The sequence below is a fragment of the Rattus norvegicus genome, chromosome 17 (genome assembly GCF_036323735.1).
Source record: "Rattus norvegicus strain BN/NHsdMcwi chromosome 17, GRCr8, whole genome shotgun sequence".
NCBI classification, from domain to species: Eukaryota; Metazoa; Chordata; class Mammalia; order Rodentia; family Muridae; genus Rattus; species Rattus norvegicus.
This window is the reverse complement of record NC_086035.1, coordinates 11,948,222-12,083,683: the sequence shown is the minus strand read 5'-3', so window position 1 is coordinate 12,083,683 and position 135,462 is coordinate 11,948,222. Positions and strand designations below refer to the sequence as shown.

General features: G+C 46.4%; 1 protein-coding gene and 1 long non-coding RNA gene across 6 annotated transcripts; one reads left to right on the top strand and one right to left on the bottom strand.

Moving 5' to 3' along the window:
* Positions 1–15,449: 15,449 nt before the first annotated feature.
* Positions 15,450–54,495, bottom strand: Sptlc1 (serine palmitoyltransferase, long chain base subunit 1). Its single transcript, NM_001108406.1, has 15 exons — positions 54,428–54,495; positions 51,438–51,545; positions 50,777–50,871; positions 45,389–45,482; positions 44,863–44,935; positions 36,299–36,431; positions 33,169–33,298; positions 30,273–30,362; positions 26,674–26,781; positions 25,639–25,734; positions 25,020–25,116; positions 23,701–23,755; positions 20,862–20,979; positions 18,659–18,732; positions 15,450–17,144 (listed from the first exon to the last, which is right to left on the bottom strand). Exons 1-15 carry the CDS (start codon positions 54,482–54,484, stop codon positions 17,051–17,053), a joined length of 1,422 nt encoding a protein of 473 aa, NP_001101876.1. The 5' UTR covers positions 54,485–54,495; the 3' UTR covers positions 15,450–17,050.
* A 51-nt stretch (positions 54,496–54,546) lies between these two features.
* On the top strand, positions 54,547–99,493 carry LOC102554142 (uncharacterized). 5 transcript variants are annotated; one of them, XR_596632.4, is made up of 9 exons: positions 54,547–54,665; positions 58,251–58,353; positions 59,999–60,114; positions 62,920–63,099; positions 65,731–68,301; positions 68,869–70,558; positions 72,531–72,757; positions 73,619–73,729; positions 76,347–81,185. It is a non-coding gene; the product is annotated as an uncharacterized LOC102554142 (long non-coding RNA). The 5 variants fall into 5 exon arrangements; XR_005495404.2 differs by lacking the exon at positions 59,999–60,114 and having other exon boundaries at positions 54,553–54,665; XR_005495403.2 differs by lacking the exons at positions 54,547–54,665; positions 58,251–58,353; positions 59,999–60,114; ... (1 more) ...; positions 65,731–68,301; positions 68,869–70,558 and adding exons at positions 71,971–72,118; positions 99,050–99,493 and having other exon boundaries at positions 76,347–76,619.
* Positions 99,494–135,462: the final 35,969 nt, after the last annotated feature.

The window sequence follows — 135,462 nt, the reverse complement described above, 5'->3', positions numbered from 1 at the left end:
CTCTGGTTGCTTGGCATTGTTGTACATATGGGGTCTCGAGCCCCTTCAAGCTCTTCCAGTTCTTTCTCTGATTCCTTCAACGGGGGTCCTATTCTCAGTTCAGTGGTTTGCTGCTGGTATTCGCCTCTGTATTTGCTGTATTCTGGCTGTGTCTCTCAGGAGCGATCTACATCCGGCTCCTGTCGGTCTGCACTTCTTTGCTTCATCCATCTTGTCTAATTGGATGGCTGTATATGCATGGGCCACATGTGGGGCAGACTCTGAATGGGTGTTCCTTCAGTCTCTGTTTTAATCTTTGCCTCTCTCTTCCCTGCCAAGGGTATTCTTGTTCCCCTTTTAAAGAAGGAGTGAACCATTCACATTTTGATCATCTGTCTTGAGTTTCATTTGTTCTAGGCATTTAGGGTAATTCAAGCATTTGGGCTAATAGCCACTTATCAGTGAGTGCATACCATGTATGTCTTTCTGTGTTTGGGTTAGCTCATTCAGGATGATATTTTCCAGTTCCAGCCATTTGCCTACGAATTTCATAAAGTCGTTGTTTTTGATAGCTGAGTAATATTCCATTGTGTAGATGTACCACATTTTCTGTATCCATTCCTCTGTTGAAGGGCATCTGGGTTCTTTCCAGCTTCTGGCTATTATAAATAAGGCTGCAATGAACATAGTGGAGCACGTGTCTTTTTTATATGTTGGGGCATCTTTTGGGTATATGCCCAAGAGAGGTATAGCTGGATCCTCAGGCAGTTCAATGTCCAATTTTCTGAGGATCCTCCAGACTGATTTCCAGAATGGTTGTACCAGTTTGCAATCCCACCAACAATGGAGGAGTGTTCCTCTTTCTCCACATCCTCGCCAGCATCTGTTGTCCCCTGAGTTTTTGATCTTAGCCATTCTCACTGGTGTGAGGTGAAATCTCAGGGTTGTTTTCATTTGCATTTCCCTTATGACTAAAGATGTTGAACATTTCTTTAGGTGTTTCTCCGCCATTCGGCATTCCTCAGCTGTGAATTCTTTGTTTAGCTCTGAGCCCCATTTTTTAATAGGGTTATTTGTTTCCCTGTGGTCTAACTTCTTGAGTTCTTTGTATATTTTGGATATAAGGCCTCTATCTGTTGTAGGATTGGTAAAGATCTTTTCCCAATCTGTTGGTTGCCGTTTTGTCCTAACCACAGTGTCCTTTGCCTTACAGAAGCTTTGCAGTTTTATGAGATCCCATTTGTCAACTCTTGATCTTAGAGCGTAAGCCATTGGTGTTTTGTTCAGGAAATTTTTTCCAGTGCCCATGTGTTCCAGATGCTTCCCTAGTTTTTCTTCTATTAGTTTGAGTGTGTCTGCTTTGATGTGGAGGTCCTTGATCCACTTGGACTTAAGCTTTGTACAGGGTGATAAGCATGGATCGATCTGCATTCTTCTACATGTTGACCTCCAGTTGAATGAGCACTATTTGCTGAAAATGCTATCTTTTTTCCATTGGATGGTTTTGGCTCCTTTGTCAAAAATCAAGTGACCATCAGTGTGTGGGTTCATTTCTGGGTCTTCAATTCTGTTCCATTGGTCTATCTGTCTGTCTCTGTACCAATACCATGCAGTTTTTATCACTATTGCTCTGTAATACTGCTTGAGTTCAGGGATAGTGATTCCCCCTGAAGTCCTTTCATTGTTGAGGATAGCTTTAGCTATCCTGGGTTTTTTGTTATTCCAGATGAATTTGCAAATTGTTCTGTCTAACTCTTTGAAGAATTGGATTGGTATTTTGATGGGGATTGCATTGAATCTGTAGATTGCTTTTGGTAAAATGGCCATTTTTACTATATTAATCCTGCCAATCCATGAGCATGGGAGATCTTTCCATCTTCTGAGGTCTTCTTCAACTTCCTTCTTCAGTGTCTTGAAGTTCTTATTGTACAGATCTTTTACTTGCTTTGTTAAAGTCACTCCGAGGTACTTTATATTATTTGGGTCTATTATGAAGGGTGTTGTTTCCCTAATTTCTTTCTCGGCTTGTTTCTCTTTTGTATAGAGGAAGGCAACTGATTTATTTGAGTTAATTTTATACCCAGCCACTTTGCTGAAGTTGTTTATCAGCTTTAGTAGTTCTCTGGTGGATCTTTTCGGATCACTTAAATATACTATCATGTCATCTGCAAATAGTGATATTTTGACTTCTTCTTTTCCGATCTGTATCCCCTTGACATCCTTTTGTTGTCTGATTGCTCTGGCTAGAACTTCAAGAACTATATTGAATAAGTAGGGAGAGAGTGGGCAGCCTTGTCTAGTCCCTGATTTTAGTGGGATTGCTTCAAGTTTCTCTCCATTTAGTTTAATGTTAGCAACTGGTTTGCTGTATATGGCTTTTACCATGTTCAGGTATGGGCCTTGAATTCCTATTCTTTCCAGGACTTTTATCATGAAGGGGTGTTGAATTTTGTCAAATGCTTTCTCAGCATCTAATGAAATGATCATGTGGTTCTGTTCTTTCAGTTTGTTTATATAATGGATCACGTTGATGGTTTTCCGTATATTAAACCTTCCCTGCATGCTTGTGATGAAGCCTACTTGATCATGGTGGATGATTGTTTTGATGTGCTCTTGGATTCGGTTTGCCAGAATTTTGTTGAGTATTTTTGAGTCGATATTCATAAGGGAAATTGGTCTGAAGTTCTCTTTCTTTGTTGTGTCTTTGTGTGGTTTAGGTATAAGAGTAATTTTGGCTTCGTAGAAGGTATTTGGTAGTGATCCATCTGTTTCAATTTTGTGGAATAGTTTGGATAATATTGGTATGAGGTCTTCTATGAAGGTTTGATAGAATTCTGCACTAAACCCGTCTGGACCTGGGCTCTTTTTGGTTGGGAGACCTTTAATGACTGCTTCTATTTCCTTAGGAGTTATGGGGTTGTTTAACTGGTTTATCTGTTCCTGATTTAACTTCGGTACCTGGTATCTGTCTAGGAAATTGTCCATTTCCTGAAGATTTTCAAGTTTTGTTGAATATAGGTTTTTGTAGTAAGATCTGATGATTTTTTGAATTTCCTCTGAATCTGTTGTTATGTCTCCCTTTTCATTTCTGATTTTGTTAATTTGGACGCACTCTCTGTGTCCTCTCGTTAGTCTGGCTAAGGGTTTATCTATCTTGTTGATTTTCTCAAAGAACCAACTTTTGGTTCTGTTGATTCTTTCTATGGTCCTTTTTGTTTCTACTTGGTTGATTTCAGCTCTGAGTTTGATTATTTCCTGCCTTCTACTCCTCCTGGGTGTATTTGCTTCTTTTTGTTCTAGATCTTTTAGGTGTGCTGTCAAGCTGCTGACATATGCTCTTTCCTGTTTCTTTCTGCAGGCACTCAGCGCTATGAGTTTTCCTCTTAGCACAGCTTTCATTGTGTCCCATAAGTTTGGGTATGTTGTACCTTCATTTTCATTAAATTCTAAAAAGTTTTTAATTTCTTTCTTTATTTCTTCCTTGACCAGGTTATCATTGAGTAGAGCATTGTTCAATTTCCAAGTATATGTGGACATTCTTCCTTGATTGTTATTGAAGACCAGTTTTAGGCCGTGGTGGTCCGATAGCACGCATGGGATTATTTCTATCTTTCTGTACCTGTTGAGGCCCGTTTTTTGACCAATTATATGGTCAATTTTGGAGAAAGTACCATGAGGAGCTGAGAAGAAGGTATATCCTTTTGCTTTAGGATAGAATGTTCTATAAATATCCGTTAGGTCCATTTGGCTCATGACTTCTCTTAGTCTGTCTACATCTCTGTTTAATTTCTGTTTCCATGATCTGTCCATTGATGAGAGTGGGGTGTTGAAATCTCCCACTATTATTGTGTGAGGTCCAATGTGTGTTTTGAGCTTTAGTAAGGTTTCTTTTACGTATGTAGGTGCCCTTGTATTTGGGGCATAGATATTTAGGATTGAGAGTTCATCTTGGTGGATTTTTCCTTTGATGAATATGAAGTGTCCTTCCTTATCTTTTTTGATGACTTTTAGTTGAAAATTGATTTTATTTGATATTAGAATGGCTACTCCAGCTTGCTTCTTCTGACCATTTGCTTGGAAAGTTGTTTTCCAGCCTTTCACTCTGAGGTAGTGTCTGTCTTTGTCTCTGAGGTGTGTTTCCTATAGGCAGCAGAATGCAGGGTCCTCGTTGCGTATCCAGTTTGTTAATCTATTTCTTTTTATTGGGGAGTTGAGGCCATTGATGTTGAGAGATATTAAGGAATAGTGGTTATTGCTTCCCGTTATATTCATATTTGGATGTGAGGTTATGTTTGTGTGCTTTCATTCTCTTTGTTTTGTTGCCAAGATGATTAGTTTCTTGCTTCTTCTAGGGTATAGCTTGCCTCCTTATGTTGGGCTTTACCATTTATTATCCTTTGTAGTGCTGGATTTGTAGAAAGATATTGTGTAAATTTGGTTTTGTCATGGAATATCTTGGTTTCTCCACTATGTTAATTGAGAGTTTTGCAGGATACAGTAACCTGGGCTGGCATTTTTGTTCTCTTAGGGTCTGTATGACATTAGTCCAGGATCTTCTGGCCTTCATAGTTTCTGGCGAGAAGTCTGGTGTGATTCTGATAGGTCTGCCTTTATATGTTACTTAACCTTTTTCCCTTACTGCTTTTAATATTCTTTCTTTATTTTGTGCATTTGGTGTTTTGACTATTATGTGACGGGAGGTGTTTCTTTTCTGGTCCAATCTATTTGGAGTTCTGTAGGCATCTTGTATGCCTATGGGTATCTCTTTTTTTAGGTTAGGGAAGTTTTCTTCTATGATTTTGTTGAAGATATTTACTGGTCCTTTGAGCTGGGAGTCTTCACTCTCTTCTATACCTATTATCCTTAGGTTTGATCTTCTCATTGAGTCCTGGATTTCCTGTATGTTTTGGACCAGTAGCTTTTTCCGCTTTACATTATCTTTGACAGTTGAGTCAATGATTTCTATGGAATCTTCTGCTCCTGAGATTCTCTCTTCCATCTCTTGAATTCTGTTGGTGAGGCTTGGTATCTACAGCTCCTTGTCTCTTCTTTTGGTTTTCTATATCCAGGGTTGTTTCCATGTGTTCTTTCTTGATTGCTTCTATTTCCATTTTTAATTCCTTCAACTGTTTGATTGTGTTTTCCTGGAATTCTTTCAGGGATTTCTGCGATTCCTCTCTGTAGGCTTCTACTTGTTTATTAATGTTTTCCTGTGTTTCCCTAAGTGTGTTCATGTCTTTCTTGAAGTCCTCCAGCATCATGATCAAATATGATTTTGAAACTAGATCTTGCTTTTCTGGTGTGTTTGGATATTCCATGTTTGTTTTGGTGGGAGAATTGGGCTCCAATGATGGCATGTAGTCTTGGTTTCTGTTGCTTGGGTTCCTGCGCTTGCCTCTCGCCATCAGATTATCTCTAGTGTTACTTTGTTCTGCTATTTCTGACAGTGGCTAGACTGTCCTATAAGCCTGTGTGTCAGGAGTGCTGTAGACCTGTTTTCCTCTCTTTCAGTCAGTTATGGGGACAGAGTGTTCTGCTTTCGGGTGTGTAGTTTTTCCTCTCTACAGGTCTTCAGCTGTTCCTGTGGGCCTGTGTCTTGAGTTCACCAGGCAGCTTTCTTGCAGCAGACAAGTTGGTCTTACCTGTGGTCCCGAGGCTCAAGTTTGCTCGCGGGGTGCTGCCCAAGGGCTCTCTGTGGCGGCAGCAACCAGGAAGACCTGTGCCGCCCCTTCCGGGAGCTTCAGTGCACCAGGGTTCCAGATGGCCTTTGGTGTTTTCCTCTGGCGTCCGAGATGTATGTACAGAGAGCAGTCTCTTCTGGTTTCCCAGGCTTGTCTGCCTCTCTGAAGGTTCAGCTCTCCCTCCCACGGGATTTGGGTGCAGAGAACTGTTTATCCGGTCTGTTTCCCTCAGGTTCCGGTGGTGTCTCAGGCAGGGGTCCTGCCGCTCCTGGGCCCTCCCCCACGGGAGCCCAGAGGCCTTATACAGTTTCCTCTTGGGCCAGGGATGTGGGCAGGGGTGGGCACTGTTGGTGGTCTCTTCCGCTCTGCAGCCTCAGGAGTGCCCACCTGATCAGGCGGTGAGGTCTCTTTCCCACAGGGTCTGGGAGCAGAGAGCTGCTGCGGGCCCGGGATCCGCGGGCGTGGGACCTCCGGCAAACACAGGACGTGCCCGGTCCTAGATGAACTCTGCCTCTGTGTGTCCCAATCTCACCAGGCAGCTCTCTTGCAGCAGACAAGTTGGTCTTACCTGTGGTCCCGAGGCTCAAGTTTGCTCGCGGGGTGCTGCCCAAGGGCTCTCTGCGGTGGCAGCAACCAGGAAGCATAAAAAATAATCTTAAAACAGCCAGAGAGTAACACAGTGCCTGTAGAGGACCAGTTGGATGACAGAAGATACGTTGGTTTGAATAGGTATGGTCCTCCATAGACTCATGTGTCTGAATGCTTGGATATAGGGAGTGGCACTTTTAGGAGGTGTGGCCTTGTTAGAGTAGGTGTGGCCTTGTTGGAGGAAGTATGTCATTGTGGGGGCGGGCTTTGAGGTGTCATATGCTCTAGCTATGCCCACTGCAACACTGTTTCCTTCTGCTGCCTTCCGAGCAAGATTTAGAACTCTCAGCTGCTTCTCCAGCACCACTTCTGCTTGTATGCTGACATGCTTCCTCCCGTAAGGATAATGGACTAAACCTCTGAACCATACGTAAGCCAGCCCCAGTTAAATGTTTTCCTTTATAAGAGTTGCTGTGGTCATGGTATCTCTTCACAACAATATAAAGACTAAGACATGTTCTGTCTTACCATGAACACCAGAAGTTAGCGACACATTTTTCAAGTTATTAAAGAAAACAAAAGAACATCTCTCAGCCTCTCAGCTATACACCCTATATCTGAGAAAATTATAATTCAAAAGTAGAGGCAGGAGAAACAAGGATGATTCTCTTGTAGTAATTGTCATCTTGGAAGCTTATTGCCTCTGTCTGCTAACCTTGGCTTAGTTCTAGAAGCTTCTAGCCTCTGTGCAATCTTATCTAGGCCTACAATGTTTTCAGCCTCTGAGACTTAACTGTTGAATAAGCTCACACTTTCTAGTGCTTTTTTGAGCTTTGGCTGGCTGATTAAGCTCAGCTGTGTTTTGCTCAAACTCTTCTACAAGATAACTGATTCAATGTGGCTTGTCCCCCAGCTTCTGACTGAATTGCTCTAACTAACTCTGGCAATCTGTTCTAATTTTCTGGTTCCTTCTCATTCCCTAGCTCATCTGTCTCCACCTGTGTTTAGTTTGTTCTCTCTTCAGCCTGTCTCTATACAACTGTCCTAGTAGAACGGTCCCTCTCCCTCCTGTGCATTGCTCCCTCAAGTAGCTTCTCTTTCCTGTCTCTCCTTGTGAGAGTTGGGTGTATCCTATTCTGTCAAATCTTTCTCTGATTCGTCACTTTGTCTGCCCCTCAATTAGACATCATTTTCAAACGTGGGTGCTCCCTTCTACAAACTCACTTATCCTTCATTGTTTGAGATTAAAGGTGTGGACTAAGGGCGTGTCCAGCCAGAGGAATTAAATGTGTGTGTCAAGGGGTTCACAGTGTGATAGAATATTCTGTAACAGTGCAGTAGCTTAAGGCACTTAGCCTAATCTCCTAATTTCCATCCTCAAATCCCACACAGAAAAAGGAGGACAGACTCCCAACAGCTCTGATTTCTACACCTACGGCTAATGGCTGGTAAGTGTATGTGTACATGACACACCCACTAAGTAAACCTGACAAATATAATAAAACAAAAATGAAGAGGGCCCTGGAAAGATGGATCAGTAAGTAAAGCGCTCGCTATGTGCGTTTAAGGATCTGAGTTCAAGTCCCTAGAACCCATGTGAACCCAGATGTGGTGACACGCACCTATCATTCCAGCGCTTCTAGAGGGAGATGGGAGATAAGAATCAGGAGAATTCTGGAAACCTGTGGGCGGGTTAGCCTGGCTTACTCAGTGCAACAGCAAAATAGTCAACGGTCTCAAACAAGATGGCAGCTGAGGGCTCCACTCAAAGATGTCCCCTCCCTTCCACATGTACATAGGAGCTGTGGATGCTCAGACTCACATTAGACTCAATATGGAGAGACTCAAGGCATCCACACAGGAAGGAGAGCTAATCTGTTGTTTGTTCACCTCTGGGTTTAGCAGGAGAGGGAACATGGCTGACAGACACTGGTTCTTAGTCCTCTGACCTGTTGGGAGTTAGAAACTTAGGAGACAGGATTTTTCCGTGTAGTCCTGGCTGTTCTCAAACTCACGGAGGTCCACCTGTCTCAGCCTCCTCGAATGCTGGGATTAAAGGTCTGGACCACCAATGCCCCGGGGGAAGTGAATGAAATTAGCAACATTAAGAAATATAAAGAGAGGGGTTGGGGATTTAGCTCAGTGGTAGAGCACTTGCCTAGCAAGCTCAAGGCCCTGGGTTCGGTCCCCAGCTCCGGAAAAAAAAAAAAAAAGAAATATAAAGAGAAAAGGGAGGGGCGTCCATAGCGTGTGTGGTGGGCAACGTCGTGACCTGGGTGCCCCAGACTAGGAGGGGGCTTTAAATAAAGCTCATAATCTCTGCACTGAGGGGGCAGACAGGAGGATCAGATTACTCTGTGTGTTCATTAGATATGGTTATATAAGTTTCTGTTGAGGACAAGCCCCGTGGGGTGCTGAAAGGACAGACAGACGGACAGTACCATGGTCCCCCACAACCTCTCTGGCCTAATGGGTTAAAGGAGGTTTCTGCCCACAAAGCAAGTTGGAGAACTTTTCTCCCAGCAGCAGTGCAGGCAAGGTGGCCATGTTTGTGCAAAACCTGGGTGGGTTTAGAGTTTTTCTGGGAAAGAAACCAGTTTGGACTGAAGAATGGCCAAGGATATTTTGAAAAAGACAAAGTTAAGAGACACATTCCCCCTAGATACACACACACATTCCAGAAATTCACAGCATGAGACAGACGACCAGATCACCAGGTGACTGGGTCTTGGAACTGTGGGATGTAGCCTTTTCCTAACTCTTGTGGCAGGGTGAGCTTTCAAAAAAGACACATTTACTTTATATGTCTGAGTGTTTTGCCTGTGGGTATATACGGGTACCTTGTGCAAGCCTGGTGCACTCAGAGGTTAGAATTGGATCCACTGGATCCAGAGTTAGGGATGGTTTGTGGACTACCATGTTGGTGCTGGGAACCAAACCTGGGTCCTCTACAAGAGCAGCTGGTACTCTTTTGGGGGAGAAACTGGACAAGAGAGAGGGAGAGGGGGAGGAGAGGGAGAGAGGGAGAGGGAGGGAGAGAGGGGAGGGAGAGGGGAAGAGGAGGGGGAGGAGAGGGGGCAGAGGAGGGAGGGGGGAGGGGGAGAGACAGAGAAAGAGAGGGGGAGGGGGAGAGGGAGGGAGGGAGAGGGGATAGAGGGAGAGAGAGAGAGAGACAGACAGACAGACACACTGAGACTCTGACTCAATAACAGGGACAAATAACTGACGAGGAGAGAACCAGTATGTACAGTTTGTGCAGACCTGGACCGTGCATCACAGAAGTTCCTGCAGAGTTGTATAACGTTCTGAGCCCAGGGGCGTTTTCCCTTAGCTTTCTCCATAGGAGTAGAGAATTTAAAAGAAACTGAGTTATCTACAAAAGAAAAATTTGTTAAAAAAAAATTGTACTACAGCCAAACTTGCAGAATACTCTGCCAGGGTTCAGAGAGCGTGCCTTACTGGTGAGATTAAATTCCTATGTTAAGCCTGAATAGCGAAACCATTCTGTGGCTGTTACTCCCAACGTCCTCTGAATTCGAGTAGAGACTCTTAGGAATAGAGAATTCATGAAAGATTCTTGGCTGATGGCCAGCTCACTTTTATTCCTGGAGATGGAAAGAAAATTGGGTGGAAATCAAGTTTTCAACTTTTACTACTCATATTTTATTATTTGGGTGTTTTTTTTTAAAAAATGGTGTGTGTGGATCGATATGTGTGGATGGATAAGTGTGTAAATGTGTGGATGGATATGTGTGGATGGATATGTGTGGAGGTCAGGGGTCAACCTCAGATGTCTTTTCTCAGTTTCTATTTACCTTTGTTTTTTGAGACAGGGTGTCTCTCACTGAACTGGAAGATGGCCTATGGGATCAGACTGTTGGACCAGAGATCCCAGGGATCCCGTCTCTCCTTCCACAGTGTATATTATAGACAAATGGCACCTGCCTACCTTTATGCAGGTCTGGGGGCTAAACTTAGTTGGTCATGATTGTGCAGCTGACATTTCCCCAACTAAGCCATCTCCCAGCTCCTATTCAGATTTTCGAAGGGAATACACTTGTATAATTTAAAAGCGTAAACAGTAATGAAGCCAGGAGGGCCACACGGACACCGGGTGACAAAGACGGGTGGGGAATAGGAGTTGGCACAGATGTAAGCCCTGCATCCCCAGTTGGCCTCGAGGCAGAGCGAAGGGCTCATCTTCTGTGCAACAGAAGGAACTTGAAACAGTACCCAGAGGTCCTGTATCCCGGAAGCTGGGGGTGTGTGTGCGAGGGTGGGGCCTGTTGTAAAGGCCACTCAGCAGTGTTCCAGCAGGCCATAGAGACCCTCAAGGACACCTGGCCTCAGATCTTACTGCCATGCCCTGGGCTGAGCGAGCCGTGGAACCCAGAGTTGGGGGAAGCTGGAGCAGAGCCTGCCTCCTCCTGCCTTGGGGGAGGGGAGTACCCTACAGGAGATACTCTCAGAGATTCACACGGAGCTCCTTCTCCGGTGACCTCCTTCCCTGTGGTCCAGAATCCTCAGTCCTTCATCATATACGTCTTACAACTGTTTGACACAGATGGGAAAATGGAGGTGTGTAGTGACTGTCCAAGTTGAGGAAGGTGGGGGCAGGGGGAGAGGTGCCGGGCTCTGAGGTGAGAGAGCATGCCAGCATCTCCACACTGCCGGGGAGTATGGTCAGCTGCGTCCAGAGGACTTGCTCTGCCTGACCTTGCTCCAGCCTGACAGGACTGGGTGTGTGGATCTGAGAGGCGTGTCCCTGCTGGTGAAGTAGATGGACTGTGCTGGAAGGGACTAGGAGTTGTTCTTTTAGAAATGAGATGTTTAACTTTTAAAACATTCACTTTTGATGTAGTGTTTTTATATAGCAATAAGAAATCAAATCTCGATTTAAATGCTTGGCATGGCCCACAAACCTTGCATGACTTCATCAAATCTCTGTGTTTCCGCCAACCTCCCGAAGACCCTTTTTGACTTCGTGAACTGCCTCTACCTGGGACGCTCTTCATTTGGGCACACTACAGCAGGCTTTGATCCCCCCTCAGATCCATCTCAAATATTACGCCCCTTCTCTAGAGGATACTGGGTCATCCCTGGTAAGTTGGTCACCCACCCTAGTTTTTATTTTTTGCTCAATTTTTTAAAAAATTGTTTACCTTCACTATCCGTGTCCTTTCAGCTTGACCTTAGCTTGCTAGTTGTCCTTTCAAAATGGAATTATGGCCTCGCCAGGAATAGCTTTAGGAGCCTTTGATTTCTGCCCCACAATCTTTGAAATGTGTTCTACCAGCTAGAGACGGCTGCGTGTGTCAGTAGCAGACGTCACAGCGATGTATGGTAACTGATGGGAAGAATCCTCAGTTAAATGCGTTTGGAACTGAGGAGTCTCACCATACTTGTGAGATAGAAAATTGAGCGTAGACAAACCTTCCAAAGGTTCAAAATCTAAGTGAACTTGGTCTTTCTTCCCTGGTCATCCATTAACAGTTCACAGCAGTGGAGTCATGACGGTTCTGAGGAGAGGTGACTGGTTGGCTGGTCAGTTCTTGGAGGCTGGAGAGACAGCTCAGTGGAGTGCTTGCTGCTCTCGAAGAGGACCAGAGTTCATTCCCAGCTCACACTTCGGACACTCTCCCCTGGCTTCAGACACATAGACACAGACAGACACACAGATATACAAACACACAGACCAAGAGATACAAATACAGACACACACACAAAAACACACACTAATATATAGACACATACAGACTGACACACAGACACAGACACACACAGATATACACACAAAAACACACAGACACAGACATAAACACAGATACACACACACAAATACACACACACACACACAAATACACTTACACATAAACACAGGCGCACACAGACACACATATGCACACACACAATCTTAAAGACAGTTACAGCAGTATAGCTCAAGAACATGGAAAAGGGCTCTGAACCTCTCCTCAGTTGCTAATGCTACCTTCGAAGATGTGTGTACACTTAGGCAAATACTAATAACTAACGGGCTCGTTATAATTATGATAAAAATCGTGCAGAAAACAAAAGCCCAGATAGCTTTATTGTGCTGTGTCACAGAATACTGTTAATTTACTTTTTGGATTGAGACAGTGTCTCATGGAGCACAGCCTAGTCTAGAACTGGCTGTAGAGAGGATGACCTCGAACTGCCTTCACTTCAGAGGAGTCTGGCATCTGTCACATGCTCACTGGAGACCCCCAGACTTCTGCCTACTGTCTGGCTGACCCTGAAGGACTCCCCTCAGGCAGAGCACAATGATGGGAAACCTGCTTTGCCTATGCTTCAGGTGTGAGTGTATCCAGATCCCTATTGAAACTTCAACCCCAATACAATGGTATTAATAGGTGGGACCTTTAGGAGGTGATGAAGTCTTGGGGTTCATGATGATGATGGAAGGGGTTGCCTCTAGAAAAGAGCTCTGAGGATTCAGCTCCTGGGCTCAGTCCCTCCCTTGGCAGCCTTTGGGCAGCAGACTGCTGTTAGAGAGAGATGGCACCCTCCTTCTACCCTCTTGGTACCTTGATATTAACTGGCTGTACTGGCTGGTTTTGTGTGTCAACTTGACACAAACTGGAGTTATCATAGAGAAGGAGCCTCAGTTGTGGAAATGACTTCATGAGATCCAGCTGTAAGGCATTTTCTCAACTAGTGATCAAGGGGGAGGACCCAGCCCATTGTGGGTGGTGCCCTCCCTGGGCTGATGGTCCTGGGTTCTATAAGAAAGCAAGCTGAGCAAGCCAGGGGAAGCAAGAGAGTAAATAACACCCTTCCATGGCCTCTGCATCAGCTCCTGCTTCCTGCCCTGTGTGAGTTCCTGTCCTGACTTCCTGTGGTGATGAACAGCAATGTGGAAGTGTAAGCTGAATAAACCCTTTCCTCCCCAGCTTGCTTCTTGGTCATGATGTTTGTGCAGGAATACGAACCCTGACTAAGACACTGGCCAAGCTTCTGTGGTACAGGAGGCTCGTTTCTGTGGTTTATAAATGATGCAACCAAGGCATTTTGTTGGAGAGCAAGAAGAAATTGCTCCATCTCTCATGCCCACTTGAAGGACGCCTCTTGTGTTTATGGGCTGTGGACTGACGGGCAGTTCTTCATCGTTTTGTTATATCAAGTCGCTGGCTTTAGGAATCCCCGGCTTCTGAGGAAGGCCTGAGGGGACATTATGATGACGCTTCTTCCTCTGAGGCCCCAGATGGTCCTCACATGTTGGAAACAGCATCTTGTTGCAGCATCTAAGTGTCTTGTGGGACTATGTTCTTTAAACCCATTGGTCTTAATTTAACGTGAATCCTGATGTAGAGATGAGGTCTGTGAAAGCCAAATGTTATTGAAGAAGACTACGGTTCAGGTCCTACGGCCACTGAAGCTCCCTCACTTACTTCCTAACTAGTAAATGCCAGCACTTATATCCCGGACAGCACCAAGCTTCCTGGGTCCCTATTACCACTGTTCCCACTGCTTTATTAAGGGGAAAGTGTCTCCATCATGGGTTGAATGCCTTGTACTGTCTCGTGTGTCTGAAGCCTTGGTCCTTTCGGGCAGTGCTGTCTAAGCTGAGACTCAGGGATGTGTGGCCTGGCTGGAGGCAGTGGGTCCTTAGGAGGCCCCGGAGATTGTCGATGCAGTGAAACCAATTGCTACACACCCTGCTTGCCAGCGTCACCTCCTTCCATGCTGTCCTTGCCCTCTGAACGCCAAGGCCAAAATAAACCCTTACTTTCTTAAGTTGCTTCCTGTCAGGGAGAAAAATCCCATTGTTGGTTGTGACTCTGTGATTGGCCCATCTCTTACTGTATCTCACTAAGAGTCATTGTGAGGAGTTGCAGGCTTACTCATATACAGTGCTGGTTGGGTGGTGTGCGTGTGCGTGTGTGTGTGTGCATGTGCGTGTGTGCATGTGTGCGTGTCCTGACACTAGAGAGAAGCTGGTGTATGGCTGGGGAGCAGTTACTCAGACTTCAGTTCTGACAGACATGCATGGTGTTAGATCTCTCAGAAATGGATGGGGTCTGCTTGGAGCCGATCATGGGGAGTTTGTTTCCTGGGTCCTTGGTATTGGTTTGTGGGTTTTCATTTCTATCGTGAGTTACTGTTTGGTTTGGGGTTTAATTTGTGATTTCATTTCGGTTCTTATTACCACCTGCTCTTCTGTCCGTAACTATTTATTTTCCTTTGACATTTTTATACCTCTGAGAGATGTACTAAACATGACCACCATGGCGTGAAGGAGGGAGCTACTCTGAAGCGTTTCTGTTTTACCAAAACTAGTTAATATGAATACAAAGTGGGTCTAGGAACATCATTAAAGCAACCAGGCAACGGTAATTGGAACAAGGCTCACACAGCAAACAAAGGGTGTAGTATGGGAACCCACCACTGTTTCAACACTCCCTGGCCCCAGGCTCTCGAGTCTGTTCATCCGGGTGCAGGCTTTATTGCCCCGCCCTTGCCTTTATCTCTTTGATTTCCTATCCGGGACCATTTCCTCCCACACAGAAAGGCTTCCTTGGGCCTTACCACGAGGTGACTTGCGAGCCACAGACTCTCTGTCTGGGAATGCTCTGATGTTCACTGACAGTTTGGCTGGACAGAGAATTCGTGACAAAAATTTCATTTCAGTACTTTGAATATTTCATCTAAATGTCTTCTTAGCATCCGCGGCCCCCTCCCGCCCCCTTCCCAGGGAACTTAGCCTTGACCGTTGGTCTTTGGTACGTAATGGCTTTGGTGCTCACAGCGGGCTGACTGTGCTGTATCTAGTATTCTGTTGGCTCTGCTAACCTGAAGGTTGTTGAGCTTGAGGTAATCCGATGAGAACTTTTCAGTGTCAGCTCACTGGAAACTAATGTGTGCCAGCGAATGTGATGTCCCCATAAATGACGTGCTCTTTGCTCTCCTGCAGCCTGAGCAGCTGTGAATACCACCGTGAGACCGCAGAGACTTGAGCCTTTTACCAGTCTGTCATGAGGTGGACCTGGGCTCATGAGACCCCAGTTCCCCCTAAGGATATAGAAGCAGCTCACAGTCTCCAGGTTTGTCATGGTCGTGCAGGTAACTGCACTCCAACCACTGGTCTACCAAGCTGGGCAAGAGTGAGCTTTTCCTTTGGTGTCTTCCCTGAAGCAAATAGATGTTTTTCATGTCTTCCCAGGGTCTTCCTAGGGGCCACAGGGATCCTGAGGCTTGAACTTCATGTTAGTACTGTGTGGCCCTTGGTGAAAGCCTTGGGATGTTTTTATGTGAGGCTGGGGGTGGGAGGTGGGCACCAACAGATATGGCAGCCAGCACCTCAGCCACTCTCAGCCTTCTCTCAGCCACTAGAGGAAACTGCCCTGCCATTCAGCCAAGCTTCTTCCCCAGCTGGGGATCAAACCCAAGGCCTGGTGTTTGCCAGACAAGAACTGTCCCATGGACATTTGTCCCCCGCCCCTGCTCTAGCACTGCTTATAGTCCGAAGCAGACGGTGTTCAATCAGTAGGGACCGAAGAACTGTGTGACAGTCTTTGGTTGAGCAGGGAGAAGGGACTAAGAAATTAAATTATGTTCTAAAACAAAAGAAAAGCACACGGAAAAAGAATATGGTCTTCGATTTGCCCAAGGTTAGAACGGAGAGAAAGCTGAGCTGAGCAAGCGGCTATCCAAACAGACCCCTCGGAGGAATGTAGGCTCTTGGAGGTTTATTTCATTAAAAACCAAACCAAAACAGACTCATCCCCGTACCCTCACAGCAGCAGCATTCACAAGGCACGTATGAAATAGACACATTAAACATGTCACAGATCACTTAGGAAGATGCCGTCCACTGTTAACATGAATGAACATCCGAAAACGACGGTTAGAGGCCCCATTCCTCTGCCTGTGCAGCGAGAGGGAGTAATGGCCTTCCATGTACACGATCGCGGCACATGTCACAAGCCGTTACACCCCTCAGCACGCTCGCTAAGGACAGCAGCAGTTTTCAGAGCATTCCTATTTTCTGAGGCATCTGGAATTTATAGAACGAAAGAAGAAAGTTCTCTCTTTTCTCAGCTTAGAAAAGGCCCACAGTTCTATGTTCCTGGACAAAACCACCATGAAAAAGGACACCGTACATATTAAAAAATACCAAGGATATGATTTATATATTTGGGGACCAGAATAATAACCCTCTTCCCAAAACTGACTAGAGAATATATAAAAAATATAAAGTCAATTACACAAAAATAAAATAATGTTTGATTCAGATTATTGCTTAGGGAGCGGTATGACTATTGTTAGTGAAGCTCAGATTAGACACGACAGCATCAGTAACTGGAGCACACAGAGTTCTAGGATCAACATGTTCTATGACAGTTTTGACACACAGGAGTTGTCTGCACAGCAGCCACCACTGAGCTCTACCCGAAGGACCTGGGAGGCCACAGTCTATCATCCCACAGTAACTGTGGTGCGTGGAGACTCCTCTCAGCTGCAAGTCCTTTTGTATGGAATACAGAGGAGTGCTTATCGAATTGTTCCCACAGGCGGGAGAGGGAAAACGGAAGCTCCAGTTTTAAACAAAGGCGAGTATAAGAGACAGAGCCATGGCACCGCATAAACACCAGTGTTACACCGTCGTCTGCCATCCTCTGGAAGCCTGCTGGGTAAAGCCATCCATTCTGGCTGTGGACTCAAGGGCAGCCACGCCCTGGGCAGCACTCCACGCCCTGGGCAGCTGGAGGTCTGAGTAGTTCTGTCTGCAGGTGACATGGTCGCAAGCACTGGGCAGGAGCCTACAAAAGCACAGCCTGGGCCGCCTCCCTGATGGTGGCTGCAGCCCTCTGCAGCTCTTCGTCTGTCTGCTCCACGGTGACCACAACCCTGATGCTGAGGAAGACAAAGCACAGGGATGCGGGGTCAAACACTTGTGCAGCGGACTGTTCTGGCTCTGCAGAAAGCCCTTCTACCTGCTGCTGTTTTCTTCCAGGCGTAGAAGGGAGCAGCTATGGCAGGGATCTGCAGCCTGCAGGCCTAACACAGTTCTCTGTGGCCATCCCCACACCCCTTTATCAAGTGCAAGTGTTCTGTTCTGGGGAAGCCACTGAGGTGGAAACCAGGCCCTCTCCTAGATCTCCTACTCTAAACAGCCCTGGGCCCAAAGTCAGCCCCGCTCGGACTAGGGATCGCCCGCATGCTCCTATTAATAATTCATCTGGGAACACAGATGCCTATTTCAGAAGGTGAAGCAGATGTTTCCAAGTTCTTAGGACACAGGCTTGATGAGGCAACCTTCCTCCTGTCCTCTGCCAACAGTGGCTTTAAGCACTAGGCATGGTCGCCAAGGACACAGTGAAGGCAGGCACTGGAAGCAGTCAGAAGTAAAGGCATCTTGAGCAGCTGATTCTATGAACTTCCCTAGTTCTGGCATGGCCGTCTGCATGTGAGACATCAACCCAGCAAGGAGCTCTGTGCCCTAGTTCACCTGTACCTTACACTCTGTGTCCCAGACTGTCCCCGGAGGTGTTCAGCAAATTACAGTGTCTCATCTGCTGAAGATCCTGGTGTCCACCAGGATTCTCCTGAGCAGAAGCTGCTTGGCCTCGGGTGGGAACACACCCTAACAAACCCTCTACAAATCTAATCCGCTTCGGCCCGTTTCCCACTGTACTCAGCCAGAGCACTGTAACACCGGAGCTCAGGACATGAGTCTACAGTGTGGGAAAGTCATGTACAACAACCTAACTTCATATGTCATGCTAGTAGACACTACTAGATGACTGTTCTTCCGGGTGTGCTTCTCCATCATGGTGAATCTGCAGGGAACCTATCAGAAGCTGGGAACTGTCTGCACTTGATTCTCCTAGTCAGGGCGTCACCTGTTCTAAGCAGCCTTAACATCATGCCCGTCTTCTCTGTGGCCTCTGACCCAGGGCTATGGTGGCTGAAGTGTTCATGTCTTCTGGTCACAGTGTAGGCCCGTTGGGGTCACAGTTGAGTACTTTGACAGCCTATTTCAGGCCAACCCTCCCCCTTGCTTTGCGGTCCCGCTGTAGCTGGTGTCTGCAGGATGATGCAGACCGTGAGCACCGTTGGCAAGGTGACCACATCCAGGCTGCTCCCTTCTCTTGAGTGTCTCCATAGCACAAGTTACAGTTGGACTCCAGCTGTTACAGCTGCTCAAGAGTCTGTCCCCACAGTTCATTGTTGAGTCACCTAGGACGACACCCAGTCCTGTGATGCTTCTCAGTTAAAATGGAAAACAAATAGTTGTGCAATGAACCCAGGTGTGTGCTGTACTGTAAGGAAATTCTTATCCTGCAATAACATTTCAAGTTTCCCCAACACGACATATTTAAAGAGTGTAGAGCAGGAAGGTAGCGGTGCACTCTTATCTTACCAACCTTGGAGGAGGAAGGCACTTCTCTTCCTTGTCCAAGTAGCGTGCCTGAGTCAATGCGATGCCCTTATTCATGCACTGCAGGGAGAAAGGGGCTATTAGCAAGCCACTCAGATCACGGTGGACAGATGTGCTGTCCTCAAGTCTCTTCATTCATTTAGAGTTCTAGGAAACAAAGCTTATGTGTCCTACTGTACTCTCCAGGCAAACCCTTCTTTGGACTCAGACTTTCCTGTGATGGTGGCTACAGAGCCTATGAGATGTCTGACTGTGGTGGTTTGAATGAGAACAGTCCCCAGAGGCTCATATATTTGAATACTGGCCTCCAGTAGGTGGAACTGTTTGGGAAGGATTAGGAGGTGTGGTCTTCCCAGAGAAGGTATCTCACTGGGGATGGGATTCGAGGTTTCTAATCATCCTGCTACTCCCAGTGTGCTCTCTGCCTCCTACTTGTGGATCAAGGTGAGAGTTCAAGGCTGTTGCTGCCACGATGCCTCTTCTCCACTGTCATGGTCTCTGACTCTCTGAAATGGTAAGCCCAAATCAAACAAAGTTGTCTTCGTCTTGGTGTTTTATCACAGCAACAGGAGAGTGGCTAAGACACTGAGCCATCTCTCCAGCCTGTCTTCAGGCTTTGTTCTGAGAACGCTTGTGCATGCAGTCTGCCCGCTCACGTCCACTGCTTGCATGTGAGCCCTGCGCCTCTGAACAGCAGTGTTTGCTAAGGCAAAAGAGTGGGGCCAAGAGAGAGCACATATACGGGCATGAAGGTAATTCTTCCCACAGGGCAGTGCAGACCACCACGGGGGAGACAGGCAATAGGAGGCTGCCTCATGGGCTCCAGCTTTTGTAGAGCTTCTACTGTGTTCACTGTTGTGAGCCTACAGTCCTGTTGGAAACAGCAGACTCAACAGCCGCAGGGACACAATGCATTCAACCTAGCCGTGCTGGCTTGTCCACTGGTTGGTTCTGTGCATCTGTCTTACCTTTTCGAAAACCTCTAACCACAAACTCCTTTCATGTCTGTGTATTCTAGGGTAAGACACTGAGGCAGTAAAAGGATGGAGGCTGCTGTGTCCCTTTAAGGAAGGCCGACAGAGCTGAGCCTGAGAGGACATGTGTGATACGTTCTTTTCCAGCCGGTCACGTTAGCCTGACCATCAAACGGTGATAAGGATGTACGCGTGTCTTTAATTATGAATCTTAGATTTGGTAGTCAGTGGTCCCAAGAGGTTCTGTACTGTGTGCACTGTGTGCTGTGTGCACTGTGTGCCGTGTGCACTGTGTGCCGTGTGCACTGTGTGCCGTGTGCACTGTGTGCCGTGTGCACTGTGTGCTGTGTGCACTGTGTGCTGTGTGCACTGTGTACCATGTACAGTACTCCATGCAAGTCAGACATGGCAGGATGAAGGCAACCCAGGCAGCCTATGCAACCACAAGAGGTCTTCACCCTGAGTATCACCTGACCAACCAGTGTTCTCCAGGCACGCCACAGGGATGAAGGGGACAGGCGGCAGACTACTTCAAAGAGCCTGGTGGTACTGCTCAGGGCAGCAGGAGAGTGGAATGAAGGCATAGCAGCTTAACCCTGTGCCAGGTTCTGGGGGAAGGCTGCCAGGCCCCAGGCGTGCATGTCCTCAGTGCTGCAGCACACTGCAGCGAGGACTGGGCAAGAGCCTGGAAGAACGGCAGGGTGGCTTCTGGAGAGGCAGCTACTGCTGGGAGGATAGGCCAAGCAAATGACCAGTGAGCTCAGAGAGTCAACAATTTAGCAGAAATTAGTAAAATAAGTAATAGCAAAACTCATAAACAGAAATGTAGTCAGGACTAGCAGCCCAAGCCTGCAATTCCAGCACTCAGGATGCTGAGTTAGGATGGCCGTGAGTTGGAAGTCCAGCCTAGGCTAGGTGGTGAATTCCAGGCTAGCCTGGTGACAAAGACTGCAAAGGTGAGTGTTCTGCAGGGCTGTTTAGGAGAGGCTGAGCACAGTTATACCCAATGCAGTGGCCAGGGCACAACTTCAGGAGCTAGGCTGACACGGTGAGAAAAGCCCTCAGCCTGCCCTTCAGGTACCCTGTGAGCTCCCGGGGCTGGCTGGGACGGCTGCCGTGAGTGTGTTGAGCAGTAGCTGGCTGCTTTTGTGGTGGGGAGGTATTGGAAAATGAGGTAAGCGAGGGTGGGGGCCAACTGTGTAACCGCATACTCACTTGCTCTACAATCTCCTGAAGCAGCTTCATATCTCTCTCCCGAGAGCCCGTGCTCTCTTCCAGCTGGAGGTGAAGCGCTGGGCAAAGGGACTCCCCCACCACTTTTAAACCGGAAACCCTAGAGAGAAAGCACACATGGCATAGGTACACTGCGGGCTCACAGAGATCCCACACAATGTAACTGTGAGGGCAGGGGCAGGAACACAGGGCTCATGCTTGCCTAGCATGCGGAGGCCCAGGGTTCAGTCCTAATGGCAGAGATAAAACACATGAACAGGTAATAGCCATGTCAAGGCCTACTGCAGGAAAAGCAGAATTGGGGATGCAGACAGGAACACCCATTGCATGATGGGGGATTCCATCTTGAGAAGCAACGGGCAACTTCCCATCCAGGAAATGCCTGTGAAACTGTTTCTCTGAGCACAGGGAGTTCATGGGATGTTGTGGTGTCTCCTTTCCAGTGTCCCATGGGGATCTGGGCATCCTTGTTGCTTGTCCCTAATGGTCAACCCTTTCATAGCCTCCTCATCACCTTGGGCTCTTCACCTGGTATACACTTCTCCCGTCCCCAAGAAAGCTGTCCATTGTGAGATCCAGATCATGCAGCCTGTGTGTGTGTGTGTGTGTGTGTGTGTGTGTGTGTGTGTGTGTGTGTTCCCTTGGGACCCACTTACAGCAGGATGTGCACTGCAATTTTCTATCATTTTTCCTGTTTGCTTCCTTCACGTGTACACATGACCATGCTCACCTCCTTCCTTATTACCTGAGTTTTAGAGTGCCATGGAGACATGACATAACAACGCTATAGTCTGACCAACAACACTGTATTCTGACTATCAACAACAGGTTTAAGTGGCGGACTGTCTTGTCTGTGTGATCTACTTTAAATCTTGTGTGGATTAAGATGTTCTTCTACAAATCACACAGAAATGTGATTTGTCAGGGAAGGAGACAGATTTCTCTAGGGTAAGTCTCCTCTTGATTGTTAGAGACACAAGACATGGGGCAACCACATGAGTTCACTCACTCAGGTTCACCTTCACTGCGCTATCCATTTCCAAGGATGCAGCTGTGGTCACGCCATCTGAGCCTGGCTGCCTTTGTTCAGCACCTCTTTCTTAGGGAGAGCAGAATGCAAAGGAAGGCACGGTGGTCCCTGACCTGAACACTATCAGACATGCCAGCTGAGCCTGAGGTGGGTCCTGTTGGTTCTGCACCACGGTTACCACTGGCCAAGCATAGAAGGAACAATCAGCTCTCAGGTCTAGTGGAATCAGTTCTAGTGGAAGGTCAGCAGGAGCAGTGGATAGGGCGTGAGCAACTCTTGAGTAGACCGACTAGCAACAAAGAGCAGGGAAAGGAGGGGTCACATGGACGGGATAATAAAGGCATGGAGTGGAGCTACTGTAATGTCCCGGGAAAGGGGAGGGCCAAACGAGACAGAGGACAGGCCTAAAACAGAAAAGGGCAATCAAGGACCTGAGTTTGAGTCCCCAGAACCTATGTGGAAATGCTGGGTTGTGGTTGTGCACGCTGGCCAGGATCCTGTGCTGAGGAGTCTGGAGAAAGGCACAGCATTCAAGTTTGCCAGCCAAGCCTGCTGGGCAAGTTGTAGGCCAATGAGTCTGTTTCTCAAAACCCAAGACGATGGTAACTATGAAAGCAAGTGGTCCTCCCTATACACAGGCACATATGTATGCTTGTAAACACACACATCTTCAGGTTGAATTCTGGTGCCACAGAAAATGATCTCACATTGTTCTAGATCTTTCCTTTAGCTCCCTAAGGAGATTCATATACAAGAATTATGAAACAATTTGAGGCTACACCCTAAAGAGTAGAGTGCTGAGCACAGTCTTCTCAGGAGACCAAGATAAAGGCATGTGAAGTCTTAAAAGGAAGTCTACAAGTTAGGGACAGCAGAATGCAAAGAGAGACACAAACACACACCCCCCTATGTTGGCAGGAGGAACACTGGCTCAGCTGTCCATGAGAATACAGGGAGTAACAGCATCAGCCCAGGCTATCCATTAGAGTGGGTGGACAGAGCCAGGATTAGAGGAAAGAAGTTTGGACAGGGCTGGAGACGGTAAGGTAGGACTTGGAGAAAGCTGGAGCACATGCCACCTCAGGTTGGTGCTAGTGGATGTGCAACCTTCCAGTGTGCTGTGCTGTGCCGGAAATTAAGAGTACACACAGTGACCTTCCCACCACAAATCATGCAAGAGCCACTCCGCATGCAGGAGACACGGAGCAGCACAGTCTGCCTGTTCTACACAACAGCTGTGGCCACTCACTCACCCACTGTCACTTCCAGCAGTGTCTATCCCCACATCTTACAAAAGAGTCAGAACTTTCACAACTCATGAGACACACATCTCCTCAGGGAGCTAAAGGAAAGATCTAGAACAACGTGGGATCATTTCTTGTGGCACCAAAACTCAGCCTGAAGACTTTCTCTTTTTTTAAAAAAGTGAACATTCATTACTAACTTTAATCCGTTTTCTTTTCTAGGCCCCATTTACTAATAGTGGTGCGGGAGTAGGACTGTCCTGTACACAGCACTGTACACAGCCGTGCACTTTCTGACAAGATGAGACTCACCACGCTCACTTGGGTCAGCACAGGGCCCACTACCAGGCTGTGTGACTTCTAGGAAAGCAAGGCCGTGACTTTAAGACATGGTGAACAGCAGGTCTGCTTGTATTCGAAGCTGCATGCACTGAGATTTTGCTTTTGTGGTTGCTATGCAGTTGCAGGGCCCAGAGCTCATAAACTCAGGACTGCACTGATGGAGCATGGTGGAGACCCACGCTCTGTTGCCGAAACCCACACTTACCCTTGTAGGGACTTGTGGATGGTCTGGCACTTTTTCTTTAAAACTGCAAAAATCCCTGCATAGAAAAAGAGTTTGGTGGTGTATTTAAGACATCTGTTGGTACCAGCTTACGATTTCTCTAAGAGCCCAGATCCTAAGACTGAAGCACTGTGGATGTTCTGGGTGTGAACAGACACTCAGCTATGCCCGGCTTGAGGGCCTGGGCTTCATGATGTCACCAACTGGTCCTTCTCACTGGTGCTGCTCGCTCTCAGCAAGCCCAGGGGTGATGGCTTCGGAGACAAACATAGCCCTCGCCCTTACTGAGAGCTACCCAAGCCCAGCCACGACCACTGGGTACACACTTCCTACTCTGATCTTAACTTGAAACCAGTAGGCAGCAGAGTAACTTTTTGGGATGTTTTCCGTTTATTCAAGGAAAGCTGGAGACACACCTCTGACTGTGAGAGCCCTCTGCTGGGGACTCAGGAGTGCCAGCTAAGCAAGGCCTCTTCTCCTCCTGTCACTTGCACTTCTTCATTACTAGTGTGTCGGGGGGGAGGGAGTCACCCAGCACTGACCTTGCGTGGATTTTATGGACTCAGTTCCCTCCTGCTGTGTCTGGGCTCTGGGCTCATACAGGCTGCCGTGGTTGCATGGCACGCACCGTAACCTGCAGAGCCATCTCGCCAGCCTCTTTATGGTTTTAAGAGCTGCACCATTACAGTCAAAGGCCATTTGCTAAATTCCCAGTTAACTTTTCACTCTGCCCAGAGTTGTTTGCTGACAAGACAGGCAAGCACTGTTAATTGATGCCTCAAAGGCTGAAGGGAAGCCAAGGCAGAAAAGGACATCTACCAAAGTTTAGCACACTCATCGGGCTTCCCAAACTATGGCGACCATTACACTTGGGGAAGCACTGAGGCCTGGCACTGGCCCAGGCCCCACCTTTCCTAGCATTGCTACCTGGAGTAGCAGCCAGCCACTCTGGCTCTAGCCCCTAGTTTGGAGGTGAAGCCCTCTACACAGTCCTGGGCAGGGGTGGCTTCTCCACTGCCATCATCTCATGATGCCAGGCATGGGTGAGCCCGCCTATCTGAAATGCTGGGACGGGAATGGTTTGGATCTTCATGTTTCATACTATGTGGCATTTTCATAGACGATAGGTCGAATTTTAAATACTTGTACTCAACAAGTTTGGATATTGTTTTTGTATTAGGACACTTGTTTTCTAAATAACTTGATTTCTAAATACTTGTCTGGTAAATAATTTCCTTGGGCTGGTTCTTCTGGAAAGCCAGATGGTCCACAGCCAAGAGAACCAACTTTACAGACCATACCTGGGTTCTCCTCCATGATGTTGAGGGCCTCAATGGCGGCAGCGGCTAGCAGGGGGGGCAGTGAAGCTGAAAAGCAGTATCCTTGGCCAGAGAGCCGCTAAGGAGAAACAGACGGACATGTTCTCTGTGGAGAGGGACTTTTGGAAGGCACCCAGTCCCCACCGACAGGCCACACCCATTTGAACAGCAAGCATACTGACTGAACCACCAGGGTGCACAGATAACAAAACTGAGATGCTTTCTCAAGAGTTAAGGACTTCATGTGTCTGTAAACACTTTGCATTATCCTTTTAAGACGGGCTTTAAGGGGGCTGGAGACCTCTGCTCTTCCAGAGGTCCTGAGTTCAATTCCCAGCATCCACATGGTGGCTCATAACTATCTGTAATGAGAGCTGAGGCCCTCTTCTGGTGTGTCTGAAGACAGCTACAGTATGTTCATATAAATAAAACAAAACCAAACCCTTTAAAACAACAACCACCAAAAAACCAAAAATCACCCAGGCTTTTAAATAAAACCTATGTAATAAATTATGAGTTAAATCTTGTCTTAGAAGCTGCACTCTGAAGGGATGGTGGGGACAATCATCTGCAATTGTCCTTCATTTCTAAGAGGCATCACCTGATGGTCAACCACGAAAGAGCGGCCACAGCAGAAGCCCCCAACAGAAGCGAGCGCATTCTCCATGTTAGCACTGATAAGGTCGATGTCGTCAATCTGCCAGGAAAACAGAAAGCCAGTCACTCCCAGGCCCGCACGAGGACCATGGCCTTCCTCACTAAATTTCATGCAGTTACAGCTCACCTAGGCCCCTACACACTTGCTGGTGTCAGCCATTGCTTAACTTCCTGTGGCATCGCACTCTTTTCTCTGGGGTAGTACGGTGCTTGGTGCACACAGCTAAGGGGATTTTGTATTTTATCTATCAACTAGGTGACAGCCAGCAAAGCACATTTTAGAGAAAGGCTCCCTGCACCTCCCCACGGTGGCCAGCAAAGCAGCTGTCACCGGCCTGGGCACCAGGAGCACAGCCCAGGGCACTTGGCCACTCTGGCTCTACTTTCCTGTAGGGCAAGGAAACGGGTCAATGTTATTCCAACTTTTGGGGCCTTTATAGTAGATTTGCTGAATTCATTCTTGCTGATGTTTTTGACAGCATGCATGTATGTGTCAAAATTATATATCAAATATGACTACACATACTGCAACTTACACAAACACACTCACGGCACAACTGTATTATGTACTTCCATAAATATATGTAGAAGGTTAATACTAAAAGCATCTTTGGAAGAACTAGGGGAATCCTCTTTGTTGCTGTTTGGGTGTGGGATCATTTGGCAGCCCAGAAGATCAGTTTCCCAACTGCTGGGATCACGGGCACCTGTCACTATGCCCTGTACCAAGGCAATTCTTCAGCATCTTAACAAATTAACACAAACCTAGCTGCACCTAGAAGAGACATGGAAAGCCAAGCTACCCTGCCCCTGCCCCCACCCCTGGGAAAAAAGAACAAAAATGTCAGAGGGAAGACAGGGTTCCGCTTGACCTGACCAGATCTACCTAGACATCAAGGCCTCATGAGCTGTCTGGATGGGTGAAGTCTTTTCCTTGACAGGCTTCCGACAGGGGAGCTTCCCCAGCGAGAGAACTCACACTGATCCCATAGTGCTCGGTGACTCCTCGCCCATGCTCCCCAAGGACTCCGAACGACAGGCTCTCCTCCAGGAAGATCCTTGCTTTGTATTTATACTTTAACCTCACCTAGGTTTTAAGAGAGCAAACCAAACAAACAAACTTAAAGCCATCACTGTCAGCAGCGTACAGAGTGTCTTTCGGAGAAAAAAAGTTAAACTTATAAAATACTGACAGTTGACCCTCAATATCTATGAATAAAATGTACCTACTTGTTAAAATCTGTGACTCTGAAATCAATATCCGTCCTTTAGAAGCTCATGTGTGTGGGTGGTGAAGGACAAGTGAGCTACCCACCAGAGTGTGCTCCCAGAGAGGAAAGGTCACTGGGTTCTAAGTGTCCTTTGTGTAGCACTACTGTGCACTGTCACGCCATTGTGCCTTTGCTAGTGACTCCATTGCTCACACTGGCCCTGCTAGTGTGCTTTCTAGTATCTTACATGCAGAAAGCTGAGAGATACCTTCTAGGAAAATGTACATTGGAGAAATTCCCTTCAGCATCAATTGTGAGGTTGTGGGCAGGAGTGCAGTGGGAATGAATCAACGGTCTGCACTAGACAGAGTCACACGCGAGCCCCAGAGCAACAGCTCACCCTTCCCTCTGTGCCTGTGCACAGCCCCTTTACGGGATGAAGAACAGCAAATGCTACAACTGTTCTGTTCGTCTCTGATATGACCCAGCTTAGCAAGGACAGCACAATGCCTGGCTTTAAGAAGGGAAATGAGAAGACAAGTATGTGTAACAGACACAACGTATCTGACTACATATAAACCCCCTGGGAAATAATTCTTTTTCTCAGCGGTTGGTTTAATTTGGATCCACAGAATGCCTGAGTGGAAAAATGTTTTATTACATTTATTGTGGCTCGCTTATCTGCTTTCCTCTTACTTTATTTATGAATTTACATTTTTTTTTTTAACTTTTCTATTTTTCGGAGCTGGGGACTGAACCCAGGGCCTTGCTCTTGCTAGGCAAGCGCTCTACCACTGAGCTAAATCCCCAGCCCGTGAATTTACATTTTAAGAGAAGACTCTTACTCTGTAGCCAAGGTTAGTCTAGAGCTCGCATGCAGGACAGGAGGGTCTACGACTTGTGTTGCTCCCTCTGTCTGAGTCCCTCAGCGCTAGGATACAGACATGCAGACGCCCCCGACATGGATCGCTAGGTGGTTGTTTCCTGTTGTCAGACTTCTAAGTAAATCTTTTCCTTTCAAGTTTTTGTTGTTTTGAAACAGGGTTTCTCTGTGCAGCCATAGCTGGCCTGGAACCCACTCTGTAGACCAGGATGGCCTTAAACTCAGAGATCTGCCTGCCTCTGCCTCCCGAATGCTGGGATTAAAGGCGTGTGCCATGACCACCTGGCAGAAGACATGTATGAAGTTATTAAATAAAAAGTATTCTTAAATTTACCAACAATGCATTAGGAAGTGTCACGTGCAATTTCTATGTATTTCTCCAATCTGTACTTTAATTACATGCAATGTGCATGTAATCAGCTGCACAGCCACATTAAAGGACAGCGTCACAAGCTACTCAGCTTCTACTGCAATGAGGACCTGTGTGAAGCCCTTCCCCGGTCCACACTCTGGTTCACGCCTGCACCTTTACCTATTACAGGTCCCACTACTAAGCTCCTCCCACTGTAAGCACGGACACGCCCCCTCCTGAGCGGCTGGTGAGTGAGCTGTCCCACCGCTGTTAGGTGGGCGGGGGATAGTGGGCATTTGGTTGGATTTTTTTCCATCAAAAATGCTCATTTAAGGGAAAGCTCTTCGACACTGACTCTTCCTTAACAGAGCGAGATACCAAGCTCTAAAACACGTTTACGAAACAGTAACAAGAGCCCAGCACTTGGAGGGAAGCAGTGAAGAGCACAGGGTCCCAGGCAACAGAATTCCTTCTGTCGTCTCTGCACCATCAGCACTTTCAACCCTCTGCTGCCAGCTTCTCTGACTTTGTCCCACCAGGTACCTGTGCCTGGGCGCAATGCCCTGGAACTCTTACCCCACACAAAGCAGCACTAGGGATGGCTCAGTGCATAAAGCCCACCCGAGTCTAATCCTAGGACCCACACGGTACATTCTTCAAGCTGTCCTCTGACCTCCACACACGTGCAATGTGGCATTCATGTTCTTCCTCAACACCACATAAATAAATGTGCCGAATGCTTTGAAAACCCTGCTGTAATAAGTCTGGCTCCCCACCCCCTCTATCCTGTCAGTCTTTGACAGCCTTACAAAGCCGGGAAGATGAAGAAAAACCCGTCACTTGCATCAGTATTTACAGGTTATTTAATATCCTCAGAAGACGTATGTATGAGAAGTTTCACAAATACCCCGTGAAGCCCTTAACTTGAGTTCTTATTCAACCACCGGACTCCTGTCCAGTGGGGGGCCTGGGCCACCAGCTCAGCCACAAAGCCATCAATCTATGCACTCTGTCCTGTCCATAAGATGTGCTGGAGCAAAGCTGGTGCAGAACTGTGGGACTGGTGAACCAATGACTGGTTCAACTTGAGACCCATGCATGAGAGGGAGTCCACCCCTGACACTGCCTAGAGGGCCAGGAACTAGAGGTTGGAAGTCCAGAGACCCATGTGGGATAGAACCAAACACAAATGGCAAAAAAAGAGAGAAAGCCAATGAAATGGCTCCTAGTGACACTGTGCTATGCTCAAGGCTGGTGTCTAACCCAGAGGTCCTCTGAGAGGCTCCACCCAGCAGCTGATGGCTGAATGCAGACCTACAGGCAAACCTCAGGCAGAGCCTGGGGAGGCCCACAGAAGGGGGGGGGGAAGGGCTGTAGCAGCCAGAGGGATCAAGGGCGCCACAAAAAGCCCCACTGAATCAATTAACCAGGGCCCAGAGGGGCTCACAGAGACTAAATTGCCAACCAGCATGGGACCGAGCTAGGCCTGCTACACATGTTACAGCTGTGTAGCTTGGCCTTCGTGTGGGACTCCAAGCAGAGGGAGCAGGAGCTGTCTCTGACTCCGAGCCTGCCTTTCCCCTTACGGCTGCCTTGTCTAGCAACGTGTCTCACTGCAACGGATGTTCCACGGGGGTGTGGGGGAGGTTGCCCTGTCCTGAGCAAACGGAGGAGGAGTGGATTGTGGGGGAGTGGAGGAAGGGGGGATAGGGGAAGGGGAGGGGAGGGACTAGGAGGCAGGAGAAAGGGAAACTGCAGACGGAATGTAAAAGTAAAAACAACCCACTGAACATGGTTTCCTCTTTGAAGGCCACCTCGGCCAGGAATGTTACTCTTTCCTAACGTAAGAGTGTATTTATGGCATTTCCTCATATCACGCTCTCATTTCTTACCTTTTTAAACATTTATTTACTTCTTTACTTACCCGAGTGTGAGCCACGGCCTGAGTGTGGAGCTGGAGCACAGCTCTCAGGGTTGCACTCCTGACTCGATCGTGAGTTCCCGGGTCTCTAAACACAAGCCCCTCACCTGCAGCACAGCCCGTGGCCCAGGCGTCGTGCTTTAAGTGCTCAGAAACCAAAGGCCTAACTGACAGGCAATCAGCACACTGATGCGAGCCAACGGCTGCTCACCAGTTCTGGAAGAGGGCAGATGGTTCCAGTGTTCATATACAATCCTTCCGCGACGATGAATCGCCGAGTCACACGGGCCTTTCGAGGATTCTAAAACAAAACAAACAGGACCAGACATCTTAATTGTCATAACTCCAAATGTAAAGTGCTACTCCCAAGAACTTGCACCTCATAAAGGATTTATTTAAAAAGGAAAAAAGAGGCCATGATGAATTAAAACTCATGCTTGAGATCCTTTTATTTAGACAGAAACACGAGTGAGAGAAAGCAGTGTCCGTGCTTAGGCAGTTTCCAATGAACACCATCAGTCAGGTGACCTCACACAGGGCTGGATACACCCTGTCAGTACTAAAACAGGGTCCCAGCGCAGAATGGCTGAGAGAAGACCGTTTTCAGCACCGTGGGCCTGGCCTGAGGAGCAGAATGAGCTATAAATGGTGCAAGCAGTGGGAGGTTGATGGTGTGTTATATGTCTCTGTGTATGTGTGTCTACATGCTGCTGTGTGTGTGTGTGTGTGTGTGTGTGTGTGTGTGTGTGTCTATATGTCTCTCTGTGTGTGTATGTACATTATATGACTTTATTTTCCTGTGTGTTGGCATTCTGTAACCTCCACCACCATTGCTTACACACCGGTTAGTCAGGTAAAATCCAGACGTGATTTATCTGATCAAGTCCAAGGTGGTAGACTACAGCTGCTATCTCAGACAGTGTGCGTCTCTCTATACCTCATGTACAGCAGGCCACTAACCTCTCACACCTAGGAACCCGGGGAGACTGCAGGTGTGACAGACGGAAGAATATTAAGACCAGAGAGAACTCATTCCCACCTCCCCACTCAGACTTCACACTTGGGCTAGCCATCCTCACAGCAATGCCACAGAGCACCTAAGGACCCAGTGGGCATTGTCTGCACAGACACTTCTGCTCTGTAGAGGTACACATCACAGAGGCTGCCAGGTTCCTGAAACTCACAGCTAAATGCTTTCAAGACGACAGTATAGCTCTGTCGGGGTCACCAGAGAAAACTGGAAAGCTGCAATTCCACTCACAGCATCCTGACATCTCCCTTTTAAAAACCGTCCTTTCCTTGGTTTCTGCAGGGCGTCCTTACACACACTAGTAAGTGTCCTACCACAGATTCATGTAGCTGCTTGAGATTACAAGAGTCACTGTAGAGTCTTAGCATGAGCAAGAACACACAGAAGGATTTAAAGACGAGGCAGTCAGCCTGTGCACAGTAACGTCTGCCTTTCTTTTAGATATGTACCCAGGCATCACTTTCTCTAAAGTCCGGATTGTACTGCTGCAGTAAATTTTAGGATCTGAATTTTCAAATATTACATTGTGGTCACTTCTAATTTTTACTTAAAACACAATTGTATTTTGTTCTCTTGAAAGACTGATTTTTATGTGTATGAATGTTTTGCCTGCACATAGGCATGTGCGTGCCAGCAGGGACCACAGAGGTCGGGAGGAGGAGCCGGAGTGCCGATGCTGCATAGAACCTGCTTCTGAAAGGCAGGGGGTGTTCTTAGTCACTGCGGCATCTCTATGGCGCTTGAAGACGTGGCCTTAGGAGACGTCCCACTTGCAGGCTCACAGCTACCTCAGGACTCTCGGTGCTGAAGCAAGCTGCTACCTTCACTCTGCTTTTTGTGTTGCATTGTAAGAACAGGCCAATCTTTGATATAACTTCTGCTTATCTTCTAGAGACAACATCTCAAGTGGGGAGATATTTCTAAAAATACAATGTGAAGTTATTTAGTAGCCTACTCCTGGGAAGAAAATGAAGTCTAAATTACTTACTAAAAAAGTGAAATTTAATTTCTAAGATACATTTTTTTGAAGATTCATTAAGAAGCTCCACAGATCATAAGCCTTATGAAAAATACACAAGAAATTTGAGTATCACATCTCCAAACTTTATCTATGAAAATCTCCAGCAGACTTGTTCCTTAGTCATTCTTTCCAAAACGGAATTTATTTTGGTGGTTGGGTTCTAGTACTTAGAATACAGGTCATCTTTTTAGTCTATTGAAAGAATTATTCTGTGGCACAGCCTCAACTTCAGAATTTCTTTAGCCTTCTCTTAATTGTGTAAATACACAACACTGGCTGACAATGTATTGAGCACAGACCGGTGAGTTTATGCATATTCAATGATCACGTACATACATACTCATGAAGTGTCTATTGCACGGGATGACTCCTCAACACAGATGTCAGAATTCTAAATGAATAATGCAAATATTTGGGAAAACTGAAATTAACAGAAAACCAAAGAAGGTGGTGAGTATTTCATCAGTTACTCTAGTTACGAATAAGGTTTGTGGGCAAGGTCCACTTGGAAGGGATGCTTGGGATGTGACAAATGGGCTCCAAACAGACCACACATCATGGAGTCCTGTGGCAAAGCCACCAACAGCTTGACTTTTACCATCTACACTGACCAGAAAAATAAGTCCTAATCCTCCCAATGATGCTTTAAACACATTACTCTGTGCTGCTCTCCAACGATGCCAGGGAGACATTATGTAATCACCACCTCGAGGGAGCCTCAAGGCACCAAGCACTCCCTCCTGAGGGAGCTTCAGGAGGCTAAGATGTGAGGACAGAAATAAGTCTATTATGAGTTTAATCCATGCACCCCATTACAGCCTTAGTGTGTTCTGCATCTCCTGAAGGGCAGGCTGCTGCTCTCCTCTTGGCCTCCTGGACTGCCTAAATGTGACAAGGCTCTCCAAGCAGAGATACATTTAATAGGCAGGAACACCCTTATTTAATATCCAAATGTGATCTGCAGACGAGTTTTCAATGACAAATTACCATTTCATCTATAATTTAGCTGCTTAGGAAGCACAAAGAGCTGTAGAATCTTCTTCAAAAGGATCGTACCTTTTGATCTTCAATCTCTTGTTCTTTTAGCAGTCGCTCCAGGTCAGCTACGTCATTGTGCTTGAATAACTTAATGTCACTGCGTGATGCCTGTAGTCCTTTCTGGATAGCAAAGCAGGCTGCACTGTCCCTGCAAGGAGGAGAGGCACCAAATTGGGGTTAAAGGGCCTTGTCAACATTCTCAGAAGAAGAATGCCTGCTTGTGTGAGTGCGCCAGCCTCCAACTGCTACCCGGAACACAGCCAACAGAAAGGTCTGAGCGCTCACACACCGATGTTTGCTCTTTACTCCACACATCCTGTCCACATGGCTACTTCTTAATCTCTCCTGAGATTAAGTGATCCTGACAACTCTAAACTTAGGGCCCATGCTGTGGATGGCATCTGAGCTTACTCACGTGCTCCTCTTTCTAAGAACCTTCGCAAGCACTAGTGAGTTCACCCCCAGTGGTGGCTCTGTCACCTGATGGCACCTCACTATATTCCACAAAGAAACACAGGCAGGCCAGCTGCAGGCAGAGCTTCTGGGTAACAAGCGCCTGAGCTCAGTCAAGCAGCACAGGGAACCTGGTCTAACCTCATTCGCCCACCCCAGCTGAGACGAGGGAAGGGCTTAGACTTTTGGCCTTTGAGGACATGAGGATGGCAGCCTGCACCTTCCCTGGGAGTGCACTCTACCCCACGTGGTAACACTGAGGCATGACATTTTGAGCTGGGGGTTGTCAGAAGTGACATCAAGGAAAATCAGAACAGTCATCATCACCCAGTGGCAATGAAGAAACTCTGACCTTGGGTACCAAGCTGAAGTAGGGACAACATAGTAGCCTCCTATGTTCTATTTCCCCAGTATCAGTGAGACCCAACCCAGTCAGATGGTACTGCAACACTGCATCTGCAAAGTTCATACTCCAGAAACACAACAGAGTTAGAAGGGGAAAATATCCCAGTGCTGTTAGTTGGGCCACACTTATAGCTTTCTTGGGGCACATGTAACCTGTGGGCATCAGTGAGACAAGCAGTATAGAGTGGAGTCGCCTAACAGGAGAAGGCCTAGGTTCCAAGTGAGCCTCACATCCATCATGTGTCAGCCATACCACAAGCTGACAGAGCCCAGGATGACCTAGGAGCAAACTCCAAGCAGCCGGAGATAAATGGGTCAATCAGCAGTTACCAGCACACCTGAAACAAGTCAGCTAAAACAGAAAACCTGAGCAAACAGAAGCTCCAGGGAGAACTCTATGGAGATAGCATTCTGAAAAATAAAATAGCCACGGAGACTACAGTGGAGCAGACAGAGGGAAAGGATCAGGGAACAGAAAGACATCACTGAAATGAGTCACTGCATGCCAGAGAGAAACAGCTGGGAAGAAGAGAGCAGAGCTCCAGGAGGCTATGACAAGTGGGCCGACATCTGTGTCAGTCGTCACAGAAGGGAACCACAGACTGACACAAAGAAGCTGGGTACAGCCCTAATACAAAGACGACTTAAACCCACAGGTGGACCGCTGGTAAACGCCATCATGCCAGCTGCACTGAGCATGGGTCATGAGCCCTCTTCTGCCTCAGCCAGTCCGGAGTAGGTGTGCTCTGGTGTGTGTGTCACCAGTGACGTGCAGGTTTGGGGCCTTGTGGCATCAGAGTTTGGCAGTGTTGCCAGCACAGGTATGGCATAGGAAGCAGAGTACATCTATGCACAATGATCATGCCACGTTGGACAGAATTCTGTAGTGCCTGACTGTATGCCAGTGACTTCCAGAACAAGCTTTCTGCCTATGACTGGGGCTTGTGAAAACTTACTAACCTTTCTAGGTACTTCAGATTCATGCCTACACAAACCACCATTTATGAATTTGACAAGAACTTGGGCTTGAATTGCCCTCTAGTGTTCAAAGACTGGCAATACAACAGATCACTTCCAGTAAACCTGGTCTTGGGTAGATATAAAATATCCTCCCTAGAGTGTACGTAGGGATTGGAGAGATGGTGCAGTGGATAGGGCTTGCTTACACGCATGAGGAGTGGAGTTTGGATTCCCAGATCCCATGTAAGTGTCCCCTGTAAGGAGAAGAGCTCCCCAGAGCAAATCAGCGAGCCAGACTAGCCCATCAGTGAGCTAGCTTATCCGAGAGCTCAGGGTCGGGTCTCACTGAGACCCCATCTCACGGAGTAAGGTAGAAGATGCTGATGTTTGGCTGACTCCAAACATCAACCTCAAGCTTCCACATACATGTGCACACATGGGGATGGGAGGGAGGAATGCAGGGGCAGCATCTCCTCCCTAGCTTATCTTCTTTTGTTCTGTGCTTACGTTTATGACGTGTAAGTTGCAGTCATTGAAAACAGCTTGCTAGAGTGAAAGGATGTTTTTGTAAACTTCACAGCAAATGCAAAGACACTAGCAACTGTTGACACCAGCCCCAGCCCCAGTTTCCCCTTGCAGTACACAGCACACCATGCATTCAGGGAATACACCTGAGTTTAGACGTGCCGTAGGCAGTCAGGAACACCCCCACCCGGTGGCTTCTATATCCCTTTAAAGAATATTTACTTTTTTTATTTGTATGGGTGACTGTGTGATCATATATGAACGTGTGCCTGGTATCCAAGTAAGCCAGAAGAGGGCATCAGCTATCCTGGCCTGGAGTTACAGACAGACGGTTATGAGCTGTGATATGGATGCTGAGAGCCATCTCGGGTCCTGAGCAACAGGGGCCAGGCCTCTTATGCACTGAGCCATTGCTCCTGCCCCAGCTCCTGTCCTTAATGAGCACTGAGGCAAGATCAGCAGAGACCTACAGACTAGGAAGGGTGGGTGATGAGGGGCACAGTAAGCAATGTGAGGCTGTGATCACGACTCAGCACATGACAGGGCCACAGAGCTGACTTGGAAGGAGACGGCTTGCCTCATTTGGACATCAACAAAAATAATCATGGTGCCGGGAGAGTGAGACCTGCACTGTCAAGCATCTTATGGGAGGGGGGCTTGACCGGGAAAAGCAAAAACAAAATCAAGAAGCCCAGAAGATTCCTTCTTTCTTTCAGCAGTTAACTTCCAACAAGGACCTGCTGACCCTGGAGCACAGTGCTGTTTCAGAGGGAATCTGGTCAGAAGTGTAGGTGAAGGCACTTACACAAAAACAATGTCCCCTCTCTTAGAGTACGCAGGAATCGCACTGGCTATGGTGGAGAAGCCATAGGAGTAAATGATAGCTTCTTCGGTCTTCATAAACTTTGCCAGGCGCTCTTCCAAATCCAGATGGACATCTATTTTCAGAAGAAAGGTTAAACGGTTAAACTGTCCTGCGATCCTTTCTCCTTTACTGACAAATGACACGAAGTACACAGTAGTTTAATTACTGCCCCTTCCACCTTACAGACAGAGTAGAACTTTAAAAAACATGTATTTATTTGCATGCGTGTGTGAGTGTGTGCGTGTGCGTCCATGTGTGGCAGTCAGAGGACAACCTGTGAGAATTAACTGTCTCCATCTAGTGTTTTAGTTCTGGGAGTCAAACTCATGTCTTCAGGTTTGGCGACAAGCTTATCTATGGAGCCATTTAACCAGCCCCTAAAATGGAATAAAACAAACAAACAAACAAACAAACAATGATAGCACCACCCCCCAAAAAAACCCCTAGAAAATGAAGATAATTTGGGTCTCAGAGTTCTAGTGAGTCACAAGAACTGAAAGCAGCTCCCTATCTCTAAGCATGGCAGAGGGAGACCCCAACTTAGCCATGGACTTCTTAAAAAGTGTTCCAGAAGCTGGTGTGAGCAACTGACCCCGCTGTGAAGGAGCAGGGGCAGAGCACGGAGCAGGGCAGGCAGCTTTGCCTCCTCACCTCTGCCACCAGGACCCCACTGACTTCCTTCCCTCACCCACTTCAACTTCCTCTGACACTTTACTGAGGCTCTGCCACTTACACGAGCAGCCTTTACAGTTGAGCAGAAAGAGCTTGACCTACTCTGCACCAGCGTGCTAGAACTCAAGAGGCCTCCTCTCCGACAGCCCTGGTTAGCACTCAGGTGCGGCAAGTGTAGACTGTGGAAATTCACACTCACAGTTCCAACAGAAATCAGGTCCTCGTGTAGAAGTACCCTAAGAATGCTGGTATAAATCCACAGAACCGCAGAGGGGAGGTATAAAGTAAGGGACTAAGGGGCACAGGAAAGGGAAACATAGTTATGGATGGCCAGGGTGGTGGAGGAGCTGGAACAGGAGGATCAAGTAAGGAGGAGGAGGGGAGAAGAGGATGAGGGAGGAACACAGGGAGAAACAGCTAAAATTAAGGGCCATTTGAAGAGTAGTACGAAAACTGTATGCAGTAGAAGCTTTCAAAGACATATATGCATATGAAGGTAATACAAATGAAATCTCTAAACAATTGGGGGTGGGTGGGTGGGGAACAGAGCTCCAGCTGGCCATCTCTTGTAACCAAGTGAAGCTTCCAGGACCGGATTACATTTAATGGAGTTGTTGGAACCCCAAACAACTCTGGCTGTTGCCAAGACTATAGGCTGCTCTCCACCAACTGCTGCAAGGCTCCACTGCCGACGAGAGCACACCGCTCACCCAACATGAGCAAGTCTAGCCGGGGTCTACACGGAGCCTCCATTCCCGAGTTCTAGCATCTTTGGCATACGAACTTACTCTTGCATGGTACCAAAAGAAAATGTCAACACCACGCTAGTCACAACCCTTTGACCTGCAATGCTGTCCTGCATGTAAGACGGCAGCACAGCCTGTGGGAAGAACCAAGCAATACTTGACTTGACTTAAGCCCCTCCCGCGTGATGGAACGCATACACAACACTGCTTCAAGGACCAAGAGCCATACCCATACATCAATACCTTGCTCACAGCCCACAGCAGAGGGACATATATAGAGACGCACGTGATTGATAGCTCTTCTTGCTGTCTACTTGACTACATCTGGAAGGAACTGGAATCCAAAACTGGAGGGCACACCGTGAGCTTATTTCAACTTGGTTTGAAGTGGGAGAATTCACTTCTAGTCTGGATCTTTGAGGTAGGAACACACATACTTTTGAACTGGATTTTGAGGGGGGAAGATGCACCTCGAATGTGGGCCACATCTTCTGCTAGAAGCCTGATGGACATGGACAAAGGAAGGTGCTGCTCACGGCCTGCTTGCCCTGGCCTTGCTAGCACATGTTCCTCACCGGCTTTAGACCTATTTCTTTGGGATTCCAGCATATACTGAAATGAAGACCAGCCGAGAAATCCAGCCTTGCGGACTGAGCAATTACTGAATTTTTGGATTTTCTTTCCACAGCCAGCCACTATTGGATTAGCTGGACTCCAGCTTGTAAGTCACCCCATAAATCCTCACAATATGTAACGCCCCCTACCCCTACTCTATAAGATCTATGACTCTAGAGAACCCTGATTAATATAACACACAGTAGACATCACAGAGAGGCGGAGTCTGATCCTCGTGCCCTTTCTTGGGCTTTTCCCCTATTGTTTGTCTTCCAACTCCAATGTGTTAGTTTTTGTTTCATCTTACTCTAGTCTGTCTTATTTTAATAATATCCCTCAGAAGTCTGTGGTTTCTCATGACAGACAGAAAGGGAGTTGATCTGGATAGGGGTGGGAACTATAATCAGGATATGAGAAAAAACTATTTTCAATAAAGGTGGGAAAGGGGGATGCTGTTATAACATATTTTAATCGTGAGCTGACATATTTAGTCACTCTAAACTCATGGTTTCTTGTAGCCTTTCAACTCAGTTTGAGCCATTAATTCATATCCAGGAGGAAGGGTAGCAGTCTCTGGGGACAGCTTACCACCAACTGGCTCATTAGAGTAACAAAGTCCCTTAGAACTGAGGCACTCTGAGGGAGCACTGGATCATAAACACTCCAGGGCTCATGCCTGAAGGAGTAGACCAGCTTCCCCACATGCTCTGTGCTGGAGAACTTCCAGCTCAGGGAGGCAAAGTGGCTCTAGTCCTGACCACTAACAGAGGCACTGAAGGCAGGGGAGTAGAGCAGATTCCAAAGCAGTGGAGGAGAGGAGTCAGGGTGTGTCAGCTGAGGAGACACTAAGTAATGGCAGGGCAAGGCTATTCCAAGGGACTACAGGGAGTGGCAATGGCCAATCCCAGATTATCTAGGTTCTTCAAAAGGTCCTAGAATTTGAGAAAAAGCAGCAGATTCCATTTTAAGCAAGCAGGGACACAGCATGCCTGTCCACACTCACTGGTCACAATGTCTATGGCTATGTCACGGTAAGGAACAGCATGTGCTTACCGAAAGGAATACACTGCCAATGGCCAGTCAAATCACAGCTAAACTTACCTCAACGGTAGATAAATATGGCCTCCAGACGACTAAGCTTAAGTTCTTCAGCACGTCCTACATCTATGACGTTAACACAGACAGAGCCTAAGGCAGGTGGCTGCCCAGAGAAATGTCACCAAAAGGCTTCAGGTAAAATGGCCAGAAAGGAAAGCAACAAGACTTTACAGCTGCTTCCTCCCCACGTTGCTAAGCACTGGTTAGTCTGAGGCACATCTTCCTCCCATTCTCCACTAGGGTCTGGAGCATTGTAGCCGGTGCCTCTCAGGTCCCTGCCTCTGGCCGGGAGTCTACTGTGCCCATCAGTAGAGCTGGCAGGTGCTTAGCCCAGGCTTCCAGATCACAGTGAACTGCTCTCCTTTGAGAGCTCCACTTCAGAATGCTATGCCGTTTGTCACTTAGGAAGCAGATACAACATGGTTACTAACACTGAAAGGGCTTCTCAGCTCTCAACTCCTGTCACTGGTGAGAAGCTGGACATACCAGGGCTTGTCTGATGGCCTTAGAGGAAGGCCTGTACCGATAGAAACTGTGTCAGAGCACGCTCACCACTGCGCTCACTGATGGACACTGAGGTGCAGGGGAGCAGGCTCACCACTGCACTCACTGATGGACACTCACATACAGCTAGCTGCAGTATGCTGGGCTGGAGAATCCGAGAGAGAAATCAACGACTCGCCTAGTCCTCACAGTTTCAGATGCTGTGGCCTTTCCTTCTATCTAACAACAGATTTTGGTTGGTGTCAGTCTTGCAGAACAGGTTCTGTGACGGTCAACATGGGCAAGTGCAGAACTTGTTCCTCTGGATGCTGGCTTGTGAGTGAGCACACTCCCATCCAAGGGAGAGGGCAGCAGGAAAAACTACCAGGTGCTGTTCTCTGCCTGCTGATGGCCCTGTCTTCTGTGTGTAGATCCACCCAGGCCAGTGAGGCTCCAACTACACATGGAGCACAGCTCAAGCACTACATTTTATAACTCGAATCAGCAGAAATGAGGCCGGTCCTAGGAAGTCTATGTCCCACACTCCCTAAAGCCACTGATGCTTCAGGATCCTCTAGACCTTTTCCGACCTCACTAGAACCTATGATAGGAGGCCGGCCCACTGAGATATCCAGAGCCCAGGCTGCAGCCTCCAGGAGGTTCAGGATGGGCAGCCACCACTGGGTTTACACCCACACAAGTCTGAAACTCTTTCACACCTCCCAATATCTCTTCTGACAAGCATGTAACAGCCACATCTTCCTCAAAGGGCCGCTGGGAGGACACATAATTTAACATCAATCAAACACTCAGAACAGTGCCCAGCTCTGAAAAGACTGTTCAATTAAACTAATATCCAGGAGAAAAGGTTTTTTTTTTTTTTTTTTTTTTTTTGGTTCTTTTTTTTCGGAGCTGGGGACCGAACCTAGGGACTTGTGCTTCCTAGGCAAGCGCTCTACCACTGAGCTAAATCCCCAGGAGAAAAGGTTTTACTTCAAAAAAGGAAAATCTGGTTATCCCGTATCTTTTCATGAAGTTACGTGAATGTGGTCATTACCGTTTGTTTTCTGTGGGCCATTTGTCCGGTTTCATGTACAAGGAAGCAGGAGCAAACCCTGTCGACTGGTTTCCAAAGGAGAGCCTAGGAAACAACCAACTCCACACAGCTCTGTAGACCAGGCTGGCCCGGGACTCAGAGATCTGCTTGCCCCTGCCTCTGCAACACTGGGATTAAAGGTGTGTTGCCACCTAGTTAATAAATACTATTGAAAGAAAACAAAAAACCCCTTAGCCACAGAGATGGCCTAGCAGCTAAAAGCACTTGCTACCAGGCCTGATGACCTGAATCTGGTTCCCAGAACCTACACGGTGGAGGGGCAGAGCTAAGTCCTGCAAACTGCCTTCTACCCTTCACAGGAACTGTGGCATATGCCCCTTCTCGTATATAAGCAAATAAGTGAAAATGTAAAGCTCCTGAGATACAGGAGACACTCACTCAGCTACCTGGGAGGCTGAGGCAGGAAGATCCCAAGCTAAGACCATCCTGGAGAACTTATGAGACCCTGACTCAAAACACACACCTACTCACTTTTTCCTATAAGTGAAACCGACAGTACTTACGTATTCAACTGCCGTGATGAATGTGTGGACCCTGTGACTCTTACTGAAATGCTTTGAGCTACGTGCCTGAGGACTGATCCCCACACCTAAAAACCATGATCTCATGACCAGGAGAAAAGCAGCAGTTCACCTAGGACTCTGAAGAACAGGTGTTATTGGCCCTCAGTGGCAGCCCAGCTTGCTACTCTCACACAAAAAGTGGGCACTTAAAGGCCACCACAGGAGGCTCACTGCTGGTTCTACACCATAATAAAATGGCCAGTGAGCCCGCTATACAGTGATGTCTTTTGACTCAGAGTAAGACCAAGAAGCCAGTGAGGACTACCTACAGTAGACCACTCCCAAGGCAGCAGAGGGTAGCACGGGTGGCTTCCATGTACCCAAACAGGGAAATGTTGGAATGAACAGGTACCAACACACCCTCCTGAACATCGTGGAGGGACACAAGGCTCTCAGCTCAAACCACACACAAGTGTGCGGGAAACATTCCAATCATGACTCTGTAGTGGCTTTTAAACCACAATTAACAACACATATCAGCGGTACAAATTAATAGCTTTGCTGTGTAGTGTCCACACATGACATGCATATTGTGTGCTGGCCACTATAGGAACTTGATATTCAGTTCTCTTGCCAGACTTCTGGGAGGAAGGCCAGGATACCCACACATTTTACATAGACGTTACCTTGGTCATTGCTCTACTGACTTTCTGTGACAGTAAATGGTCAAAAAGAATTAAAAACAAAACAAAACACTTATTTTGCATTCGTGCATGGGTACAGTACAGGTGTGCATGTGTCCTGATCAGAGGATGACCTAAGAGACTGAGTTCTCTCTTCCCTTTCCTGCTGAGCCATCTCACGGGCCTGGGAGGATGCTTTAACAAGGAGTTACTTCTCCTATAAGGGGTTTATGTTCATCATCTCCAAGTTAAGAGGGAGAGAACTTTGAAAACAGATGCCCAAATGTACACCAAGGAGGGAAGATCACAGGAAAAGCAACCTTTGTGGGCAGGGAGAGAAAGGCTAAGCCTTGAGCTATGGAGTTCAGGTCAACGGAGCAAGTACAGAGAAGAGGGTCCTCACCTCGGCCTCAGTGCAAAGGCGTCTGCAGCTCAGGGAGACAACTCAGAGGTCTGAGAGACTCAAGTAGTGCCTGATTTTACTGAATGCTAGAATCCCAAGGCAGGTCATTACACTTATTCAAATATCTGCTTCCAGAATGAGAGGGGAAACTCCCACCCAAACAAACAGAAACAAACCTGCTAGAAAACAGGGTAAGGACGAGTCTAGATTCCACATGCACACACAGAGGAAGCAGGCTGACAGGTGAGAAGGAAGGGACCTGCCAGTCCCATGACATGGCTACCCTGTTGTTGCACATGAGCCTGCAGCCCTGCTCAAGTGAGCCTTTGCTCACGCTTTTAGGACAGACGGAGTGACGGGTCTATAAGGTCGATTGCATATTTCTAAACCTGTATATTCACTCTATGCTTCTGGTGGCCATTCAGACACCAATTTAAACTCCTAATATACTTAATATGTGGGGCTGGGGTACAGCTCCCAGGTCAACCATATGCCCAGACCACACAGGTTATGGCTTTACCCTAGGGTCACAAAAACCCAAACACATCCATACCAACATTAAATCACAGTCTACCATCTACCAAAGCTATTTGCAATTGATACCTGCTTGGCCAAAAAAAGCCACTGTCTCCAGTGGAGTGTAACTTGTGTATCAATTACACTCCAGGGCATGGCTCATGCCCAGGTGTAGTTGGCAAACTCAAAAATGTTTTGGGGGAGTGGGATGGGCTTTTTTATTTGCTTTGCTTTTTGGTTTTTTTTTTTTTTTTTTTTGGTCTTCCTTTTCTTCTTTTTTTGAGAGAAAATGAACATGAAGTTGGGTGGGACCTGGGAGGAGTTGGGGGAGGGAACGTAATCAAAATATATTGTATAAAATTGTTTAAAGAAATTGAATAAGAAAGTAAAGAAAAATCAGAACACAGAAATGGAAGAAGTGCAAACGCATGGACATCATCTGCATGTGCCTAAGAGGAGTCCACAGCAGAGCTAATGAGAAATGGCTTTGTTTTAAGGCTGAGGTGAAGGCTTCGATAAGAGGTTCAGGTAGGAGAAGGCCTGGAGTCTGTACCTCATACTGTGTTACTCAGTGAGGAGCCTTAAGGGACCAAATATAGTGAGTGTCGTAAGGGAGAACGGGGCCAGTCTAACCACATTTTCACAGCTCTGGGGAAATCATCCTTAAAAGTCCCTCTTTTGATACAGCAGTGTGTCTTATCTGTCCTCCCAGATTAACTCTAAACAATAATCAAGGCCAAGGACAAATACAAGCTATGAGAGACTCTGAAGAAACCAGTGTCTGGGCTAGGGATGGTGATGACGCACGCACACCTTAGAGACAAAGAGACAAAGAAACGAGGAGGAAGGAAGGAAGGGAGGGAGGAAGGGAGGAGGAGGAAGAGGAAGAGAAGGAAGAGTAGGAGGAGAAATAGAAAGCAGCTTCTTTACTCCGGCAAATCCACAGAGAGCCTCGTAAATCAGATGACAGCCGACTACCCCGGTAAAAAGCGGCCTTTCTGTTTTCTAGTCCTATGCCAAAGAAACAAACCCCTACTAGTGAGAACTAGGCCAACCACTCTGCTAGCCTTAGACTAGTCTCCCACATCGTCTGGCAGTGGGAGTGTGTCTTAGCTCAGTTCTTTTTTCCTGCCACTTGAGCAGGAGCTCACACATAGACACTGGTGACCCTCCAGCCTCATTGTAGAAAGGAAAAAAAGTCACAACCTAGTAAATGTGTTCCCATTTTCTCCACGGTACTTGCTGCTCAGGGCTCTTTGCCAGCCTTGCCTTAGGCTCAGATGTGGCCTGCTGCTACTTCTTGCCAGTGGACAGTGGGAAAGAGAGGTGGGAACGCACTGTTGCCTGCCCTTTTGTTTCACAGCACCATGACATTAGACATGGATCCCTCATGACTACAAAGAGTGAGCCCCCAGCAGTTGGACCTTTCATCAACAACAGGCATGCACCCCCGAAAGTCTGTTCCCAGCACCATGTGTTGGAACGCCTGCAGTAGAGCCCACTGCAGCCCATCCTCTGGCTCCTACAGCTCTGCTCTCTACAGTCCCACCATGCTCTCAACAGGACTAAATGAAAAGTGCACATACACAGCTTGACTGTTCAGAATGCTTCCCAAGAGCTTCACATTTCAACAGATCCCTCAAGGGAGTCTGAGAAAAATGCACTTACCAAATGTGCCATAAAACCCTCTGGGACCACAGGTACCCACGCCGTACTTCTTTAATGATGCAAAAGCCGCAGCCTGTATGGAAGCAAACTTGCCAATGATTTCCTGTGCGCGGTGCAGATGACCCTCCCTATTCTTGGTCCCACATGGCTCCTCCTCCCTGCTCCCACTTTCCTAGGGTTTAGGAAACATGAGGAAGCCTGAAGGACCAGAGAAGTGACATTTGCCTACTTCTGAAAGTCTACTGACTGCCAGGATTTTCTAGAGATGCCTGCTAGCCCTGATCCTAACAGGAGCTGGGACAACTTCTCGGATGTTCTCTGACTTCTACTTAGCTCTGGTGTCCTAGGTTCTCTGGTCGTCACCCACACTGAGCCCACCAGACACTTCTGTCCTGCATGGTCCAAGTCCGGATTTGATTCTGTCTGACACAGTGATACACCATCCCCCTCTGATAACCCGCCCGTCTTTGTGTCGTTTCTTCAGCTAGCAGTGTCTTGACCCACTTCAGCATTACATGCTACTCACCTTAACCCGAGGGTTGGCCAGCAACCCGAGGAAATTAAAGGAGGCAAAGTTGACACACTCTTTTCCGTTCACCACGATGTTATGGGTTGGAGGGCTGGGGGAAGACAGGGAGAGTTTATTTCAGCACCCATCTGGGCTCATGATAGCAGGCACAGCAAGACTATGGAGCCATCGTTCCCTATCTATTTGCTGTCCACCCCTCTCCTTTGTGCTTTCTGATGAGTTAGAGAATGGTAGTTAAGAGTCAGACATCTTCCCACTGGTTCTGTTCTTTAATATGATCCCTTACAACTACACAGAGGAAAAAAGTGGGGGACTGTGGGAAAGACAGCAGGTGACTGGGGTTTGGTTCTTGGCATAGATGTGGTTGTTCCCACTGTTTCTATTCTAGTACCAGATTTGATGCCCTCTTCTGGCCCTCACGGGGACTGCACACACGTGGTGCTTATACATACCCAACACATACATACGAGTAAATTAAGAATAAATGTAAAATTTATTTTTAAAGGAGATAAATGAATGATAAATCTTTGATTTTTAAAACTTAAAAGGAGAAGTAGCTAAATAAAATGTCTAAACTTATAATAAAACAATAATTGAAGAAATACAAAGTGATCAAGATCAAAGGCAAGAATAGGCAAAGTGAGTTAAAGTGATCTTAAAGTGTTCTAAAATGTTGTCTATAGCAGCACACTGAAAGCACAATTCATTTCTTAGTTAATGGTTAATGCTGAGATGAATGGCTCCTTTATGCCCTCTCACCCCTTAAAAAGTGGCCAGCTATACGAGAGCCAAATGTAAGCACAGCTGAGGTGGGAGACAGGATCTCAGAAAACAGATGTCAAGTCTTTTGCTGATGTAAGGAAATACACACCACACCACACCACACCACACCACACCACACCACACCACACCACACCAGACAGATGCTATCAAACTCTTGTCCAAGTGAAGAAAAGGACTGTGCCCAGAATTGTGGCTTCAGTTACACTGCTGCCTGGCTGTCTATGGAGAGTACACTGCACTCAGAGACACTATTTTAAGCAGATCTGGCAACTCAGGAGGAAAGAGGCTCACAATTCTGGAAAGCTAGACAAGAGACAGATATGAACTAAATCATATAAAATGGAGGAAGACTGAGGATTTGGGAGGCAGATGCAGGAGGAGCGCAGTGAACCGGAGGTTAGCCTGGTCTACATTGTGATTTCCAGGCTAGCTAAGACTAAATAGAGAGACCCTGTATTAAGAAAAGAAAAGAAAAGACCCCAGAAAAATATAAAAGAGCACAAAGGGACAGAGAGTAGGAAAAGAGTCAAAAGGGCGGTGAGCAGAAGTTCTGAAAGTAGAGTGGGGTAGGAAACAAAACAGACACACATGGTGGGTAGATGAGGGAGGGAGGGAAGGAGGGAGGGAGGGAGGGAGTCAGTCCTGTCTACTCTCTTCCACTCTTCAGTTGAGCAGACACAAAGTATCTGAGGTGAAATATCTGAGCAACAATGAATGCAGTGGATCCAAGTCACCGGAAATAAAGCAAATGGCTGCTTTCTTATAAAGTTTCTAGAAGATACCCGTCATCACACCCAGCACTATAAAACATGACATTTTCTTTTCATTTTGGAATAGGGCCTGACTTTGTAGCTCAAGATGGTCTTAAACTTACTGTCTAGCCCAGACTGCCCTTGAGCTCCTGAGCCTCCCTGCCTTCTAGTGCTATGACTAATCACGGCTGTGCCGCCCCGCCCCACCCCGAGACACTGTGGCTTAGGATAGTCAGTGGGAGTGGGATACTTGTAAAAAGGTAAAAGCCACAAGCTCAGCAAGGACACAAGAAACCTTCAGAAAGGAACAGACTTTGCAAAAACAAGGCAATGAATCAGAAACCACTAAAAAGACAGTTCAAGGAAAGCAATGTCCTTGTTTTTAAAAAGAAAAAAAAAAACATTAAAAAAAAATCAAAGTGAAAAGTTAGGAATGCTCAGGTATCAAAAGCAAGTATTACAGCTGGTGAGATGGCTCAGTGGTCAAGGTGCTTACCATGAAGCCTGCTGACCTGAATTCAATCCCTCGAACTCACTCCTGAAAGCTGTCCTCTGACCTCCACAGGTATGCAGCAGTCATACATGCACGTGCACAAACACACACTTAAAAAAATAAACAAACTGCTCAAAAGTGTCAGTCTCTCTCCAGCACACATTAAAGCACAGGCTGCAGCTGGACAGAACTTAGGAAGGATGAAGCTTTCTAAAGCAATGGAACTCACGGGACAAAGCCATCGGGAGCGGAGAGGCCGCTGCAGAACTGTGCCTTTCCCAGTGAGTGGTGCATTTAGAGACCATCCCAGGCCACTCACACAGAGACCGTCCCAGGCCATGCACAGCGCTCTCTTATGGAAGAAGTAAACACAGTGTCTTTCAAAACCTACACAATTCTGAATGCCTGCTCCTAAGGTATCAGAAAAAAGACTGAATCATTATTAGAGAAAAGTAAACACATATAAATTGAGTGTTCAACTAAATCAGTGAATCTCAGAAAGGCACAAAGGCAAATCCCAAGTGTGACTCGATTTTAAAAACACAGAAATGGGAACGGCAGTAGACAAATCTCAGCATGGATATCTAAATTCTTAAGCCAAGATCAGGAGTTCCTCATGAAATAAGGCACTGTGGACAACTCGTAGGTAACAAGGCAGACAATGAAGGCATTCTCCTTAAGAACAGAACCAAAGCTGCTTATTTCTTACCGCTCGCTTAGCTTATCACAAAAGGTCACACTGTGTGTAGTGGGACTGTGTGTAGAGGTCAGTTACATTAACAAGAGCACACCTGCAAGGCCTGGGTCACATCACATACGGACTCCAGCCTCATGAAACTACTGAACCAACGTGGGAAGCATATGCAAAGTGTAATAAAATACAAATGTGCAACACTAAGAAAATATTAAGGAAGGAATGTATGATGTTCATCTGAAAGGATTGTTCAGTGTTTGAAAAGCGACCACAATTAGGGTTTCCAAGGAAATCTCATGTAATGACATGGAAGGGGAAGGCTATGCATGGCTCGATGGGTTTACAAACAGGCCGGAAGGTCCCTCACAGGAAGGTTAACATCTCGGGCTCAGCGCTGGGGCAGGGAGGCAGAGACCAATGGGATCTGGCATGCTGACAACTGTGTATCTACTCACAAGCTATCAGGTCATGTATCAGTTTTTCTATTGACAAAGTTGAGAAACCATACACAAAGGTGACTATGGAATGTAAAAGAGACAGGGGTTGGACACACTGATGGCTGTCATAGCAAAGATGGCCCCAAAGGGACCAAGCTTCATGTCACAAAACGTACCACTTTGCATGACTTCTTTCATATGAAATACCTAAAATGGCCTGCTCAGTAGAGAAGGGAGATAAACACTGTTAGGGCTGGGGAGCAGGGAGGGAGGCGGGGAGGGATGAAAGGTTCTAGAATTAAGATAGTGGTGACAGTGGCATACCTACGTTAACACAGTGAAAACTACCAATTTAATTTTAATTGAGATTTTAAAAGAATCAATTTTGTGCTCTGTGGATAGCGCAGTAAGGCATGTTTTAACAGAAAAAACTAAAGTAGCACTTTCCTGTCACCTCAGTACTAAAGCAACAGGTGTTATGTGAACTGCAGTTAAGACTCAGTGTAGCAATCAAAACATCAGTCCAGGCAGGGTCAAAGTTCAGCTAGCAGATACAAGGCCTGGGCTCCATTCTTAGCACCACAAAAGCAAGTAAACCCCATGGGTTAGGCCACAGAGGTGGATGAGCGGTGATGGACTTGCGGGCTCTATTGTGAAGACAGAGCTTGGACCCTAGCATCCATGCTGAGTGGCTTACAAATGTCTGCAACTTTAGCTCCAAGGGGCCCAACACTCTTCTGGCCTCCAAAGGCACCCACACATGTTTGCATACACACGTTTGCATATTCTCTCTCTCTCTCTCTCTCTCTCTCTCTCTCTCTCTCTCTCTCTCTCACACACACACACACACACACACACACACACACACACACACACACCTAAAACAACTTAAAACCAATGTGCTGCCTCCTCCTAGTTCTCCACCGCTGAGCTATAATCCCAGTCCATTTACTATTAGCAGTGTGTTTTCAAGCTTCCTTTGAAGACGGCTGCTTTGAACTCACTCTATAGCCCAGGGAGGGCTTGAGCATGAGATCCTGAAGAGCTGGGATTCCTATGCCCCCAGGCCTGACCTGATCTCTTGGTCTTAATAAAAATTGTTGAAAAAAATGAGTGGAGGGTGAGGGTCAGCAGAGTGTACATGTGTGAAATAAACACATTTAAAGATAAGCATGAGACATGTTCCAGATCCTCAGGAGTCTGTCTGCCTGTCTGTCCTCTAATAACATAGAGGAGAAGAGTAAAGAGAGGCTTACAATAGCTGTGCTGGGTTTTGCGCAGGCAGGAGAATCGCTGGTCAGGCAGCCTAGTCAAAAACCAATGGCAGCTTTACATTCAGTGAGACACTGTCTTGAGGGAATAAGGCAAAGAGTGGTGGAGAAAGACATTAGGCCACGGGCCTACAAACATTTGCATATGTGCCCACATTTAGATGTATGTACCTGCCTATACACTTGGGGGGGGGGGGACAGACAGACAGACAGGGACAGACAGGCCAATATAGGAGAGAGATCAATTTTTCAAGCCAACAGACAAGATTACAAGGAAGTTCTGAGTGGCAGGACTGGAGAAGGACAGAAGGTTCTAGAAAAAAAAGAAAAGAAAACCCTACTGGCTAACACGAGTGAACAGAGGAGAGGAACAGTCCTGGAGAAAGATGTACATGAACTGCAGACTGCCACAGAGAACCAACAAGTAAACCAAGGACACTGTGCAGGAGAGAGAGAACATGGCCGCACAGCACCAGCCTCTACGATGGCCAGAGTCAGAATTAGCAGGGAACAGGGGAACAGGGCTGGGCATGCAGCATCAGGGATCCTGCTGCAGGTTCCCTGGGTGCTGAGACAAAGTTGAGGGCCACCGCAAGCTGTACCTGCTCTAGCCTACCTGTCCCTAATCGGTACAAGGACCTGACCTGATAGAGAATGCTGTGGTCGGGTAGCACGAGCACTGGTGTATTTATAGCCAGTATTTAGTCCCACCACCAGTCATAAAATAAAACTCAGAACAAGGGGGAACCAAGAAACAAGAGTACAAGTTAGGGGAAGAAAAATTTGCTTTTTAAAGAAAACAAAAAGATAAGTCCAAATTAGAGTTTAAAAGATTTCCCAGACCATCCCTGGAAAATTTTGAAAAGTATAGTGGTTACTCAAAGCAACCTGTTCATTTAACAGGGATACCACACATTTCCCAGGCTTTGCAAACAGAATGAAGCAGGCCAGTCACCCGGAGACGATGTTGTAGTTGAGAGCAGGATGGTTCCTGGAGACCGGGGGGACGAGGGGCTCTGGCTGCCATTCTTCAATCAGTTCTTCCTTTTCCTACAGAAGAACGGGCGTCAGCGTGCAGCCCAGCATGGGTCATCGCACACTGCCACATTCAACAGTGCACACAAACCTCTCTGCCATCCTTCCTGGGTCCAGGGTACTTACCTCCCTCACCTTCCCTTATTACAGCTCAAATCTCATTTCCAAGCAGTCTGTGGGTCACATGACAACTTAAAAATTTTATTTCTAAGCTCAGGATTTCCTCTTCCCTGCCAAACACTTCAGACGTGGGTAGGTAAGATTATTTCCAACTCTGAACCTCCTTTCTGAGGACATATGGAGAACTCTCCTCTGGGTCTCAGGGACAACTCACATAGCCTGTGTGTGGACACTGAAGTACATACAGCAGCTGTGCCATCTGCACCTTGCACCACCCGAGCAGGCTGCTGACTTCTCCAGAATGGCTTTACCACGCTTTCCTCACACTGTGTCTATTCTGATGCTTCCGACCCCCTGCTCTCCCTTTATGAGGCATTTTGACACACACTGCGGGGCCAAGTTTCATTCTGTTTTAGATGTAGCTTCCATACACCTCGAGTGAAACGAGCTTCATTTCTTACCTTGGCTGTAAGGTCAGAACGCTCCTGCAACTTGTAAGTTTTAGAGAAAACGAGTCTGATTATCCAAAGTATGAGGATTCCTTCCAGAATTAGATGGTATGCTGGAGCCTGCACGGGAGGACAAAGTAAAGAAACCAAAGGAGCCATGTCAAAGCCTGCAGGGACTAGGGCCTACCACAGTGCTGCCTCTACTGATTCTCACATTCCACCAGGGCTTCCTCAGGGGATCTCCATGCTTTTCCCATCTTAACCGGCAATCATTCCAGCATATGAAACCCCCTAACATGGTCAGCTTTAAAAACTCCCATTAATGGAAACTAAAAAGGCCTGACACACAATCACCACACTTACAACGCTCTCTAATCTTTCAGGTAATTTAAACTTTGGCAGGAAATGACTGTAAGAGAACAGTACACACCTGAACGCACCTCTGCTACCTCAGCCTGCCCATGGACACCTGAACGCACAGCTGCACCTCAGGCCACCCGCAGATAAGTTAACTAAGTCATAGAGAAACCAGCTTCCATAAGTCTCGGAGTTTTGCATGCTTCACTGTATTTCCCATACCCAGCTAAATCTCCTTAAATCTCAGACAATGCAGTGTGGGTGAGGTGGCAGTAACAAATGCTTAAAGGAACTCAGTTCTCCATTCTCTAAGTTGCTCAAAGAATGCCAACCTGTTCCATTCCAAGAGGCATGAAGATAGCTTTATTTTCATTTGAAGTTATTAATGTATTTTTTAGGTGTATGGCATTCTGTCTGTCTGTATGTCTGTGTACCTATGGGTGCCTCATACCTGCAGAGACCTGAATAAGATTCCCCTGGAAATGGTTACAAATGGCTGTGAGCTACCATGTGGGTGCTGGGAATTGAATCCAGACCCTCTGATGGAGCTGTAAGCGCTTTTACCTGCTGAGATGGTCTCTTAGTTGTTCTAGCATCTTGTCTCCTACACATTTGCAGGGTAGAGGCCTGGCTGGGTTTACACAGTAGAACCTCGATACCAACTGACACTTCAGTCAGTTAGTGCTAGATACTCTATCCCGGTGGGTTATCAGCAGAAAAATCCTTTAAAACAGCTATGTCAAGGTGGATATGGTGGCGCATCCCTTTAATTGCGTATCCCTTTAATCTCTTGGGAAACACAGGGAGGCCGATCTTTTGAGTTTAAGGCCAGGATGGCTGCCGTATTTGGACCCTATCTCTATCAAACAGCAACAAAGGAAACAAAATACAAACCTAGGCCTTTGTTGGTTTGTTTTGTTTTTGAGACAGGTCTCACTATGCAGTCCTGGCTGGCCTGGAACTCACTCTGCAGATCAGGAGCGCTGGGACTAAAGGAATGAGCCACCATACCCAGCAAGCCCAGGCATTTAAAAGTTAGGCATGGTGGGGTGTGCCTGAAACTCCAGGGGCATTTTGAGTTCGAGGAGAGCCCAGGCTACACTGCGAGATTTTATCTCAAAATGTAGACGTGTACTTACAAACTGAGAAACAGAATCAGATTAACAATGAAGCACGAATGATGGTATTTCACCACAGCTTAAACCAAACAAACAGAAACATACATAGGGTGTAGAGACCCGGAAACTGCTGACAAATTCACAGATGAACCTCCAAGTCAGTGTGAAAATACCTCTAAAACTATATAGATCGCACATGCGCACACAGATCTTTACTTTTCGGGGCTACTATACAAACATCAAATTGTACAAGATACACAGAGACTGAGCACAGGAACAGAAATCTCTCTTTAATATGACTTAAAATTTTTGCTGTCCCACCCCCTTAAAATGGGCTTAGAAATAACTCCAGCTAATCTTGATCTTCTCAGTAACTGCATGATTTCATCTGTTCAGCCCCACAAAGAAATTACCCTTAGATGAAAAAACTACCAGTCTGGGGAATAACCATCAGAAACAGCATTGGGTTTGGTTTTGTTTCTTGTTTGTTTGTTTGTTTGTTTTTCTTGCTTTCTCTCCTCAGGAAATGTGATGCACCAAAAATTCTCCCAAGTCTGTGCTGGTCTCTCTTGGGGATTAAGAAGTCACATTGTCCAACAAAAAGCTACTAACTTCTTTTAAAAAAAAACAATCAATTTGAGTAACTTAGTAGCTATAACTAGTGCGATATTGGACCTCAGATTAGAATAGGAAAATCAAGTGTGCTCTCTCTCGAATGTTCTTCACGAAGAAATTTCAGGTAGCCTCTATAACGGAACATTATCATTAACAGTTCCAGTAAGCAACAATTTTTCGAATGTTAGCAAGAGAACTGAAATTCACTTTCAATTAACGTGACTTCTCTATGCACTGTGATCAATCGGCTCACTTACAGTATGGTCTCCAAGTTTTGGATCTGTGTGGTCCAATACGAACGACATTTACATTAAAGTGCAATTACAAATTCATTACCACACGTGGCGACTGCTGAACTGAACAGCCCCTGAGACAGATGACACAGATACGTTTTATAGGATACAGCAAGAAACCTCAGTTGTCCAATAAACCAGCACTCCCCCAAGACCGGCATTTGGATTTCATATTGTCTTACATAGCTGAATAAAACCAACCAAACCCTTCAACTGTTCTTTAAAGGCCGTTCAAAAAGTTACATGTTTATAACACAGAAATTGTGGGCAGAGGATAGATAGGCTACTCCATATTCACCAACTCCCAATTATTTTGCTTTTCTAAACTACTCTCTCCGTGCCCTGGGTAAAGTTCACAAAAGATAAGACATTCTCACACCTAAGATTTCCCACTCCCATTAACTCCGTCTCGCCATCAGTTCCAACTGTGGTTCTGAGGTTTGTCCTCGGCACCCCTCCCAAGAGTTGCTTTCCTGAGACCCTGCCGGGCTCCAGGAGGCAGGTACAGCCAAGGCCCGGTCCGCTGTGCTTCGGGGGAGGAGAAAGCACCGCGGATCCCTGGAGCAGGTCTCTAGACCTCGGCCCGCAGGCTCACGGGAGGCTCCGGAGGCGAACGCACCTCGTACAGCGCCTGCACCATCTCCACCAGCACCCACTGCTCCGCCACCGTCGCCATGGTCAGCCACCCGACTTCCGGCAGGCGGGTCACAGCGCGTCAAATATTGCGCGGCGCGGACTAATGACGCCTTGAGACTCGGGGGGGGGGGGCGGTACTGCCGGAAATAGGGCCGGGCCTCCTCGCGCTTGTTCGTTGCGCGTGGACCGGCTCGTGAAGACGGAAGTTCGGAACCCTTGAGGTTTGTGTAGCGACACCCGATGGACTTTGTATTGAGGGAAGTAACCCGCACCCTTTGTCCTGGGCAGTCAGCCGGGCCCAGGGTCATTAAGATGAACGAAATTAGGCCGGGCGTGGTGTTACAGGCCTTAAGTCCTATTTGGGGGCAGAAGAAGGCGGATCTCCTGAGTTCAGTCTAGGCTAGCCTCCTTCACATAGCCAATTACAAACCAGCCAGGGCTACACAGAGAGAGACCCTGTCTCAAAACACAAACACATACAAACTGAAAACATAAAACATGAAGGAAATTCATCCTTCCCTTTTAAATAACAAGCAGTCTAGTCAGGCAGCATTATAAAAAAAAATAGACACAGAAATTTATGAAGTTTGCTCCTCAGATCAGTCAGGGAGTGGTATTTAAATAGTGTATGTCTGGTTTTTCTCATGGCGAAGTATGGTCAAGAAGCTGCTACAAGCATTTAGGTAACAAATTTTATGTGCACACCAATTTGCGTTACCTGAGACTTGTCCAGATGTACCATTGGCTTAGCAATTTTACTTTTTAAAGGGAATAGGGAAAGAAGTAAACTGGGTCTGGAGAGAGAGTTCAGTCAGTAACGAGGGCCAGAGCTCAATCCCTAGCAACCTTGCATATAGTACTGGGGAGGTGGGGAAAACAAATCCCTGGGGTTCTCTGGACCAGCTACTCTAGCCCACTTGAGTTTCAGGCCAGTGATAGCCCCTGTCTCAACAAACAAGGTGCATGGCTCTTGAAGAAGTACATCTAAGACTGTCCTCAGGTCTCCATATGTACACACCCACACAAATATTCCATCTGTCTCCCACAATGACTCTACCAGTTTTGTATTTAGCAACAACACTCAATTTCTCTCCACCCTCACCAGGATTTATCACTTTTAAAAACGTTGACCATTCTTACAAGTGTGTGTTTATATCTCATTTTGGTTAAATTTGTTAGTTTTTAATTAGTGATTAAAAACTAACAAATTTAACCCAACTGAGAACTGAAACTTCTTTATAAGTTTATTTGACATCAAATAAAGCTTTTGGTTTTTTTTTCCCTTTTCTGTTCTTTTCCTTCCTTCCTTTCTTTTTTCTTTTTAAAAAAAAAATTTTATGTGTGCAAGTGGTTTGCCTGAATGTATGTGTGGGTACCACTGGTGCCTGGTACACGTGGAATCCAGAAGAGGGCGTCAGACTCCCTGGAAGTGAAGCTCCACAGGGCTATGAGCTGTGTAGGTACTGGGAATTCAACCTTCATCTCCTCTGTAATAACCCCAGCCACCAAGTAAAGCTCTTTGGTGAAAAGTGTGTTCGTCTTTTCTCCATTCTCCAATTGGATTATTTCTGTTTCGGCTGCTCCATTTTGAGACTCCCTTGTAATGTTCTAGATGCCAGGCTTCGGTTCGATATGCAGGAGAGTAAACATTTGTATCTCCTGAAGCTCTTGCGTTGAAAACCCGATGTCAGCGCATCGAGGCTATTGCTTGAATGTCCCCTCTAAAACTCACAACTGACATTGTTAAGATATTAGGAGTTAGGGCCTTTACAACAGTGTTCTGCAAGAAGGCTCCGTCCTCATGAGTGGATTAGTACAATTGCTGTGAGAGCAGGTTAGCTATCACAGTGTGGCTTTGTTCTGTTCGCCAGTTCTTCTGTGCTCTCACTTGTCATGTGATGGCCTCTGGCACAGTAGGATGACACAGTTGGAAGGCTCTCACCAGGTCCTACCACCAAACTGGACTTTCTAGTTCCTTGAATTATGGAAGTTCAATTTCCTAGCTTTATAAATTAGCCTGTGGGGAGCGAATGGAGGAGGGAGGGCAGGTAATGTTAGGAGTTTGGGGCTTTGGGAAGTGAATAGACCCTGAGGGTACAACACTCTTTTAGAAAAGAGACCCAGAGAGGCCCCCTTCCTCCTGGTCCCAGGCAGCCATCACCCTGCTTTATTCTCTTAAGAATTTAGTTAGCCATCTCATACCTGGGATTGCGTAGTATCTTTGTCTTATAACTGTCTTATTACACTTAGAATAATGCCAATTTCAACTATACTAGAGAATATAACAGGATCCCTTATTTTTATAGGCCGGGGTCCTTACCTATACACCATGTTTTCTTTCTTTGGTCTTGTGTTTATGAGCAAAAGGTAGATGGCTTTCACCTCTTTGCTCTTATGTGCATGTAACCAAGGATGACCTTAGATCCCCACACTTTCCGTCTCTGCCTCTTCAGTGCTGGAACCCACCTGCCTGGATCAAACCCAGGGCTTTGTGAATGCTAGGCAAGCACTCTACCAACCAAATTGTACCACAGCCCACTAGATGTTTTGAATTTTTAAAACACCCCCCCAGCGGGCTAGAGAGATGGCTCAGTGGTTAAGAGCACTGACTGCTCTGCCAGAGGTCCTGAGTTCAAATCCCAGCAACCACATGGTGACTCACAACCATCTGTAATGAGTTCTGGTGTCCTCTTCTGGTGTGTCTGAAGACAGCTACAGACAGTGTACTTATATATAATAAATAAATAAATCAATCTTAAAAAAAAACAACAAAAACAAAAAAATCCCCCAGCCTGTCTTGTGTGTGTGTGAGTGCATGTATGTGTGAGCGTGCATGCGTGTATCATGGGTTCATTCAGCTTTCTGTTTTCTCCTACTATGTGGGACCCAAGAATTCACTGCTGGTCTTTAGGCTTATCCACCAAGCCATGTTGGCGACCCACAAACGTGGCTATTCATCCATCTGTGTGCTGTCTTTCTTTGTCTTCTCCTGTGGGAAAACTGCTAATTCAGGTTGCAGTCTACCATTGACCAGAGAGTCTTCTAGGGCTTGGTGCACAATGGAGGCCTTCCTCTGTTAGCAGACTTTCTCTTTCTCTGACCTTCTCTGGGGTTTTCTAAGCCCCCATGCTCGCCTCTACCTAAGGAATTTCAGGTAGTCTCAGTTAGTTCATAGAATCAATTTTCTTTCTCCTCACAAAACCTGTTCAGCCAGCACCTGAGATTCCTGAAATGCTTCCCCATGCTAATGAGGCAGTCCAGGCACCCCAATCCCCCAGTCAGTCAACTTTGTTCATCCTGCCTTCAGTCTCCCCAAACTTTATAAGCCTTCGATCACCCTAAGTAAAGTTGATCTGCCTCCTGACAAGAGGTCTGGGTGTGGTCATTCATCATACATACTCACACATGTACTCACAGGGCTTTCAGAGCCCCTGTTCGATGTCTCCCACTGCCCTTGTGGACCGCATTGGCCAACAATCCACAAGAGTGAGAGACCCACATTCTCCAGTGCTAGAGATCCGGTCAGACTCACATTGATAGGGAAACACCTTAGGACAGAGCAAACCATATTATTCACTGTGCCTTAGTACAAAGGTATTTCTTCCTTAGTAGATATGCTAGTTACTTTCAACATGCTGTGCCCAAGTACCTGGCAGAAGCAGTTTGAGGAGGGGTGGGCTTATCTTGGCTCACAGCTCCACATGGAGGGGAGGGAGAGCATGGCAGCCAAGGGGGCAGGTAACATTGTGTTCACAGTCAGGAAGCAGAGATAAACGCTGCTTTCTCCTCTGTCTCTTTCTATTCAGTTCAGGATCCTAGCTCACAGAATGGTGTTGCCAGCACTCATGGTGGCTCCTCCTGTCTCACATAAACTCCTCTGGAAATGACCTCTTATCCACTCCCACCCAGGTATGTGTCCTAGGTGATTCTAAGTCCACTGCGGTTGACAATGTACATTAACCACCACAAGCTCACTCCTCGTCAACAAGACAGCTCAACATGTGGTAGCATCCTATCCTGGTCCTCAAAGAACCATTTCTGTCTTATAAGGCAAAGTCCATTCATTGCAAATGTTGTAGAAGTAAAATCAGTGGTTCCTGTGGAAACTCTGTATTTGCATTCTAATGAAATGCAAACGTTTTTTAAGTTACTGGACCATTTTTCATCCCCCCAGCATTTGCAGCATTTGAGGTGCATGTGTGTTACATATGCCATGTGTTTCTTCTCAGATCTAATGTATGTATTTGACTCACTTAATTGAAATACTGCTTTTTACAACTAAACCTATATAAAGCCTGTGGCAAGAAATAAGTTGAAAACAGTATGCTTAAACACTTTAGCAAATGGTTGATAGTTTGTGAAATGCTGAAACTCACTGACATCTCTTAAGTGAGTTCTTAGAATATTTCAGCATCTACAGTACACGCCCATGTGTCAACAGACATTGCTTTCTGACACTGTACTGAGTCTCCTGCTGGTGGCAGGCATCCTAGTGGACTGTACATGGTTGGTCATGGCTGTGATTGCATTTCCATAATTACTACTGACGTTGATCATCTTTTCCTGTGCATTTTCGCTGAAGGAATCTCTATTAAAATCCTTTATTCAATTTAAAACTACACCATGTATGTTTTTTGAATTGTGTCTTGTTTGAATGTTCATAGTGAGTAGATATGCAACTTTCTTCAGCTCTGTTGAATTACTCTTTTTTAAAAAAATATTTATTTACTATATTTATGTATACACCATATAGCTTTCTGCCTGCATGTATGCCTGCAGGCCAGAAGAGGGCATCAGATCCCATTACAGATGGTTGTGAGCCACCATGTGGTTGCTGGGAATTGAACTCAGGATCTCTGGAAGAGCAGTCAGTGCTCTTAACCACTGAGCCATCTCTCCAGCCCCGTTGAATCACTTTTAATACATCCTAGACATGGTTTACCTTTTGTTCTTCGGTTTCAAAATAGCTATTAAAATATTTTAGATCTTCTAAGTTTATCTTATATGTTTCTCAAGTTTACACTGTACCTCAGTTCCCATGTCTCTTTCTTCTGTACCACACACGATTGGGTTGAGTCTCCAATTTATCTTTTAGTCAGTTTTTTTGTTATGATACTCAACCATCAAATAGTTTTCAAAGGCTTAAGATATATTTTTGTTGTTGTTGAAAGACCATGGTGTCTCTTATTTAATAGCACTCCATTTCTTAGGAAAGCTAAGATGACTTCCCCTTCTTCCTTTGCCACCCAACTGTCTTAGTCAGGATTTGTGTTCCTGCACAAAACATCATGGCCAAGAAGCAAGTTGGGGAGGAAAGGGTTTACACTTCCATATTGCTGTTCATCACCAAAGGAAGTCAGAACTGGAACTCAAGCAGGTCAGGAAGCAGGAGCTGATGCAGAGGCCATAGAGGGATGTTACTTACTGGCTTGCTTCCCCTGGCTTGCTCAGCTTGCTCTCTTGTAGAACCCAGGACTATCAGCCCAGGGATGGCGCCACCCACAATGGGCTGGGCCCTTCCCCCTTGATCACTAACTGAGAACATGCCTTACAGCTGGGACTCATCGAAGCATTTCCTCAAGGGAGACTCCTTTCTCTGTGATAACTCCAGTTTGTGTCAAGTTGACACACAAAACCAGCCATTCACCCACCAATATCCTGAGCACCACGGTAAGTCTGCCCAAGAAAAAAGGAGGGGAAAATAAAACAATGAATCAAGCATCTCGCCCTTCCTGAACAGTATACTCTCCCAGAGGACCTGGATACAAACATGATAGAATATATTTAGTCACAGGAAATGCTAGAGTGAAAACCACAAAGCATTAATGAGGAATTGCAGTCATTGTGGTGGTTTGAATAAGAAAGGACCCAATAGGTTCATATGTTTGAATACTTAGTCCTTAGGGAGTGGTGCTATTTTAGAAGGATTAGGGGGTGTGGCCTCGATGAAGTTGGTGTATGAAGGTATCCCCTGCCATGAGGATAATGGACTAAGTCCCTGAAACTATAAGCAAACCCCCTAACTAAACACTTTCTCTTCCAAGAGTTGCCTTGGTCACGGTGTCTCTTCAATGCAATAGAACAGTAACTAAGAGGCATTATAGGGCACATGATTTTAGACAGGATGATCAAGAAGTCCTTTCTGGGAAGCTGAGAGATGGAAGTGATCAAGCTAGCCCTAGAGATATCTAGTGGACCTTCCGGCCATTTTTACACCACAAGCCGCAAAGACTTGTTAGTTTCTCTGTGGACTTTGCAGGTAGGAAAGGGAGTGGTAGAGAAGACCAAGGTGGGAGCTTTCCTTGAGTGTCCAAGGAAGTGAGGAGAGTTGGCAGTCACATGACGAGGATGAAGCAGGGCAGGTGAAGGAGACAATAAACACAGAGGAACGAACAGGGAAGCTGGGCTGCGGGGCTTTTGGGTCCTCTTGAGAACTCTGATTTTTCTCAGCACGTGGTGAGAGCAGCTGAGGTTTCTAAAGAGCCCTGTGATATGCTCTGACATGTGCTTTCCCCCAATGCCTTGCTTATTGGATACAAAATCTACCAAAGGGTGCAGTGTTAGAAGCAATGTTTAAATCTAGAAATGTAACCACTTTATAGTTAATGTAGTATTAAGTCAAGAAATTTGATTAACCAGTATGCTTGTCCCAAGGAGTGGCACAATTAGAAGGTGTGGCCCTGTTGGAGTTGGTGTGGCCTTGTTGGAGAAGGTGTGGCCTTGTTGAAGTAGGTGTGTCATTGTGGGTGTGGGCTTTAAAACCCTCATCCTAGCTGCCTAGAAGTCAGTATTCTGCTAGCAGCCTTCAGATGAAGATGTAGAACTCTCAGCCTCCTGCACCATGCCTGCCTGGATGCTGCCATGTTCCTGCCTTAATGATAACGGACTGAACCTCTGATCCTTAAGCCAGCCCCAATTAACTATTGTTCTTACAAGAGTTGTCTTGGTTATGGTGTCTGCTCACAGCAGTAAACCCTAATTGAGACAACCAGGATCCATCTAGAAAGTGAGAACCTCTTTTGAACACGGAGAGCACAGTGTTATTGTTCACCACCCACCTTTGTAGTGGGCCCACTTTTGAGGCCTGACCCAATTAAAAAAAAATTAAAGCACTCTGAGTATTAGCAATACCATGGGTAAGCAGGTCTACTTCTAAGTAGCCTTATGGTGCCATGTGAACCGCCATGCACGACTCATTTGACCTATTGGTAAGTGTACCCTGTGATAGAGGGGAGAGACTGGTGTGTATCCATCCAAAGCAAAGGTACATCTAGAAGAGATTCCCAGAGAGGACACCCTCTCCTGTCTTCTAACCTAGAAGAAAACCGGACTCTAGTATGGTGAGTGCGTCTCGCATCTTTCCACGGGGACTGTTGCTGGGAGCACACCGTACCGCAAACCCAGATGGGTATGGCTATATCTCTCTATCGTGTCCAAATTGGTCGAATGAGAATGAATCCATAAGCTCCCATGGTTTCAATGGCAGCATTTTGACGACTGTAGTAATCAGGCAGAGGCGAATTTAGATTCGTTTACTCTAATCTTTACTACTAATAATGGCTCTCTTATCAAACAGCACACAGGAAGTTTGTTTACGTAGTCATAAAAGCTGTTTACAGAACACATATAAACCAGAGACCCCAACAGAGCTCAAGAGGCTTCAGAAGTGAACCACGTCGCTGGAGATGGCTCAGTGGTTTAGAGTATGTGCTGCTCTTGCAGAGGACCTGGGTTTGATTCCCAGCATCCACGTGGCAGCCTTTAATTGTTTGTAACTCCAGTTCCAGGGTATCGGATGCCCTTTTCTGGCTTCCCCAGGTACAGACATGCACTTACTTGTACACAGAGTACTTGCTTTGATCATCATGGTGGCGATGGTGGTGGTGGTGGTGGTGGTGGTGGTGGTGATGGTGGTGGTAGTTATACATAAACTTAAAAACATTTATAAAAGAAGCAGGTTGAGAGAAATGCAAGTAGTCTGTGCTAATAAGATGATGGACCCAGGTATACAAGTGGCAGGAGTGAGGCTGATGCTGTAGAGATCAGGCCAACGGAGAGTCAGGGTCTAAGAAAAACAATGTAGTCAGCTTCGGAGATGAGAGAGAAGCCCAGTTAGAGCAGGAAACCGTAGGTTTGGGTCCAGATGGACAAGCTGCTGGACAGCAGATGGCAATCAAGAAGCCATGTCAACAGTGGGAATCTGACCCAAGATGAAGCCCTAGGGACAGTTAACATTTCGTCACCTGTCGGTCCTTGGTGCACACACCAAGTATCAGATTATAGGTTGTATGTGGCCAACATTAGGTATCAACTACTTTATAGGATCCGGGTGAAGGCGTTACCCTTCCCTAAGTCTGGCATGTATGATGAGTTCTTTGGATTAGCTTCTCTGATATGATTTTAATATGTCCACAGATCCCTGCAGTCTCAATTCATCCCAATAATTCGATAGGACGGTGTCCCTTGTACTTTCAGGAATAAGTCATTGGTCAGCCGTGTGAGCGGTGCTGAACAAATGCCCTTGTTTAGTTGTCTGCCCCGGGGTACAATCATTCTCTACTCTCAAAATGGAGCTGCTTATGAAACCGTCTTCCAGGACAATATGTAGGAGTCCCCGCAGATGTTTTGGCTGACAGGGGAAAGCTCCACGAACGGGTAAGTATTGCACCTCTGTTTGGTTTGACTCAGACAGGCTGGCTCAAACATCAGGAGTCTGATGCCAGGTGCTTTACTGTCCGCGCGTCTAAACACATTGCAATTGGGAACAGGGTTTCTAGGCAACACTCATTTCAATTCCAGGACACGGTAAAGCTTAAAGTGGGACTGCATAGAAGCTCCTTTGCAAACTACAGGTGACACGAAGACGGGTTCTGTAGCTTAAAGACTTAGATCCAGTGTGGTCTCTGACAGAGGTGGCATAGAGGTCAGTAGGGTATGAAACACATGTGACATCTTCCCCCACCCCCCAAGGATGGGTTCCATTAAATGGGCACTAAAGATAAAGTTATGGAGAGGAAGAGTCTGGAATAATCGTTCTGGGGGATTTGGGTGAGGTCGCCCTGTTACTAACAGCAGCCACACTCAGCTTTCTGGATGGAATGCAGCTGTTTTATTTTCCCCAGTGAGAAGATACCTCTGCATGTTGTTTAACATCTCTGATTTCCCCAGGGATTATCTGTGAATTCAAGGATCTTGTGCCCTCCACAGCAAGGCACAGGGTGGAATAGCTGGTCACACAAGGTGAACAAGCCTTTGGAACTGAACTTGTACAGAGAGGGTTTCAAGCAGATGGGGAAAGTGCATGCCAGTTACTGCATACACTCTACCATTTTCTGTAAGGGATTTGAGCATCTCTGAGGATGGGTGATATCCTATACAGACCCAAATCTAAACATTGGGAAGTAAAACCCTTCATATAGAATGGCAGAGTTTTGTAGCTAACCCATGCGCATGTGACCCATACTTCCAACCACTTTGGATTACTTCTAAGACTGTGTAAGTGCTGTATGCATAGTTGCTAGACTGTATTATTTATTGGATATTTGTAGGGGAAAAGTTTGTACATGTTTAATACAGATGCAAATTGTCTTATTAATAGTTTTGTTCTGAGACTGGTTGAATTCACAGATACGGACCTACAGGAGCCCAGGACAGATTGTGTATATATCCAGGTACACACACTAAGTGAACATCTAGGTACACACACTAGGTGTACATCTATGTTCACACACTTAGCATTGTGTTTATTTCTCTCCATATTCTATTGATAGTCTAATATGAATATCTTCAGGTAATAAAAAACCCTTAATGTGGAAGATTTGCTTTAGCATTTTCCCCTTTATTTCTTGTGGTTTGTGTACTGCTCTACACTTCTCTCCTAGGTTCTTTCTGACCCAGGTGGTCACTCTCACTAGTTCTGGCTCCGTCGGGCTATAGGAATTAGTGCTAATTTATCTCAGCAGCTCCAGGTTGGGCCCCAAGGTACTCTCTGACCCAGGCGGTGGCACTCTGGTCTCTGGAGTTAGTTTCAGCACCCGTGGGGCCATATGGAACTAACCATAATTTATCTCTGGTTAGTATCTCTCCCGGAGGCTCTCTGCTAGCTGTGAACTCTCTGGTTCCAGGTACCTGGTAAAATTAGGGCTCTAGAAGTCCAGCATGGGCTGGCCTATTGCGGCTCCCTGCCACGGACTCTGCCCACAAGGACTCAATAAACTGTAATTCATTAATCAGATTTATATGTTAAATTCTCGATCCACAATACATCCTCATAATGAACTCACAACCATTTGATAAGGATATAAATTGCATAACTAGAGAAGATAAATTTGCCTACAGAAATCCATCCCAACTACTGTGACAATTCAAGACCACCCAGATCTGGGTCATCCTTCTCTGTGTCCATCTTGATTCTCCTTCTCCTCCTTCTTCTCCTTCTCCTTCTCCTTCTCCTTCTCTCCAGCCTTACCAAAGCTTTGTCCCCGCCTTGTTTTCTTTTCTGTTCAATCATGGCCTTGATCTAACTTGTGCCAGTCCTCACCTGTATATAGACATCAACATACAGTTTGAATAGGTATGGCCTCCATAGACTCATGTGTATGAATGCTTGGCCATAAGGAGTAGGACTATTAGGAGGTGTGTCCTTGTTGGAATAGGTGTGGCTTGTTGAAGGAAGTGTGTCTCTATGGGGTCCAGCTTGGAAATCTCTTAATCCAGCTTTGTCAGTGTGGAACAGTCTCCTGCTGCCCATGGAACTCTCAGCTCCATCTTTAACTGAGAGTCTGTCTGGACGTCACCATGCTTATCACCATGATGATAATGGATTCAATCTCTGAAACTGTTTGTTAACCCCAATTAAAAATTTCCATTATAAGAAGAGTTGCCTTGGTCATGGTGGTTCTTCACAGCAATAAAACCCTAACTCAGACATCTCTCTTTGATATTCTCTCTCTCCTCTCTCTCTCTCTCTCTCTCTCTCTCTCTCTCTCTCTCTCTCTCTCCCTCCCTCCCTCCCTCCCTCCCTCCCTCCCTCTCTCTCTCATCTACTATGGTACTTGCCTAGAGTAGACACAAGAAAATAATTGAGTTACCGTTGTGCTAAGTGCATGCTCTCCTCAGGGTACTGGACCAGGGAGAGGGAGAACTAAGTTAGCCAGGCCCTCCTCCAAGGTTCTGTCTTCAAAATTTACTTTAAACCCCTCTGCACATTAAACAGGGAGCCTGCTGGGTTTTGCTTTTTCCTCTTGTGCAACAGAGCTGACAAATTGTGAATTGTTTAACCTACAGGAAGCAGCCAGCAGCTGCCAGTAGTAACCAACAGCAGCTACCATCGGCAGGAAATCTCTGTGTTGAATGGGAACAGAAAGGCTGGGAGCCTTAAAACACCTCAGAGCATGAGCCCAGAATTGTCTCCGAGAAGATGCCTTCCTGGTGAAACAACACAACCCACAGTAGTGATGGCTCATGGCTTGCCTTAGATGACTTTGTTTGAGTCACTGAAGATGGGGAAAGCACTTAGGCTTAGCCTGAGCAAACATGCCCACTACTGATAAGACAAAAGGACTCCAATATAAGCTGAGGATTTCAGCTCCCTTCTTCCTCCACAACAACAGCCCACATTTAATGAAAAGATTGCAAACCTTGGCACATTTCACCTTGGCACAATGAATGTTCCTCGGCTGAACCCTTTGGGCTTGACCTCCCTATCTGCCGATTCTGCCCTTGGTGTTCCCATGTGAGTCAAGTGGCCTGTCTCAGCCTTACTTTCTTGGAGTGTGCACCAAGGGACTCTGAGAAGTGCTTCCTAAGACAGCGCATTCCAGCTCGCCCTTCATCTCTCTGGTGGCGAGGCTCTGGATTGGTTAAAAAGAAATGGACCCACCTGGAAGGACACAGTCTAGGCAGTCAGACCTGCCCAAGGAAAGAGACAAATAAGGATGTAGCCTAAGTTACCTTCTTGCTGGCTCAGTGGGCAGAGACCTGAGGGCTCAAAAGAAGAGGGGTCAGGGCTGAGCAAGAGAGAGTCCCCTGAGCTAAACCCTTCATCCCTGTCCCCTTCTCCAGCCCTTCTCCAGTCCTGTGAGCTCATGTTCTAGCCATTCCCAGATGGAGTCCAGAAACCCATTCTTTACCCGGAGTCTAAACTGAATTGGATTAAAGTGGATTTTATGTTTGGTATATGCATGTGTGGGTGTGTATGTATATGTGTGTGTGTATGTGTGTGTAATATGTATGCCTGTGTATATGTATGTATGTGTATGTATGTGTGTGTAATATGTATGCATGTGTGTATATGTATGTACTCCACTCTTCTCCCTGTAGTCCCTTCTCTGTCTCAAACACTATCTGCCCACAACATCTTTCAAATCTGTCCCCAGCTCCAATCTCATCCTTTATCTTTAAAGTATAAGCCTCACAAGAGCTCTTTGTCTTGGTGGCACCTATGTCCCCAGAGTGCAGAGAAGTGGTAATGTGTGTGTGTGTGTGTGTATGCATGCATGTGTATGTATGTATATATGTATGTGTGTATGTGTGTGCATGTGTATATGTATGTATATATGTGAGTGTATGTGTATGTGTATGTATGCATGTGTATTGTACATGTATGCATATATTATGTATATATGCATTTATATATGTGTGTATGTGTGTATGTATATATGTGTGAGAGTATATGTATGTATGTATGTATGTATATGCATGTATGTATGCAACAGTGTTCACCCTACTGGGTGCATGCGATGCCTAGAGAGTGACATTGGAAGGTCCTCCTCAATTGCTTTCCCATCATATGTGTTGACAATCTTTCACTGAACCTGGAGCTCGTCAGCCTGGCTGGCCAGTGAGTTCCCAGGATCTGCCTGTCTTCTGCCCTTCAGTACTGGGGGTGTGGATACCTGTACCACGACACCTAGATGTTTCTGTGATTGATAGGGATCTAGACCCAGGCATGCCTGCTTTCCCAACGAGTACTGTATCTGCCGAGCCATCTCCTCAGCCCCTGAGTTAGGTTTTCAACCTGAAACTCTTGTCATTCTCCGTATTGTGAAACTCGAGCCCTTGCGGTGGCTTGTATTTAATGTCACAGTTAGTGGGGTGTAATTTATTACCATCTTTATTCCAAGCATTTGCACACGTGGTAAGGTTATTTCTGATCACATCGGGCTTAGGGAAAGGGGTGAAGAAAACCTCTCAAGGGTCTCTGTCAGAATCAAGTGTGGGCTTCTGTAAGGACATCTGGGGTCCACCGGAGCAGGGCAGGTTTGGCAACACCGTGTTCCCTTGGCTGCAGTTGTTTGACCCGGATTTCTTAAGATCAGACTTGTGTAACAGCAGGGTGGAGTTTATGTCTCAATGTGCTCTATTTGCTCCTGGGATTAAATGGGGATTTAAATCCTGGAACCAAATTTCTATTTAGAGTAAGGGGTTTCTCAATCTAAGCCATTGTTAAGATGACAGGAATTCTAGGCCTTCTGGAATGTACTACCAGGTAGTGACAGTACAGGCTCCATCTTTGTTTCTGTGGGTGTGTCTCCATTGTCTGTTACATACGTCCTTGACGTGAAACACTCCAGGGTGTGTAATAAGGGACAGAAGAAAATCTAGTGTATCTCAGTCCATGTGCTCACCCAACTCCCCTTCCCAGCAAACACCTCAAACACCCTGGTGCGCATATTCTGAGATCTTTTCCAAAGCGTTTCTGCCCATATTCATGGGCACACTCTCTTATGTCCTTTACAGGAACATTTATGTTATCTTGCCATAGTTTTATACCTGTATTTATTCATTTAAAACGAATCGACAAGGACTGTGGGACCGAGCCCAAGGCGAGAAAAACCAGATGCAGGGGAGACAAACGTGAGTTATGAATTGCCAGATGCCTGTAAAACTGAGTGCCAGCAGGTGGCAGGGATGGGGGAGGAAAGGGCAATCCAGACAGGAAGTGGCATGTACATAGGTCTGTCAAGTGGAGCAGAGATCACGGGGCGAGGCGAGGCAAAACTGAACCATGACTTCCTTTCTAAGGCTCTGAATGTCTTGGAGATATTTTGTCAATGTTTGTATGACAGATAAACCAGAGACGCATGAGGAAATCATGCAGGAAATGAGTCAGGTTTGAAAAGAAGGTTAGTGCCATCTGTGCTGGAGGGGGTGTGCGTGTGTGTACAAGAAGGGAGAGAGAGAGAGAGAGAGAGAGAGAGAGAGAGAGAGAGAGAGAGAGAAGAGAGAAGAGAGAGGGAGAGAGAGAAACAGAGACATAGAAAAACAGAGAGACACAAAGACAGAGACAGAAAAAGGTAAAGACAGAGAGAAACAGAGACAGAGAGAGGGACAGAGACTGAGACACAGATGGGTGACAGAGAAATGTCACATTTGTTTGACAATGTTTGCTGAGAACCTTCTAGTTACCAGGCTCTCTTTTAGGCCCCGAGAAGCCAGCAGCTGAGAAAGCTGTAGGACTCCCTGCCTCATGGAACTCATCCGTTGGAAGACTAGTCTAGTCTAGGACATGTGGTGCCTGGAAAGAGAGGCCCAGTCCTGAATTCACAGGAAGTGTTGGAATGAACTGTGACTCCATGAGCCTTCGCACAAGTTTGCTCCATAGAGATTCAAGTCTGTGCTAAGGAAAGACATCAGTCGTTGTCTACTGAGCCCAGGGAGTGGTCAGATATGAAGCTCAATCAATTCCATGGGAGGTCATCACGGGCTGAGTGGCTCTCTTCAAATTCCCTGGATATCCTAACCCCCCAGGAGCTTCAGACCATGACTTCATTTCAAGATAAGGACATTGAAAGATGAATTTAGGAAAAATGATGTCGCCAGTGAGACCAGAATCCAAGGTCACCAGTGTCCTTCAAAGGGAACGAGGACGTGGACACCTCAGGAGGACGATGCTCAGGGAAATGGAGAGGCCATGCCTAAGCAGAGGCAGTAGAATTCCAAGTTCAAGGCTAATCTAATCAATCAGGGAGACCCTGCCTCAAGAGGGGGAAAAGCTTTTAAAAGTGGACTGGAAGAAAAGAACCCAAAGCTAGAAAAATAAAGATGGATGGGGAATACGGCTGAGTGGGGAGTGCTGCCAAGCACACTCAAAGGCCCTGGCTAAGTACAGACACCTCCTTTGTCCCTCACCTAGGAAATACAGGCTAGCCAGTGTTTATGTAGCCTTTACACTGAGTTCTAAGTAATCTCGAGAAGCCACAAAGGGTTCGAGTCTTGTACAGATGATATTCAAATACTATTTTTTTTAAGTGATGAGGCCATCCCTAAGTTTCAGTTCAGTGGAGGTTCCTGGGGATGATCTCATGCCTATGCTGAGGGCAGCTGGATACTCACGGGAGGCCACCTCTCCTTTCTCACGAGCACATCGTTAGAGGGTTGCTGAGGTCCCAGTCACCTATGGTCAGAAGGAGCCCCCCAGCCTAAAGCTCCTTACATACTTTCCACTCCTGAACTCTATTTTCCACAGGGAATATTTGTGTGACTCTAGGTATATGGACATATAAATAGATATACAAATTAAACTAAGTCTTGGCTTGAGTATATGATACTGCGGGACTTAGGTGTTTCAAAAGCCAGGGTGTCTCTCTTCTCTCTTCTCTCTTCTCTCTTCTCTCTTCTCTCTTCTCTCTTCTCTCTTCTCTCTTCTCTCTTCTCTCTTCTCTCTTCTCTCTTCTCTCTTCTCTCTTCTCTCTTCTCTCTTCTCTCTCCTCTCTCCTCTCTCCTCTCTCCTCTCTCCTCTCTCCTCTCTCCTCTCTCCTCTCTTCTCTCTTCTCTCTCCTCTCTCCTCTCTTCTCTCTTCTCTCTTCTCTCTTCCCTCTCCTCTCTTCTCTCTTCCCTCTCCCCTCTCCTCCCCTCTCCCCTCTCTCTTCTCTTCTCTTCTCTTCTCTTCTCTTCTCTTCTCTTCTCTTCTCTTCTCTTCTCTTCTCTCCTCTCCTCTCCTCTCCTCTCCTCTCTCCTCTTCTCTCCTCCCCTCCCTCCCTTCCACTTCTCTCTCCTCTCTCTCTTTGCTTGCAGATCAACACACAGCTCTCAGCTACTTCTTCAGCACCACACCTGCCTGCCCACTGCCATGCTCTCTTCCACGATGACAATGAACTAAGCCTTTCAAACTGTAAGTAAGCCCTAATTAAATGCTTTCTTTTTATAAGAGTTGCCTCAGTCATGGCGTCTGATAGGTTATTTCTCCACCAGTGAAATGAGCCAATTCAAGCCACAATAGTATACATTAAAGGCAAGTGGATTGGGAAGCTGCTCTTGGGTGAGTTATTGGCCCCAAGGATTGAGGCCAGGGGAGTCGCCATGGGAGAGGAGGTGGGAGGAGGAAAGAAAGAGAGAAAGGGAGCACACAGAGAAGGGGAGGAGGAGGAGGAGGAGGAAGAGGAGGAGGAGGAGGAAGAGGAGGAGGAGGAGGAGGAGAGACCAAATGTCTGGATTATATAGGGAGGAGCCTCTCGGGGAAGGGCAGTCCTGGGCTGGAAAATTCAAGATTGGAGGTGAGGAGGGCATGTCAGGTAGGGGCTGAGGGATGCTGGGAGAATCTGGAGGTAAGGTCTACTTTGATAAGTAAAATATGCACCTCAATCGCTTATCCAAAACCAAATAGTATCTCTTCACAGCAATTGAACAGTGACTAAGACAGACACTGTGTAGCATACACTTTTTATTTTATTTTTTAACTATGTATGACTATTTTGTCTAGAAAAGGGTACAGAATTCTCTGGAACTAGAGTTATTGGTGCTTGTGAGCTGCCATGCGGGGGCTGAGAACTGAATCTGGGTCATTTGTAAGAGTAGCATGTTTTTTTTTTCATTTTTAATGTTTATATTTCATTTCAAAAAGCAGGTCTGTAGTCTGCAATCATGACAATTAAAATCTGTGCTAATGCACGTTAATCTATAACAATTCTACAAGCCAATCAGACAACACATGACATTTCAATGAGTAAAAAAGAGCATAAAACTGTATGTGTAAGAACAAAATGTTAAAAGGCCTACCGAGTAGCATGTTTTTAATTGCTGAGCCAGCTCTCCAGCCCCATTGGCTAGTTCTAGGTCTTCACCACTATCCATCCACTGACTGCTGAGCTGCGAGACCGGACCCTCCTGCTGGCTGTTGGCTCTGCTTGACCTGACTCCCAGTGGCTTCTAGGAAAAACCCGTTCCCTTCACATTTTGTCATTTAGTAGTCACTTCGAAAATTAAAAAATAAATCAGTGTTTTTTCTTCCTGCAAAGCAAGTGATTTTTAGAATGACACTTTTATCTGAGTTCCTTTCAAATTTAGAGTTTATTTAGATAAATATTCTTTATTATTCTAAAGGTAATTGTATTTTCATCTATTTATTTTTGGCTGATAAAGTTTGTATTCACATGGCCACCACACAGAGCGAACGGTGTAACTGGACTTACTATAAGTTGTAGCTTAATGTCGCAGGGTTTGGTCAAGGGTTTGGTCACAAGGTTTTGTAACCAAACCATCGCTTCAGCCAATCACAGCAATGATGTTTCAGCCAATCACAGGCTAACAATGGGTCACATGGTGCCTCCTGGCTCTGCAACCTGTGGCCAATCAGGTTGTTTTCGACGGTTTGCTCCTCTTTGGCTGTTTAACTGCCGGGTGCTAGACTTGAACAGGCATGGACCTTGTTAAAGTAACTGCTAGCAGTTTTCCTGTAAGGATGCCCACCCAGGGCCGGGCAAAGAGCCTGTCTGTGTCCTCCATGGCATTTAGGGTGGGATTCAGAGGTGCTGGGGCTGGGACTTGAGTGGGAAGCCGAAGTGCCTGGCAATATTGAAACTATAGCATCTGGGGCCGCTGCTTGGGGTCAGACTGCCAACTTAGTCCAGCCTGAGAGCCCTCCAGCGTCTGGCACGGGGTGGGGATGGCGAGGGTGGACGACAGAATGACAGCAGAGTTATCACAGGGAGAGCTGAAGCAGGGCCGTGGGGACCAGAAAGGGGAGGAGGTTGCCAGGGGAACGCTGGAGCAAGGCTTGGAAAGGGGTTTTCAGCCAAAGGAGCCCCCGGGAACTCAGGGTCTAGGAAAATTGCAGGCCTCCAGTTTCTTTTCCTCCTCATTTCAAGGTGGCGAGAGGTCCTGTTTGGAAGAAGAGTGAGCCATACCAAGATGAGGAATGGAGTAGTGTGCAGCTGCTGCCAGCCAGGCAGAAGCTTTAGGATTCATTTCTGGACAGGGAAAGGCATTTTAGTGCCTTGGGGCCCTTCAGCCACTGTAGGAACGGGCGTGGTGTTGTCGCAGAAGTCATATCCTGGACCTGGCGGCTGACTTTTCCTTATTTAGACATCAGCAGGTAAAGTCGAGACCCTGGACCTTACCCAAGGTACATGTGTGTTCAGGCCTTGTGGAAAAAGATGGTTTGGAAGAAACGAACCCCAGAGATCGTTGTTTTCATAGTCAAAGCTGTGATGGCTTTAGGGTTGCAAAAGTGACCCTTACCATACAGAAGCCCTCTGCGTGCCATATGCCATGAAATGACGCAAAAAAAAATGACCTGAAAGATTATCCAGATTTTTTTTTTTGTCATGTGGACTGCGAATCTATAATACCTTTATTGGGGATTTTTTTTTTCAAGATTTATTTATTGCGTATGCATACATATTCTGTCTGCATATACCCCTGTGTACCAGAAGAGGGCATCAGATCCCACTTCAAATGGTTGTGAGCCACTATGTAGTTGCTGGACATTGAACATAGGACCTCTGAAAGAGCAGCCAGTGCTCCTAACCGCTGAACTATCTCTCCCCTAGGGAAAATTTTTTGATTGTGTGTTAGCCAGTAAAAATCACGTTAGTGACAATGCCATAAAAAAAAAGCAATGATAGAAAAAAAGAACTGGGGACTAGGGAGAGGGTTCCACTGTTAAGAGCACTGGCTGTTCTTGCAGAAGATAGAGGTTCAGTTCCCAGTCCCACAGGGCAGCTCACAGCCATTCCCAGCTCCAGTTCTAGGGGCTCTGACACTCGCCTCTGGCCTCCCAGGCACCTGACATGTACATGGTCCACACACAGACATGTAGGCACAGCCTGTGCACATAAAATGAATTTGAAGAACAATCCCTATGATGCATGCAACCCAGAGTGTATTAGCTTTGCTGCTCATTTCTCTTCACATAGCATTAACACCCATTCCTGGTCCGTTTCCCATTTCGTAGCTGGAGCAAGGGAAGATTCAAGACGCGCAGTAAAGTTTACCTCACTCCAGGGACCACAATGCATAAAACCAGAGCATGCTTCTCTCTGAGCTCTCCGTGATGTTGAAAATGGTATGTAAAATGTTCCCAGTGTCAGGTTACCAGATGAATATGAAATTGGGGAGGGGGCTGTGCTTAGTTTGAAGCTTCAGAATGAGCCCCAACTTGAGAGGCATCTTGGGGTCGTTCAATCATGACTGAGAGGTGGTAAAAATTCTTAAGGCGTCAGTGAACAGGTAGTGGCGAGTCCAGGGCCTGAACTAAGCGATCCAAGTGCTGCAGGCGTCATAGCGGCAGACGAGGGCGAATGGCTGACAGAGAAGCCCCGTTGACCACCTTTCCTAGAGGGCGCGTTAGCATCTTCCACTCCTCTTGTAGTGGCTGTTGTGGTGGGATGAGTGTTGGGACTATAAGTCACGTAGAAGCCACTCTGGAAGAGGTATTGGGTCTTTGAGGGTGTGTCTGTCTCTGTCCGTGGTGTCTGTGGGAAGCGTGTAAAGGTCTCTGTGAGATCCCTGTTGGGAGTCCAAGCTCATGTGCCGTCTCTCTGCATGGTGGCTGCTATTACAGAGCGTCTCCATGTTGATCACAGGTCTCTGTTCTCACTGCGAGTGCTGTTCTCTGTGTAGGTCTATGGCCCGGTCTAGAGGGTTTGGTGTGAGTGACTGAGAGGGTGTCTGTAAAAGGGCCTATGGGAGTACTCAGGGTTCTCTGTGGAGGGGTCTGTGAAGGTCTATGGAAGAGAGAGTCTGAGGAAGATTTTTGGTGCTGAGTGTTCCTGAATGTCCTTGTGGGAGGGTTGAAGGGGCAACTTCCCAGGTGTGTGTGTAGGGAATGTAAAGGTCTGGGGGGGTTGTTTTTGAGGGGAACCTTGGGTGTTTTTCTTGTGGGGCTCTATCATAGGAGTCTTTAAAGGTGACTGTGGAAGGGCTGGGAGAGCACTCATCACTAAGAGCATGGCCTGAGGACCTGGGTTCGGTTCCCAGGATACAGGTCAAGTGACCCACAACTACCTGAGATTCCAGTTTCAGGGACTGGAAACCTCCACAGGTACTGAGGGTGCATGTGTACATAAAGAGCAGGTGTGCGCACACAAACACACACACACATATACACAGACACAAACACACACACACAGACACACATACACACATACACAGACACACAGACACAGACACACACACACAGACACAGACACACACACATACACACAGACACACACACAGACACACACACATACACACACATAGACACACACACATACACACCCATAGACACACACACAGACACAGACACACACACATACACACAGACACACACACAGACACACACACATACACACACACAGACACACACACAGACATGTTAGGAAAAAGGTGGCTACTGTGTGTTCTCATAGTGGGAGTCTCTGTGGATGGCTGCTTCTGTTTTGATGCATCCTCATGTCCATGTGGATGGACCCTGGAACTCGAGATCTGGCTGGCAGCTGAGGGAGGCCTAGCTAGAACCTTTCCTGGCCTGTTTAGTGACCAGGTGGAACCTGCGTTTTGAACAAGTCCCTTCCCTTGTGTGAGCCTGTCCAGTAGGATAACTTGGTCTCTTGCTGGTCTCATAGGAAGGCAAGTGCTGGAAGCCCAGAAGAACTTGCTGTATGATCCCAGGTCATGCTCTTGGTCACATCAGGGACCCTGCCCCGAGTGTAGTGGTAGTGCCATGTGATATGTATATATAAAGGTCACCATGGTATGAGCCACATTCAGAATTACTAGGTCTGGCTTTCCCATTAGTTAGTGACTCATCCTTTTTGGAGTTGAAGGGGCAAGAACAGGCCAGGAGTCAGCTCTGCTTATCCCACTTGCTCAAATCTCAGCATTTCCTGTTAAGATTAGCACCACAACTTTCTGATTTACAAAAAAAATGGTTATGGAATTTCCCCATTGTAGACCTTTTAAACATTATTAAGAGATTTGAGAAAGGTAAGGTCACTCATGCCTCTGCTCACTCTCAGAAGTCTGTGATGGAGCTGAAGAGTCTGTTTCTCCAGACCTGTGCTTTAGACCAAGACCAAGAGTCCCTGGGATGGTGTCAGAGAGAGGGTGCTCAGAGCCAACTGGGTGCTCAGGGTCCCATCTCTAGGGTTAGTGTTCTGTCCGTGGCAACCATGACTGCACAGACAGGCCTGAGTAGATGGAAAGTCAGGAGAGCCCTCAAATGCCATCCTGCAGCCTCCACACTGCAGGGATTTAGGTTCAGTTGGCACCTCTGAGGGTGTGGGGAGGAGATGGGAGACTGGCGAAGAACACACTATGTTGTCACCCAGGCTGAGCTGAGGGGCTGCAGGGTTAGGCTTCACCATGGAGAACAGGGTCTTCTGTCCTGGGGGTTTCATTTCTCCCCAGGAAGCCCAGGACGCAGGAGACAACCTCAGCCCCAGCATTCCTAACCCTCCTTAAAGGAGTGCCATGTGAGAATGCCTCTGCGGACCCATCCCTTCACCAGCACACGTGTGCAGCATAGCCAGAGGGTCAGGTTGAGCAAGACCTTGAGGTGGGTGTCCCGGGAGGGATGGTGCATCTCCTCATACGTTTCTCTGGTGCTGGGATGGCGAGTCTCACAGTGTAGCTAGGGATTATGGGTGAGTGTGAGTGTCAGTGTTATTGTCACATCTCTGTGTGCCCTTTACTTCTAGAAGCTGTTTCAAGATTTCCAAATGCTGACCTGCCTTGTGCCCAGCTCAGTGCAGACAGAAACCAACGCACTGGAAGAGAAACACAACCAGGAAGCGGTCCCCGTCCTGAGAAGACACAGCCATTAGTGCACAGAGGGTGTGCTCACATAAGAAGTAAAGCTTTTCCCTTGTGGGGACGTATTTTTACTGAAAAAGCTTTGCCGACATGCGTGAGAAGCATTGGTTGATCAGACGGGGCCACCTTACTGAATGACTGCCTGATGGATGGTAAAGGTAACCAGAACCCTGTCTTCTGTGGACTGTGTGGGCAGAGGCTCCTAGGGACAGACTTTCTGGGCAGCAAGGCCTGAGTGCTGTCCCTATTGTGGCCCACTTGTTTTTCACTGATGGCTGTGGCCTCTGGGGCTGATATGATGCCCACAGCTTGTGCCTCACCACTCTGCTTTGTTCTAGGTCGTAGTGACCCCCACTGTGGCTGGGATGGCTGCCGTCAGAGGGCCAGGGGTTCCTCAACTTGGCATCTTCACTATTATGGGCCATTTTGTGTCAGAGCCCATCTTTTGCTCTGGGCTGTCTCTATGAGGTCATGAGCATCCTGTTGCCCCATGTACAGGAAGAGATGCCTTTGGACTTAGGCCCAGCTCTGGACAGTAGCTGCAGGGACTTCACACTAAAGCAGAGAGTATTCCATTCACTAGACAATGTTATCCACACACCGCAGAACATTCCTCATCCTTCTCTTAAAATGCCTTCCTGGGGGAGACTGTCACTTCTTTGACGGGCATGGGGAGGGCTTGCTCCCAACAGCGCCCACCTAGATTCCTGCCCTGAGCATGGCTCAGCTCACTGGCTCGGAAGGCTCTCACCCCTGCAAGCCTTTCTCTTGCTGTTCCGCTCTGGGCCTCTCATGGCCGCCTCTCTCCTGGTTATAGAATTATCTGCTGGGACTCCTTCTGAAACCTTCTCTTTGGCGACCAGCTCTCTGCTGTGCCTACAGCTCATTCAGAGCACAGAAACTCACCAGAGTCTCCATGTTGCTTCTAGACTCTGAAAGATGCTCCGAGAGGTGCAGAGAGCAGGCTGGCTGAGGTGGGGAGTGTGACACAGTGTTGGGGGAGGACCAGGGGTCCATTCTTGAGATTATTGCCTTAAATGTATACCTGTCACTATTGTGCTTTCAGGCCAGGATGCCTGCTTTCTAGAATGGAGGTTTTTACTAGTCTCGAATCTGATCTTGCTAGATTCATTGATTAACTTTGGCAGGGACACCATTAGCACTCAGCAGTGATGTCATCACCACACCTCCAGTGACTCCACAGTCATGGTGGTTTGGTCACTGATGACTGGAACCCTATTCCAGTCTCCATGGTGGTCATACTTCTTCAGTGTCTTCTGAGGCCACATACCCACTCACCTGCTGTGTGTCACCCATCATCTTTGCAAGGCTCGGACTTGACTACATGCTGAGTCTCTGGGTGAACAGCCTTGCTCTGGTAGTTTTATCCAGGAGAGAGCAAGTGTGGTGTCAACGTGGAATCAACAGTCTAGGGAAGGGACGAGGCTGGAGTGACCCCCAGCGTGGGGTCCCCTGGCTCCAGAACCTGCAGGTTTGAGCCCCACCTGAACCTCACAAGATACGGGGTGTCTGGTTCTGACTTAGGTGAGACCTGAGGTCAAGGAAGGAAGGCTTCTGGGGGTATTCTCATGGGATGTCCAACCCTTCCAGAATGCTGGGTTTATGGACCGAGGAAGCTGGGCTTTGGGCAAGCATGGTTGACAGTGGGCCATGATCAGTACACGTGGGGATGACCCTGTGTGTTCTCCTCCAACTTCCTGCCATGATTGACTTGCAAGATGTTCTATAGATGTTTCTTGCTTGTGTCACTAGATAAGGGACTTCTAGAGTGGCACTTGCTAGGCCTCACCAGGCACTCCCTGAAGCTTTCTTATCCCCTCCAGCCTCTTTGCTGGGTGATGCTTCAGTCCCACCCCATCTCCCTGCAGTCTCTTCCTTACATCTGTTAGTTTCACCTCTTGTCCCTTCTTAGATGCTCTTTCAGCGCTAAAGGACCCAATCATTTACACACCCTTGTGGCCTTCACAAGCAACTGCGGACTTGTCTGTCCCTGGCATCAACATGTCCTTGAGAATTTACCCTTCCTGAGTCAGGCCTGCCCCATCTGAAGTGGGGGACTTGCTGCTGTTCATTTCTGGTGACTTCTCCTGGCTGTGTTGCTCCTTCACTTGGAATCTACAAGAATGACAGAGACTGACGTGGAGGTGTGGGTGGGAAGACCTCAGGGAAGGTTGAGAATGGGCTCACTAATTGTATCTTGATACTCATGGAGGAAAATTTTACCTTTGTCTATTTTAGTCACTCCAGGAAGGACAGTTCATTTAATTGGCATCTTCTAGTGAGATAGGGAGCATGTGCAGAGACCAGGCAGGAGCCAGCAACGGCTCACTGAGCAGGGGGCACATGCCGTCATTACTTGATACATTTCTGCTCCAAATGATGCTCCGAGCTCTTGGGAGAGCTGGCTGCTGAGGGCTGGAGAGTTGCTCTTCCACTTCATGCCGCAGATGGGGAAAGGATGAATTCATCATGGCTCAGTCATGAGCTCTTTCGATGGCTTTGGGAGACACGGAGATGTGGTCTGCAGCTGGGGCGGGCGAGGTCAAGAGGCCTAGTAGGCAGAGTAGGGTCAGTATCTATTGTCCATGGACTCACAACTGTCCTGACCTCAGATGCCCTTCAAATTGCATGCACCATAGACGCATCCTACCCTGCCTTGACTTTCCCTACAAGGTAAGACACAGGCCTTGGGGTTGCAACAGAGATCCTGGTAAGAATTAAGCAGAAGTGTGGCAAGCTCCTCGTATTTGCAAAGTTAAAGGCAAGTTCTAAGTCTCTTCTATCGCCAGCCATCTCTATAGGCCAGGCTCAGAAACTGGTCAGAGAGTGGACCCACAGACTGACAAGGGGAGCCCAGGGAAGCAAAGTCCCAGCACTGGTGTCCTGAGACAGAGGCCGGTGACAGTGATTGAAAAGGCTCAGTGGGTCCCATCATTTATAGGGTGCTTCCTCCACCAAACTATGATTTCCAAAGCCACTGTATGGTGAGAAAGAAGGAATCCTTTGAAAGAGGATTAGTTCTAAGGGAAGTGAAATAATTTGTGCATGGAAAGGCCTGGAGGTCCTTCTCCAAATCTGGGCAGCATGGCTCTGCTCCCGCGTCCGTCTCTCTGAGCATTGTCTTTGACAGCTTCATTCCACGTTTTGAACCTAGAAAGCATCTCCAAGCTTGATTGCCTTCCCAGCAGCCTCTCTTTGTTAGGCTTCTGCACTTACATTCTCTGATACACGGCTCTCAGGGACAGGAGATGAAGGACAGAACCTACCTTCAATGATGGGACTGTTATCATTTCTTTGCTATCTGCTAATGGAATAAGGTGTCAACCAGATTTTCAATGACCAGTGCCTCATTTTACAGACCATGCTGTTAGTTCTGAGAACACTTGTCTGCTGTATAACCCCCAGGCAGCAGGACTCATATCCGTTGAGGCCAGTTAGACTGAAGCCCTTGGAGAAACATAAGCATTGAACTGACCCCCATGACTCTCTAATGCACACCACAGGGCTCTGGTAGTTTCCCCAGTGACTGACCCTGTCCCAGCTGCACCCAGATGACCCACTGTCAGAGCTGATGGGTGAGCAGAGCACTGCTGTAGTGTACAGAATGCCTCAGGTCCTAGGTAGTGAGCAGCCCAGTGAGAGTCAAGTGGCTGCTGGTCCACCAGGAGATGGGTCGCTTGACTCCTGTTACAATGTGAGGAGTCTCTGGTCTTCCTAACTCAGGACTCTTGATCCTGTGTGCCTGTTCTGTTACTAGTTGTGCCCTGAATGGATTAAAGAAAATTCCTTAGTGTCGCAGTGGCCTTCTGGTCCTGTGCACCACTTTGCTGTCAACTCCAGGAATGATGCATGGGTTCCTCATGTTGTCAAGTGTGTGGTATGCTCCATGGTTACACCCCCAGCCGCTTCTGCCATGGTGTCTGTGAGAAGGTGCCAATGGTGCTGTTTTTACGTGGTGCAGATTGACTGTGACAGTCCCCTAGTAATCACTTATTTTAAGTCCATTTCTGGTCACCTCTACCTCTATATTGTATGTAGAAAGTGCTGTTCTCAGGACAGAATGCATCCTCATCTCTGATGTCACAAACCACACGTCACACTAGGCTCAGATTAAGGCCTTGACTATTGTGTCTGCACGGGTGCTGCTGAGTCGTTGGCTCCGTTCCTTGGTCTCCAAGGGTAAAACAGTTAATTGTTGCTCTTGTTGCCAGTGACTTTATGCCTTAGCAACACTGCCTCACTGTGACTGGGGATTCTGTTTACAAGGTGTACTGATCCCTTCCTGGCTGCTGTCTGTAGCCCCTCACAAACTCCGTGAACACTGCCGAAGAGGGTGTGTGAGATTGTAAGAGCCTTAAGGAAGGGTATAATATGTAGATTCGGGTTAATGTGACTGCAGTGGCTTGAGGTCAGATTGCTAGGAGTATTCCAGAATAATCCTAACGACATTCTCCCACTTATTCTCCTGCAAACTATAAATAGACAATCCAGTAGGGAGCTGTGTGCAGCTCTATAGTAACCCCTGGCTCTAGGAGTGAGACTCACTGGTGTCAGGATAACCATACCCCTGGGATGGAGGGGGAGACCTTTATGTCCTCACCTACATAGACCTCTGCGACCCAAACTGAGCAGCTCACTGCTGCTGCTGTCACCCAGGCCCACGCTTCTGTAAGTCCCCAATAAACTGTGCCCTGTACAATGAGTTCTGTTACCTGCTATTCTCCACCTGTAGCTTCTGGCTGCAGCTGCTCAGGCACTGGTCATTCTATAAAGAGTTCTCAGGAGAGAAACTAGGAGTCTCACTGTGAGGGCTGACAGTGCTCCCGCTTTGGCTGGAATAAGTTTACAGACTTGGTATTCAATAGCACAGTCTAAGAGACATACATGTTTTTCAGGTCAGACTCTGTGGAATTTGTCCCGCATGTGTCCTGGGTTTGTTTTGCTTTGGTTCTGTGTTCTGAGCATTGCACATTCATTTAGATCCACACCAAAGGCTCGACATCACATCCAGGCTCGCAGATCACCTGTTCCCCAGACAACATTTGGTTTTCTTTCTGATTCCACTGTCCATGTTACCCATTCTATTCCAGACCCTCTCCTCTCTTGACATTGACGTAATACAGTTGTATGCACACATTTTTGGCTTTCTGGCGTGGCGAGTCCACACTGCTGAGGTTCAGTCTGTTGCCATATGTTATAGTGCTAAATATTGGACCCCCAAGGTCTGGTTGTCTCATGGATGAGGAAATCCTCATGCACACTAAGTGATGCTATGTAACCTTGCTCCTTAATTGAAAACTATTGGTTGAATAAAGATGCCTGCAGCCTATAGCTAGACAGAAGAGAGGTGGATGGGGCTTTGATTCCTGAGTTTGGGGTTGGAGGCAGGAGACCATGAGAGGAAGAGAGAGAAGGTGGAGAGAGAAGATGCCAATGGGGTAGGTGAGTCATGAAAACATGGCCACGAGGTCTGACTAATTAGAGTAAGAGCAGCCCGGGTGGAATGTGGCAAGTCCTCACTCGGGGTTATTGATAGGGAAGTAGACATAATAGCATGGAGGGCAGAGATCTGTCCACCTTTGTGCTGATTAAGGCTTATTATCAATATCAAGGGTTGTGTCTTTTATTTTCCAAGATCCAAGACAGGATAGAAACCCCCAATTAATATTAAATATTTACCACAACACACAACCATCAACCCTTCTATGTCTTTCAGTACCACATCGAACATTGAGCACTTTATTATAAATAAGGATTTGTGTGGCATGGCTTTGCCTTAGTGTGATTAGTCTAAGTGTTCTGAACACAGGACACCCAGGACTGAGCTGAGACACTTGACAGTTCTGTTTGTCCCATTTTGAAATCAGAAAAACTATAGCTTGAGGAGTCTTGGCACATGACCCCATCTTGAGTCAAGAAGTATATGTATATGGCTCGGTATTTAAAAACAATGAGGAGTGTGATGGTTGTAGAGTCAGAGCTTCCTCCCTTCTTCCTCTCCTCCCTCAGCACATGTGGTTTTTGAGACAGGGTTTCTCTGTGTAATAGCCCTAGCTGGAACCAGCCTTGTAGACCAGGTTGTCCTTGAACTCACAGAGACGCACTTACCTCTGCCTCCTAAATGGTGAGATTAGGGTCTCGGGGTGAGCTACCATGATTGGTAACTAAAACTATCTTCATGTCTTAATTTGGAAAACATTTAAAACCAAAATGAGAGAGTAATTCTAATTTAAGCCAACATTTAAACAGTGGGTCAATCCTGAGAAATTGTGTAGATGTGAATTTACTGTGACTCTAACTATGGTTGAGTTATGGGTCAGTGCCAACTTAGAATAACTTCCCACATAATTTGCCCCTGTGTGAGGGCAGCCGACTGGTAGATATCCCACTGCAGGGTGGAAGGCCTGGCAAGTCCTCAGATTGTGTTCTAACAAAAAATGGGAGACAACAGCCCATCAAGTCGGGAAGCAAGTACTCTGTACTTGATGAGGTCAGCACAGCCAAGGGGACACTCGCTGTGGAGTGAGGGAAAGCAAGTGGCATAGGTAGTACACGAGTCCTCAGTGGGAAGTTTAGAATCCTACAGGTAATATGCCAGTCCTCCTATGGGAAGTATAGAATTATATAGTCAATATGCCAGTCCTCCTATGGGAAGTTTAGAATTATATAGTCAATATGCCAGCCCTCCACTGGGAAGTTTAGAATTATATAGTCAATATGCCAGCCCTCCACTGGGAAGTTTAGAATTATATAGTCAATATGCCAGTCCTCCTATGGGAAGTTTAGAATCCTACAGGCAGTACCCCAGTCCTCTTATGGAAAGTATATAATTCTACAGGTAGTATGCCAGTCTAACTCGGATACATTATTTACAGATCTGGATGTGGAGAAAAATAAAAGCAAAGATAGCCGTTAGGGAGCGATCTGTAACTGCTGTCCTTTAGGCATATTTGTGGACCCGTGTCTCATCATACCATTTTTTTGTGTCTTTTTCATAATGTGACTTATTTTGAATGCTTCATACAAAGTCACAGTGCAGATTCCAGAAACCCAGAACTGATGGCGAGACCCATGTGTTATGGTGGACCAGTCTTGGGGACACACATTATCTGCCATCATTTTCCAGTCAAGCACAATGTCGTTTGTGTCTGGTTTGTCTGTGTGTGTTTGGAAGGACAGAGATGGGCGTGTGGACTATGGAAGGAGGTATGACGAACGTTTTGAGATACATGCCAGTGGGTATTGCCACTGCTCTTAGAGACTTCGTGTCACATCATTTATAACCAGCATTTGATGTGACCTGTTGAGGCAAAGAGGAAACATGGCTACACAGATGGGGCTGCTGCCACCAAAGCACACTATACAGTCTACAACCAATATTTTGAATTAATAATTAGAGATCTGCTTTTAAAAAGTGTATTCTAAATACATGAATCAGCAGTGTGGTCATTTGTGGTCTGGTATTAGGCACTCTCTCTAATTGCATGTGCTTCATTTTGTATTAACTTTAGCACATTTTTAAAATTTTTATTTTATGTTCATTGGTGTTTTGCTTGCATGTATGTCTGTGTGAGAGTTGGATCCTCTGGAACTGGAGTTACAAACAGTAATTGCCACGTGGGTGCTAGAATTTGAACCCAGGTCCTCTGGAAGAGCAGTCAATGCTCTTAACCGCTGAGCCATCTCTCCAGTCCCCACCAGCACCTTGATTTTTGATTATAGCATTACCATAGACAAGTAGTGTGTTGTTCTTCTGTCAGTCACTAGGCTGCAGATTTTCTAGTCCAATATAGTTGTATAGAACCACCTCATGTGTGTGTATTAGATGTGTCTGCATCCAGTATATGAATGTGTAAAGACTGGTTCACACAGGTAATGCTCTGAGTATGAAATGTGCCTCACAGGCTCATGAGGTTGGGGACATAGTCTCAAACTGATGACAATGTTTTGGGAGGCCATGGAACTGTTTGAATATGAAGCCCAACTGAAGGGAGTGGTTTGTCGTGGTGCAGGCCTTCTGTCCTATAGCCTGGTTCTAGTTCTGGCAAGTTCCTCTTTGGGTTCTGTCTGCCACAAACCAAATGCAGCCCATAATTTGTGCCCTATGCTAGATTGTGCTGCTCAAGGCATGAGTCAAAACATAGTCTTCTGTAGGGTCCATGAGACAACTGATAGTGGTACTGGGAAGGGGAATCGTTGTGGTAAACCTAGACCTCTGGCTGCTGGCGTGATGGAAGTGGTTTAGGCGAGGAATGAAGAAGAGTTTGTAGCTACACAGGCCAGAGAAGCCCTCAAATGCCACAAATAGAGTGTAACGGGTGATCCTGTAGAAGAGATTGTGGAAGACCAGAATGTTGAGAGAAATGAAGGCTATGTTCATGAGGCTCCAGGAAAGAAGAGGGCTTCATCAGAAATCCAACCGAAGGCCATTTACAATAACATTGTGCTAGAGAACATGGCTCCCCTGTGCTGATATACTACCATTTGGAGTGAGCCTGAATTTGAAAGGGTGGATGAATTTGTTTGACTGATGACATTTTAAAGCAACATAGCCTTCAGTGGAGACATGGATGGAGCTTTGGAAAGATGTTGACAGAAAGAAACCAGACTCAGTTTTGTATCATATTGGGAAGTGGAAGGGAATGCCAGAAGTAGGAAGGGTGGGACAGGTAAAGTGAGGTTAAAGTTCACAGCACACTTTACACACAAATACATTAAAACCAGGCATCTCATTTGTTCAGAGGCACAGTAGTCTTCTAAAAACCCTTCTCCTGTGAGAGGAGATTTGTGTCAAAGAAACAATAACTGGATCCTATGAAAAAGTGACATTTACACAAAACAATAAGAAAAAAAAACAGTTGAATAAATCCAAAACTTAGTGACCAGAAATTCTATGAAGGACATCTAGAAAGTACAACTGAAAATTTGGGGAAGCTTTCCTCAACTGAGACATGGAAATTTCTTGACTACAATGACTGATATTCGGTGTTAGGAACAGATGCAGACTCAGAAAGAGGGGAAATGATTTTGCATTTTAGTACAATGGGACCAAGAGTCATGAGTGTGTAGTGATGAGAATTTAGAGTTTATAAGACAAGAAAATTTAAATGGATTTAAGCACAGGCATTGGGGAGAGAGAAGGGTCCTTGGGAAAAGGACAGTGTAGTGAGAATCTTGGAATTTTGGTTTCTTTGTTTACTGGCTGTTTGGTGTGTCAACTTGACACACGAGTCATCAGAGAAGAGCCTCAGTTGAGGAAAAGCCTCCATGAGATCCAGCTGTAAGGCATGTTCTCAATCAGTTGTCAATGGGGGAGGGCCCAGCCCATGGTGGGTGATGCCATCTTTGGACTGGTCCTTATGGGTTTTATAAGAAAGTAGGCTGAGAAAGACAGTAAGCAGCACCCCTCCATGGCCTCTGCATCAGTTCCTGTCTCTAGGATCCAGCCCTGCCTCAAGCAGGGATGTATAGCAGGGAGTCCCTGACTTGCCTTCCTTTGGTGATGAACAGCAATGTGGAAGTGTAAGCCATTGTGTTTCATCACAGCAATAAAAACTCTAATTGAGACTCATTGAAAAACAGAAATATTATGGGGAGGTATTTTTGTTTTTGATTCCAGATGTAGGGCTATGAGGCTGCTTTGGACTGTCCACAGCAGCTGACTACGATTTGCCTGGTGCTCTAGCAGCAGCGTGATTTTGCCAGCTGCAGGTAGTTTCTGCAATTGTGTGATATTTGGAATTCTGGGGACTTTTTAGAGGGTCCCTGAGAGGTGGGAGGGGTTGTTGTTTGTTTGTTGCAATTTGTTATTTAGTTGTGCACAGAGAAGAAACAAGAAGAGATTAGATCTAATTTGCTCCAAGGAATTCAATGCTCCTGTTCAGCAGGAAGTAATGTAACAATGCCACCCTCTTTCCAACCCTTGACCTTATTCAGGGATCTCTTTCTTCTCTCCCCTGTCTTTCCCTTCTATCTAATGTTAGGGAGTTGGAAGAAAGGGCGTGGGGAAGGATAGAAGAAAAAAGAACCTACAAAGCAGCCCAAGCCCAGCCAGAGACGGCACATACTCTTGGGACAGACGTCTTAGGACAGCCATGGTTTCTTCCCACAATCAGCTCCTTAAAGGCAGGGGTGTTTTTAGCTTGTTGACTACTGGATCTATCATCTGGTCAGGAAAGATCTGCACATAGTGAATGAATAGTGAATGTTAATTGACTGCAAACTCATTCCCTTTCACTCAGAACTAGAAGCTGGCAGCAAAGCCAAAGTCAGAAAGTAGGTGTACTTTGTGGGAGTGAGGAAGGACCTGGGGAGGTGTGGTGATTGGAATAACAATGGCACCAACAGCCTCATATGTTTGCATGCCTGGAGTAGGAAAGTGACTGAATGCTATAAACCAGCTTAAAGGGCAGTCCTAGTAGGAGCTTAGAAGACAGTAATAATGACGGCAATGTGGACTATGGAGACCCAGCCTAAGAAACTCCAGCGGAAACAATATTAGCAACCAGGTAAGGGACAATTCTTGTGATATTTTGGCAAAAAACAAAATGAACACAGAAAAACATGGCTGCTTTCTGCCCTTGTCTGAAGAACCTGCCTGGAGCTTGAAGCTTGGAAGAGTTCGGAATGAACTTCGTCGATTTTAGAAAGCAGAGGAGATTTCACGACAGTTTAATATTGACTCTATTGCGGGGTTACTAGAGGTTACTGCTTGCAGCTCTACAATGAAAAAGAGCAAGCAGGGCAAAGACGAATACAGAATGTAGAGTTTGAGGAGAAAAGCTTTGTGGTGAAGGCGTGCACTAAAATGGATGAAGCAAGGTAAGAAGTAGAATAAAGGGTATGGTGCTCTCGGGGAAAGACTCCACCCACCTGATACCACAGTTGGTTGAAAGTGTGTGCCACAAAGGGAAGCAGAATTCAAGGCCCATGCAAGTGCAGTTCAAGGAGGGTTCAGGTCATTGCCAAGCAGGCAGCAGGAGTTTGCAGCATTAGCCATGTGGTTCTGGCTTCAGAGAAGGACACAGGGGCAAATGGTTTGTGAAGTCTTCATCCATGGCTAAGGAAAGCTGCTGAGGGAGGCCATGTGTCAGGGAAGTCCCTGCATGGAGGCCCAAAGAGGACGCTTGGTAAAGCATGGACAGTGAAGCCTGGGTGCCGGGGACCCCAAGACACTGAAGACCAGGGCCTGTGGATACCCACCAAGAGCAGCCGAAGACTGGGAGTGCAGCCAAGCCAAGAGAGAGAAGAGCATGGCAGCCTGCAGTACCGGAAGGATAGAGCCATTTCAGTCCTTTTACATCAGACACAGTTATGGGATTCAGTTTTCCCTGCTGGGTTCAGTCTTGTTCTGTTCTGCATTTCCTCAGTGTACTCCCCTTTCTTCCTTTTGTAATAGTATTTTTGATTTTATAAGGGTTATAGTTAAGAGTTTTCCTCAAGTCTTAGGACTTTTTTTTTTCTTTTTTGTTTTTGTTTTCGGAACTGAGGACCAAACCCAGGGCCTTGCGCTTGCTGGGCAAGTGCTCTACCACTGAGCTAAATCCCCAACCCAAGTCTTAGGACTTTTAAACCATGTTGAGACTGAGAGACTATGGGAACTTTTGAAGCTGGACTAAATATATGTTTGCATTATGATGTGGCTATAAGTCTCTATGGACCAGGGAGTGGAATGTGGTGGTTTGAATGAGAATGGCCCTCATAGGTTCATCTATTTGAAAGCTTGGTTCACAGTTGATGGAACTCTTTGGGAAGGGGGTGATGCCTTGTTGGAGAAGGTGTCAGTAGAAATGGGTTTGAAGGTACCAAAAACCAGTGTCATTCCCAATAAGCATTTGCATTTGTTTGCTCCCTCCTCCCCTCCCCTTTCCTTCCTCCCCTCACGATTATGAATCAGGGTGATGCTTTCAGCTACCATTCAACACCATGTCTCCCTTTTTGCTGCCATGCTCCCCACCATGCTAGTCATGGACTCATCTTCTGAAACCATAGGTCCCCAAGAAACAGTTTCTCCATAAGTCACCAACATCATGGTATCTTATCCCAGCAATAGAAAAGCAACTTAAGTCAAAGGGGAGAAGTGTTGCCAGGAATTCTTCTGTGTAGCTCACTGAATCACCTAGCATAGCAAGTTAGCAAGACACAGGAATCCAGCTGTCTGCCGGTCCATCTAGGGATGGCAGAGTGTTCCTCCACACCCTAGGAATCAGAACTCAGGTCCTTGTGCTTGTGTGAAAAGCACTTTACTAACTGGGCCATCTCTCCAGTCCCAAGTGTCATATTTGGGAGATTCCAGTCCAGTGAACTTGGTTTTTTCCTTAAGACAACAACAAGAAAAAACAAGGCAATGCTGATTTTACCAAATGCGAAGCCCCTGCTGTTGACGGTCAAGGACATGTCTCTTTCTGTGCAGAGCCCTCCTGGTATCAAATCTGCACTGGTGGAGAAGCCCCCTGTCAAAACATACAGACCTCAGAGAGGAGGTGTATCTGATGCACTCAGATGCAAATTGAGCACACTTACAACAATTGTGCAAACTACAAGGTGAGATACACACTTATCACGTCCAATCCACCATACTTGGCAATTTAGATAAAGTATTACCCTCTCTCTTAACTTAATGAGTTTATAATTCTGTACCTCAATCATCTTTGACTTTAACTTGTATTACCATCTGGAAATCATTTTTAGACCTAGAACATCTAAAATCCTAAACAACTTAAGTTTCATTGTGAGACTATATCTAGTCTTCCACTGTGTCAGAGACTTGAGAAGGAATAAATATATTTGTGTATCTAGGAATGCAGCTTCCAAATTTTAAACAATGGGCAGAGTCTGCTGACTACCTGGACAGTGCTTAACATTTCTTATAACATTGCAGCATCTACCTTCAGCCTTCTGGCCCAGAACATTTGACACTGAAACAGGAATTATGAATGACTAGCTTACCCTGTCTTGGCAGAGCTTAGCAAGCTACTCTGTCTGCAGATAAAATTAGGACATTTCTTGCCCAGTGCCTAGCTAGCTTGGCACATTTGAAACAACTCCATGTGGAATTATTAATGTTCACCACCTTCTTTGAAGTGGATTGGGTATGCTAGCAGGAGCAGACATGTCTCTTAGACACAAGACCTTTTAATAATGAAAACAACCTTAAATGCCATTTTCTATGGATCACTGGCACTTTTGAAGGCCATCTATGTGTATATAGCATAACTGAATTGTCAAACATTATTTTTAGCTATTTACTATTTGAATAACCTTGAAAACATTTTATTGTAATTAACTAAATTAGAATCTACTATGACTGCAAGTTTGACTATCTGACTATAAACTTGCATTACTTTATTATCCTAAGGAGTTTGTAACAGCAGCTATTGAAAGGACTGGGATTAAACCTTGTATTCTTAAATGACTTGCGTAGGCACAATGCCTATTTCAAAGTAACAATTAAAAATTAAAAATTTTGTATCTATATAAAGGTTTATACCAATGAAATCCTTAAACCTGTATCAATATACAAATTCTGTATTAATGTAATAAAAATAACCTCAGTCTGCATCAAAATATAAAGTGTCAGACTTTGGTTATAAAATGCTTTTGTTTACGAGTAGATTTAAAAATCCATCCCCATTTGTAGGATATTACTATATCCTGATTTTACTTTTAAGTCCCCTTTCCTTTGACCAAAGAAAGAAAGGAGGATAGAGAAGAGGAAGGGAAAGAGAAATCCCTGAGTCTAAGCTCTCTATTTAGTTTTCTCCCTGTCCAAAACTATAGTTACTTGTAAATTATCCCTTAAAATGACAACATATTTGTAATTCATAAAATAACTAAAACCACCCACCCCAACTTAACAGATTGAACAATGGTCTTCTTTTAACTGCTTCCTGCTTAATTGAGGTAAAGAATTCCTAAACCAGTAGGAAATTGAAAAAAATGGTTAAGTCCAAACAAAGCCAGCTGGCATTATTTATTGTCGAGTCTTTATGTGGATGAGAAAGCTCAGTGCTTAACTGAGGTCCTGACTGAAAGGGTCTGATAAGGCTGGATGAACTGAGTCATCAAGGATTAGCAGCCATTTCTGAAGCTGTTCTGAAAGCAAGTCTCTGGAAAGAGCATCAGCTGAGGCAGGATCAGGCAGGGAACCGGAAAAGCAGGTCATTTCAGCATCCCTGATGGTGAATCTTGTCAGGCCTGCCCTCTTGTTTCATTCTGTAATATACAAACATTATAACCAGTATTTATCTCTACAAAGACTTTTGTATGGAATGTTCAAGGTGCACAGATCAGGTGAGGATGAATTTTTGCTCATCGTTTGAGCAAGTGAAAGACAATTGTCTTTTCTTTTTATTAGTTTGATCAATAACCAAATTGTAATAAATCTTCATTCATGCAATACGAAGGATGGCGTGATGAATTTTGAGGACTCTGTAGCCTACAGATCCATTGGCTATGTACAGCTGAAGATTTCGCTAGAAACGTTTCAGTCAGTTTTAGGGCTGTTTCCACGTAGAGGATTCAGTAAATCATGTAACCTCTCCTGTTTGGTCTTGATTTTTTTCTTCTTGTCTGTAGCCAAGATTTTTAGGGGGTTTTCTTCCATCAGATCTAATCCTATTGTTTTAGAAGAAGTCCAAAGTCTTATTTTCTTTCCTGTTAACACACAAATATGCCCCTCTCCAAAAATGGCATGTCCTTGGTCCGGCAACCCAAAACCATCAAAAGAATAGATTGATTCAATTTAGCAGCCTCTGTTTTATCTAGGCCTGCTCAACTCTATCCTCTCAAAGAGAGAATTTGTATTATAATCACTGAACTTATAACCCCCTTAATTTTGATAATTATAGCAATTTAAACCAATTAAAAGCAATTATTATTTTTTGAGGCAGGGTTTGTCTGTGTGGCCTGAGCTGAGCTGGATTTGTTTATAAATTAGGTTGGCTTCAGACTTACAAGACACCTAACTGTTGCATGCCTTTGCTTTCTAAGCATTGAGATCAAAGGCCTGGATTGATCATTCATCCATGCATTCTTAAAACATATCAATTTCCACTTACTTCTCCCTTCTATCCTTAAAAACATGCATATCGATTTCCATTCTCTTTCTTTGGAGATTAATAGCTCTATGGATAAACATACCCCTTTCTCTTTATAGAAATTAATATTCTTTTCTATATTTAACATCATTTCAATTCCCTTCTATTTACCATACAAGCCTATTTTTAGGCCAACATATGTATTATGGGCTAAGCTAAGCAGTTCTAACATTCCCATTGGCTCAGTGATTAAGAGCACTGACTGCTCTTCCAGAGGTCCTGAGTTCAAATCCCAGCAACCACATGGTGGCTCACAGCCATCTGTAATGGGATCCGATGCCCTCTTCTGGTGTATCTGAAGACAGCGACAGTGTACGCACATACATAACTAAAGACTGCAGTTGCTTATGATAGCATTGACATCTTACATTTCCATTCTCCCCTTAAAAAAACCATTGAAGGCAATTTCCATTTATTATTCCCTTCTTCAGAGATTAATAGCTCTGTGGAAGAATATATCTATATTGAAACCCGTTCCTTTAGATAGCACTGACAACTTACATTTCCATTCTCTGTAATTTTTTGATTGCAGGAGGCATGTAGGCTTGATTTCTGCCCTTTGAGTAGCAGGGCTTTGCCTGTTTCGTTGTACGGCGGGGGCCTTTCACATATACATGACTAAGCTGCACCTCCAAGGCAGCACAGCAGCATTTGAGAAGATGCAGGCTGGAGTCAGAGCCTGCTGCTCAGTGTATCTGGTTCAGTTTGGGGGGTACCGCTGTGTCTTAGCTTACACTATGAACCATGGAATCAGGTGGACAAATTAGCACGTTGTTGTAGTTGTTGTTCTAGTCTAGAAACCTCCACTGGATTGGGGAAAAAATGCTCAGCTAGGAAACTAATTCTCCCTGACTTCTAATCAATGTGTTCGTGTTTCCAATTGGGATTCTGACATTAATTGTTAAAGTGAGATTTGCCCCACATTGAGCTGCCCCCTCGCTGCCATCTGGGAGGAACAGTGCAGGGCTCACTGGAGATTGGCTATTCTCCTATTCAGTTACCCCCATGTGTTTACAAAGATTGAGGTAAGGAAACCTGGGCAGGTAGCAGAGGGAGGCCTAGCAGGGACACTTCTTTGCCTGCCCAGAGTTCCAGAGAGCACCTGTGCTTTGGCCAAATCCCTTCTGCTGTGTGAACAAGTCCTGTGAGAAGGCCTCTTCTGCTGGTCTCCTGGAAAGACAAAGGCTGGGGGCCTAGCATGGCGAGCTGTGAGGTCACAGTGCATCCCCACCACCCTTCTCAGGTGTCCTCCTTTGCATGGGACTAATGCTGGCACAGTGTGTGTGTGTGTGTGTGTGTGTGTGTGTGTGTGTGTGTGTGTCCGGAGTCCTCCGGGCTGTGAGTGACACAGAGAATATCTAGCTTGGCTTTTCCCCCATCTCAGTGTCTAGAATTCAGGAAGCCAGAACATGCGGATGATCAGATGTGCTGTTAGACAATCTTCTGGGACTGCTTTCTGGGTTGGCATCCAGACACTGGAAAGATAAAGGGCTCCTCCAGCTTGCGGTGGAGCGCCAGCGGACGGGTCCCTGAGAGTCCATAGTCTGTACTGGAAGCACAGGGGCTGAACCTACATGCACGGAACCTTTCAGGTCATCCTCCTGCTGCATGACCCCCTGCCTGGGCCCCGAACATTTTATTTTCTACCTCCCTCCATAGGCTCAATTAATGCATGAAGTCATTCAAATGTCACTGAACCGACCCTGTGGAGAGCTGTCTTCTCCAGAAGAAGATGGAGATGTTCCCTGTGGTCAAGCCCTGCAGACACAACCTCCAGAGTGAACATGTATATGAGGAAGTAATGCCTACCTTGGGAAACGGAGTCAATTAGAACTCAGACACCATGGTTTTGTTTCATTTTATTTTTTTGTTTTTATATTTGAAAAAACTAATATTTCATGGGGAAATTTCCTATCTGAGTAGATGTAGAAAAGCTTTTGCTTTTCTAGACAGCACACTTCTGCAGAGACAGTGCCGGGGACAGTGGACAGGGGTGCCTGGGACATATGGTGGCTGTAATGTGTGCTGACAGGCATGAGCTCTGGTCACAGACTCTCTGAACAGCTGGGCCTGGCTGTTGTAGTCCATCCATTTGTCTGTGGAAGGTTGGCTGTGTACCTTGGAATTGTTTCCTTGTGTTTTCTGTCTTTCTACAATGGCAGTCCTATGGAGGCAAACATGCCTTCTCATGGACCCTGAGGTGGTTCTTTGTGCAAACTTTTCTTTGAGGCTGTCCTGGCATGGCCAACCCCCACTTTCTTCTGTAGAATAGGCCTGAGCTAGATTGTGAAGTCTTGAGCCTCAGCTACCTGTGGGGGCAGAAACACCCTGCTCATGACTGAGTCTTGACTTTGGAAAGTGGCTGATGAGGCCTTGAGTTTTTGCAGGGAGTTCTCCTGCACTTTATATTTACTTGACATAGTTTGTTAAAAAGCCTTTTACCTGTCCCCAAATGTCTTTCTGCAAGATTTGAGGAATTGCTTTCATGATTATCTGACTCATAGGCTTGGGCAAGTCTCCTCTGTGAAAGGTGTCTGCCATGCCTGGGGCCCCTAAAGCCCTCATTGTTGTCAGTTAGATGAAAGATATTCATAGTCCGTAGTTGCTCTGACTTCAAGTCATGGCCTTCTCGCTGCTCCAGGACTGCAGCATATCACCCACACAGCTCAAGGCGTGGTCGAAGCTCTCTGTTCCTTTCTCTTTCCACAGCTTCAGTTCTACCTCTTGTTAATCTGCAGCTCCAGTGTCTTCTGCACATCAGACTTGATGAACAAGGGTTCTCCAGCCTCTCGCTGCCTGTATCCAGGGTCTGTCCAGAACGAGGCCTCTTGGAAGCTAAAATGGAGATCCTCTTGCAGGGTCTCACCATGTGATGAGTTTGAGTGACACCACGTCCTGGCAGCTGCCTTGTACCAGGAAGAGCTTGATTGAGATAGACATTGGCTTCATTGGGGTTGGCTTGTGCCCGGTGGTCAGTGGATGCCATGCCGTGAATATTTAACCATAGGGTGAGATGCCCAAACTGTAGGAAGCTTCCCAGCACAGAGGGCCACCGAGAGGTATTGGCCCATCCTTGTGCTTGTCTCCCAGCGGCTCTTTGGATGGACTTTATAGCCTTTAACTGGGGTTTATATTCTATTCCTGGAGCTGATGTTTTAATGCCATTTCCAGGGACCGATGATTTAGGGTGTGCGGTTATAATCCGTTCCTGGGAGAGTTGACGTTTGGTTTGAAATCAGGCATGGTCCTTAAATGGAGTTTATGGCCTCCTTGCCAATGGAGCCTGCCATTTACCATCCTTATTTTTTTTCCTTGACTTGCTGTGGTCCATTTTACCGTCTGACAGAGACAACCCCTGCAGCCCCATTCACTCCCTGATGATGGGGGGTAAGTCTGTATTCTTTCTCCCTTGAAAACCTCAAGTGTGCATGGCCCCTGTGAGATCCACCATGGGTGTAGTGGGTCGGTGTTCTCTCTCCTCAGTAACTAGAAGCTTAGCTCTTAACTGCCATGTTGTTTCCTGAGGCCAGAAGTGACTCAAGTCCTGATCTCACGTCCTGGAGTGCATCACCCCCTTCACATGAGCTCAGCTGACTAAGAAAATGTCTGAACATGAGTGTTAGGAGGGGACAGAGGAACCAGCTCCCCCACCCTCTCTCCCTCACAATTGTGGTTAAGGATGTTCCTTGTCTACCACTTCAACACCTTATCTCTCCTTTTACTGCCATGCTCCCCACCATGCTACTCATGGATTCATCCTCTGAAACCATAGGTCCCCAAGAAACAGTTTCTCCGGAAGTCTTCATAGTCATGGTATCTTATCACAGCAATAGAAAAGCAACTTAAGTCAAAGGGGAGAAGTGTTGCCAGGAATTCTTCTGTGTTGCTCTCTGAATCAGCTCGCATAGCAAGTTAGCAAGACACAGGAATCCAGCTGTCTGCCTGTCCATCTAGGTACGGAGGAGTGTTCCCCCACACCCTAGGAATTAGAATTTGGGTCCTTGTGCTTGTGTGACAAGAATTTTACTGACTGGGCCATCTGTCCAGTCACCAGAATCATTTTTGAGACATTCCAGTGCAGTGAACTTGGTTTTTTCCTTAAAACAAAAAAAGAAAAAGAAAAGGAAAAACAAAAACAAAACTAGGCGATGCTGATTTTACCAAGTGCAAAGCCCCTGCTGTTGGCTGTCAAAGACATGTCTCTGTGCAGAGCCCTCCTGCTATCAAATCTGCACTGTGGAGGAGCCCCCTGTCAAAGCATGCAGACCCCAGAGAGGAGGTGTATTTGATGCACTCCTTCTGTAGAAGGTGTTCTTAGGATCAGTCCCACAGCCTGACCCTGAATGCATGACTCGGTCCTGAGAACCGAGTGAATTCAGGAGAGAGCTGCAGTTTCAAAGGCATCCACTACTCTTACTCCTTGGACATTAGTGTTCAAGAACATTAAAGTCTCTCTGTGGTGCTTCGTTTAGTGCTGGTGGCTCCCGAACTTTCTTTCCCCCGCCCACTTTGGCATGACTATTGTCCTTGTTGAGGTCATTTTCAGTCATGTTGGCGAGACTGTGGACGTAGCTTCTGACATTTCTTGGAGGCAGCTCTCACAGCAACCTCCTGATCTCTGGCTCTTATAGTCTTTCCAGCCCTATCCTGCAGTGTTCATGCAGCTGAGGTGTGGGACTTGTTTTGTACTGGTATGCTTTGGAACTGGACTCCACACTGCATTTGGATTTTTTCGGTCTTTCCGTAATGCTCTCCATACCAAACGGTCAGCCCTAAAGATGTACGTAGAAATAACATCATGCAGACTTAGCCGGCTGCACTTAGCGATCCATGTGCTCTTCCACAACGAAATATAACAACCAATGAACAGAGTCATGATGCTGGGGGAGTAAGGAGTAGTATATGGGAGCATTTGAAGGAAGGAAAGTAGGGAGAAATGATATTAAAATTTGAAAAAGACAGACAGAAAGAAAGAGAGGAAGGAAGACCCTGAGCTTCACAAGTTCTTGTTTAGCCATTAATTTACTAATTACTTAATGGGAAAACTCATCTTTAGTGCTTTTCCAGTGTGAGTGTGTGTGTGTGTGTGTGTGTGTGTGTGTGTGTGTGCGCGCGCCTGAGTATTCATGTGTACATATATGGCTATATGTATGCATGTATGTCGGAGTACATGCATGTGCACGGGTATGTACATGTGTTTTGAGGCTAGGCATTGACATTGGGTGTCCTCTTCAGTCATTCCCACCTTGTGTTTGGGGACAGACTGTCTCACTGAACATGACCCTTGCTAACTTGTTTTGACTGGTTGTCCAGCAAGTCCCAGGCATCTGACCTGTGTCTGCCATTCTACCTCATGAGGTACACATGTGTTCCGTCATTCCTACCTTTTTAGGTATGTTCTGGGGGATGGAGTTTAGGTCCTCAACCTTGTGTGGAAAGCATCTGACTGACTGAGTTTTCACCCCAGCCCATCTTTAGCATCCTTGTGAGATGGATGGACACAGTAAGAAGGCCTTTCTACTGGGTTTAATAATGCATTTCCAAACTCTGAGAAGCTTTTTCTCATTCTCATGCTCTAATGGAAAGGTTTTTCTTTGTCATCCCCTACCCCTCTCCTCGGAGCCTTTCTCTCTTTAGTGTCATAAATCCATGAAATCACCTTGCCTGTACACAGTATGTTTGTGAGAATTCAGAACAATGAGTTTGCTCCACAGCACCAAACATGAGCCTAAGACATTTTCTCCATCTCTTCCAGAAGAGAACGATGGGCTTCTGTAGCTAGCTGACAGGTCAACCTGTCTTTTGTTAGTGTGTTTGATTCCTTTACTTTTACTGTCTTTTTAGAGTTCCCAAAGCAAAGTATTCAGCTATCCTGAGCTCATATCTTGTCCACAATGAAATGAGAAACATACAAAAAAGTGTCACTGACATCAGTTAGGCAGATGGCGACTTAAACTGGGAAAATAAGACAGTGCCCCTCATTGGAGGGTGACAAAACTTTCTGTGTGTTCTTTTTGGATGGGAGGTTTATCCCAGGAGACATGGAGAAAACGAATCACAGACCAAAGTAATGGTTGCACCAAAGCCCAGCTTGGTGAACCCAGTAGGTTTCTGTTGAGGTTACTAGCAGGAAGAGGGCCAATATGGCTCCAGTTCACATGAAGTGCATGTCTGGGGCATTCCTTGCAAGCAGCGTGACAGGTCCCAAGTATTTCCTGTACAGGGCTCAGCTAGTGGAAGTCTGCTCCTGTTGAGGTTGGGGGGGGGGCTTCCCCAAACCTGTGGGATGTGTTGTCTTCCTGAGTCTCCCAGGCACCTCCTAGAGAGGAAGTGACAAGTTTGAGGACACCATTACACAACGTGCATGGGTCAAAGGCCAGAATCATTGAAAACCCTGGAGAACACATTAATTTGTCAGCATACACATTCAATCTGAAAGTCTGTATGGAGGTCATAGACTAACGGGGGAACTGAATTCCAGTGCTGTACCCTAAGCAGAGAACCCAGTTTGGTGGCCCTATCATCTGATGGTCTGGAGAGGTTCAGAAACCTTTGGAATACAAAATTTCAGCTGAAGCAATGAGCAGTGGTCCATTACTCAATGGTATTGCTGACATTGGATTGAAAGGGAGGGGAAGCCTGGAGCTGAGTCAGTTCCTGGACATCGAGCTGAAGGACACCAAGCCAGAGCTGAGTCTGTTCTTGAAACTCTTCAAGGCTTCACCCAAACCCATCAAACTAACATAGCAACCACTCAAAATTTTTCTAATGTTGCAACTGCACATCTAGGCAATCATGGGAGTGGCTACCTAAGCAGTGGAGAAGATCCCCCTAACCCTTCAGAATAGGGGGTCTGCAAGTTCCTCTGGTTGTCACCATTTTGATGAGTGATTTTCCCCCAAATGCTGTTAGTTTTTGAATAAATTCTGTTTTCCTTTGCCTGCTCTGAGTCTGGGGTCATTCTTCAACAATTCTCAGACACTTGGGGCTTTAGGTGACCGTCCTGCTGCTGCTGAGGGCCTTTTAGGGAAATGTTCATGTAAACTGTGAGATGTGTATCTGGAGGGCTTCTCTCTGAGGGGCTCTGGGATCCACATAGAGATCTCTGCACAGTCTCCATAGGAAGAGATAGCCTTGGGCGACTGGTGCGTTGCCTTAAGACTCGGATGCCGTAGTCGATCTCTGACTATCTTCATGCCAGAACTCTGGAGTCAGGGGTAAGTTCTTGCATATCCTGGAAAGCATCTGCAATCTGTGGAGGGTTTCTGTGCTGTAGGAATCCACCTGCTGCTCAGACCACAGCACCTGAGTCAGCCCTTCCCCGACACATGTACTAAACAGCACACTACTTAGACACCGAATGTCCAGCCGACAGGTCATGGCCCAGGATCCTTACCTAGGAGGTTTACACCATTGGGGGTATTGTATTGATGGACACACACCCTCATCTTCTTCCCTTTCTTGCTTAGGAATCAGAGAGCCTGCCTTCAAGCTTATATTGTGAGACCTCCTCCCATACTCAAAAGGACAGAAGAACTGCCCCCTATGTCTGCAATGTGAGCCCTGGATTTCTGTCATCAGAGCCTTCTGTGCATACCATTATGCTGATCTGGTGCTGGACCCTTAACTCCCCTCAGAGCCTCCTCCATCTGGCTATCGACTGCCTGCCTTCTAATGGCACTAGCAACACTTCTCATAAACTCCATACCCCCAGTAATCCATCTCGCTATCCCTCAAGTTTACACCTGAGACCTCTCCTGTGGGGCTGAATGTCCTCCTGTTGACGACCTCCCTGCCATCTCTCCTGGTGATAGGTTACTGTGTGGTGTCACTGTGAGATCTCCAGTGTTCTATGTAGTACTGTATGGGATTATCTGTGGTCTCTGGGAGTCTGTATGAGCTTTGTATGTCAATGAGAGGTCTCTGGACTGTTTCTGTCAGGAGTCTATCATCTGTGTGAGGGTGCTGTGTGAGGTCTCTGGGAGGCTGGGTGATATCACTGTGAAGTAGTAGCACCCAGAGGCAATTGTATGTATATGTGTGTGTGTGTGTATGTATGTATGTATATGTGTGTGTGTGTGTGTGTGTGTGTGTGTGTGTGTGCGCACGCACGCGCATGTGCATGTGTATGTATGTTAGGGCATGAGAAATTTCCGAGGTCTCCATGTCTTTATCAAAAGTCTCTCTGCAAACTATTTGAAGACTACAGTCTGCTACGTTTATATATATTTTTCAAGTTGTAAGATGGATTAGCTGTCAGAAGTCTCCTTGGGGATCCTCGTCAGGTCTTCAGTGCGGAACTTTGAGGTGGGTTTGTCTGAGTCTCTGAAAGTCTGTAGGTGGTGTCTCTCTGTGAGGGCTCCACAGTGCTCTGTCTGTGGGGTTTTGCATGCATGACTGTGGGGGCCTGGGTAGACTTCTGAGGATCCATATGTGGATTAAATCGACAGGTCTCCCCAGGAGGAACGTGATGAGTGTCAGTGGATTTCTAAGAGGACTTGTACAGATCTTAAGTCACTACTGTCTCATACTATTTTCCGCATGTCTGGTGATATCTGTGAGGGAGTGTGTGCTTGTGTGTGTGTGTGTGTGTGTGTGTGTGTGTGTGTGTGTGTGTGTGTGTGTGTGTATGGGGGAAGATCTCCGGAACTCTAGGATGTCAATCTCTCAGGGTCATGAAAGTCGTCTTGGAATGTCTGTCATTCCCCTCAAGAACCCTGGGACCCAGTCTGAGAATTTCCTGTACCCAAATGTGACTCCTGAGCTCCTGAGGTACCATATAGTGCCTTCCTCAAGGTCCTGGCTTCCCTCTGGCCTCTGGGACACCCTGAGGCTGCTGCCACTGATAAGTGTTGGCTCAGAAGAGGATTGTGTGATTCTCTGTGAGTTCTGTGTTGGGGGAAATTTTGGGTCTCTTCCTGCCAAGGATTCTGTAGCAGTCTCTGTGGTGTTCTCCACGGAGGTGTCTCGGTAGACGTTCCAGTTCTATCATGACCCATGTGGTTGTCGAGAACTGTCAGGAATTCTGGGGTATTTCCCAGTGTAGATTGTGTCAGAGCCCGTGTAGTGACCTCTTTGGGAGTGTTATCAGTGAACATTACTGTGGAGGTCTCTGTGAGGTTCTCCAGGCCCACATTATGGTCCATTATGGTTGACGGGGATAAGCTGGGCAGAATGTGTTCTGCTGGTTGCGTGGTCTCTTAACACCACTGTCTCTAGCACTTGTACCCTCAGGTATTGCTTGTAACCCCAATCAAGAACCTTGCAGGCAGGCATACAAAGGCTCATAGTCAAGAGCACAGATTCTGGGACTTGGGCAAGTGCCAAAAGTACACTGGTTTATTAGAGGAACTGGGCAAACCCTTATAATCACGTCCCAGCGTTTCTTTGGATCTCGGGCAGCTGGATATGACACTGTTTCCTCAGTGGATCGCTCCATCATCTGATCCAGCATCATCAGCCTCTACCTGTGCTGGCAGATTCTAGGTTGGCTAAGGGAGGAAGTATCAGAGGCACATATGCCAGCATTGCAACTGGGCCTGCTTGGATAAGTTCCTCCTCCACTCAAGAACCCTGGGACCCACTCTGAGAATTTGCTTTACCCAAATGTGACTCCTGAGCTCCTGAGGTACCATATAGTGCCTTCCTCAGGGCCCTGGCTTCACTGTGGCCTCTGGGACACGCTGAGGCTGCTGCCAGTGATACACTGCTGCCTCAGAAGTGGACTGTTGGTCCCTTATCCACCCATAGGAGCTGCTGGGTCTCACCCAAGGACCTCGGGAACATGTGTTGGCACTGGGCCAGCGGCTGAGTCCTGTACGTTGGTGGCACCACAGGGAACAGGGTTTTCTATCAGGGAATAAACGCTTCCGTGGGAGCTGTCCCCTGGTTGCTCTCTTCAGGGACCAGAGCAGGGCTCACTGGAGATTGGCTATCCTCCTATTCAGTTACCCCCTGTGTTTACAAAGACTGAGGTAAGGAAACCTGGGCAAGTAGCTGAGGGGGTCCTAACAGAGACACTTCTTTGCCTGCGCAGAGTTCCAGAGAGCACCTGTGCTTTGGCAAAGTCCCTTCTGCTGTGTGGGCAAGTCGTGTGAGAAGGCCTCTTCTGCTGGTCTCCTGGAAAGACAAAGGCTGGGGCCTAGCATGGCGAGCTGTGAGGTCACAGTGCATCCCCAGCACCCTTCTCAGGTGTCCTTTCCTTGGGACTAATGCTGGCAAAGTGTGTGTGTGTGTGTGTGTGTGTGTGTGTGTGTGTGTGTGTGTGTGTGTCCGGAGTCCTCCGGGCTGTGAGTGACACAGAGAATATCTAGCTTGGCTTTTCCCCCATCTCAGTGTCTAGAATTCAGGAAGCCAGATCATGCGGATGATCAGATGTGCTGTTAGACAATCATCTGGGACTGCTTTCTGGGTTGGCATCCAGACACTGGAAAGATAAAGGGCTCCTCCAGCTTGCGGTGGAGCGCCAGCGGACGGGTCCCTGAGAGTCCATAGTCTGTACTGGAAGCACAGGGGCTGAACCTACATGCACGGAACCTTTCAGGTCATCCTCCTGCTGCATGACCCCCTGCCTGGGCCCCGAACATTTTATTTTCTACCTCCCTCCATAGGCTCAATTAATGCATGAAGTCATTCAAATGTCACTGAACCGACCCTGTGGAGAGCTGTCTTCTCCAGAAGAAGATGGAGATGTTCCCTGTGGTCAAGCCCTGCAGACACAACCTCCAGAGTGAACATGTATATGAGGAAGTAATGCCTACCTTGGGAAACGGAGTCAATTAGAACTCAGACACCATGGTTTTGTTTCATTTTATTTTTTTGTTTTTATATTTGAAAAAACTAATATTTCATGGGGAAATTTCCTATCTGAGTAGATGTAGAAAAGCTTTTGCTTTTCTAGACAGCACACTTCTGCAGAGACAGTGCCGGGGACAGTGGACAGGGGTGCCTGGGACATATGGTGGCTGTAATGTGTGCTGACAGGCATGAGCTCTGGTCACAGACTCTCTGAACAGCTGGGCCTGGCTGTTGTAGTCCATCCATTTGTCTGTGGAAGGTTGGCTGTGTACCTTGGAATTGTTTCCTTGTGTTTTCTGTCTTTCTACAATGGCAGTCCTATGGAGGCAAACATGCCTTCTCATGGACCCTGAGGTGGTTCTTTGTGCAAACTTTTCTTTGAGGCTGTCCTGGCATGGCCAACCCCCACTTTCTTCTGTAGAATAGGCCTGACCTAGATCGTGAAGTCTTGAGCCTCAGCTACCTGTGAGGCAGAAAAACCCTGCTCATGACTGAGCCTTGACTTAGGGAAGTGGCTGATGAGGCCTTGAGTTTTTGCAGGGAGTTCTCCTGCACTTTATATTTACTTGACATAAAGTTTGTTAAAAAGCCTTTTACCTGTCCCCAAATGTCTTTCTGCAAGATTTGAGGAATTGCTTTCATGAGTATCTGACTTGTAGGCTTGGGCAAGTCTCTTCTGTGAAAGGTGTCTGCCATGCCTGGGGCCCCTAAAGCCCTCATTGTTGTCAGTTAGATGAAAGATATTCATAGTCCGTAGTTGCTCTGACTTCAAGTCATGGCCTTCTCGCTGCTCCAGGACTGCAGCATATCACCCACACAGCTCAAGGCGTGGTCGAAGCTCTCTGTTCCTTTCTCTTTCCACAGCTTCAGTTCTACCTCTTGTTAATCTGCAGCTCCAGTGTCTTCTGCACATCAGGCTTGATGAACGAGGGTTCTCCAGCCTCTCGCTGCCTGTATCCAGGGTCTGTCCAGAACGAGGCCTCTTGGAAGCTAAAATGGAGATCCTCTTGCAGGGTCTCACCATGTGATGAGTTTGAGTGACACCACGTCCTGGCAGCTGCCTTGTACCAGGAAGAGCTTGATTGAGATAGACATTGGCTTCATTGGGGTTGGCTTGTGCCCGGTGGTCAGTGGATGCCATGCCGTGAATATTTAACCATAGGGTGAGATGCCCAAACTGTAGGAAGCTTCCCAGCACAGAGGGCCACCGAGAGGTATTGGCCCATCCTTGTGCTTGTCTCCCAGCAGCTCTTTGGATGGACTTTATAGCCTTTAACTGGGGTTTATATTCTATTCCTGGAGCTGATGTTTTAATGCCATTTCCAGGGACTGATGATTTAGGGTGTGCGGTTATAATCCGTTCCTGGGAGAGTTGACGTTTGGTTTGAAATCAGGCATGGTCCTTAAATGGAGTTTATGGCCTCCTTGCCAATGGAGCCTGCCATTTACCATCCTTTTTTTTCCTTGACTTGCTGTGGTCCATTTTACCGTCTGACAGAGACAACCCCTGCAGCCCCATTCACTCCCTGATGATGGGGGGTAAGTCTGTATTCTTTCTCCCTTGAAAACCTCAAGTGTGCATGGCCCCTGTGAGATCCACCATGGGTGTAGTGGGTCAGTGTTCTCTCTCCTCAGTAACTAGAAGCTTAGCTCTTAACTGCCATGTTGTTTCCTGAGGCCAGAAGTGACTCAAGTCCTGATCTCACGTCCTGGAGTGCATCACCCCCTTCACATGAGCTCAGCTGACTAAGAAAATGTCTGAACATGAGTGTTAGGAGGGGACAGAGGAACCAGCTCCCCCACCCTCTCTCCCTCACAATTGTGGTTAAGGATGTTCCTTGTCTACCACTTCAACACCTTATCTCTCCTTTTACTGCCATGCTCCCCACCATGCTACTCATGGATTCATCCTCTGAAACCATAGGTCCCCAAGAAACAGTTTCTCCGGAAGTCTTCATAGTCATGGTATCTTATCACAGCAATAGAAAAGCAACTTAAGTCAAAGGGGAGAAGTGTTGCCAGGAATTCTTCTGTGTTGCTCTCTGAATCAGCTCGCATAGCAAGTTAGCAAGACACAGGAATCCAGCTGTCTGCCTGTCCATCTAGGTACGGAGGAGTGTTCCCCCACACCCTAGGAATTAGAATTTGGGTCCTTGTGCTTGTGTGACAAGAATTTTACTGACTGGGCCATCTGTCCAGTCACCAGAATCATTTTTGAGACATTCCAGTGCAGTGAACTTGGTTTTTTCCTTAAAACAAAAAAAGAAAAGGAAAAAACAAAAACAAAACAAAACTAGGCAATGCTAAGGGACTCACTGTGAAGAAACGGGAGGCCCCAGTAAAGCTGCCTGTAGTCCTTCTGAGACTTGTTCCATAAGACCCTGGGGGAAAAGAGCTGATGGAGACCTGAGAGCTGCTCTGACTTGCAGGTGATGGCCTGCTCGCTGCTCCAGGACTGCAGCATATCACCCACACAGCTCAAGGCGTGGTCAAAGCTCTCTCTTCCTTGCTCTTTCCACAGCTTCAGTTCTACCCTCTTGCTAATCTGCAGCTCCAGTATCTTCTGCACATCAGGCTTGATGAACAGGGGTTCTCCAGCCTCTAGCTGCCTGTATCCAGGGTCTGTCCACAATGAGGCCTCTTGGAAGCTGAAATGGAGATCCTCTTGGAGGGTCTCATCCTGTGACCACTTAGAATGACACCAGGTCCTGGCAGCCGCCTTGTACCAGGAAGAGCTTGAAGGAGACATGTTTGAGTGCTCAAGGCCTGGGGGGCTTGCCATGGGACAAGGCAAAGCTGGAGGAGATGTGCTTCGTGAGGTCACTAGTTGTGTTTTCCACTCACATCGAGGAGGAGGAGGAAGAGGAAGAGGGGGAGGAGGAGGAGGAGAAGGAAGAGAAAGAGGAAGAGAGAGAGAGTAGGAGGAGGTGGAGGAGGAAGAGGAAGAGGAGGAGGAAGAGGAGGAAGAAGAGGAGGAGGAAGAGGAAGAGAGGGAGGAAGGGAAAGAGGAGGAGGAGGAAGAGAGGGAGGAAGGGAAAGAGGAGGAGGAGGAGGAAGAGAGAGCAGAGGAAAAGGAGGAGGAGAAGGAGGAGGAGTCATGCTTTGGTCTGTCTTGGATGGAGAGCAGAACACTGGATTTTGAGGACAGGATGGGGAGTTTGGTCCACATGGTCGTGGTAAAGGATGCATTTTTGGCATTGTCGTCACTGGTGGGGTAGAATCACATGTAAGTGTTTGTGATTCCTTACAAGTAAGGGAATTTAGCAGGGTAGGTGACAAAGTTGAATCTTTGTGCAGCAAGTGTTCCTTGACTAGAGGGAAGGAGGCCACTAGAGGCAAGTTGGCCATAGACTGCTCTGTGGAATGCCTAGGTGGCTGGTGGTCTTCGGCAGCTTCTGGTCTGGATTCTTGAGCCGAGGCATCTCTTCTTAAGAGCTGGCAAAAGCTGATGGTGTCAGTAAGCAGGCTGCAGGAGACAGGACATAAGTTGCAGCTTGGAGCATTCATTCGGCAGCAGGAGGTGGACAAGCTGAGCAGGAAAGGCCACCTGCAGCCACAGCTCCACACTCGAATTAAACAGTAGCGCTGTGCACGCACCCCACCTTCCCAGAGGGCCCCTGGTCCCATGGTCAGCCCTTGCCCTTTGTCCCGAGTGATCTCCTCACAGGCATGGGCGTGAGGAGCCAGGAAGCACTGGAGACTTCTCACCTCTGCAGGAGCGAAAGCAGGCCCCTGTCATCCTTCCCTCTCTTCCTGCTGTAGCCTCTGTAAGCTAGAAATACAGATGGGGTGATTGTGGGTAAAGGAGGGAACAGAGAGCCTACGGGAGCCTGAATGCCATGTCCCTTCTGTGGAAATGATCAACTAAACAGGAGCTCAAGCTTCGCTGAATGAGGCCACAGGCCCCAAAGCACTAAGTGCTGGGCACATGTGGGATAGGACCTGACCATAGACCGGAGGCTTCCATTTCCGCCGAGCTCCATGGACTTCATGATGTCCCTGTGGAGAGGAGGGAGGTCCAGTGTAGTGGAAGAGGAAAGTGTCTTTAGAAGTGAAGTAACCCATTTGCCTGCAGACGCATGCAGCATGTTTCTGGTCCTACCCACACCACCCTCCTGACCGCAGCCAACCATGGTCGTCCCTGGCTTTATTCTGAGCACAGCACCTCGGCAATGTCTTCACTTCTGATTCCTTCCATGCAGCCACAGCCGCATGGTCTGCAACTCATTTGGTGTCATCCCTTGGGAACAGGGTAGATGAAGTCACCTGTCCAGGGGAAGGAAGGAGCCTACCTTTCAAGGTCCTGATTTTCTTCCTGGCCTTGTTGTGGTCCCTCTTCACCACCTAATAGACAGAGATAACAGACACCACCTGCAGCCCCATTCACACCCCTGTGATGAGGGGTAAGTCTGTATTCTTTTCCCTTGAAAATCCCAAGTGTGGACGGTCTCCGTGAGACCCACCACGGATGTCATTGGTCAGTGTTCTTTCACCTCAGTAAGCTGAAGCTCAGCTCCGAACTGCCTTGTCATTTCCTGAGGCCAGATGTGACTCAAGTCCTGATCCTATGTCCAGGAGTGCATCACCCCCTTCACATGAGCTCAGCTGACCAAGACAATGTTGTGTGAGCATTAATGTGAGGAGGGGGACAGTGGAACCAGTGTTCAGGACGTTTTTTAGTGGAGCCTATCCATCCCAGGTCCACAGTTCCGTGACCACTGAGACATAGTGCTTCTTTCTGCTCTAGGAGGTCTGAGAGCAGATATCACGCAGCCCTCTCTCCCCGTCCTACCCGTGAGTTCTCATGCGGATGTGGTTCCCGTCTGCTGAGATGCCCTGTCCGCCACCTCCCTATTGGATTTGGAAAGTGTTGCCCTAATAGAGAAGGCTGTGTTGGTGTGGATGGAAGGCAGTCTTACCCTTTTGGTGGTGGTGGAGGCGCCCTCTGCAGGTGAGGGTGAGGTGAGTGGGAAGAAATGTATCCACAGGTGGAAGAGGCCCAGTCCACAGGCGAAGGCCAGGATCATGTCCATTGCCCACGTCGTGAAGCTGAGGCTGGTCCATTCGGTTGGAGGAAACGGAAGTGAAGGTAGTTCCATGGCACCGTCGTGCCCTACAAGTGCCTGGCACTCCGTGAAGGTAGTGCGTGGCCTTGTTCTGGATGCCTGAGCGAATGTTTTAATTTGTCATTCCTTCAGGCTGCATCAGGGAGAGAAGGTTCTCTGACTGAATCACACTGTTGCCCTCAGGCAACTGATCTCTGATGGTTCGCTCTGGGTGTTAGCAGCTGCTCCCAGGCCTACATCACAGAGCTCCTGGGTCCCTGTCACAAAGGGCCCCTGAGATTGGGGGAGGGGTAATGGGAAGAGGGGACCACCAATCTCCCTATTCTCCATCTCTCTTCCTTGTCCTCCATCTATCAGCCTCCACAAGTCTTCTGTCCTCCACAGCTTTTCATAGCTCTGTTTCCACCTGCATACCCTGTCAAAGACAGTCTTGCCCACTTTCTGTTTCTCTCTATCCACCGAGAGAGGCCTGCTCACCTTCTGTCCCCACCCCCTCATTCCAAGGGAAGGGCTTGTCCACATTCTGTGGGCTTTTGAAACCACAAAAACACCCCCAGTGACACACCTCCTAATCCTTCCCAAACTGTTCCACCAACTGGGAAGTAAACATTCAGACAGATGAGCCTTTGGGAGTTCATTCAAACCCCCACATTCCCCTTTGTCCCTCCATAGGCTTACAGCTCTATCATAAAATGCCCTCATGTTGTGGAAATTATTTAAATCCTGGCCTTTGTTTCTACCCCTCCTTTCGTTTGTGAATTCCCGGGAGAAATACACAATGTTTATATTTATAATAAGCATTAACATAAGAGCTGGGTAGATGAGGTCTGCCCTCCATGCTGTTTGAATCTACTTTCCTATCGATATTATTACTATTTACTATATTTCATCTGGGCTGCTCTTAACTCCAATTGACCAGCCCTCAGGGCCACATTCACATAGCTCACCTCACTCATGGCGGCTCCTCCCTCTGAGTTCTCCACTCCTCTTCCCTTATGTTCGTTCTTGGAGCCCAGGCCTGTGAAACCTAAACTGTTAGCACCTTTATATCCCCATCAGAAGTAGTGTGGGGGTAGGGTCACTCAGCATCTTAGGTCTTTCCTGCAGATGCCATCTCTTGTGACAGCAAGTATAGGGGGCTCAAATTAGGGTTAGAATACAGGCAGCATTAGGCTAACCCACTGTATACTTAGTCAAACTTAAAAGTCTCCATAGACTTTCACAGTCTGACTATTGTTCAAAGTTCAAAGTCTCTTCTGAGACTCAAGACAATCTCTTCACTGCAACCCTTATAAAAGCACAGTTATGTGTTTCGACATACAGTGGTGCAGAGTACGTGTTTCCATTCTGAAAGCAAAGAAAGAGGGCACAGTGAGGAAATACGAGATCAAGGTGGGACCGAAGCCAATCTAGCAGATGCCAAACTGCATGTCCATGTGTGACGGCACAAGGCTCTTCAGCTCTCCCACGCCTTCCAGCTTTTTTACTGCAATGCAATTATCCCCCTTGTGTTGATTCCATACCCTGCGTACAGCCCTCCAGGGGCAAGTATTCCTTAACTCTGGCCTTCAACTCTCAGGATCCTCAACACAAACCAGGCATAAGCCTCATAGCTTCCTGCAATGGCTTCTTGGTGCCTCCATGTGGGGTTGTCCCTACACCTTTAACCTCAGAGGGTGATTCCACAGCCCTGTTACTCATGTATCCTTCATGGTTTTAAAGCAAGAATTACACGGCCAATGAGGCCATGTTCTTCTGCCTGCTTTGGATAGAACCAGGACTGTCCTTGAATCTCACTTGTATAAACTTTGGTTTCCTGATGCTCTTTGAAATCAGGTAATTCGGTCTTTCCCCCTCAATATTTTGTTTGTTCACTGTGCATTCTGATCACAGCCCCCCTTTCTCTTATCTTCCCAGTCATGCCCTCACAAATCCCTCTTTCTCCATTAATCCCTTTCATGCTCCTCAGAGAAGAGGAGGCCCTCCCTGGGTACCATCCCACCTCAGGACATCTAGTTCCAGAAGGACTAGACACATGCTCGCCCACTGAGGTCCAATTAGATGGTCCACCTAGGGGAAAGGGATCCAACTGTAGGCAATAGAATCTGTGACAGCCCCTGTGTCAATTGTTAGTGGACCCACATGAAGACCACACCCCACATCTGTTACAAATGTGTAGGGAGCCTAGGTCCAGCTTCTGCATGCTCTCTGGCTGGTGGTCAGTCTTTTTGAGCCCCGGGAACAGAGAATTCTTTAGCTCTTTTCATAAGTTGCAGAATTAGTTTGGGTAAAAGGTCTCATCCTGAGGGCACAACTCCCTTTCATCCATTTCTCTTTATCCTTTTAGGCATCAAGGCTACAACATCAAACTTCCTGTGCTCTTTTCTTCCTCAAAGTATACATTTTATATTTCTTTTTGCCCCACTTGCTTTTTTTTCACTGAATACCTGCTAATGATTATCACTGAGAACCACAAAACAAAGTCATTATTAAACTCTATGAAAGCTCTAGTCCAAAACCCTTCAATTTAGCCTCAGCCGAGTATAGAAAGCAACCTTTCTCCCGATACTATGACACGAATTGTCTCTAGCCTGGTTTGTAAAATTAACTTTTGTTCACCAGATATAACTGATCTTTCAGAGGCTTACTGCTGGATAAGCTTACTTTTTTACGATCTCTCTGAACTCTGGCTGGCTGATTCAACTCAACTGTTCAGACTCAAACTCTTTTCTGTTGGGGTCTAGTAATTGTCACGGAACTACACGGACACCAATCTCAGTCAGACAGGGATAGTTTATTAAGCATAAGCCCCAGGACTTGTCCATCAGGGTCATTGTCTAATTCAGAAGCTGGACCATGATCCCTTTTATAAGCCTCAAATCTACAAACAAATGTGTCAAGTTATCCCACCAATCAGGATTTAGGGATAGGGGATTTCCTTAGGAACATTTCTCTTTTGTACATTTATCCTGTTCCCGTTGCCTGGGGAATTCAACAGTGGCAGGGGACTTGCCTTGTCTAGTATTCATGTCCTAAGTTGTCTACCAGGATGGGACTTGTCTAGCATTCGTGTCTTAACTTGCCAACCAAGATTCAATTACCCACATACATGTGTCTTCCTGCCAAGTAGAATGTGAGTTCGCAGGGAGGTCTTGGGAACTTAAACTTTACTTGACCACTACTCAAAATGGAAGTCTCATATCAAATTGCCTCTTATGTTGGTGCAGGTGTTTCTCTTATGTTGATGTCCATCCCAGGGGCAGCTTATACCATGAAAGCTTATACACAGGTGCAGGAAGTGCTGGTGGGTGGTTGGTTCATGTCCAAGCTTATCCTGTGTAACTATACAAAATAGTTCTACTGACTTGTATCATGGTTGTTTCCAAGGGCACTGAACAGAACAGAATATGTAATCGATCTTGCCATTAGAAAATTTCCTAGTAATAACAGAAACACATGAGAAAGTTTTTTGTTTTTATCATGAAAGGCTAGCCAGGTAAGTGTTACCTAGGTTTTAACATTTCACTTAGGTCTCAACATTCCATGTGACATCGTCACTTTGTCTTTTCTCAAATTAGATGCTGCTTTCCAACATGACTGCTTCCTTCTACAAACTCACTTTACCTTCATTGTTTGGGATTAAATGTGTGCACTAAGTGTGTGCCTATATTCCATCCAGAAGCATTAAAAGTGTGTCATTCCAGCTGGATCCCATAGACCTAGAAGGCCTTTGGATGCGATCCCTTGCCAGAGAGAGCAGCCATGTTGCTGGATTAGACTTCCTGTACACGGGTTGCTAATGTTGTCTTCCTGTGGAGCTGCGCCTTCACAGTCCACACTGTTCTCAGTCCTTCCAAGCCTGTATAGGACTGCCCGTTAAGCCATCTTTACAGCATGCAGTCACTTTCCTACCCCACAGTCTTCCACATTCCTCAAAAATCAAACAAACAAAACATCCCAGCAAGGTCACGGTCACATTGACATCTCTGGGTCCACTGGCATAACCATGTGATTGTTCTTGTTTGGGGCATTTCTAGTGTCATTTCTGTAGCTGTGATAAAATACCTAGCAGAATCAATTTAGGAACCATGGAGTTTATTTTGTATTACACTTCTTGATTAAAGACCATCATTGTAAGGGAGTAAAGGCCTGATTTTCAAGCAGCTAATTACACCACATTCCTAGTCAAGAACAGAGAGAAATGGCTGCACCCATGCTGCCAGCTTGCTTGACCTTGCTCTCCCCTGTCCTTTGGAGATCAGGACAACGTGTGCAGGGAATGGTGCCACCCACAACGGTCTACATCTTCTCACTTGATTAGGAATTCAGACAGTGGTCCCATAGGCCAATTGACCTAGGTAGCCCTTCAACAGACACTACCTTGTGTGTGACTCTAGGCCAGTGGTTCTCAACCTTCATAATGCTGTGACCCGTTAATACAGTTCTTCGTGTTGTGGTGACCCACCCCCAACCAAAAAATTAATTTTGGTACTACTTTATAACTATAATTTTGCTACTGTTATGAATCATAATATAAATATCTGTATTTTCTGATGGTGTTAGTCAACCTCATCGAAAGAATCATTCAAAAACCGGAAGAGTCACAGGCCACAGGTTGAGAACCACTTGTCTAGACTGTCAAGGTGACAAAACTAGCCATCACATGTAGAGGGCATTCAGGTCAGTTCCAGCTCAGGGCTCTCTGAGCCATGTTATTTTCAGCAACAGAAACTTACTCTCTACCTCTAGGGGATGGCGGAGAGTGGTCGCGGACATCAGAAATAAGCTGTACATGTTGGATCTCTCTTAGATAATTCCCACCAGTACTTAAAAGAGAGCTTTTATGTGTAAGAAGGTGAGATATTTTTTGGTTGGTCTTTTGCTCTTGGAGGGACCACCATCAGCCCAGGTGAAAAAAAGTTATGAAAACTATATGTCTATAATTTATATGCAGAATTACATTTGTTATAGTTTTAGGTAAATAGTTGATAGTAGGACTGTTTGTGTCCTTTACAGACACACTTGTTATCTTACCTTTGACCATATACTTAGGCTCTTCTATGAGCAGATCATAACTTAGATAACTCAATTATATTAACCTACATTCAGCCACATGGCTGGTTATCTGTGCTCAGGTAACATTTATCTGTCTCCTCACATTTTCCTGGGTGCCTCTTCCTACACCTGCACTATCGCAGAATTCTTTCTGCCTCCAGATGTCCCTTCTCCCCTTTTCTGCCTAAGCTCTAGGCCATAGGCTTTTAATTGACAGGGTGATGCATCCAAACAATATACAAGAAATTCTCTTTACAATTCTCTTTTTTAGTCCAAGAAGAGGCTCTTTTTCCATCAAATATAAATTGAACACACTTACAACAATGAAGAGACAATTATGGAAACTGTTACATAAGATTTACATTCATAATGTTTAGTCCATAGTATTTGGCAACTTCAAAAATATTCTAATATCTTCCTGTTTTGGCATGTTTAAAGTTTTATATTTAATTCAATTACTATCCTAATTTGTATTACCATCCTATAAACTATCTTCTTATACCTAGAACATCTTCTCAAATCCTAAATAACTTAAGTTTATATTAGGAGTATTATTGTTCAGTCTTCAACCCTATCAGAGACTTGAGAAGGAATAAATATTACCTGAGCATGCAGGGGGCATTGGGACGCAGCTTCCAAAAATTATAGAAATGGAAGAGACAGCTGACAGCCTGGATAGTCCCCAGTAGTCTCTGTAACGTTGGAGCATCTATCTTCAGTCTTCTGGCCCATAATATTTGATAGACATCTTGTGAAGCAGGAATTATGAAGGACTTACTCACCCTGTATTGGCAGAGGTTGGCAGTTGACTTCCCTGAGCCCTCTTCTCCTCTGTAGACAGATTTGTCTGTAGGTGGAGCATGGGCCTTTTCTTTGCCCAGTGGCTGGCCTGCCACAGTTGAAGCGACTCTATATGGAGGCTATTGATGCTCATCCTCTGCTTTGAAGTGCAATGGGGTACTGTTGAGAGTTGACATTTCTCAGTGTCAAAATGATCTTAAATTCATAAATTGTGTTTCAATGCCATGTTCCATGAGTCTCTGAGGTTTCTGAAGGTCATCTACTCAGAGGATATGTGACCAAGCAAATATCGCCTGTCTCCAGCTCCCTATTCTCTGTTCAATGCAGGCTGCATATTCCTGTGATAACCTAGACTAATATCTAACACGACTATGAGCTTAAGCGTCTGGACATTCACTTGCACTATTTAATCATCCTAAACAGTTTGGAATAACAGCTGTTAAAAAAGCTGGGACTACACCTTGCATATTTAAATGAGTTCTATAGACATTTGCCCATCTAAGAGTTAAACATACATTTATTATTTTGTAACAAATTAATCTTAAATTTTATATCAATATAAAAAGATTTAATGTGGGGGAACTCAAGCAGCAGGTCCACTGCGGTCCAGACACCGCCCGGACCTGAAGGGACCTGGTCAAAAGCTCCCTGCACCCAAATCCCGTGGGAGTGAGAGCTAAACCTTCAGAGAGGCAGATACACCTGGGCAGCCAGAAGAGACCTCACTCTGCCCCCATTTCTGACTCGAGAGGAAAACACTTAACGCCATCTGGGACCCCGGTGCATAGGGTCCCGGGAAAAGGCGGCACAGGCCCTCCTGGTTGCCGCCCTCATGGGGAGCTCAAAAGCAGCCCCCCAGGAGCAACTTAGGCCAAAGGACCAGAGGTAAGACCAATTTTTCTGCTCTAAGCGACCTGCCTGGTGGACTCTGGACACACTCCTACAGGAACAGCTGAAGACCAAGAGACAGGAAAGACTAAAGGCCTGAAAGCAGAACACTCTGTTCCCATAACTGGCTGAAAGAAAACAGGAAGACTGTTCCACAGCACTACTGACAAACAGGCTTATAGGATGGTCTACCACTGTCAGAAATAGCAGAACAAGGTAACACCAGAGACAACCTGATGGCAAGGGGCAAGCGCAGGAACCTGAGCAACAGAAACCAAAAGACTACATGGCATCATCAGAGCCCAATTCTCCCACCAAATCAAACACAGAATATCCAAACACACCAGAAAAGCAAGATCTTGATTTTAAATCACATTTGATCATGATGATGGAGGACTTCAAGAAAGGCATAAAGAACACCCTTGGACAAACGCAGGAAAACATAAAAAAACAAGTAGAAGCCTATAGAGAGGAATCACAAAAATCCCTGAAAGAATTTCAGGAAAACACAATCAAACAAGTGAAGGAATTAAAAATGGAAATAGAAGCAATAAAGAAAGCACAAAGGGAGACAACCCTGGATATAGAAAACCAAAGGAAGAGACAAGGAGCCGTAGATACAAGCAGCACCAACAGAATACAAGAGATAGAAGAGAGAATCTCAGAAGGAGAAGATTCCATAGAAATCATCGACACAAGTGTCAAAGATAATGTAAAACAGAAAAAGCAACTGGTCCAAAACATAGAGGAAATCCAAGACTCAATGAAAAGATCAAACCTAAGGGTTATAGGTATAGAAGAGAGTGAAGACTCCCACCTCAAAGGACCAGTAAATATCTTCAACAAAATCATAGAAGAAAGCTTCCCTAACCTAAAGAAAGAGATGCCCATAAACATACAAGGAGCCTACAGAATTCTAAATAGATTGAACCAGAAAAGAAACTCCTCCTGTCACACTACATTCAAAACACCAAATGCACAAAACAAAGAAAGAATATTTAAAGCAGTAAGGGAAAAAGGTCAAGTAACATATGAAGGCAGACCTATCAGAATCACACCAAACTTCTCACCAGAGACTATGAAAGGCAGAAGATCCTGGACAGATGTCATACAGTCCCTAAGAGAACACATATGCCAGCCCAGCTTACTGTATCCAGCAAAACTCTCAATTAACATAGATGGAGAAACCAAGATATTCCATGACAAAACCAAATTTATGCAATATCTTTCTACAAATCCAGCCCTACAAAAGACAGTATATGGTAAAGCCCAACATAAGGAGGCAAGCTACACCCTAGAAAAAGCAAGAAACTAATCGTCTTGGCAACAAAACAAAGAGAAGAAAAGCACACAAACATAATCTCACATCCAAATACGAATATAATAGGAAGCAACAATCACTATTCCTTAATATTTCTCAACATCAATGGACTCAAATCCCCAATAAAAAGACATAGATTAGCAAACTGGATACACAATAAGAACCCTGCATTCTGCTGCCTACAGGAAACACACCTCAGAGACAAAGACAGACACTATCTCAGAGTGAAAGGCTGTAAAACAACTTTCCAAGCAAATGGTCTGAAGAAGCAAGCTGGAGCAGCCATTCCAATATCGAATAAAATTCATTTTCAACCAAAAGTCATCAAAAAAGATAAGGAAGGACACTTCATATTCATCAAAGGAAAAATCCACCAAGATGAATTCTCAATCCTAAATATCTATGCTCCAAGTACAAGGGCAACTACCTACAGAAAAGAAACCTTACTAAAGCTCAAAGAACACATTGCACCTCGCACAATAATAGTAGGAGGTTTCAACACCCCACTCTCATCAATGGACAGATCATGGAAACAGAAATTAAACAGAGCATAGACAGACTAAGAGAAGTCATGAACCAAATGGACGTAACAGATATTTATAGAACATTCTATCCTAAAACAAAAGGATATACCTTCTTCTCACCACCTCATGGTGCTTTCTCCAAAATTGACCATATAATTGGTCATAAAACAGGCCTGAATAGATACAGAGAGATAGAAATAATTCCACGTGTCCTATCAGACCACCACGCGCTAAATAAGGGAAGAACGCCCACATATACGTGGAAATTGAACAATGCTCTACTCTACGACAACCTGATCAAGGAAGACATAAAGAAAGAAATTAAAGACTTCTTAGAATTTAATGGAAATGAAGGTACAACATACCCAAACTTATGGGACACAATGAAAGCTGAGCTAAGAGGAAAACTCATAGCTCTGAGTGCCTGCAGAAAGAAACAGGAGAGATCACATATCAGCAGCTTGACAGCACACCTAAAAGCTCTAGAACAAAAAGAAGCAAATACAACCAGGAGGAGTAGAAGGCAGGAAATAATCAAACTCAGAGCCGAAATCAGCCAAGTAGAAACAAAAAGGACTATACAAAGAATCAAGAGAACCAAAAATTGGTTCTTTGAGAAAATCAACAAGATAGATAAACCCTTAGTCAGACTAAGGAGAGGACACAGAGAGTGAGTCCAAATTAACAAATTGAGAAATGAAAAGTGAGGGATAACTAGGGAATCAGACGAAATTCAAAAAATCATCAGACCCGACTACAAAAGGCTATATTCAACAAAACTTGAAAATGTGCAGGAAATGAATTTCCTAGACAGATACCAGGAACCGAAGTTAAATCAGGAACAGACAAACCATTTAAACAACCCGATAACTTCTAAAGAAATGAAAGCAGTCATTAAAGGTCTCCCAAGCAAAAAGAGCCCAGGTCCAGATGGGTTCAGTGCAGAATTCTATCAGACCGTCATCGAAGACCTCATACCAATACTATCCAAACTATTCCACAGAATTGAAACAGATGGAGCACTACCAAATTCCTTCTATGCAGCCACAATTACACTTATACCTAAACCACACAAAGACCCAACAAAGAAAGAGAACTTCAGACCAATTTCCCTTATGAATATCGATGCAAAAATACTCAGTAAAATTCTGGCAAACTGAATCCAAGAGCACATCAAAACAATCATCTGTAATGATCAAGTAGGCTTCATCCCAGGCATGCAGGGATGGTTTAATATATGGAAAACCATCAACGTAATCCACTATATAAACAAACTGAAAGATAAAAACCACATGATCATTTCATTAGATGCTGAGAAAGCATTTGACAAAATTCAACCCCCCTTCATGATAAAAGTCCTGGAAAGAATAGGAATTCAAGGCCCATAACTAAACATAGTAAAAGCCATATACAGCAAACCAGTACCTAACATTAAACTAAATGGAGAGAAACTTGAAGCAATCCCACGAAAATCAGGGACTAGACAAGGCTGCCTACTCTCTCCCTACTTATTCATGAAGTTCTATCCAGAGCAATCAGACAACAAAAGGAGATCAAAGGGATACAGATTGAAAAAGAAGTCAAATATCACTCTTTGCAGATGATATGATAGTATATTTAAGTGATCCCAAAAGTTCCACAGGAGAACTAGTAAATGTGATAATCACCTTCAGCAAAGTGGCTAGGTATAGAAATTAACTCAAATAAATCAGTAGCCTTCCTCGACACAAAAGAGAAACAAGCTGAGAAAGAAATCAGGGAAATGACACCCTTCATTATAGTCCCAAATAATATAAAATACCTCGGTGTGACTTTAACCGAGCAATGAAAGATCTGTATGATAAGAACTTTAAGCCTCTGAAGAATGAAATTGAGGAAGATCTCAGAAGATGGAAAGATCTCCCATGCTCATGGATTGGCAGGATTAATATAGTAAAAATGGCCATTTTACCAAAAGCGATCTACAGATTCAATGCAATCCCCATCAAAATACCATTCCAATTCTTCATAGAATTAGACAGAACAATTTGCAAATTCATCTGGAATAACTAAAAACCCAGGATAGCTAAATTATCCTCAACAATAAAAGAACTTCAGGGAGATTTACTATCCCTGAACTCGAGCAGTATTACAGAGCAATAGTGATAAAAAAACTGCATGGTATTGGTACAGAAACAGACAGATAGACCAGTAGAATAGAATTGAAGACCCAGAAATGAACCCACACACTGATGGTCCCTTGATTTTTGACAAAGGAGCCAAAACCATCTAATGGAAAAAAGATAGCATTTTCAGCAAATAGTGCTCATTCAACTGGAGGTCAGCATGTAGAAGAATGCAGATCGATCCATGCTTTTCACCCTGTAGAAAGCTTAAGTCCAAGTGGATCGAGGACCTCCACATCAAACCAAATACACTCAAACTAATAGAAGAAAAGGCGGGGCAGAATCTCGAACACATGGGCACTGGAGAAAATTTTCTGAACAAAACACCAATGGCTTATGCTCTAAGATCAAGAATCGACAAATGGGATCTCATAAAACTGCAAAGCTTCTGTAAGGCAAAGGACACTGTGGTTAGGGCAAAACAGCAACCAAAGGATTGGGAAAAGATCTTTACCAATCCTACAACAGATAGAGGGCTTATATCCAAAATATACAAAGAACTCAAGAAGTTAGACCACATGGAGTCAAATAACCCTATTAAAAAATGGGGTTCAGAACTAAACAAAGAATTCACAGCTGAGGAATGCCAAATGGCTGAGAAACACCTAAAGAAATGTTCAACATCTTTAGTCATAAGGGAAATGCAAATGAAAACAACCCTGAGATTCCACCTCACACCAGTGAGAATGGCTAAGATCAAAAACTCAGGTGACAGCAGATGCTGGCGAGGATGCGGAGAAAGAGGAACACTCCTCCACTGTTGGTGGGATTGCAGACTGGTAAAACCATTCTGGAAATCAGTCTGGAGGTTCCTCAGAAAATTGGACATTGAACTAGCTGAGGACCCAGCTATACCTCTCCTGGGCATATACCCGAAAGATGCCCCAACATAAAACAAAGACTCATGCTCCACTATGTTCATAGCAGCCTTATTTATAATAGCCAGAAGCAGTAAAGAATACAGATGCCCGTCAACAGAGGAATGGATACAGAAAACGTGGTACATCTACACAATGGAATACTACTCAGCTATAAAAACAATGACTTTATGAAATTCATAGGCAATTGGGTGGAACTGGAAAATATCATCCTGAGGGAGGTAACCAATCACAGAAAAACACACATGGTATGCACTCATTGATAAGTGGATATTAGCCCAAATGCTCAAATTGCCCTAGATGCCCAGAATACATGAAACTCAAGAAGGATGACCAAAATGCAAATGCTTCACTCCTTTAAAAGGGGAACAAGAATACACTTGGGAGAGCATAGGGAGACAAAGTTTAGAAAAGAGGCAGAAGGAACACCCATTCAGAGCCTGCCCCACATGTGGCCCATACGTATACAGCCAGCAAACTCGATCAGATGGATGAAGCAAAGAAGTGCAGGCCGACAGGAACCAGAAGTAGATCTCTCCTGAGAGACACAGCCAGAATACAGCAAATACATAGGCAAATGCCATCATTAAACCACTGAACTGAGAATGGGATCCCCGTTGAAGGAATGTTAGAAAGGAGTGAAAGGGCTTGAAGGGGCTCGAGACCCCATATGTACAACAATGCCAACCAAGCAGAGCTTCCAGGGACTAAGCCACTACCCAAAGACTATACATGGACTGACCCTGGACTCCGACCTCATAGGTAGCAATGAATAGCCTAGTAAGAGCACCAGTGGAAGGGGAAGCCCTTGATCCTGCTAAGACTGAACCCCCAGTGAATGTGATTGTTGGGGGGAGGGCGGTAATGGGGGGGAGGATGGGGAGGGGAACATCCATACAAATGGGGAGTTGAAGGGGTAAGGGGGATGTTGGCCCAGAAACCGGGAAAGGGAATAACAATCAAAATGTAAATAAGAAATACCCAAGTTAATAAACACGAAAAAAAGGATTTAATGTAAACTTTACACCTGTATTAATACACAAAATACCAATGTAAGAAAATACAATTTTTCAACAAAGTTTAAAGGTCTCTACCAATGTAAGATTATAAGTATAAAATTTTTCGGTTTAAGTGTAGGTTTAATAATCTACCCCAATTATCTAATTTCTTACAATATTTCTGTGTCCTTATTTTTTCTTCTCCACCCGCTTCCCTTTAGGAAAGAAGGAAGTATGTAGGAGAGGAAAGGGAAGAGAGAATTGCCTGAGGCCAGGCTCCCTGTTTCATTTTCTCCACTTTCAATCATCCTCTAAAATGACAGCATATCTATAACTCATAAAATGACCAGAACCATTTACCCCCAGCTTAAGGGCCTGAGATGATGGTCTTCTGATAATTGCAAAAAATTCCTTTTTAGGGTCCAAGAACATTAAAAATTGGTTAATCTTATGAAAGCTAACTGTAGCTGGATTTGTTGTCCAATCTCTGTGTGTTGAGAAAGTTTAGGGTTTAATTAAAGTCCTGACTGGACCAGTCTAAAAGGCATTCCTTCCTGAAACCGTTGTAGATGCAATTCTCTGGAAACAGCATCAGTTTGGGGCAGGATCAGTCAGGGAGCTGGAACGGCAGGTCTCAGTACCTCAGCATCTCTGAAGGTAAATCCTGTCAAGGTTGCCCTCCTGGTCTTCTATGCTTTATTCTGTAAACCTTACAAGCAACACATAGAGCCAGGTGGGAGATTCACCGGAAGATGCAGAGAGCACCTGTGCTTTGGCCAAGTCCCTTCTGCTGTGTGAACAAGTCCTGTGAGAAGGCCTGTTCTGCTGGTCTGGAAAGACAAAGGCTGGGGGCCTAGCATGGCGAGATGTGAGGTCACAGTGCATCGTCTCCAAAGGTCATTCGATTCTTCTGCTTTGAACTCAAGGCTTTCAAGCAACCACTGCATGGGGCCTTCTTGGCTGTTTTCTCTCTTTTTCTCTCTTGTAAGCCAAGGAGGAAGAGCCTCAGCAGGGGCGAGATATTTAGGGTTGCTGTCGGATAGGAAAATGTTTACCTTTCTAAGTCTAAGGCACTCTGCTGCGGTAGCTGACCTGCCTTTTGAGTTCTTCTGAGGCCAGAAACTGTAGTCTCTGGCGTTTAGCACCTCAGAGCAAAGCAGGGTGATTGAGTAATGCAGCCTTTGTTCTGTCTTTACAGAAACTGCTCAGCTCTAGCTGCCAGCATGCTAGTTGAAGTCACAGGAAGAACAATGGACATGTTCAAAAGTTATTTTAGCTTTTATTCCTAAGTTCCTTAGTTCTCCACCATGTTTCTACAAAAATTCTCCTTTCAAAAATTCTAAAGACTCTCCAAAAAGTTTCTAAGAAAGTTTTCTCCTGATCTCTGAAAAGGTCTCTCTGCTCTTTTCTTCTCCTCATCTTGCTCCTTCTGCCTGCTCTGATGCTCCAGTCATAATGCTCTCACTCCCACTGCTATGCCTTTCCTTCTCAGTTCTTCTTGAGTTCTGTAAGAAAAAGGGATCCCTTCTTTTTGTCCTCAGCACTTATATGTGTTTCTCAATACGTGATAACATCATAAGAAGTTCACAAGTTTACATATAAATTCAATCCATATATTGAGTAAGTTCAGAGCGGGATGTTTACATGCATATCCATTAGGAGTAATTACCTAGCCCAATGTTATCTGTCACATGGTCAGCAGGTTCATTGAAAGTTAAAATCCATCATTCTGTAACTAAGTCATTAGTGATGTTTCATGTAGATCAACCCAGTCAGCATTTTAAAACCTTCCGTCCTTGCACCTATAGTAAATTGTTTGTTCCCTTTTGTGACCTTTGGCTCATTGTTTCACAGCCTCTTGGGAACGGGCTCTGAGCTGTAGGTGCGTGCTCCTTACCTCAGCAGCAATTGCCTCAGGATACTTGAACACTGACTGGCAGAGCTCACGTTGCAGATTCAATTGTCCGAGAAGACTAAATAGCAGTCTTATTGCAAAAGCGCTTAATAATTACTAATATTAGAATTTTAGGAATTCTTAATCATCAAGAATTAAGACATCATCTATCAGCATGTCTGTCTATACAGCGTGTCTGTCTACACAGCATCACTACAAGGCAGTACATCTCTGTATTTCTGCAGACATCTGCTCAAAAGCGTGGCTAATACTGAGTGGATGTTATATCTATTTAACCATAGCAGGAAAAGCATATTAATAGCAGGAATCTTTCCTAAAATATAATCGTCTTGGCCTTGCCTAGAGAAGCAAGTCCATCATTAACTTCATAGTCCACGACAGAACCATCTCAGGAAGATCACCTGCTAGCTGTTAACTTCTCCTTGATGGCTCCTGGCAAACCACCATCCTCCTGGTGCCTAATTTGTGACTTGCAAAGGCACTGGGCTCCTGGTGCCTCTCTAGCCCCATCCACACAGCCTACACAAAGGTCAGATTAGAGCAAATGAAAAGGCGTGGTGAAGTAGCCCTTAGGTCGAGCCTTGTATGGTTGGTTTCTCAGCCCCTCTAAATCCTTAAGACTTCCTGTTATTTCCATAATTACAGGATTATTAACACAACAGTGATGGGACTGGAGATGAGGGGACTTCAAATGGCACTGTCCCCTCCCTGTGGAGGTGTGTGTCTTCCAGAAGCAGATGCACATGTTTCCTGTTGTCTAACACTGTAGTTATAACCTGAGAGAAAATGTGTACGAAGAAGTAATGCCTACCTTGGAAAACAGAGTTTTCAGAAACCATGAATTGTTAGGAAAAAAAAAAGTGTAATTTTTCATGTGGTAAATTTCCTGTCAGGATAGGTGTAGAAAAGCTTTTGCTTTCCTAGATAGTTCACTATTGCAGAGACAGTGCCAGAGAGAGTGGACAGGGGTGCCTGGTACATCTGGTGGGTATACCCTGTGGTGACAGACATTGGCTTTGGTCACAGCCTCTCTGGAGAGATGGCCCTGGCTGTTTTAGTCTGCCCATTTGTCTGTGGAAGGTTGGCTGTGTACCTTGGGAGTGTTTCCTTGTGTTTTGTGTCTTTCTGCAGTGGCAGTCCTGTAGAGGCAGACATGCCTACCCATAGGAGCCTGGGGTGGGTCTTTGTGCAAACTTTTCTTTGAGGCTGTCCTGGCATGGCCAACCCCCACTTTCTCCTGTAGAATAGGCCTGACCGAGATCGTTAAGTCCTGAGCCTCAGCTACGTGTGAGGCAGAAAAACCCTGCTCATGACTGAGCCTTGACTGATGAGGCCTTGAGTTTTTGCAGGGAATTCTCCTGCACTTTACTTTTACCTGACATAGTTTGTCATCAATCCTTTTATCCTGTCCCCAAATGTCTTCTCTGCAAGAGTGGAGGAATTTCTTTCTTGAGTATCTGACTTGTAAGCTTGGGCAGGTCTCCTCCGTAAAAGGTGTCTGTCTTGCCTGGGGCCCCTCTAGCCTTCTTTGTTGTCAGGTAGATCAAGGATATGACTAGTCCATTATTCTTCATATTTAATATTCTTGGGCACATTGCCTCCTCTTGAATAGTAAGGGTACATGTCCTTGGAGGGTATTTTGCTGTTAGTGGACGTAGACTTGACGCTAGACTGTGAGGCTTGAGAGGCTAGGATATCTGCCGCCAGCAGCCCCTCTTCAGGTCTTCAGTGCGGAACTTTGAGGTGGGTTTGTCTGAGTCTCTGAAAGTCTGTAGGTGGTGTCTCTCTGTGAGGGCTCCACAGTGCTCTGTCTGTGGGGTTTTGCATGCATGACTGTGGGGGCCTGGGTAGACTTCTGAGGATCCATATGTGGATTAAATCGACAGGTCTCCCCAGGAGGAACGTGATGAGTGTCAGTGGATTTCTAAGAGGACTTGTACAGATCTTAAGTCACTACTGTCTCATACTATTTTCCGCATGTCTGGTGATATCTGTGAGGGAGTGTGTGCTTGTGTGTGTGTGTGTGTGTGTGTGTGTGTGTGTGTGTGTGTGTATGGGGGAAGATCTCCGGAACTCTAGGATGTCAATCTCTCAGGGTCATGAAAGTCATCTTGGAATGTCTGTCATTCCCCTCAAGAACCCTGGGACCCAGTCTGAGAATTTCCTGTACCCAAATGTGACTCCTGAGCTCCTGAGGTACCACACAGTGCCTTCCTCAAGGTCCTGGCTTCCCTCTGGCCTCTGGGACACCCTGAGGCTGCTGCCACTGATACAGTGTTGGCTCTGAAGAGGATTGTGTGATTCTCTATGAGTTCTGTGTTGGGGGAAATTTTGGGTCTCTTCCTGCCAAGGATTCTGTAGCAATCTCTGTGGTGTTCTCCATGGAGGTGTCTCGGTAGACGTTCCAGTTCTATCATGACCCATGTGGTTGTCGAGAACTGTCAGGAATTCTGGGGTATTTCCCAGTGTAGATTGTGTCAGAGCCCGTGTAGTGACCTCTTTGGGAGTGTTATCAGTGAACATTAGTGTGGAGGTCTCTGTGAGGTTCTCCAGGCCCACATTATGGTCCATTATGGTTGACGGGGATAAGCTGGGCAGAATGTGTTCTGCTGGTTGCGTGGTCTCTTAACACCACTGTCTCTAGCACTTGTACCCTCAGGTATTGCTTGTAACCCCAATCAAGAACCTTGCAGGCAGGCATACAAAGGCTCATAGTCAAGAGCACAGATTCTGGGACTTGGGCAAGTGCCAAAAGTACACTGGTTTATTAGAGGAACTGGGCAAACCCTTATAATCACGTCCCAGCGTTTCTTTGGATCTCGGGCAGCTGGATATGACACTGTTTCCTCAGTGGATCGCTCCATCATCTGATCCAGCATCATCAGCCTCTACCTGTGCTGGCAGATTCTAGGTTGGCTAAGGGAGGAAGTATCAGAGGCACATATGCCAGCATTGCAACTGGGCCTGCTTGGATAAGTTCCTCCTCCACTCAAGAACCCTGGGACCCACTCTGAGAATTTCCTGTACCCAAATGTGACTCCTGAGCTCCTGAGGTACCATATAGTGCCTTCCTCAGGGCCCTGGCTTCACTGTGGCCTCTGGGACACGCTGAGGCTGCTGCCAGTGATACACTGCTGCCTCAGAAGTGGACTGTTGGTCCCATATCCACCCATAAGAGCTGCTGGGTCTCACCCAAGGACCTCGGGAACATGTGTTGGCACTGGGCCCGCGGCTGAGTCCTGTATGTTGGTGGCACCACAGGGAACAGGGTTTTCTATCAGGGAATAAACGCTTCCATGGGAGCTGTCCCCTGGTTGCTCTCTTCAGGGAACAGTGCAGGGCTCACTGGAGATTGGCTATTCTCCTCTTCAGTTACCCTCTTGTGTTTACAAAGACTGAGGTAAGGAAACCTGGGCAAGTAGCTGAGGGGGTCCTAACAGAGACACTTCTTTGCCTGCGCAGAGGTCCAGAGAGCACCTGTGCTTTGGCAAAGTCCCTTCTGCTGTGTGAACAAGTCGTGTGAGAAGGCCTCTTCTGCTGGTCTCCTGGAAACATAAAGGCTGGGGGCCTAGCATGGCGAGCTGTGAGGTCACAGTGCATCCCCAGCACCCTTCTCAGGTGTCCTTTCCTTGGGACTAATGCTGGCACAGTGTGTGTGTGTGTGTGTGTGTGTGTGTGTGTGTGTGTGTGTGTGTGTCCGGAGTCCTCCGGGCTGTGAGTGACACAGAGAATATCTAGCTTGGCTTTTCCCCCATCTCAGTGTCTAGAATTCAGGAAGCCAGAACATGCGGATGATCAGATGTGCTGTTAGACAATCTTCTGGGACTGCTTTCTGGGTTGGCATCCAGACACTGGAAAGATAAAGGGCTCCTCCAGCTTGCGGTGGAGCGCCAGCGGACGGGTCCCTGAGAGTCCATAGTCTGTACTGGAAGCACAGGGGCTGAACCTACATGCACGGAACCTTTCAGGTCATCCTCCTGCTGCATGACCCCCTGCCTGGGCCCCGAACATTTTATTTTCTACCTCCCTCCGTTGACTCAATTAATGCATGAAGTCATTCAAATGTCACTGAACCGACCCTGTGGAGAGCTGTCTTCTCCAGAAGAAGATGGAGATGTTCCCTGTGGTCAAGCCCTGCAGGTTGTGTCTCCAGAGTGATGATGCACAAGAGGAACTAATGCCTACCTTGGGAAGCAGTCAATTAGCACTCGGACACCATGGTTTTGTTTTCTTTTTTTGTTTTTGTTTTTGAAAAGACTAGTTTTTCATGGGGAAATTTCCTATCCCGATAGGTGTAGAAAAGCTTTTGCTTTTCTAGACAGCTCACTTCTGCACAGGCAGTGCCACGGAGAGTAGACCGGGGTGCCTGGGAAACATGGTGGCTGTAACCTGTGCTGACAGGCTTGAGTTCTGATCACAGACTCTCTGAGCAGCTGGGCCTGGCAGGTGTAGTCCATCCATTTGTCTGTGGAAGGTTGGCTGTGTACCTTGGGAGTGTTTCCTTGTGTTTCGTGTCTTTCTGCAGTGGCAGTCCTGTGGAGGCAGACATGCCTGCCCATAGGAGCCTGGGGTGGGTCTTTGTGCAAACTTTTCTTTGAGGCTGTCCTGTCATGGCCAACCCCCACTTTCTCCTGTAGAATAGGCCTGACCGAGATCGTGAAGTCCTGAGCCTCAGCTACCTGTGGGGGCAGAAACACCCTTCTCATGACTGAGCCTTGACTTAGGGAAGTGACTGATGAGGCCTTGTGTTTGTGCAGGAAGTTCTCCTGCACTTTACTTTTACTTGACATAATGTGTGTCATAAAACTTTTTATCCTGTCCCCAATTTTTTTTTCTGGTAGAGGGGAGGAATTGTTTTCACGAGTATCTGACCAGCAGGCTTGGGCAGGTCTTGTCTGTGAAAGGTGTCTATCTTGCCTGGGGCCCCTAAAGCCCTCTTTGTATTTAGTTAGATCATAGATATGGCTAGTCCATGGTTCTTCAGATTTAATATTCTTGGGCACATTCCCTCCTCTTGAAAAGTAAGGGTACATGTCCCTGGAGGATGTTTTGCTGGTAGTGGACCTAGTCCTGAAGCCTGACTGTGAGGCCTGAGAGGCTAGGAGATCTGCCTCCAGCAGGACCTCTGGGCCACAGTCTTGAAAGATCATGCCAGTGCTACAGTCCTGCAGGAAGACAGCAGTAACAGAATCTTCTGGCTCCTTGGAAATGGCTCTGGAAGGGGACTGTTTTTCATTGACTTTCAGGGATTCTATACCTTTCAGATGTTCTTTACTCTGAGTGGGTGACACTTCCCTGGCTTCTGCATTGAGAGCCCAGTCACAGGACCCCTCCTCCTCCAGCTCCCTTTTATCTCTGCTAGTTGTTGGGCAGGCGTCTACAATGGTCCCCTGAACTGACAGCCCATGGGAGAGGTCTAAATCTGCACCCTCACTCTCCTGTGAGGCATGGTCACTCTTGAGTAGGTTTGGACCTGGCACTGGGTTGTCATTCCGAGGTCCTAGAACTGTGTCGCTGTGCCGGTCTCTGACTACAAGGCTGCGTGTCCTGTACAAGGAAGCCACTCTGCTCTTCTGGACATTTGAAGGGGACTCAGAGGGGCATAATTTGTCACTAGGACGAGTTCCACTTGGAAATTCAAGGTTGAGGGCAGAGGGAGGGGTTTGACTCTGGAAAACTGTTTTTCTTTTCAGATCTCCTTCTGAACCTTTCTGGAAAGGGTCTCCCAGGACAGCAGCAATTTTTGTAACAGAGTCATCCCTAGATTTCAAAGATGTCTGAGAGGGACTTGGGGGTTGTGGAAGTGACAAAGCTACAGCCTTGTTCACCTTGAAGAGTTGTAGGGCCCTGAGGCCTCTGAGGGGCAAGATCCATCTGTGCCTCACCAGGCGTCTTGAAAGATGAGTTTCCAGCACCTGCTGGACGTCAGGATCTAGCAAGGGAAGCCCAGGAGAAGTATCTTTGAAGTTGGACCCATCATTCAACGACATCTGCTTCTCCGTTTTGATATTTGTTTCTGGTTTTTCAATTTCTGAGTTGTCCAAATGGGTCTCTGAGTTTTCACGACGGACCACCATGTGGTCCCCCGGAATTCCAGGGCAAGTGCCCACAGGCACCATACTGTCATTGTCATGGCTGTGCTCACTGAAGTGGTTCCTCAGTGTGTCTTGTAGCTGCTGCTCTCCTGGTCCTCCTGGCTGGGGACCTGCTGAGTTGCTTCTTGGCTGTCTCACAGAGTTCTCCACCTCTGTCACAGCGATCGAGTCTAGAACTGTGCCCAGTGATCCCTCTGTGATCCCATCAGTATCTCTCAGAGGTCTTCCTGGACCGTTTGTCAGATCGCAGCATGGGTCCTTCCCTGTATGGAGTATCTCTGGACATTTTGCTGAGACCCTCTGTGCATGCGGGCTGCTTTTTCCTGCCAGTGCTGAGGAACATGAAGTCCCTCGATTATCTTCTGTATGACCCATCCTTGGGAGTTTGTCCTCAGACTTCATGAGATAAGTAGATAGCTGGATCTTTTGGTCCTCATGTTTCCAGAACCTGGTTTTTAAGTGTTGCTCTAGGTGCTGTTTGAGCTGGGGGTCAGTGAAATCCTTCAGGAGGTGGAGAACAGAGTCTTGTCCCTGGGAAGCTAAACTGGTGGAAATGAGTTGATGAGAGACTTCCTGTGACATTTTCACTACACTAGGTAAATCGCTCCTACTTTCTTGGTTCTTCTTCAAAAGGTGCTGATCTAGGTGTTGAACAGCAACTGGGAAAATAAGTTGGGATTTTGAATCTATGGGGCAGGAAGCCCTGGAATCCCTAGTTGGAGGTGGATTGGGTTGTAGGCTTGGGAGGGAGGTTGGGTCAGGGGCCAGGGTTTTGACTCCAGACCCTGGTGGCGAACGGGGGTATGGCACGTTTGTAGTCAAAGGATTGGAAGGGACCAAGTGTTGAAGCAAGGGCTTTGGAGAGAAGAGCAGTGGAGCTGCATTCCTCTCAGCTTGTCTTAAGTTGTAAGGAGAGAGTTCATTGAAAAAGATGGCAGGGGAGTCGAGTGGTGAGCCCACCATGCTGACAGTAGCCATAAGGGACTCACTGTGAAGAAAGGGGAGGCCCCAGTAAAGCTGCCTGCAGTCCTTCTGAGACTTGTTCCAGAAGACCCTGGGGGAAAAGAGCTGATGGAGACCTGAGAGCTGCTCTGACTTGCAGGTGATGGCCTGCTCGCTGCTCCAGGACTGCAGCATATCACCCACACAGCTCAAGGCGTGGTCAAAGCTCTCCCTTCCTTGCTCTTTCCAGAGCTTCAGTTCTACCCTCTTGCTAATCTGCAGCTCCAGTATCTTCTGCACATCAGGCTTGATGAACGGGGGTTCTCCAGCCTCTAGCTGCCTGTATCCAGGGTCTGTCCACAATGAGGCCTCTTGGAAGCTGAAATGGAGATCCTCTTGCAGGGTCTCATCCTGTGACCACTTAGAATGACACCAGGTCCTGGCAGCCGCCTTGTACCAGGAAGAGCTTGAAGGAGACATGTTTGAGTGCTCAAGGCCTGGGGGGCTTGCCATGGGACAAGGCAAAGCTGGAGGAGATGTGCTTCGTGAGGTCACTAGTTGTGTTTTCCACTCACATCGAGGAGGAGGAGGAGGAGGAGGAGGAGAAGGAAGAGGAAGAGGAAGAGGAGGAGGTGGAGGAGGAAGAGAAAGAGGAGGAAAAAGAGGAAGGGGAGGAGGAGGAAGAGGAGGAGGAGGAGGAGAGGGAGGAAGGGAAAGAGGAGGAGGAGGAAGAGAGGGAGGAAGGGAAAGAGGAGGAGGAAGAGAGGGAGGAAGGGATAGAGGAGGAGGAGGAGGAGGAAGAGAGATCAGAGGAAAAGGAGGAGGAGGAAGAGGAGGAGAAGGAGGAGGAGTCATGCTTTGGTCTGTCTCGGATGGAGAGCAGAACACTGGATCTTGAGGACAGGATGGGGAGGTTGGGCCACATGGTCGTGGTAAAGGATGCATTTTTGGCATTGTCGTCACTGGTGGGGTAGAATCACATGTAAGTGTTTGTGATTCCTTACAAGTAAGGGAATTTAGCAGGGTAGGTGACAAAGTTGAATCTTTGTGCAGCAAGTGTTCCTTGACCAGAGGGAAGGAGGCCACTAGAGGCAAGTTGGCCATAGACTGCTCTGTGGAATGCCTAGGTGGCTGGTGGTCTTCGGCAGCTTCTGGTCTGGATCCTTGAGCCGAGGCATCTCTTCTTAAGAGCTGGCAAAAGCTGATGGTGTCAGTAAGCAGGCTGCAGGAGACAGGACATAAGGTTGCAGCTTGGAGCATTCGGCAGCAGGAGGTGGACAGGCTGAGCAGGAAAGGCCACCTGCAGCCACAGCTCCACACTCGAATTAAACAGTAGCGCTGTGCACGCACCCCACCTTCCCAGAGGGCCCCTGGTCCCATGGTCAGCCCTTGCCCTTTGTCCCGAGTGATCTCCTCACAGGCGTGGGAGTGAGGAGCCAGGAAGCACTGGAGACTTCTCACCTCTGCAGGAGCGAAAGCAGGCCCCTGTCATCCTTCCCTCTCTTCCTGCTGTAGCCTCTGTAAGCTAGAAATACAGATGGGGTGATTGTGGGTAAAGGAGAGAACTGAGAGCCTACGGGAGCCTGAATGCAATGTCCCTTCTGTGGAAATGATCAACTAAACAGGAGCTCAAGCTTTGCTGAACAAGGCCACAGGCCCCAAAGCACTAAGTGCTGGGCACATGTGGGATAGGACCTGACCATAGACCGGAGGCTTCCATTTCCGCCGAGCTCCATGGACTTCATAATGTCCCTGTGGAGAGGAGGGAGGTCCAGTGTAGTGGAAGAGGAAAGTGTCTTAGAGAAGTGAAATAACCCATTTGCCTGCAGACGCATGCAGCATGTTTCTGGTCCTACCCACACCACCCTCCTGACTGCAGCCAACCATGGTCGTCCCTGGCTTTATTCTGAGCACAGCACCTTGGCAATGTCTTCACTTCTGATTCCTTCCATGCAGCCACAGCCGCATGGTCTGCAACTCATTTGGTGTCATCCCTTGGGGACAGGGTAGATGAAGTCACCTGTCCAGGGGAAGGAAGGAGCCTACCTTTCAAGGTCCTGATTTTCTTCCTGGCCTTGTTGTGGTCCCTCTTCACCACCTAATAGACAGCGATAACAGACACCACCTGCAGCCCCATTCACACCCCTGTGATGAGGGGTAAGTCTGTATTCTTTTCCCTTGAAAATCCCAAGTGTGGACGGTCTCCGTGAGACCCACCACGGATGTCATTGGTCAGTGTTCTTTCACCTCAGTAAGCTGAAGCTCAGCTCCGAACTGCCTTGTCATTTCCTGAGGTGAGATGTGACTCAAGTCCTGATCCTATGTCCAGGAGTGCATCACCCTCTTCACATGAGCTCAGCTGACCAAGACAATGTAGTGTGAGCATTAATGTGAGGAGGGGGACAGAGGAACCAGTGTTCAGAACGTTTCTTAGTGGAGCCTATCCATCCCAGGTCCACAGTTCCGTGACCACTGAGACATAGTGCTTCTTTCTGCTCTAGGAGGTCTGAGAGCAGATATCACGCAGCCCTCTCTCCCCGTCCTACCCGTGAGTTCTCATGCGGATGTGGTTCCCGTCTGCTGAGATGCCCTGTCCGCCACCTCCCTATTGGATTTGGAAAGTGTTTCCCTAATAGAGAAGGCTGTGTTGTGTGGATGGAAGGCAGTCTTACCCTTTTGGTGGTGGTGGAGGCGCCCTCTGCAGGTGAGGGTGAGGTGAGTGGGAAGACATGTATCCACAGGTGGAAGAGGCCCAGTCCACAGGCGAAGGCCAGGATCATGTCCATTGCCCACGTCGTGAAGCTGAGGCTGATCCATTCGGTTGGAGGAAACGGAAGTGAAGGTACTTCCATGGCACCGTCGTGCCCTACAAGTGCCTGGCACTCCGTGAAGGTAGTGCGTGGCCTTGTACTGGATGCCTGAGCGAATGTTTTAATTTGTCATTCCTTCAGGCTGCATCAGGGAGAGAAGGTTCTCTGACTGAATCACACTGTTGCCCTCAGGCAACTGATCTCTGATGGTTCGCTCTGGGTGGTAGCAGCTGCTCCCAGGCCTACATCACAGAGCTCCTGGGTCCCTGTCACAAAGGGCCCCTGAGATTGGGGGAGGGGTAATGGGAAGAGGGGACCACCAATCTCCCTATTCTCCATCTCTCTTCCTTGTCCTCCATCTATCAGCCTCCACAAGTCTTCTGTCCTCCACAGCTTTTCATAGCTCTGTTTCCACCTGCATACCCTGTCAAAGACAGTCTTGCCCACTTTCTGTTTCTCTCTATCCACCGAGAGAGGCCTGCTCACCTTCTGTCCCCACCCCCTCATTCCAAGGGAAGGGCTTGTCCACATTCTGTGGGCTTTTGAAACCACAAAAACACCCCCAGTGACACACCTCCTAATCCTTCCCACACTGTTCCACCAACTGGGAAGTAAACATTCAGACAGATGAGCCTTTGGGAGTTCATTCAAACCCCCACATTCCCCTTTGTCCCTCCATAGGCTTACAGCTCTATCATAAAATGCCCTCATGTTGTGGAAATTATTTAAATCCTGGCCTTTGTTTCTACCCCTCCTTTGGTATGTGAATTCCCGGGAGAAATACACAATGTTTATATTTATAATAAGCATTAACATAAGAGCTGAGTAGATGAGGTCTGCCCTCCATGCTGTTTGAATCTACTTTCCTATCGATATTATTACTATTTACTATATTTCATCTGGGCTGCTCTTAACTCCAATTGACCAGCCCTCAGGGCCACATTCACATAGCTCACCTCACTCATGGCGGCTCCTCCCTCTGAGTTCTCCACTCCTCTTCCCTTCTGTTCGTTCTTGGAGGCCAGGCCTGTGAAACCTAAACTGTTAGCACCTTTATATCTCCATCAGAAGTAGTGTGGGGGTAGGGTCACTCAGCATCTTAGGTCTTTCCTGCAGATGCCATCTCTTGTGACAGCAAGGAGGGGCTCAAATTAGGGTTAGAATACAGGCAGCATTAGGCTAACCCACTGTATACTTAGTCAAACTTAAAAGTCTCCATAGACTTTCACAGTCTGACTATTGTTCAAAGTTCAAAGTCTCTTCTGAGACTCAAGACAATCTCTTCACTGCAACCCTTATAAAAGCACAGTTACGTGTTTCGACATACAGTGGTGCAGAGTACGTGTTTCCATTCTGAAAGCAAAGAAAGAGGGCACAGTGAGGAAATACGAGATCAGGGTGGGACCGAAGCCAATCTAGCAGATGCCAAACTGCATGTCCATGTGTGACGGCACAGGGCTCTTCAGCTCTCCCACGCCTTCCAGCTTTTTTACTGCAATGCAATTATCCCCCTTGTGTTGATTCCATACCCTGCGTACAGCCCTCCAGGGGCAAGTATTCCTTAACTCTGGCCTTCAACTCTCAGGATCCTCAACACAAACCAGGCATAAACCTCATAGCTTCCTGCAATGGCTTCTTGGTGACTCCATGTGGGGTTGTCCCTACACCTTTAACCTCAGAGGGTGATTCCACAGCCCTGTTACTCATGTATCCTTCATGGTTTTAAAGCAAGAATTACACGGCCAATGAGGCCATGTTCTTCTGCCTGCTTTGGATAGAACCAGGACTGTCCTTGAATCTCACTTGTATAAACTTTGGTTTCCTGATGCTCTTTGAAATCAGGTAATTCGGTCTTTCCCCCTCAATATTTTGTTTGTTCACTGTGCATTCTGATCACAGCCCCCCTTTCTCTTATCTTCCCAGTCATGCCCTCACAAATCCCTCTTTCTCCATTAATCCCTTTCATGCTCCTCAGAGAAGAGGAGGCCCTCCCTGGGTACCATCCCACCTCAGGACATCTAGTTCCAGAAGGACTAGACACATGCTCGCCCACTGAGGTCCAATTAGATGGTCCACCTAGGGGAAAGGGATCCAACTGTAGGCAATAGAATCTGTGACAGCCCCTGTGTCAATTGTTAGTGGACCCACATGAAGACCACACCCCACATCTGTTACAAATGTGTAGGGAGCCTAGGTCCAGCTTCTGCATGCTCTCTGGCTGGTGGTCAGTCTTTTTGAGCCCCGGGAACAGAGAATTCTTTAGCTCTTTTCATAAGTTGCAGAATTCGTTTGGGTAAAAGGTCTCATCCTGAGGGCACAACTCCCTTTCATCCATTTCTCTTTATCCTTTTAGGCATCAAGGCTACAACATCAAACTTCCTGTGCTCTTTTCTTCCTCAAAGTATACATTTTATATTTCTTTTTGCCCCACTTGCTTTTTTTTCACTGAATACCTGCTAATGATTATCACTGAGAACCACACAACAAAGTCATTATTAAACTCTATGAAAGCTCTAGTCTAAAACCCTTCAATTTAGCCTCAGCCTAGTATAGAAAGCAACCTTTCTCCCGATACTATGACACGAATTGTCTCTAGCCTGGTTTGTAAAATTAACTTTTGTTCACCAGATATAACTGATCTTTCAGAGGCTTACTGCTGGATAAGCTTACTTTTTTACGATCTCTCTGAACTCTGGCTGGCTGATTCAACTCAACTGTTCAGACTCAAACTCTTTTCTGTTGGGGTCTAGTAATTGTCACGGAACTACACGGACACCAATCTCAGTCAGACAGGGATAGTTTATTAAGCATAAGCCCCAGGACTTGTCCATCAGGGTCATTGTCTAATTCAGAAGCTGGACCATGATCCCTTTTATAAGCCTCAAATCTACAAACACATGTGTCAAGTTATCCCACCAATCAGGATTTAGGGATAGGGGATTTCCTTAGGAACATTTCTCTTTTGTACATTTATCCTGTTCCCGTTGCCTGGGGAATTCAACAGTGGCAGGGGACTTGCCTTGTCTAGTATTCATGTCCTAAGTTGTCTACCAGGATGGGACTTGTCTAGCATTCGTGTCTTAACTTGCCAACCAAGATTCAATTACCCACATACATGTGTCTTCCTGCCAAGTAGAATGTGAGTTCGCAGGGAGGTCTTGGGAACTTAAACTTTACTTGACCACTACTCAAAATGGAAGTCTCATATCAAATTGTCTCTTATGTTGGTGCAGGTGTTTCTCTTATGTTGATGTCCATCCCAGGGGCAGCTTATACCATGAAAGCTTATACACAGGTGCAGGAAGTGCTGGTGGGTGGTTGGTTCATGTCCAAGCTTATCCTGTGTAACTATACAAAATAGTTCTACTGACTTGTATCATGGTTGTTTCCAAGGGCACTGAACAGAACAGAATATGTAATCGATCTTGCCATTAGAAAATTTCCTAGTAATAACAGAAACACATGAGAAAGTTTTTTGTTTTTATCATGAAAGGCTAGCCAGGTAAGTGTTACCTAGGTTTTAACATTTCACTTAGGTCTCAACATTCCATGTGACATCGTCACTTTGTCTTTTCTCAAATTAGATGCTGCTTTCCAACATGACTGCTTCCTTCTACAAACTCACTT

What these genes read in the sequence shown, in the direction of transcription:
- Sptlc1 (NM_001108406.1), bottom strand. Translation starts at nt 54,484, where the DNA reads ATGGCGACGGTGGCGGAGCAGTGGGTGCTGGTGGAGATGGTGCAGGCG. An exon ending in AACTACAACATCGTCTCCGG is followed by an intron (nt 45,483 to 50,776) that starts GTGACTGGCCTG and finishes GTCTTCCCCCAG; the next exon opens with CCCTCCAACCCATAACATCG. An exon ending in AAGTGCCTTCCTCCTCCAAG is followed by an intron (nt 17,145 to 18,658) that starts GTTGGTAAGATA and finishes TGTCTTCCTCAG; the next exon opens with CATCAGGGTTGTGGTCACCG.